The following is a 119,335-nucleotide window of genomic DNA, read 5'->3' on the forward strand; positions in this document are numbered from 1 at the left end:
ATGATAAATAAATATGCACAAATTTGTTTATGAATGTTCGGAGATTAACAACGTATACATCACCCTTCTTTCATTTGGAAGGATTAGTAGAACTGTAGAAGACTTTGATTTATACAACCCATTTCGACTTAGTATTTATCTTTTGTCTAATCGAAACTCCTGGCAAACTCTCGATTGTAGGCCACAACAACACAATCTGCATAATGTTTAACGTCTTTTATGTCAATACTACAAACAAAATTATAAATGTCTTTTTGTGAAAACTATCACTCAAAGTAAACTTTGATGATCATCTCTTTTGTATATATGAGTTACTGTATGTGTGAGAAAATTAATTCATTACAATATATATCCACTCAAAAAGGAAAGAGATCTCACTAAGCTAATATATCTATTTAGACTCTTGTTTTTGGGCTTACTTACATTTTAGCTAATTTCTTCATGTATGTTGTTTATACTTTAAATCCCCATCAAAAGCTTATATTTGATCTTTTAGATTATGTATATAGTATCCAAGATATATACGTTAGATATAAGAATATGACTATTGGAAAAAGGTTTTGTACTGTTTCTGACATTGCAACGATCATATTTGACTTTCTAGTAGGTTGCTGATGCGGTCCTATTCCAAGAGCAAAGTGATTGATTGAATGAACCAGTCGGATGAGCAAAACGGGTGCATAGCAAAACGGTTGAATGCATGTGGTTCGGTCTGATAATTATAACTCTTTTTTCTTTGATTTCTGGGTAGTGTGATAAACATGAAAGTTGTACCTTTTTCTTAGATTTCCATAGAATCCAAAATCACTCAATTTCGACTTCATACGAAAAAGATATGCTCGAAATACATGCACTACTCATGTCCAGCTCGAAGCTTTATCCATGTTGCATACAGTAATGTCATCGCGATTTATCAGCTTCTTAAGCTTCAATTAATAATTCGACCTTCATATACAATTTGTAGATAATTTTATTATCTTTTTAACACATGTTGAATCGTTTCATTATGATAATTGAGCTAAGAAATATGACCAAAATACCATAATTGGTCTATTGAGCTGTCCGGCTCGAGTATATTCACTCAACCAGCCTGAAATATGATTTCTATTATAATTGAGTCATTTTTCCTTTTAGACAGGACTCACAAGTAGGTAGAGAATTTATGTCTGACAAGTCAAACATGTCTTCTTTCACTAGCTTGTGTATCCTTCTTTGGGAAATATGACATATTCTGGCATGCCATATTTGTGCGGGATTTGGATCTTCTATTTTTCTTTTGTTTATTGTTGCTTTCGTATGCGCTTGGATATTGTTCAACAGAATATCTTTTAGTTTTAAGTTATAAAGATCATTTGTTAATTCGCTGGTTCCAATCAAACATTCATTCTTGTATAAATTGCAAATAATTTTAGCAAAAACACAACAATAACCATCCCATCAAGCATAAAAATAGAAATAATATTTTTAACCAATTCAAGAACATATAAAACGTCTCTAAAAAACAACTTAAAAATCATTGTCTAAAATTAAAGTAACGTCTCCAATGGCAGTGGCAGCAACCCTTGCTCCATTGCCTAGTCTTAGAAATATCTCACCATCTCTAAGCATCTTGCTTCTTTCCATCACCTGCAATCATTGCATAGATGATAACCACATCTGGTATCTAATACAAATAAGAAGAATTAATAGAAACATTAATTTCAATGTAAAACATACCATGGCCAGAACGCTTCTGGGCAAGATACTCCGTGAAATTACGAATCCAATGTCCAGGCTTGTTGCAGGGGAAACAGACTTGTTCTGACTTGTCAGGCTTTGTGGGCCCCGGAGTAGGTTTCTTGTAAGGTTTCTTGTTGGGCTTGTTCTTCTTTGATGGAGCAGAACGCTTCTTCTCTTTGTTTTGGGCTCCCTTATTCGTACCAGACGATGAGCCCACTAGGAGAACATGCTTTTTCTTTCTTGATTGTGGTCTCATAAGTAGTAAGCATGTTGACCAACTCTTCAAGGGTGGCTTCAAGCTTGTTCATAATGAAATTAACCACGAATCCATCGAACGAGGCAGGCAATGACAGCAAGAGAATATCAGTCGCGAGCTCACTAGGAATAACCACGCAGAGCCCCACCAATTTCTAAATGAGCCAAATCATTCTAACACCATGCTCATGGACAGAAGTCCTATCTCGCAGGCGTGTAGTCACGATTTCTTTCACAGTATCATGTCTCTCTGAGCGAGTCTGTGCTCCATACAACTCTTTCAGATGAAGGTGAATGTCAGCAGCATTCGCAGACTCCTCGAGCCACCTCTGCAGTTCATTCGACATAGAAGCCAACATGTAGCTTTTAGCTTGGAGATCATGGTCTCACCATTTCTCAAGCTTAGCTAGTTCAGTCTCACTGACGTTCGAAGGTGCCTCCTTCGGTGGCTTCTTATCAAGCACATACAAAATCTTTTCCGAGCTCAGAACAATATTTAAATTTTGAAACCAATCATTATAGTTAGGGCCAGTCAACTTGTTTTGATCGAGAATGATTTAAAGTGGGTTACGTGATGTCATTGCAAATATACTGAAAAGACAAAAGATAATTCTTACTGATTATTTTAAATAATTTTAAGAATTAAAATATGGATTTTTATTTTATAAACTTTCTTCCCACTATTTTGACATTTCCACCACCCTCTGATGAAATAGAGAAATCAAATTTAATTAATGGGTACGTAGAGCCCAATTAGACAATTATGATCCCAAATAATATCAGTCAATCATAATTTTCAAAAGGTAGAATCCAATGACATCCCCATGCAATCTCTCCGTGTTTTGCATCACGTTTAATAAGGAACCAATAATATGACGCTGTTTATTTTCACGTGTCAAACTTACCCATCAATATTAAATTGTAGTGGACGGTCGCCATGAGTTTTTCAATAATATGAGCCGAATTCATGGGAGTTCGACTCGATTAAAATATGTCCAGTTGAAGTCACAGCTTTCCGACATCCAGGCTTCCCCAATAATATGAGCCAGACACTGACCGCGGGTAGCGTTCAACATGCGACCACAGTTGATGGAAGGCAAGAAAAATTAAATTCTTTTAATTTTTATTTTTGCAGTTTGATATAAATTTTGAATCTTATCAAAATGAGGGATTTTAAATTTTAAAATTGTCTCATCATTTTTCTTTTAAAATCGTGTGCCATGAGTTTGTGTGTTTGCCGGATTCATGCTAGTATATTATTTAATAATATACATACATGCATACTACCATATATATCACATATATATCATAATATGACAGAAACAAGGATGATCGATCACCAATATTATTATATTCATGTCAGCCAGACATTGATCCAGATTCAAAACCTAGGTGAATACGAGGATGCAAATGTAATTTATTACAAGTGCTTCCAATATTTTACATGTCTTCATATTGTGCATCGCGCCCATCATCTTCTAGTTTTGATCTCCCATTATTTCTAATAATTAAATTTAAATAGCCATGGTTTATAAGAGATACATCTCATGGGATGAGAACGGGCCATAAATCAGGTTCACTTTAATAATATCAAATATAAAAAAAATAAATAAAATAATAAAATATCCTAACATACACCTAACACAAAGGTCAAGACTCTCAATCATCCTTCATACATTAAATATCAAATATTAACATCAATCAATTAAACAAATTTAATTAATTGATAAATCATGTGTCTAATAATTTTATCACTAGCCACCACAATTATTTAATAATTTAACAAATTAAATAAACAACTTTTATTTAATTTCTAATTAGATAAATAATAATTGTTTTATTGTAAAACTCAACTTTACCATAAATAATTAAAATTATATTTTAATTATTTATTCGAACATTTCGGGCAGTCGGAAGAGTCCTGTTCGCGCAGCGCGACGTCTGCACGCTGCGCCGCACTGCGAGCAGATGTCTGCCTGGAATAGTTCCAGGTTGATTTGAATTTTTTTTAAAAAATCAAAATTTTATGGTGCAATAATTTTCTGAAAATTTTCTTGTATGGTTAGAAATAATTTATTCAATATGTAAAATCATAGAATATAGAGAACCTGGCTCTGATACCACTTTGTGAATCGGGTTTTCTCGTGTCCAAACACAGCAGAAGTTTTAAATTTTTAAATTTTGACATTCAAAATTATTGTTTGAGCACTCGTATGGTTTTAATAAACATTCATAGGGTGTTTGAAACTTTTACCTTTAGTGAAATATTCACTAAGTTCTAACTATTTCGGGATTAGTGGAGATAACTCTTGATGTATTCCCTGTTTTCGAGGCTCCTTTCTTTAATTCCTCTATCAAGTCTACAACTAGATAAATTGTTTTTCTTCTAAATTGCACCAGAAATTTAGAGTGATTTTACGTTGAGATGGAAGAACGGGTTGATGGCTCAGATCTTCAGTTTATATGAAGTAGCAAAAAACAAGGAGAGTGAGAATTATGAGTGGAATTCTACTAAACCCTAAACCCAATACACATATATAAGATTAGGGCCCATTAATTAAATTAAATATTTAATGGGCTTAATCAATTAATTATTTTAGTCCAACTAATTTAATTAAATAATTAATTAATCTTTTAAACTCCAATTAAGAACACTAATGATTTGTATGTTGGTCTTGTACTCCTACAAGCCCATTATACATACACTCATTATATTTAATTTAAATCATTTATAAATTCAAATGTTGTTTAGATAATAAATTCAACTCCTTGAATTTATCATCTCCAAAATCTAAAAGCCATAAATCAACTCCTTAAATTTATTTCTCAATGTTTTCTATAAATTCAACTCCTTGAATTTATTATCTCAACGAGGACAAAATAATCCAGTGCTTATGTGACAATCAATGGTTCGGGGATACATCTAGCTGTGGATTCACAACTCTTTGTGATTCAGGGCATAATCCTTTATTCGGCTTACACTAATTTGCCTCATTCTATGTATAAACAATTGATAATGAGAATGTCAGAAATCGTATTTTTCATTAAACCCATCGAATCATGGTAAGAGCATTTAGTAATATCGTCTCATGATTCCCTAGATATCACCGATAGTGTCTGCAAGAACCAATCGGTTATGATTAACGTACAGTACGATCCCTTTATCTCACATATCACAATCGAATCTGCAACCATTTGTTTATCGAGGGTTGCATAAAAATTCGATAACTATGTGACACATCTTCGAGAATAGATCGTGGCATCGCATGTACAATTGGAGAACTCCTTCCCTAACGTACATCGCATACTCTGACCAGAGATTACATGCACTATTATTTCATCAGAGCACACATGATATCCACACCCGTATGTGAGCCGCGAATTCCCAACTACAATGCATTGGCTCCTAAATGTGTCGCAAATGTACCCAATCTCGCCATCTGATGACCCTCATGGAGTCGGTAAATGAGTCAAAGCACAGCCCTAGCATATAGAGCTTCAGTGTTGTCCCGTGTCGTAAGGACTAATGGTGCACAATCATAACCACAGACTTATCATCTCGATGAATGATAACCACTTGGAAAGTCCTATGGAGGGTCGTTCGGTACAATCATCATATGACTATCCATCTACGTGTTTGGACATCTCTATGCCCTTACCAAGAAACGCGGCACACATATCGCATATGCTAGTCTCGAAATCAAGCGACATTTATCCATGTTTTAGGCGGCTGAATCGACTAGGAACGAATTTAGATTATAGTGTTTAAAAATAAGTTTTAACATCGAAGTATGATTTATTTGTATTAAAGTATTTTATCTATGTTGATCACATGGGTATACAGATAAAAAAAATAACAAATCATAAAATAATGCATTATATTAAAATAAAGATTATTCGAATCAATAAATTTCCTAGCCAACAGTTGGCTTACATGACATCTATTTTAACAGGCGACAAAAGGATGCCAGGTCTGAGGGAAGTGACAGAGACGTGAGCTTTGACTGAAAAATTCTCTGGGCAAGAAATGGAAGTTAACAAATTGGACAAATGGAAAAAAGAGGTGTCTTTGAGATAGCTGGAGAGACCTATTCCGTAAAGGGCAAGAAGGGTCTGGTAGCAATTGCTTGTTGTGCCAATGGTGGTGGGATCACCGGGATTTGTGGGATTTGGGTTTTGATAGTTTCTGCATTCGGATACATTCTATGCAATTCTCAGCACATGACCAAGATCCATGGGACAGTTTGAGGATGGATTTGTGCTTGGAGAAACTGAAGAAAAGGACAGAGGATCATGTTAAAACTTAGCTTTAATTGTTCCTTGAGACTTTGTGGGTCCGAATATTCCAACATCAATAATTTTGTAAGGAAAGATTTGGTACCGACAAAGGGAAGAACACAGGTAGAGACCCTCCAAAAACAAATTTCCAACCGTTGAACAAGTTGTCTATGAGCCAGCTCTGTGCATGTTTCCCCATCACGGACTTATATTTTCAAAAACGTTTGTTTTTTCGGTGAAATTGAAAGATTCAACGTCCCAACACCGAGATTTTTCTCTCTTCTTTTCCCTGATTTTCAATATCATGATTTATTTGATTCATTAATATTATTTTGATAATATATTATCAATATTGTACATGAATGTTTTCTTGATTGATTTTGAGATAAAAAAAAGATTTATTTCCTTGTTGTGACTTTGGATGGGAACTGAAAATTTATACGTCGTTAATGCATTTTTATCTAATCAACTCCAGATAGGCAACGATCATTAATCAACACACTTAAATTGTGCTTGGATCGAAAGATATCAAGTGTACGTACTTTTATTGTCTAAAAATTTAAGGAGAATAGGCTCAATAATTAAGGAAAATAGGCTAATAGAGAGCCCATGAGGTTCAAGCCCATGGCCCGTCATGGAAGTCTATAAATAGGAGCTATCTCTCCATTTTATGGGGACATTCACATTATCTCATTATATGCTCCAAAAGTCTTTAGCTTTTGTGAGTACATATTTGAGGCGTTTGCTAACTTGAGTGATGGAGGATTTTTCGCTGGGTATCTCTCGACACCTCTAACCTCATATCGTGATGTAGGTGGCGACCCCGAGATTTACTAGTGTGGACGCAAAAGTAGTGGATATTCTCTCATAAATAACTTGGCACCCAAATTTCGTGCAGCATCAGTTTGGCGCCGTCTGTGGGAAACCTGCCACCTGATCACTGAGAATGCAAACACGATTGCGTACGACCCATGATGCCCAAGAGGAGCATGGACGCCCTCCTCCAGCTCGCCCGCAGCATGAGGAGTTCCTGATCACGTCCGAGGTTCTGAAGGCATTGATGGAGGAAGCAGCATCTCGGGCTGTAGCCGAAGCCGTGGCGCAATACCTCGCGACTCGGCAGTAGGACAGCAAGAACAGGGGAGCGCACGGCGAAGGGACCCATTCATATCATTCAGAGAGAATCCCGCGAGAAAGAGAGGTAGTCGGGACCAACGACGTGCCACAGACAAACCTAAAGAAGGGGACTGCACTTCAAGATGACGAGGCTCACAGACATGCACCTCTTTCCTGTCAGAAACTCCACGCCAAGAAAGGAGAAGAGGGTGCATTGGCAATTTTACCAGCACCGCGTAGCCCTTTCACCACAGCCGTACTATCGGAAATGCTATTGGTTGGATTAAAGATAGCAAACCTACCTGAGTATAAAGGAGAAGGGGATCCACAAGATCACCTCGACAAATTTTATGCAAAGGCGGACCTTTATGACATCAGCGACGCTGCTTACTGTAAAATCTTTCGAACTACCCTATCAGGACAAGCCCTCACTTGGTTCAACAAGCTACCCCTGGGGACAGTAGGCAGCCTGGAGGAACTCACCAGACGCTTTCTTCAACAATTCTCCATTAATAGGAAGTATCCCAAAATAGCATCTTATTTGTTCACCATAGTCCAGAAAGAGGGAGAGAGCCTGAGAGAGTTCGTACAACGATTTACTCAGGCTGTTCATGAGGTCCCGCATGTCAATCACGATTTACTAGCAGGAATCATGCAGCAGAACCTCCGTCATCGGAGATTCAAAGAGTCAATAGCGAGAAAACCCCCGAATACTTTGGAAGAATTACTTGAAAGAGCAGAAAAGTACATTCGCATCGAAGAAGCTGTAGAACCTCGCCATCTTATGAAAAGAAAGAGAGAGGATGAGAAATTCGGAATCAAGAAAGAAGAAAGATGGGTAACTCAAAGCCCTCATCTTCAACATATCCTGCTAAACTCACGCTTGACGGACATATTATTGGTAGCCGAGAAGCAATGTATTTTGCAACCCCCTCGTCTTATGAAAGAGAACTCGAAAAGACAGCAATCTGACAAATACCGTCGTTTTCACAAGGACAAAGGTCATGCCACAGAAGATTGTTTTGTCCTGCGAGCAGAAATAGAGAAACTCATCAAGCGAGGATACTTGGGAAGTTTCGTGGATAAGTCACAAAATCAGCAGAACAATAAGCGCCCGGAGTCCCAGCACAAGCCCAATCCTCTGAGAGGACACGACGACCAAGGGAAACGACCCAAAAGGATAGAGGAGAACCTGCCTACTGCAGGAATCATCGCAGTAATTTCTGGAGGCCCGACATTCGGAGATTAAAACAGGGCGAGAAAAACCTTGATTCGCGCAGCATTGCAAGAACTTCCATCTGCGATTAATACCAAATCACACACCGTACTCAAGGTAGTCCAGTCAAAGGAAGATATGGTGTTCGGTGACAGTGACCTGGAGCTCCCTCGCGGGGAACACAATGACGCCCTAGTCATCTCCGCCACCATTTCCAATTTCTGGGTGAAAAAGATACTAGTGGATTCAGGAAGTTCTGCAAACATCATTTTTTATAGCGCCTTTGTAAAACTAGGAATTGACAATGCCCTACTAGCCCCGGTAAACACCCCTCTGGTTGGATTTGCGGGGGAGGTAGTTGAGGCATTGGGAGAGGTTACCCTTCCCCTTTCCTTGGGGTCTTACCCATTAAGGGCCATAAAGATGGTAAAGTTTCTCGTAGTGAAGTCTTCGTGACGACCTAGCTTAAACTTGTTTCAGGCGATAGGCTCTACGTATCACATGAAACTTAAGTTCCCCACACCCGAAGGAATAGGGAAGGCCACCAGTGATAGCTGATTGGCGAGAGAATGTCATGCCATCACCTTACAGGGGACAACAAGTCACCGAAAGAGGCCGGCTGCCCCAAAGGACTCATCACACAGAAGTAAGCAGAAGTTGGAGCATCATCCTGACAACAGCGAGGTTCATGTTGTTGAAAGCGAATCAGGAAGAGATGAGAGACTTAAAGCCGCAGAAATACTAAAGAGTATAGAAGTGATACTAGGAAATTCCGGGAGCAAGGTCAAGGTTGGAACAGGTTTACCAACTAATTTAGAAGAAGCCCTGACAGCTTTTCTGATAAACAACGCATATGTGTTTGCCTGGAAAGATGAAGCATTGCCCGGAATACCCGAGGAGTATGTGCTCCACAATCTCAAAGCAGATCCAAAGATAAAACCAATTAAGCAAAAGAAAAGAACGTTCGGTCTCGAGAAGAGCAAACATATCAGTGAAGAAGTAGAGAAGATATTAAAAGCCAAGTATATCCGCCCAGTCATGTACCCAGAGTGGTTGTCAAATGTCGTGCTCGTTCCGAAGCCGGGCAACAAGTTGCGTTTGTGCATAGATTTCACTGATCTGAATAAAGCATGCCCTAAGGATCCTTTCTCGTTGCCAAGGATTGATTCATTGGTCGACTCCACCGCCGGGTGTGAAATGCTCAGCTTCTTGGATGCATATCAAGGCTACAATCAGATTCGGCTAGCACTCGAAGATCAGGAAAAAACGATCTTTGTAACTGATCGAGGGATTTACTGCTTCGAGGTGATGCCGTTCGGATTAAAGAACGCGGGGGCAACTTACCAACGGTTGGTAAACAAGATGTTTGAAAAAATAATCGGTCGCAACATGGAAGTATATATAGACGACATGCTTGTCAAGAGCATACGGGCTTCGAGCCACACCGAAGATCTCAAAGAATGCTTTGGCATTCTGAGAAAATATAAAATGAAGTTAAACCCCGAAAAGTGCACATTCGGAGGAGGGAAATGCCTAGGTTATATGGTCTCGTTTAGAGGGATAGAAGCTAATATCGAGAAGATCAATGCAGTTTTGAACATGTCTCCTCCGAAGACGTTGAAAGGAATACAAGAGTTAACAGGACGGATCGCCGCTCTTAATCGATTCATCTCTCGATCGGCAGATAAAGGCCTGCCATTCTTCAAAGTGCTTAGACAAGGAAATAGATTCAAATAGACGAACGAGTGTCAGCAAGCCTTCAACAGCTTGAAAAAATACTTGACCACACCACCCTTACTTGTAAAACCGTGTGAAGGAGATATGTTGTTCCTTTATCTAGCAGTCTCAGCCGAAGCAGTCAGCGCAATGCTGACCTTAGAAGAAGGGCGCGAGCATAAGCCAGTATACTACGTGAGCAAAACATTGCAGGGAGCAGAACTTCGGTACACCAATATTGAGAAACTGGCCCTGGCGCTAGTCACTGCAGGAAGAAAACTACGTCCTTACCTCCAATCACATCAGGTAGTAGTGTTGACCAACCATCCTTTGAAAAAGGTACTTTCCAGCCCTGAAGCATCTGGTAGGATTGTCAAATAGGCGGTCGAGTTGAGCGAGTACGGCTTGGAGTACCAACCGCGCCCAGCAGTCAAGGCCCAGGTTCTGGCGGATTTCATAGTGGAAATGGAGATAATGGGTGCAGAATGTTCTAGTCCCGCTTGGACACTTTTTGTTGATGGATCTTCCTCCGCATCAGGAAGTGGAGCTGGGGTATTATTAGAAAATCCGCAGGGAGACAAGTTTCAGTATTCCATAAGGCTTCAATTTTCGACATCAAATAACGAAGCAGAATACGAGGCTATTATAATAGGATTAAAGCTAGCTTTAGCCGCAGGAGCAAGAAGGTTGATAACGCACAGTGACTCCCAGCTTGTGGTTAACCAACTTCAAGGGACTTATGTGGCTAAGGAGGAGAAGATGGCCAAATGTGTGCTCCGGGTTAATGAGTTGCTCTCGCATCTAGAAAACTATGAGGTAAAGCAGGTACCCAGGGCACAGAATGAAATAGCAGATAGGCTAGCCAAGATGGCGAGTTCTATGGTGAATATTGACAATAGAAGGGTCACCTTTCTAGCAATTACTAAGGAAGAGGTGGAGGGACCAACTCTTGATAATCTGTGCGCTGGAGAGGGTGAACCAAGCTGGAAAGATGAAATCATCAGTTTCCTGATGCAAGGACGCCTACCGCAAGAACCCTCTACAGCCCGGAAGCTTCAGATAAGAGCCGCTCTATTTACAATAATAGATAATGAGTTGTACAAAAGAGGCTACTCCTTATCGTACTTGAAGTGTCTTGCTCCCAGTAATGCTAATTACGTACTTCGAGAGATTCACGAAGGAGTTTGTGGGAATCATTTAGGAGGAAGGGCATTGGCCGGAAAACCTCTGCAACAAGGATATTTCTGGCCTACAATGAGGCGTGATGCAGAAAAGTTGGTAAGACACTGTCATGCATACCAAGAGCACGCAAATATCAATCATCAGCCAGCTACGCTTTTACAACCCTTGGAGAGCCCCTTGCCTTTCGCGCAATGGGGAATGGATATCGTGAGACCATTTTCAATAGCTTCTGGGCAAAGAAAGTTCATTCTCGTTGCCGTCGATTACTTCACGAAGTGGGTAGAAGCTGAACCTTTAGCTAAAATAGCTGAAAGAGACATAATAAACTTTGTGTGGAAGAATATAATCTGTAGGTTTGGAATACCACAAGCCTTTGTCTCGGATAATGGAGCACAATTCTCAGGTTTTAAGTTAAGAAAGTGGTGTAAGGGGTTTTCCATCAAGCAATTCTTCACTTCCGTAGGAAACCCCCAAGCAAATGGACAAACTGAAGTTACAAATCGTACTATCTTGCAGCACCTCAAAACCCGATTAGGCGCAGCCAAAGGCGAATGGGTGGATGAACTGCCGAGTGCCCTCTGGGCTTAAAGGACTACGTCATGCACCTCTACCGGAGAATCACCCTTCAACTTGGTTTATGGGGCAGAAGCAGTGGCTCCCGCAGAAATAGGAGAACCTTCCATGAGAGTCCAGAATTATACTCTAGCGGATAATGAAAAAGCAATGAGGTTATCTTTGGATCTCGTGGACGAGCTTAGGGAAGAGGCATCACTCCATGCAGAAATGTGCAGAGCGCAAATGGCCAGAGCGTACAATAACAAGGTTAAGCATAGGTCATTTCAAGTAGGGGATTTAGTCTTGAGGAGGGCATAAATCTTGCGGCAGGTAGATAAACTTGATCCAAAATGGGAAGGCTCGTACAAAGTGATGGAGATAATCAAAGGAGGAGCATATCGTCTTCAGCAACCAGATGGGAAGAACTTACCAAGAACATGGAACATTGCGAAGTTAAAGAAATTTTACGCGTAGACTGCGCGTTTCTATTTGTTTTTACTTAAAAAACCATCAATGGCAAGATGTTGTTTTCTCAATTACCTTTATCAATAAATTTTAAAAAAAAGTCTTGCATTTATCATCTTATCATTTTATTTAATTAAAAACCCATGTACCCAATAAAATAAAATAAAGTGTAACACATGCAAGAGTCATCACTAGACCCAAGATGTCACATAGAGCCACCCAAGCATAAGAGGCTTGGCCAACCCAGTGAGAAAATGCTTAGACACTGTAAGAGGTCACCAAAATAGAGTCCCGGGATACCTACACCTCATCACTAGGGGAAGAACTTCCCGTCGAGACCATAAAAGCTTAATTATGCCTAAATTCATATTCAACTAAGCAACAAGCATAAAGTACGACCGATAAGAAAACATAAAATAATGCCAATATGACGTAGTAATCAAAATAAACCACGACTGAATAAAATAGTTGCGCAGAAAGGCGATCTCAGAATAAAGGTCAGCCAAGTCTTGTGGCAAAGTAGCAACTCGTACTACTCAAAAAAAAAAATAACATAGCTCACGAAAAGGCAAAAATCATCCATCCTCGATAGCTTCGTCAACAGAGAACAAGTGCAGCGCACCAATGACCTCGCAGTCAGCGTCCCCCGCTAGAGGAAAATCTGGCAGAAGGTCAACCTGAGCGGTATCATCCAACTCTGGCACATGAGCTGAAATCTTCAAACCACCTCCTCAGGAACCAAGCCGGTCAAACGGAGCTGGCGACGACAGTCTCGCACCACCTCATCATGGAGACCAAAAGCGTGACTGTAAACCTCATCAGCAAAGGCCAGAGAAACACGAAAGGCTGCTAGTGCTTTCTCCTCAACACCCAGCACAAAAGACTTCCCCGTCTTAGAAGCCAAGAACATACCGCCAGTCTTCACCTCGGTATGGTGCTTATCATAGAGGGAACCAAGCTCTTTACGCAGTTCCTCGTCATCTCTGGTCCTTTCTTCACATTTCTTTGTCAAGCAAGAAAGATCATCTTGGAACTTCATCTTCTCCGATCGAAGGAGTTCATTTTCTTCCTTTAATTGGGAAAGCTCTCGGCGAAATCGAGCGTCCTCAGCTCGACCTCTCTCCTCTCGAGCCTGGTAAGCACAGGCCAGAGACACAGCCTGAGAAGCAAGAAACAATATGTTACATCACATAAACATCCCTGTAGACAAGGCACTGAGGGACGAGGAAAGCACCTGGCAACCTATCAAGGCCAGAGAGTGGGACAGAGCAGCAGGTGTTTGAGGGACCAAATGGGCCATGTCATAGTCGCATATGTTCTCCCTCCCCTTTCTCCATCCCGTATCAGGATCGTCTGTATCACAAAAAGACCCCAATCTTTCTTTAGCATTAACTCCTTCCAAGAATAGAGAGTTCTTCTGAGGGCCTCGAGAAGACGATATCGGATCTCCGTGACATTTCTTGAAGTTTGGCAAGGTGGCCACTTCACCCTTCCTCTTGCCATCGTCGTGTCCTCTAGTACACTGGTCCTTTCTTTGATCAAAATCATCTCCAGGAGCACGGCTGTCAGTCGACATAGGATGAGGCCCCTGGCGACCCTGAGAACTAGACCTTCCTCCATGACCAGACTGGGGGTGCGACCCCGAGGTAGTGATAGAAGATCGAGGAGCGGCAGGGTGGCGCCGATCATCAACTCTTTTCTTCTCTCCGGTAGAAGGAGGTCTCCCCATAGTGTCTTCGCGAGCTTGAAGGGTGGCCATGTTCACGCTCAACCCTACAAGAAAGATAGGGGGCAATGAAGCATCAAAAGTCTATAAATCAAACGTAACAGCTAAAAATAGCGAACATCTACAATGTGCAAGAAGACAATTAGAGCAAGAAAAGGGATATCGCGGGCCAAAAAACTCTTAGGATCGAATAAATCATCAAAAAACCCCAGGGTTTGACACTGAACATGCAAGTGTCGATGAATCATTCTCATTTTCACAACACTACAGCTAGAGGTCCAAGTTGAAGGTATGTACCACCCACTATCCTTTACAAAAAGAAAATGGGACCGCCAATCCCCTCGAGTCGAGCGTAGTCTGACCATAAACTTGCAACCAGCACGAGGTTGAAAATAGACGGAGTAATCAGGCCTAAGGCATCGCACCGAGAAAAGAGAATGAAACAGAGAAGTAGTAGCCTGAATTTGAAACTCGTTTGCTCGATGACAGAATCCCAAAAAATAAGTAAGTGAGTTTGGGGACAATTGACCGAAGCTTACACCTAAGGTACGAGTCACCTCGACTAGTAAGGAATGAGGAGGGATAGACAAACCACTATTAACATGGGCTAGGGTCACGGTGAAGTACCATGCGGATGGGTTGTGATAAGAATCCCCCACTTCAGGAGCCATAAACTTATAGTCAGATGAAATTTCCAGTTTACCACTTAAACACTTCACATCTCGAGGAGTCAGAAGGCTCCGATCTAGGTCCCCGAGAATAACTTCTCGATCAGGATTATCGCCAAACGAGAAACCATGAAGGCTAAGTAAAGGCACTGGGGGGATGGGAGTGAAACAACTCTCAAGTTTATCTATTAAATCATCATCACCCAAAGAACCCAAGTCACCAAGAAGGGTCAGATCACCCAAATAACCCAAATCGCTCAAAAGGGACGGAGTGTCAGAGTGGTAGGAGTACGTATCTGAAGCCTTGTCCCAGCTAAAATCACACGAAAGGTGAGATTTGTGCATACGACTAGCCATTAATAAGGAGTACTCCTTACCACGAGGCACACACCCTGCAAGAAGTTTTAAAATTTATCAGCTACCCCGAGAAAAGTAGCATCAGGCACACAATTCATATTATTTTGCAAAGATTATTCATTTACCCCAACGCAAATCAACCCAGCTCAATCCCTAGCCCAAATCACCCTAACCAAAATCTACCCAACAAATAATCCCAGCCCAATCCCTAGCCCAAATCACCCCAACCCAACAAATATTCCCAGCCCAATCCCTAGCCCAAATCACCCCAACCAAAATCCACTCCACAAATAATCCCAACCCAATCCTTAGCCCAAACCACCCCAACCCAAACCCATTGCACAAAACTACCCAACCCAACTCTTGGCACAAGTCACCCCAGCCCAAACCCAAGTTGCACCCTCACCTTCACCATGGCGAGAACTTCCCAATGTCATACCACTAACTACAAACTCGCACAACTGTTAACCCGAGCCAATCAAGGTCCCGACCCCTTGTGAGATAGCAGCAAGCTCGAGGTAGCGACCCTTGCACCCACATGCTGTGAAAAGAAAGAGCGAGCTTGCGCCCTCGTGTGACTGCCAACCCCTCCCCAGCCCAGCCCAAGACCGTCACCGAACCGAAAGGTCCCATTAAAACCAAAAATACCATTTTCGAGCACAAGCAAGTGGATAGCAGGGAGGAGAAAAAAATTAATTTTAGAAAAATTCATACAAAAAACATGAACAAATATGATAAGGAGAATAAAAAATGCAATTAGATCATCGGTTGAACCATAAACACAGGGAGCACATCAAAATGTGGAAGTCCATTAATTAAGGAAAATAGGCTCAATAGAGAGTCCATGAGGTTCAAGCCTAGGGGTGGGACGGTACGGTATATCGTACCAAACTACGATACCGTATAACGTACCGTAAATATCGGTATGGAATTTTTTCATACTGATACCGATACCGCAAATTCAGTATACCGCATATGCGGTATACCGAACTTTCGATATGAAAAAGTTCATACCGGATACCGTACCCACACCGAAAATTTGTCGGTATACCGACATTTTTCCGGTAAACCGAAAACATTTTCGGTATACTGAAATTTTTTCGGTATATCGAGTTTAAATTTTAAAAATAATAATAAAAAAAATTTATTTTCGGTATTTCGGTTTCGTACCGATACCGATAGCGAAAATTTCAGTATGGTATCATACCGTACCGAAATTTTCGGTATCTCGATTTTTTCGGTAATTTCGATATTTTTTCGGTACGGTATTTCGGTATTTCGATATTTTTTCCCACCTCTATTCAAGCCCATGGCCCGTCATGGAAGTCTATAAATAGGAGCTATCTCTCCATTTTATGGGGACATTCACATTATCTCATTATATGCTCCAAAAATCTCTAGCTTTTATGAGTACATATTTGAGGCGTTTGCTAACTTGAGTGTTGTAGGATTTTTCGCTGGGTATCTCCCGAAACCTCTAACCTCATATCGTGACGTAGGTTGCGACCCCGAGATTTACTGGTGTGGACGCAAAAGTATTGGATATTCTCTCATAAATAACTTGGCACCCGAATTTCGTGCAGCATCACCAACACCGAGATTTTTCTCTCTTCTTTTCCCTGATTTTCAATATCATGATTTATTTGATTCATTAATATTATTTTAATAATATATTATCAATATTATACATGAATGTTTTCTTGATTGATTTTGAAATAAAAAAAGATTTATTTCTTTCTTGTGATTTTGGATGGGAACTGAAAATTTATATGTCGTTAATGCATTTTTTATCTAATCAACTCCAGATAGGCAACGATCATTAATCAACACACTTAAATTGTGCTTGGATCGAAAGATTTCAAGTGTACGTACTTTTATTGTTTAAAAAATTAAGACCATAAACTTCAAATTCACCACTTACATATTTATATATTATTTTGTTTTAATTATGATATATTTCATATTCATCCAATAATGACATAACTCCAAATTCATTTTACTTTGTATTATTAATAAATAAATAAATAATTTATAATCAAAATCCATATATTTCAAATTCGTCTCTCCAAATACGACATTAGATTCAAGTATTTTAAATTTGTAATAGTATATTTATTTATTAGTTTAGTTTCTTTTTGGGGGAAAAAAAAGGAGATCTCTCTTTCTATCTATTTAGTCTAAATTAAATTTAGAAAAATGAAATTTCATAGTAAAAAAATAGGGGTTACAATTTTAGGTGAAAATTGAATATTTATACATTATTACTGCATTTTTATTTATTTAAAGCTTAATAAAAACATTGTGCTTTGTAAGATAAAAATACATCTGTTTATTGTCTCTCTTCCTTGTTTATTTGAAACATTTGAACTCTCTATCTCCTATTTAAAAATAATAATAATAAAATCAAATCTTTTGTTTTATTTATTTTATAACTTTAGGCTTAAAAAAATAAAACTCTAATACTAAAATAAATAAATTATATGAGAAGAAAATTTGGGGTCAAACCCAATTATAGTATCGATTGATCTATCCAATCAGTCGATCGACTAACATTTACATCGCCAATTTATTTGGAGGACCAAGAAAATGTGTACACAAAAAAATGTGTCTTTTGTTCTTCACCTATGCATGTCTCCGGAATACAAGTATGAGTTTTGTTTATAATCATGGTGAGAATATATTAATTATTTGATTATTTACTGCAAAAAAGTCATGTATGTTATTTTTAATATCATATTATCACTATTTGTATTCCATCTTTTCTAATTTATACTAAACAAAATGGTGAAAGCTTAAATATCTTTTTGTTGTTGCAGATAGCATGATTTCTCCGGTCAATATTTCTTTAATCGTTGAAAATAAAAGCATGTTAAGAAGCGAGTCAGATTGTTGTATTGCTTTTGTGAATGACAAATTTATGGAAAAGAGTATGATCACGAAGCTGAATCAATCTGAGCAATTAATAAATGATTCACTTGGCTAATAGTATGTCAATAATGCTATTCCAATTGACACTTTTCTTGTTGGAAAAGCCAAGAAAAGTGATTGATGAAAATTATGCAAAGTTAATTAATCTTGGATGACTATTGGTATGTATTTTGGGATTTATAAATAGTGTGTTCATTTCCTGATTTCAAACATATGAAAATCTTATCTCTTTCAAGTATTCTCTTACATTTCATATTGTTAGTTTTTCATTTGACCTCCGTTAAATCTCATTGATAAAGTAAAGGTACGTTTTCAGTTCAACGTAGTAGTGTCTCGTGCAAAGTCACTGCTGGTTGTTCTGTTGTATCCTGGCAAACAGACGTCCAAGACGATCCTCGAAGCACATACAGGAGGTGACGAATCTGTTTTAGGACACTGTACTTCGTACATGCCTCGTTTTGATTTACTTTAAGCTTTTCCCTACTGTTTTATTCACTGTATTGCTCGCTGATTTTCTTTATTAAAAGATTTATGTACTGCAGCATTCGATATACTGTGCAACAAACTTAAATTCCCCACATGAATGAAAATTGATACAAATCTTGGTGACAATGTTCTACAGTTGAATCCTGCATAGGATAGGCATGTGTTACCCTTTAAATCTTCCCTTATGAAATATATTTGCTTTACTAGCTGACCAGTAGACATGATGTCCTTGAACTGTTCTGTCGTTTATGTAAATTAAGATATACTTTACACAAGACTCTCCCTGATACTATTCAGTTTTCATGATTGTGCTCGTTTTGGCCATGAACACACGCCTGGTTCTACGAGAGGTTCTAGAATTGAGCCTTACAATTCCTTCGAAGCGGCCCCACTTCTCTCTCACATAGGTGATTCTATATTCTTCTCATCAAAATCATTAAAAATCGCAAGCTTATAATCAACATTCATTGTTTCGTAATAGAAATGGGCTAGGAATAACCCCCATAGTGATTCTGTAAATTAGTGCGATTAGGTTGTCCCATTAAACCTAGTTCTTGGGATCTCCAGTCAGTGGAGGTTGGGTTTTCCTTCATACAAATTTATTCTATAGGCTTGAGCCCCATTTCTCTTCACATTTTCGCAACTAACTCTCTATTTAATCCCTTGGTTAGCGGATCCGCTATATTATCCTTTGACTTTACATAGTCAACAGAGATAACTCCGGTTGAGAGTAGTTGTCTAATGGTATTGTGTCTACGACGTATATGTCTAGACTTACCATTATACATTTTATTTTGTGCCCTTCTAATCGCAGATTGGCTATCACAATGTATACATATAGTTGGCACTGGTTTTTCTCATCCTGGAACATCTTCTAAGAAGTGACGCAACCATTCAGCCTCTTCAGCACACTTGTCAAGAGCTATAAACTAAGATTCCATCGTGGATCTGGCTATTACAGTTTGTTTAGAAGATTTCCACGAAATTGCTGCACCTCCTAAAGTGAATACAAATCCACTTGTAGATTTTAAATCTTTCATATCAGATATCCAATTTGCATCGATGTATCCTTCAATAACAGCAGGATTTCTGGTATAGTGCAGCCAATGATCACGAGTGTACCTTAAGTATCTTAGCAATCTGATAATTGATTTACAGTGTTCAACTCCTGGATTACTCGTGAATCTACTCAATTTACTCACTGCATAGGCTATATCTGGTCTTGTACAACTCATTAAGTACATCAAACTTCGAATGACTCGAGAGTATTCTAATTGAGACAAACTCTCACCTCGATTCTTTGATAGATGTTGACTGGTATCTATCGGGGTTCTAGCCAATGCAGAGTCATCCTTATTTAATTTCTCAAGTATTTTGTCGATAGAACTAGTCCTTCTGATGTTCTATGAATTTTTATTCCAAGGATTACACAGCCTAAATCTGTCATGTCAAATCTTGAGTTCAATAACTTCTTGGTGGATTTGATCATCTTAACATTACTACCAATAATAAGTATGTCATCTACGTAAAGACATAAAATGAAATATCCATTTTCAGTGTTTTTTATGTATACACATTTGTCACATTCACTGAATTTAAATCAACTTTCTATCATGGCTTTATCAAATTTTTCGTGCCATTGCTTTGGTGCTTGTTTTAAGCTATATAGAGACTTCACCAGTTTACAAACCTTGTTTTCTTGCCCAGTCGCAGAAAATCCTTCAGGTTGTTTCATGTAAATTTCCTCTTTTAAATCTTCATTTAGAAAAGCTGTCTTTACGTCCATTTGGTGTACTTCAAGATTTCGCAAGGCGGCAATCGCGAGTATCACACGAATGGAGGTTATTCTCGATACAGGAGAACATATGTCAAATTAATCAAGCCCTTCATGTTGATGGTAACCTTTGATTACCAATCTGGCTTTATACTTATCTATGGTTCCATCTGATTTCATTTTCCTTTTGAAAACCCATTTACAGCATAGTGGTTTGCTTCTCGGATGAAGATTTACTAATTCCCACATATGGTTTTTTAAAATGGATTCCATTTAGGAATTGATAGCCTCTTTCCATAGAGGTCCCTCAGATGAACTCATTGCTTCCTTGAAGCTTTGAGGTTCACTTTCCATCACGAAAGTGATTAAATCCGAACCAAAAGATTTCTCAGTCCTAGCTCTCTTGCTACGTCTAGGTTCAATATCTTGATCAAGCTCTTGTTCTTTATCAATTGTCTCATATAATCTTTTGGATGAACTTGGTTCTTCCTTAAATTTGTATGGAAACATGTGTTCAAAGAACGAATAATTTCTTGATTCTATTATCGTATTCTTGTGAATATCAGGTATTTGAGTTTCGTGTACAAAAAAACGATACGCGCTACTGTTTTGAGCATATCCAATGAAAATGCAATCAACAGTTTTTGGTAATATCTTTTACTTTCTCTGGAGCGGATACCCCCACATTGGCAAGACACCCCCACACCTTATTTAAAAGGTAATTTTCTATTAGAACAGCTCCCCCCACATGTTCTGTGGTAAATCTGAACTTAATAACAACGCATTCATTATTTCTTTCAAGGTACGATTCTTTCTCTCTGCAATGCCATTTTGCTGAGGAGAATAAGGTGCAGTTCTTTCATGTTTGATACCGTGTTGAGCACAAAACTCAGCAAATGGTGATTCATATTCACCTCCACGATCACTTCTTAATACCTTAATTTTCTTGCTAAGTTGATTTTCATCTTCACTCTTATATTGGACAAATTTGTCAATAGCTTTATCCTTACTTTTAAAAAGATACACATAACAATATTTTGTGCTATCGTCAACAAAAGTAATGAACTATTTATTTTCACCACGAGTTTGTACACCTTGAAATCACATATATCACTGTGAATTAGATCAAGCGGTTTACTATTTCTTTCAATTGTTCGAAAAGATGATCGAAAAGATGATCTCGTTAGTTTTGCCTCAACACAAGTTTCACATTTGTGTTGTTTATCAATTTGGAATGCAGTAATGATTTTCATGTTAATTAGTCTACGAATTGTATCATAATTAACGTGTCCAAGTTTATCATGCCACAAATAAAAAGACTCAAGTAAGTAAGAAAAAGTATTAACTTTATTCATCACGGGCTTAATAGTCATTACATTGAGTTTGAATAACTCATTGAGTTTGAATAACTCATTACAAACATAACATTTGTCAACAAACATTCCACTTTTCGACAAAACAATCTTGTACGACTCAAAGACAATGCGGAAACCATGATTGTTAAGAAGCGACCCGGACACCAAGTTCTTGCGAATGTAGGGTACATACAACACATTGTTCAGAGTCAGTTCTTTTCCAGATGTCATCTTTAGAACAACTTTCCATTGACCCTTTATTTCAGAAGTAGCGGAATCTCCCATGAATAGTTTTTCACCATTCTCAGATTTCTCAAGAGTAGCAAACATCTCCTTGTCCGAGCATACATAGCGAGTGGTACCAGTGTCGATCCACCACTCTCTTGGGTCCGAACCCACCAGATTAACTTCTGATATTACAGCACAGAGTTTCATGTTCGAAACCTTATGAGAAATGTTCTCTACCACATTCGCCTCTCGGTTTCTCTTCGGCTTCTTACATTCAGAGGCCTTGTGACCCATACCATCAAAGTTGTAGCACTTTCTAGAGAACTTTTTCTTCGAAATGCCTCCCTTGGGTCCCATGTTCAACCTTTTGTCGGAGGTAGAAAATGTTCTCTTTTTCGAGCTTTGACCATGCTCGACAACATTTGCTTTAGCAGCAACAGGAGAAAACAATTGTCTTTCCGAACTCTTGTTGTCTTCCTCGATGCGAAGTCAGACAATGAGCTCTTCAACATTCATCTCCTTGCGCTTGTGCTTCAAATAAATTTTGAAATCCTTCCAAGCTGGTGGTAGCTTCTCAACAATAGCAGCCACTTGGAATGATTCGCTCAAAGTCATCCTCTCACCATGAATCTCGTTAAGAATCACTTGGAGTTCTTGAACTTGGCTGATAACCGGCTTTGAATCCACCATTTTAAAGTCCAGAAAGCAGCCAACAAGAAACTTCTTGGCCTTGGCATTCTCGGTTTTGTACTTCTATCAAGGGATTCCCACAGCTCTTTAGCCGTTTTCTTTTCGCAAAACACGTTGTAGAGCGAATCGGTCAATCTGTTTAGTACATAGTTTCAGCATAAGAAATCAGAATGATTTCATGCCTCCACCACACTAACAGATTCAACATATCCCTCACCCTCTTTATGGATAGGAGCATCCTCAGACATGAATCTGGCCAGGTTCAGCATCGTCAAGTAGAACAACATCTTCGGCTACCACCTTTTGAAGTCCACACAGGTGAACTTCTCAAGTTTTTCGTCGTGAGTAGCCGGCACAGGAACAGCAGCAACACGTGGGGCAAATTGAGGCGTCACAGTGGCATGAGGGACAACAGAACCAGTTTTCCTCAACACGTTTGTTTCTGTAGTCATATCTGAAACAAACCACGTAATGATTAATCTGTTTTAAGTTTGTTAGAAACAATGCTAATAACAGTAGCGTAGAAATGAACTCGTAAAGATAAAGCAGTAACCGAAACAAGTGTGATGTTTACAGTAAGAATATCGTGCAAAGGAAATCAAAACCAAACCGAGACTTGTAGCGTGTACAGTTTCCTTAAAATATATTCGCCCCCTCCGGTATGTGCTTCGAGGTTTCAGCGGACGTCTATTTCCCAGGATACAACGGAACAACCAGCATTGACTTAGCACGAGACACTACTACGGCGAACTGAAAACATACATTTACTTTATCACCGGGATTTAACGGAGGCCAAATGAAAAGATAACAATATGAAATGCAAGAGAATATTTTAAAGAGAAAATATTTTCATATATTTGAAATGAGAAAATGAACACACTATTTATATGTTCCAAAATGCATACCAAGAGTCATCCAAGTTTAATTAACTCAATTAATCTTCTCATTAACTCAAGACTATGAGGAGCCAAAACTCTTCAATTGACTCAAGAATGTGGAGAGTCAAAAGATACTCCCAAATTCATGAGACATTTTTTATTCAAACTTTAAATTTAATTGAAATTTTCAACAATAATATCACTTATATAAAATAGAAAAAAAATAATAGTTTATAAATAAAGAATTAATTTTGTTTATTTTAAAGATAACTGTACATTATTTAATTTATTATTAAAAGCATAAACGACATTTGTGTTACATTTGATATCATAAAATTAATATTAGTAATTGAATTTTTATAGTTTATTTGAGAATATTTTTATGATAAAATGTTAAATATCTGATTGTTTTTCTAGGTAATATGATTTTTCAATACCAAAATTCCTCCAATGTGGAAACGCAAAATTTAACAAATAGCAGGTTAGATTGTAACTCTATTTCGATGAGTCGTATTTTTACAAAGGACGATATGATAATCAAGCAGACATTATGTAACGCCCCAGATTCAACGACTGTCCTCATTGTACTAAGGCGAGTCTTTCCAGCGTGCTTATATCCTCACTCACACGCACCCTGGGAAACTTCCCAGGAGGTCACCCATCCCAAAATTTCCCCAAGTCAAGTACGCTTAACTTTGGAGTTCTTATGTGATGAGCTACCGACAAGAAGATGCACCTTCGTGGTATTGCCGTTCCACTCACATCATTGACCAAGAAGAATGCTAAATTTGTGTGGAGCGAGGAGTGTCAGAAGAGCTTCGATACTTTGAAGCAAGCTCTTATCTCAGCGCCAGTTTTGGCCATGCCGTCAGGGCCCGGTGAGTTTGTTCTGTATACCGATGCTTCGAAGCTCGGTTTGGGCGCAGTATTGATGCAGCATGGGAAGGTGATAGCGTATGCTTCTCGACAGTTGAAAATCCATGAGAAGAACTACCCTACCCATGATCTAGAGTTGGCAGCCGTAGTATTTGCCTTGAAAATTTGGAGGCATTATTTGAATGGAGAGAAGTGCCAGATCTTTACCGACCACAAGAGCCTCAAGTATTTCTTTACGCAGAAGGAGCTGAACATGCGTCAGAGGCGTTGGTTGGAGCTTGTGAAGGATTATGACTGTGACATTAGCTACCATCCGGGTAAAGCTAATGTAGTTGCGGATGCATTGAGCAGAAAAGTCGCAGTGATGGCTCATTTGACGATTCAGAGACCTCTTCAGCTTGAGATGCAGAGGTTTGATCTAGAGTCATATCCTCAAGGTAGAGTTCTTCGTCTATCTACTTTGACGATCCAGTCTTTCCTTATTGACCGTATTCGCAGTGGTCAGTCAGCAGATGAGCAATTAGCAAAGTGGAAGCAGAGAGATGAGGCCAAGGGCATTGTAGAACCCGTATATCAGTAGACGTATAAGCCATGCATAATTCTAGATTTTTAAATTTAATTGACTTCATTGCATAATTATTTTAAATCCATTTATTTGAAGTTAATTATTTTATTATTTCAGTTCAGTAGTTTGATCTTTAGCATTTCAGTTATTTCAGTGAGGCCGGACCGGAGTTGGAGTTTTGAGATAGAATTTAAGATTCGAGAAATATTTCCAGAAGTTAATTTAGCTAGCAACCAAGTTCATTTAAGTTAGAAAGGGAGGTTTGAGGATTTAATTTAATTATTTGAGGTGATTAAGAAATGAACTCATTTAAGTTATTTAATTAAGGGGTTAGCTCACTAAATTATTTAAAGGATTAGTAAGGCTTTCAAGGATTATTAGTTGACTAGATAATCAACATTTTCCTTTATTTTATCATGCATTTTTCGGCCACCCTTAGTTGCTAGAAGATTCATTTTCCAACTCATCAACTTTGACCAATTCTTTGCATGTAATTAGTAGGATAATTCTAGGATTTTTGGGAGCAATTTAATTAATTAATGGACATATCCTAGACTAGAAAATAAGCAAAATTTCGGCCACTACCTCCTAGAAGCATCCACCAACTCATTTGATATCAAACCATAATTCAAAATTCAAAAATGAGAAGACTTGGTCTTGATTCTTTCCTTATATCTTGCACCCACTTCCCTCACCCTCCTAACCATCATTCCCCCTCCCTTAGTCACGAAATTCAGAGTGTTTTTGAGAGAGGAAAACCGTGGGAATTCAGTAGGAAGCAAGGGAAGAAAAATCGAGAGCAAGAAAGGTAAACAAGAGAAGCGCTCCACCTCCTCCGTGCCGCGTCGTCGTCATTTCGTTCGTTTTCTTTCGAAACGAAACCAGGCATGTCTAGATTTCTTTCAAACCTCAATCAAGTCATATTATCATTTATTTTTCAGTACATGATCATGTTTATTCAAGTAAAAATCGAGATCCATGTCAAAACATTTTGAAACCACACATGCAGAATTTTCGATTTCCTTGGCAAGCTTCACGGTTTCTTTTGTTTTGTGAGTTTCAGGTATTGGATCGACTCCAGGTTCCCAAGGCGGCTTATATACATGTAGTAGGATGCATTAGGACCATGTTGGTCTATTCAAACCAGCCCCATGCTTGCTGGAAATTCAGAATGACAGCAAGTTCCCATAGGCGCAGATTTGTGTTCGAAAATTTCAGTTTTTTGTGTCAAGGGGTTGGATCTGATCTTGGCTGCCCTAAGGGCTCTTAGCCACGGTTGGATCACTCCCCTAGCATGTCTAAGACGTGACTAAGTTGCCCTTTTGGTGGCTTGGTCCATGGTTCATCGGTTTTTAATCAAAACGTCACAACAGCCCCTATACCCCTTCGGCTACTTCGGTTGGACAGCTTTTGGTTTCGGTTTGTGTTTGCTTGGTGTGGATCTTGGTTGGCCTATGGCCCTTAGCCACGGTTCATATCATGCTCCTAGATGTCTAGATCGTGCCATGGTCAATCAAATGGCCACTGGAACGACGCAAGACATCGATCATAGCATAAACACTACACACGCATGCACGTTGCTCTCGGTTGGACCCTTCGGTTGAGTTATGGTGTGATGCGGATTGTGGCTGGCCTAGGGCCCTTAGCCATGGTTCAAATCATTCCTTGGGATGTTGGTAAGAGTCTCTGGTCGGTGGTTCACGCCCCTAATGGCCGATAGTCTCGAAACCAACGCAAGTCTTGTAGTTGCGCAGCTGCTGGTAATTACAGCAAGTTGTTGTGTCGGTTCAGAGGCTCGTTCGAGTTCTTGGTTGGATTTTAGCCCATGGCCTTGGACTGGACAGTGCCTCATTGAGTTAGGAAGGTCATGTTTTTGACCGTTCGTCATTTGGATCATTTTTGAGGTCGTACGAGAATTTACGGTGCAATGTGCCAAATTGACTCTCGAAAGAGCGTTTCGTGTTTTGGCCTCCATTTCACCTAGATTTCGACCCTATCATTTTAGGAGCATTATTTTATGATTTTTCAGCGTATTTTAATCATGACTATACGTCGGTTCAGTGTCGGTTCAAGTTGGTTCGGAGTCATGATTAAATGCGAAGTCATTAGGCGTCATAGTCGCATCTTTTGAACGTAAATTGCGTAGTTGGTCAATTTTAAGCTATTGCATATTTTTCATGGCACAGTTAGGTTGCAGCGAGTCTGGTAACGATCCAATCCAATCCAGTTGGTAAAATTACGGGACATTTTCATTATGCCAGTTAATTATTTTACGTGCATTAAATAGAAAATGATTATTTTTGAGATTTATGCGATATGGCTTGTGGTTCATTCACTATGTGGGAGTGTTATTTTATACGGTCGTCAGTGACCGATCAGTTCAGTATGGTACCACCCGGTCGCCAGTGACCGGCCAGCTCAGTTCAGTTTCAGCCTCCCCGGTAGCCAGTTACCGATCAGTTCAGCTTAGTGCAGTGGCCACAGGCGTAAAACATAATCTCAACAGAAAATTTTATCAGTTATTTCAGTACAGGCTCCAAGGAGCAAACATTTTTACTGTGATTATCAGTTCAGTTATGCACGTATTATAATTGCTCAGTACAGATTATTTTCAGCATGCCTCAGGACATGATATTTTATCCCATGCATACTTTAATTCAGATTTTTCTCGTTACCTGCGATATATGCATGCTGAGTCTTTAGGCTCACTAGACTTGATTGTTGTAGGTACTGATGAGACCAGGGCCGAGGGCGGGGACCAGTGAGCCAGCTTGGGTCGGCAGTAGTGGCGCCCGAGGACCTCAGAGCAGCAGTTGTTATTTTTTTCCGCAAACAATTTTATCAGTCGTTGGATATTTTTTAAATCGTTGTTGTTGGCAAAACTTTAATTTTCTTCCGCTGCAATATTTTGAAATATTGAACTTGATTCCCCAGTGATTTTATGAATGAGGCCATTTAAGTTCTTTTAAAAAGAAAAATTTTTAATTTTCCGCAAATTTTCAAGAAAGGAGTTTTAGGCCCTTCACAGGCATTGTCTTGTATTCAGTCAGCGACGGTATTGTAAGATACCGAGACAGGATGTGGGTTCCTAGCAGTGGTTCTATTCAAGCAGATATCTTATCAGAGGCCCACATGTCGCCGTACTCTATTCATCTTGAGAGTACGAAGATGTACAGAGATCTGCAGTTATTGTATTGGTGGCCCGGAATGAAGAAGGACATTTGACGTTTTGTATCCAAGTGTCTGACTTGTCAGTTAGTGAAGGCGGAGCATCAGAGACCAGCAGGTTGCTCAAGCCTCTTCCTATTCCCGAGTGGAAGTGGGAGAATGTTACCATGGGCTTCGTGACCGGATTGTCGAAGTCAGTTAGAGGATCAAATGCTATCTGGGTGATTGTAGATCGTCTTACCAAATCAGCGCACTTCTTGCCTATTAAGACGACTTTCACCATGATTCAGTATGCAGAGTTGTATATCCGGGAGATAGTCCGACTTCATGGTATTCCAGTTTCTATCATATCTGAATGGTTGAGCCATTTGACGATTTATATATGCAGTCCGTCGCAAATATCATTTGCGACTTTTAGCTACGACAACGGTGAAAAACCGTTGTCTTTGAGAGAACCATTTAACAACAGTGGCTTTAACAACAGTTTTAAAAGGGCTACGACAACGGTTAAAAACCGTTGTCGTATGGCATTTTTCTTGTAGTGTTTATTTTACTGTTTAGAACATATAAAAGGTCATTTTTTTCTTAGAAATTTGTTCAGTGCTAAAATATTATATCCGTAACTATTTAGCTATTTATGGATAATTCATGTATATTTTTTGGGCAAAAATTTGTGTGAGACGGTCTCACGGGTCGTATTTTGTGACATGGATATCTTATTTGGGTCATCCATGAAAAAGTATTACTTTTTATGCTAAGAGTATTACTTTTTATTATGAATATAAGTAGGATTGACTCGTCTCACAGATAAAGATTAGTGAGACCGTCTCACAAGAGACCTACTCTATTTTTTGAGAGTGTAAATTATGGATTATATATTTTTTATTTTAGTCTTTTTTTACTTACAAAATAAAATTATCTTTATCATTGATTTTTTTTCTATCGTAGGTAGTAAACTATCAAAGTTTTAAAATATATCTAATGATTTAATTTAATTTATGTGAATTAAAATTTTAATGTACACGTTCTTTAATTGATATCTAGTTTATCAAAAGTATTGTATTCAATTGTTCAGATTTGTTCCAAGTTATGGGATATAATTGCTGTAATTATTTGTTCCTAAACAATAAGTATTTGTTTGACGTGTTATATGTAAATAAATAACTGGACATAATATTATATTTTATCAATGATTATTTTTTCACAGAGGTGTTTGAAAATTTTCAAATGGACGAGAATTATTTTTGATATATATATAGAATTATTTTTGATATATATATCAAAAATTCATTGAATTCTATGAAAAATATTATAATATGAAGTAAATCGAGTATAAAATATTGTAACATTCTGTAAAAATAAATAGAAATCCATAAACTTTTTAAAAAAATCATTAAATCTCTTCCATTAACACACCTTATAAGAATTCTACTTAGTATTTTTTTTTTTAAATTCCCCACTTAAATTATTGATTATTAATTATGTTTCAATACTTTCAAATAAAACCGTTTCCGATTTTTTGCTATTAAAAAAATTGTGATTCGTGAGTTTTTTTTTCCAAGTACGAGAACAAAACTATCACCTCCTCTTATCAAAAAAAAAAAAAAAAAAACCACAAAAATAGATAGGTAAAATTTAGCTTCCAATTTATTCCCTTCCCTATGCAAATTAAAATGCATCACATGGATAAATATGTATTTAATTGAATCATTTTACTACCACAACTTTCAAATTTTCGCTTTCCATTTACTCTTAACTTTTATTTGACGGATTTATAATTATATATAATAGTAGTAGTAGGTCTTTTGTGAGACGGTATCACGAATATTTATCTATGAGACGGGTCAACCCTACCGATATTCATAATAAAAAGAAATACTCTTAGCATAAAAAAGTAATATTTTTTTCATGGATGATCCAAATAAGAGATCTGTTTCACAAAATACGATCCGTGATACCGTCTCACACAAGTTTTTATCATAATAATAATGTTGGCAATAACTCTAATTTCTGATTCACAAGGAAGTCTAATAATAAAATTAAAATATAAATTTAACCATATAGAACAAATAAAAATATCACTACACTTACAATATGAAATATTTATTATATTATTATAACGATAAAGTTATAATACTTTAAAAATATTAATAAACTATCAATATAATTTATATTTATTATAGTGATTCATGTCACATATTGGTTTTAAAAGTAAATAGTAACTCTAATTGAAACATCAAAGTAAAACATATTAGCAATTAAAGTAGATTTCACTTTCAACTAAATAAAAAAATATTGTTTCCTTTGTGGATTCGAGGGTCTTCCGAGTTAGTGAAGTATGTAAGTTCGTAGCCAAACAGTCACGAACTTGATTACCCTACAAACATTTTCTTGAGCGAGACTATTGCATAATGTGATTTATTTGGTGACGTAGTTTGCAGGATATTGTATTAAAGCTAAGAGTTTACTCCATGCACAATAGAGGACAACGATTATAGGTTCCTCTATCACAATAACAAAAATAAACAAATAAATATTTTTTACGCCAACAAAAGCTTGTCAAATATAAAAATACACCCTATGAAAAACGAATAACGACGACAACAATTGAAAACAGATCCAAACAAACTCCACTGCCACTACACCTCCCAAAGAAACCATAAAATATGGCCTAAACAGCTTCATCGACAACCAACAAAATATATATATATATATATATATATATATATATATATATATATATATATATATATATAAAATAGAAAGGAAGACGATGAAATGATACATGCATACACCCTATAATATAAATATAAATAATAAAGTGGGAGACATTAATGAATACATGCACATATAAATAATTATGCACGCACATTCTTTCGACACCCGTCCACATGCAATTAATTAACAATATACTCAAATATTTATCATCTCTTTCAATAAATGTATGAATGAATTTATAATAACAATAATTAGTTAATGAATCAAATTTATCCGAAATACCAAAAAGTAGAATAATAATGTTTAATGGACAATATTAGAATCTACAAATGTCAAAGGATACAATTGTAAGTACATAATTGATTGATATTATTATTCATACTTTTATATAAATAATGTAATATTAGAATATTAGATTTAAAGCCTAATAAAAAGAGACAAAAACTTGTGTGAGACGGTCTAACGGATCGTATGTTGTGAGACAAATATCTTATCTGGGTCATCCATGAAAAAATATTACTGTTTTTGCTAAGATTATTACTTTTTATTGTGAATATCGGTGGGGTTGACCCGTCTCATAGATAAAGATTCGTGAGACCGTCTCACAAGAGACCTATTTATAAAAACATTGTGCTTTGTAAAAAAAACATTTATTAGTTATCGAGAGAGTGTAATAATTACTGAAGGGAAATAATATTTTCGAATTTAATTGATAAATTATCTTGATTTGAATTATTTCTCTAACAATATCTTTTCCTTGTTAATTTGATTTCATATAGTATCTTGTGAGATTTTGCCTTTCTAAGATAATGAGATAATTAAGTAAATATATTTTAGATATGCTATTTATGATAATGATTTAAAGATATATGATTTTAAGAGTTTATTTCTAATAAAACTCTTACTTTCCTTGTGCAATAGGTCTCCTTGAAGAATAAAAGTCTACATCTATAAATAAGAAATCAAGGACATCATAAAAGATCTCCTCTTTTGCTACGCCTCTTCTTATTCGATTATACATACATATACACACTGGTGCACGCCGTGAAGATCAGAGAAATAAGTTATCAAGGATCGTGCTGTTTTGGAGAGTGGTGATCGCGTGTTGCCTTGAATGTTGGCCACATCTTCAGACAACATTCGTAACGAAGTTGACTGAAGATCGTTTTCGTGACTCCTCTTTCGGCATCACATTTTTGCTTTCTTAGTTGATGTTTTATTATTGTTGGTTGTTTTAGAAAGCTTTTATTTTCTCAATTTGTTGAGAAAATTGATTTTAGTCTCAATCACTAGTGATATGTTTTTGTAATCGGTTTGATTTTCTAGTGATTAATTTTTATCATAAGGCACCGCACAAGTATTTATATTTGTGCATATTTAATCTCGTCCATCTATTTATTTAAAGTGAATTAGTGTTACAAAATATAATATTCCGCTGCATGTTGTCGTAAATAATGTAACATTTGACACAACACTTAATCCTGATAAAACACAAATTAATAATTTACACTACTTTCGAACACGATTTCTTTATAATATTCCGCTGTATGTTATCGTAAATGTTGTAACATTTGACACAACACTCAATCCTGATAAAACACAAATTAATAATTTACACTACTGTCGAACACGATTTCTTACAAGTGGTATCAGAGCCTTCTCTTGATATACTAAGGGCTGATTCTGGTTTTTGTTTTTGTTTGACAGAACTATTCAAATGGATCTATCACTCGCAAACATCGCACTTCGGCCACCAGTCTTAGATGGAACCAACTACGGTCTATGGAAGGTCAAAATCCGGTTTCATATAAAATCCATAGATGAAAGAGCATGGCAAAGAGTTCTAAGCGGTTGGACTCCACCAAGGAGAATAGACGAAGATGGTGATAGTCTGATAAAATCGAAAAGTGACTGGACTACTGATGAAGTGCAGATTTCAAATTACAACTCAAATGCACTGAACGCAATTTTTTCTTTAGTTGATACGAACATGTTCGGGCTTATTACTAATTGTGTCTCTGCCAAGGATGCATGAGACATTCTCCAAAGACACTGTGAAGGATCTGAGAGTGTGCGACAAACAAGGCTGATGGTTACTTCCAAGTTTGAGATGATGAGGATGGAAGAATCTGAGAACATACTGGAATATGATCGTCGCCTACGGGAAATTTCTAATGAGGTGTTTAGTCTTAGAGACCCTATCTCCAATGAACGATTAGTTAGTAAGGTTCTCCGTTCTCTGTCCGAAAGATTCAACATAAAAATCTGTGCGATAGATGAGGCTAAGGACACAACGCAAATGGCTTTGGAAGACCTTATCAGTTCACTTCGGACTTTTGAGATGAACATAGACATGCAGAAGAAGGATAAAGGGAAAACAGTTGCATTCCAAGCTTCAAATGACTCATTCAATGATCTTCTTCAAATATCCCAAGAAATCAATGAATCAGACCTTTGTGAGGACTCTATCTCCTTTATCACAAAAAAATTCGGGGACTACTTGAAGAGAATCAGAGACAAGAAGAAGGATGCACAACCATCGAAATTTCCAAGTCATCCTGCCCCTGAAAGACCACAAAGGTTTCCTGACAAGCAACAACTTCAGCCAAGGAACAAGGGCAAGGGACAATTTAACTCAAAGAAGTATGATTCAATGTAGTGTAGAGAGTGCAAGGGGTTCAGACACTATGCAAATGAATGTGCCAACAGACTGCGAAAGAACAAAGGCTACAATGCATCTCTAAGCAATGAATAATCTGATGAGGAGGAGAAATCAAATGATGAAGATAATTACACCTCCTTGATTGCATTATTGACAGAAAATCGCAGGCTGCAGGTGAATCCATTAGGTGTTGCCACTCCTGGCTGCAACATCTGCAAAAAATCAGTGTGCTTAAAATCCACAACTTCTGGAGACTCGACTGTAGATGATAAATCGGAAGCTGACGATGAAGAGATAACTCTTGAGAGTGTTCAAAAGATTTATGAAGATTTGTTTGAGGATTGGACCAAAAGAAACAAGCTTAACTCCACTCTTGTAAAGGAAAACACTGATCTAAAAGTCGTGGTTTCCAAACTTGAAGTAATTCTGAGCAAAAAGGACTTAGAACTGGGAAAGACCAAAGAAGAACTTCAAAAGGCAACTGAAACCTTGTCCAAGTTTAATTCGAGCACATCAAAGCTTGAATCCAAACTTTCGATGGGAAGAGATGACAAGAAGGGTTTAGGATTCAAAGACAGTGTACATGGAACTGGAGAATCTTCAAAAACCACTGTTTTTGTGAAAGGAAAAACTAAAACATTCACACCGCCACAACCTACACCTTCAATCAAAAGCTCTCCACCAAAAGGACAATCCACTGCACCTGTTCCTAAGAAACGAAAACGCAGGTATGTATGTCATTACTGCTTTAAACCTGGACATCTCAGGCCTTATTCTTTCAAACTCAGGGATGACCGCATGAACCAAAAGTCAAGCCGGATGTTGCCTCGAATGTTACACAACACTTCCCGCAACACCTCCAAGAGTCGACCCACAGTAAGACATGTTTGGGTACCAAAGGCAAAAATTCACTGTAATGTTGTTTATACTTCATTAAAAACTAACACTGCAGGTTACTGGTACTTTGATAGTGGAAGCTACGCCATATGACAGGGTCATGAGAATATCTCATCGATTATGTTGAACAAAAATGTGGCAGAGTAACCTATGGAGGGGGAGCTAAAGGAAAGATTGTTGGAAAGGGAACTTTGAATGTCGAAGGACTACCAAAGCTCCACAATGTGATCCATGTTGAAGGATTAAACTCAAATTTGATAAGCATAAGTCAATTATGGGATGATAATTTGCATGTCAAGTTTGATAAATATGCTGTGAAGTTTTTGATGAATCTAACATATGCATCATGACAGGTACAAGGTCTTCGGACAATTGCTACCAGATAGGTGAAGAACCTTCATGTCAACATGCTCAAATCACTGAACTTGACCTTTGCCATCAGAAACTCGGCAATGTAAATTTCAAAACCTTGAAGAAGTTGAGTAAATACGAGGCAGTGCGAGGTATGCCTAATCTTTCATCTGGGATACCTTATGTGTGCGGTGAGTGTCAAAAAGGAAAACAGACTCGCGTGTCACACTCGGTGTTGGCAACATCTGGGACAACAAACTGTCTGGAGTTACTTCACATGGATCTTATGGGTCCTATGAAAGTCGAAAGCTTTGGAGGTAAGAAATATTCTTTTGAATGTGTTGATGATTTCTCACAGTTTTCATGGGTGAGTTTTATTAGGGAGAAATCAGACACTTTCAGTGTGTTTAAACAATTGGTCACAAGAATCACAAACTTTCATAGTTTGAAGGTGAGAAGAATCAGGACCGACCATGGTAAGGAATTTGAGAATTCTTTATTCTCATCATTTTGTGACAGGAAAGGTATTTCACATGGGTTTTCGGCACCAAAAACCCCACAACAAAATGGAATTTCCGAACGCAAGAACAGAACACTGCAAGAAATGGCAAGAGTGATGCTAACATCGAAGAACATTTCAAAGCGTTTTTGGGCAGATGCCTTAAATACGGCTTGTCACATTTCAAATATAGTGTATTTGAGAAGTGGCTCAACTATGACATCCTATGAAATAATCATGGGAAAGAAGCCTAATCTCAAATACTTTCATATTTTTGGATGTGTTTGTTATACTTTAAATGACAGTGATCAACTTGCCAAATTCGATTCAAAGAGTGATAAGTGTCTGTTTTTGGGATATGCCACTAATAGTCGAGCCTACCGCGTGTTTAATTTAAAAACTAGGACTATTATGGAATCGATTAATGTTGTGTTTGATGATTGTGCAGATCTCAAAAAGAAAAATGCTGAGGATAACGTTGAAGACCTTCTGGAAAACCCAATTGCACTGGAAAATGCAGGTGTTGCCCGGATGTTGCAACACCTAACACAACACGTGACACTGAAGTCACTGAATTTGAGGATGAAGAAAATAGTGACGATGACACAGGAGATGATGGAAAAAATATACCGACTAAGATTAAGAGAAATCATCCATCATCTCAAATAATTGGAAGTGTGCAAGGTGAAGTCAAAACTCGAAAGAAAGAGAAAGTCGATTACCAAAAGATGGCTGGACTTACATGCATGAGCTCGACTTACTCACAGGTCAGATTTTCATGCTTTGTATCTCAATGTGAACCTAAAAATGTTGACGAAGCCTTAAAAGATGAGTTTTGGATCGATGCTATGCATGATGAGCTTGATGAATTCGTTCGAAATGATGTTTGGGATCTAGTTCCACCTCCTGACCACGTCGATATAATTGGAACAAAGTGGATTTTAAAAATAAAACTGATGAGTCAGGGTACATCATTCGAAACAAAGCAAGGTTGGTTGCTCAAGGGTACACACAGGTTGAGGGGGTTGATTTTGATGAGACCTTCGCTCTTGTTGCCCGCATTGAGTCAGTCCGACTTCTGCTAGCTATTGCATGCTACATGAAAATCAAATTGTTTCAAATGGACGTTAAAAGTGCATTCTTAAATGGTACCTTGTGTGAGGAAACATATGTCAGACAGCCTAAAGGCTTTGAAGACCCACATAATTTGAATCATGTGTACAAGTTGAAAAAGGCCCTCTACGGTTTGAAGCAAGCACCATGTGCATGGTATGACAGATTAACATAATATCTTCTTGAAATTGGCTTCAAACGAGGTGAGGTAGACAATACCCTTTTTATTCAAAAATCCAAAGGTGAAATTCTTATTTGTCAAGTTTATGTTGATGATATAATCTTTGGTTCCTCATCTTAAAAGCATGTTGATATCCCAAGGTTTTGTTCGGGATATAAATGAGCAATTATCTGACCTTGGTGAACCATTCAAGATTGCCCCTGCATTTTTCAAAGGCAATCGACGGATTGATCTTCCATGGAGTGAATCTCCCAGAGCACCACCTGTTTCAGGGCCACCGCCAAGCCCTCCTGCTCCTTCCCAGCCCACTGACTACATCATGATCCATGTACCAGAAGCGCACGCCCACATTGCTCACACTATGGCAAAAGTCGAGCAAGCCAGGGATGCTATTGATCATGCTATGGCTACGGTTGAGCAAGCCAATGCGGATATTGCATATTATCAAGCTGTGGCTATCAACTTTCAGCTTCTTCTGGAGGTAGCCGTCTTTCCAGGACAAAAAAGGGGAGATGGTGCTGATCAAACAGACGACGCTGGTCCATCAGGGACCAAGGATTGATGAAAAGGATGATGGTGATAAAGAGGAGGAGGGGAATGAGAATTAATTGTTTTCGTTATTATGTGCTTTTTTATTTTTGCTGTTGTTTCTGTTTTTTTCCTCTCTCGGCGCCTGCTGTATTCCCTTGTATTTACTTAGTAACCTTTTAATGAAATGATGCAGATGTTGTCCCAAGTGTTGCCAACAATTCTAACAATACCCGTACTAACCTTATTTCATTCAGGGGAAGATAAAATCTCTAACACAGGGGGAGATGATTTGAGCTAAACAAAGATAAAAAGGTTTGATCTCATTTTGTCCAAGAAAGACAAAAAGGGGGAGATTGAAGGGAAATAATAATTTCGAATTTAATTGATAAATTATCTTGATTTGAATTATTTCCCTAACAATATCTTTTCCTTGTTAATTTGATTTCATATAATATCTTGTGAGATTTTGCCTTTCTAAGATAATGAGATAATTAAGCAAATATATTTTAGATATGCTATTTATGATAATGATTTAAAGAGATATGATTTTAAGAGTTTATTTCTAATAAAACTCTTACTTTCCTTGTGCAATAGGTCTCCTTGAAGAATAAAAGTCTACATCTATAAATAAGAAATCAAGGACATCATAAAAGCTCTCCTCTTTTGCTACGCCTCTTCTTATTCGATTATACATACATATACACACTGGTCCACGCCGTGAAGATCAGAGAAATAAGTCATCAAGGATCGTACTGTTTTGGAGAGTGGTGATCGCGTGTTGCCTTGAATGTTGGGCACATCTTCAGACAATATTCGTAACGAAGTTGACTGAAGATCGTTTTCGTGACTCCTCTTTTGGCATCACATTTTTGCTTTCTTAGTTGATGTTTTATTATTGTTGGTTGTTTTAGAAAGCTTTTATTTTCTCAACTTGTTGAGGAAATTGATTTTAGTCTCAATCACTAGTAATAAGTTTTTGTAATCGGTTTGATTTTCTAGTGATTAATTTTTATCATAAGGCACCGCACAAGTATTTATACTTGTGCATATTTAATCTCGTCCATCTATTTATTTAAAGTGAATTTGTGTTACAAAATATAATATTCCGCTGCATGTTGTCGTAAATGTTGTAACATTTGACACAACACTTAATCCTGATAAAACACAAATTAATAATTTACACTACTGTCGAACACGATTTCTTACAATTACTTTAATTAGGAATCTTTGCTGTAAATTAATCAATATCATCTTATTTGATTATTTTAAGCTTCATGGACAGTCGGTCATTCATTGACATATACATGTTTCATGAATCAATTACTGCCTCTCTTGCTAGTTTATTTGAAACATTTGAACTCTCTATCTCCGATTAAAATTGAATTTTTATTATTTACTAGCTTAATTTAATTAAAAAATAATGATAATAAAATCAAATCTCTTGTTTTATTTATTTTATAACTTTAGGTTTTAAAAAATAAAACTCTAGTACTAAAATAAATAAATTATATGAGAACAAATTTGGGGTCAAACCCAATTATAATTTTTATTAGCTCTATCCAATTAGTCAATCGACTAACATTTACATCGCCAGTTTATTTGGATGACAAAGAAAATATGTACACAAAAAATGTGTCTTTTGTTGTTCACCTATGCATGTCTCCGGAATACAATTGCAGCACACTCAGTGCAGGAGAAATGCTAAAATTTTTAACACCATGCCCAGAAAACGAAGGATGGCCTAATGGCATCGGCCTATCTGGAATCGCAGGAACATCGACGTCGCCCTCCAACATTTTCAATGCATCCAAGATGGTCGGCCTCAGAGCCACCATAACGTGAGCGCAGAGAATGCCAACCTGCACAAATCTTGCCATCATGCTCATTGGATTGGAGTTGGATGAATCTTCTTCTTTCAAAAGTGTCGCGTCGAGTACCTTTTCTATGTTTCCAGCTTTAACGAGTGACCAAGCCCAGTCCGTGATTAAAAAAGCACGGGGCGTTTCTGATGAAAGATCAAGAGCCTTCCTCCCACACATTATCTCCAAAACGACGACCCCAAAGCTATATACATCACTTTTCTCAGTTAACTGGCCGTAAAGGGCGTATTCAGGCGCCAAATATCCATGTGTTCCGGCCACTCTCGTTGTAAGATGTGACTCCCCTTCTCTACTCTGTTTCGCTAATCCAAAATCGGCGACTCTTGCCCTCATATCAGCATCTAGCAATATATTAGTAGCCTTGATGTCTCGATGAAAAATGGAGGGCTTCACTCCATAATGCAGATAAGCCAATCCCTTTGCCACATCCATGATTATGCTTTTTCTTTGAGGCCATGTCAATGGCGGCCTCCGATTTCCATCGTATATTGCCGGAAACAAACGGTCTTCCAGATTTCCATTCGGCATAAATTCATAAACAAGGTACCTCTCACTATCTCCAGGGCCATTTTCAGTAACACAACAGCCTCTCAGAGGCACAAGATTCCGATGCTTCAAATTACTGATGATCTCTACTTCATTGCAAAACTCAATGTTCCCCTGAATATCCGACTCAATTATTTTCTTCACCGCGACAACCGTCCCATCATCCAATGTCCCTTTAAAAACCATCCCGAACCCTCCTCTTCCAATGAAATTTTTAGCCGAAAAATTATCAGTAGCCCTCTCTAGTTCTTGCATTTTGTACCATATAGAAACTGTTGTAGGCCTCCTCAGCCTAGACCCCGATTCCTCTTCCCCCACATCATTCCTCTTTCTATATATCCTACTCCACCAAACATACAAACCTAACAAACTAGACATCAATAAGGTGCCAACAACAGCTCCAATCACACCAAAAACAAGAGCCGAATGGCTTCCACCCGAAGAACCCGTGTTCGAAATAAGAGAAAGCCCAAAGATACATGAAACAGCCCCATTACTTTCAGGCCCTAACTGATTAACAATACCAGCGGCATATAAAACAGCGAGGTAAAAGCAATTTCTGGAACGAGAAACATTACCATCAATGGCAGTCAGTTCTTTCTGAACCTGGAAACCGGCAGCTACACAGGCATCACAAGAAGTAAGATCAGTAAGATCAGGCTTGCAAGCAGAATCCAATACGGTGGAAGGGCCAAGTTTGTTGAACCAATCTTGAGTAGACTCAATGGAAGCACAAAAATTCCTGGAAGTCACAAATTCCATAGGATCAAGACAAAGGGATGCCAAGTTCGAGGGAAGAGACATAGAGGTGAGCTGTGACTGAAAATTCTCAAGGCAAGAAATGGAAGTTAACAAATTGGGAAGATGGAAAAAAGATGTGCCTTTGAGATAGTTGGAGATTCCTATTCCATAAAGGGAAAGAAGGGTTTGGCAGCAATCACCTGTGCCTGTGGTTGGATTACTGGAATTTGTAGGAGGCAAAGGGGTAGGATTTGGATATGGGTTTTGATAATTTCTACAATCAGAAACACTCCATGGGATTCTCAGCACATAACCAAAATCCACGGGGCAATCTGCGGATGAATTTGTGATGAGGGTGCTTGGAGTTTCCGCTGACGAAACTGTAGTAAAGGACACAAAAAGCATCGGAACCAAAGAAAAGATCAAGAAACTCGACTTCATGTAAAAAAAAAATTCTTTAAACTTCACTAATCATCCTGAAAATGTGTATCAAGAAACCACATCAAAAGACTATATTTCTTCTCCACTGAATGGTGTGAAGAAATCAAGAAGGAAATTGGGGTTACCAAAATGGGAATTTTTCAAGGATTCGTCGCGAAAGTTCTTGGAAGATGGATTGGTACAATGTTTCATTAATTGAACCCAAAAAGTACGAAAGAACCAAGAAAAAACAGCGATGTGACAACAAACGAAACAGGTCAAAGTTGCTTTCTTTGCGCAGGCTTCAAAGATTTGAAGGCATACAATCTATCAAACGTTGACAAATATCCTTAATTATAATTAAAATCGAAATGTCGTGGCTTTAATCTCACGCATAATCATATTTTAAAAACAAATAATATTCCATCTTGATATTTAAAATTAATTAACAAAATTATTACTATTTAAATTTTTTATATGAATTTTATTTGATTTTTAAAGCATATTATTAAATTAATTTGTATATTAGCTACTATAACCATCATATTTTAAAAATAAGAAATATATTTACATATAAGGAAGAGTGAAAATTTGCCGTGAATCTATCTTAAAGCAAGTATATGTAGGAATATATATCTTGTGAGACGGTCTCACGAATCTTTATTTATACGAATCGATCATACTGATATTCACAATAAAAAGTAATATTCTTAGCATAAAAAGAATATTTTTTTATGGATGACCCAAATAAGAGATCCGTCCCACAAAATACGACCCGTGATACCGTCCCACACAAGTTTTTGCCTAGTAGTAAATATTAATTTCACTTGATCAAATTAATCGATCGAATCAATTTATTAATTTCAGTTGATCAAATTAATCGATCGAACCAATTTAACTTCATGATTTGGTTTGTTTGCTTTGACTAATCGGCTACACAATTTTATCATTATTCATTAATCAATTTCGATTACTTCTCTTTTATGTCGATTGAGCATGCTAACATGGACCATATAATCCACCAACCCCAAGTGGGAGATTCTTCGGTTTTATTTTACAAGATCAAGTTCTTCGTGCTTCGATATTTACATGTACTTCTCAACACCTGCTTAGTTTTCTGTATTAATTAGTATTTTATTAATTACGAAATATTTTATAACGCCCCGAAAATTTGAAGGTCCACGCGAACATCATTAATACGAGTTATTAAATTCCTTGTGTATTTCAATTAATTGTTTTAATTACATAAATTAAGTATGTTGTGCATATTGACATGTTTAAAATATATTTTTCTATATGGTTGCATTAAAATGTATTTTTAAGGGTTATTCGAGTTGCGATCGAGGAACGGAGACTGAGGGCTGAGAAATGAAATATGTTTTTATTAAATAATTATTTTTAATTATTTAAAATATGATTGATATTTTTCTTATTTTTGAAAATAAGGGGTTTTGAGATGATTTTATACGTCGGGACGTAATTTTTATCGGTGTTGGATTTTCAACAAAAATACAAATGTTTTGACAAGCCGACTAATAAATTCACAAACTTTATTAAACAAAATAATTTTTAATATTTTAATGGATCACTAATGGGCCTAATTAACCACCTTAATGGGCCTAAGTCTTATTAATGGTTTAATTAAATATTTATAAGCTAAAACCTACCCTAAACCTCACATAAACTCTCGGCCCATCCCCCAACAAATCAAAACTCACCCCTCTCCTAAAACACAGCACACACGTGATTCTCCGAGGGTGAAGCTTCGGTTTTTGAAGAGAAAATCTAGCCAAGTCTCCTACGTCAAAGTTCTTCGAATCGCCATCGAATATTCGTGCGTTTAAAACGCAAAGGCACGCCATATTCTTCTTTTCTACTCATCTATCACACCATAGTAACTGCTCGAACATGTTTTGCATGAAAATTAAGGGACACTTAGTTATATTTTCGTTTTTGCATCAAGGATGATTTTTTTAAATCACGTGTGTTGTTCCTAATTTATGTCTAACATGATCCTAAGGGGCTGCCATGATTAGGAAAGGTTTAAGGGTGGTTTCTACATGTTTTAAAGAGTCCTACGACACACCATTCATGCTGCACATGCACATGACAGAAGCTGGAACCAAACGCTGGTATAGGTCGATCATAGGGTTTGGCTTTCATGGATTGGTGGCTGGCTTGGTCTTGGCTTGGGGCCAAGGCTCGGTCAAGGTCTGCGTGGGCCAAGGAGGGAGTCCTAGAAATGCTAGGACTCGAGCACAAGGGCTGGGAATGAGTCCTAGCAAGCTAGGACTCCCACCCGAGAGCCAAGGGAAATCGCGCAGGGCTGCGCAGGCTTGTACAGGGTAGATGGCTCGGCCTGGGGGCTTAGGGCTGGGCTAGGGTGAGTCCTTAGCGTCCTAGGAAGGTGCACGAGGGGCTAGTTCAGGGCTGGTTGGGTTGGCTAGGTCCTAGGCGTGTACACAAGAGTCCTATGTCTAAGGGAGTCTCGGCCGAGAGCTTGCAGCAGGAGTTGTGGCTTGCGGTTGGGGCTAGGGTCAAGTTCATGAGTTCATGTCGGTCCAGTAGGGTCCATAGAAGGTCTAGGAAGGGGCTGGCTGGGGGTGGCTCGAGCTTGGCTCGATGAAAAATCAAAATGGCTCAAGGGGGCTTGTTCGAATGGTCCTAGGGTTTTCTTCTTGGAAATAAATTCGAAACACGGCTCACGGGGGTCGAGTCATGGTTCACGAGGGCTAAAATAATATAAAAAGTTGAAGTTTTTAATTTAGGAATTTTATATTAAAGTTTGAAATTTTTCGGGATTAAAACGCCTTCAAAACGACTAATTATGAATTAATTAAAAAGTCTAGTATTTAAGCTAAATAAAATTATGAGAACTTTAATTTAGACTTAAATAATTATTTGGAACATGTTAGAGTCAATGAAATCAAGAAAAAGTCAAAAACGTGAAATTTTACGTCTAGGGGCAAAACGGTAATTTTACACCCAAAATTAGTAAACGTCATGTCAGTGTCCTGAATGTTGTTTTGTATGTTAATATGATTATTTTAAATATTTATGAATTTTTTATTTTAAATTATGATTTTTAAATGTTCAAGGATTTTTATTGTTTAATTATGGACATTTAAAAGATATGTTGCATGCTTGGTTTCAAAGAAAAACGATATTATAGCATTTTTTTATTAAGTGATGGAAATGCGAAATGTTGAAGGACGTGAATGGATTGTGACTAATACGATGATATGTTGGAGATATCGTGAGGGTTATGGTCCCAGTGGGAGCCCGACGATCGTGTTTCCTTGGATATGGATACGAATACGTTAATATGTTAATACGTTGGCCAATGCCCAGTTGACCGGTGAGAGTTGATCGAGCAAAACTTGCACTGTGGAACCTTAATAAAAATATGATTGTGTGTGCTCAAAAATTAATTGCAAGTGCACGATGTCAAGTAATAGTATAATGTACGTAAGTACGACTATCATTCCACCGGAGACTGTATTTGACAATTATTATCTTCAGTTATTAAATCTTTAGCAACGAAAATTGATTGAATGATTATTACTACTATGCTTAAATAAATACGCAAATAAAATGATTCACGAATTGGATAGTGAAATGTAATATCTAAAATGGTTGATTAAAATTCAATGAGAAATGGATTTGTTGGGAATTTCGGTTCACCTACCCCTCGTGAATTAATTAATTCGTTCGATAATGATTATATGCTTCCGACATGATTTTCTATTCAATTGAACACACTCTCGCGAGCTATACCAAACTAATTCTACTCAATGAAGTAATTGAATGTCTTTAATTATTTATCAAGAGCGAATTGCGTGTCGATCTATGAAATCCCCTAGTTTTCGACCCTTAGGACTATAACTATCGGCGCGTATCCAATTTCATATATCTATGTAAGTTGTAGATCCACGGATTATACTACTCGTTCATATTACAAGTTATTCTCTCGAACTCACTCGCAATATAAAAACGTTGTTAAAGTTAGCTACGCTCTAACAACACGATAAAACAATAGTATAATCAACAATAAATCAGAAATCAATATGTGAATTAATTTAAATCAAAGTTCGGGGTTGGATCCCCTTAAATCCCAACAAATATGTAAATTAGCTACTCGAATTCATATTTAAAATAAACAAAACAATGTTTGAATGATAAAAACTAGATTAGAAATACTAGGCTAGACGAAAATGCAAGGAATGACGCCCGGAAATCTTCGAATCTTCGACCCCAAGCGCAAAGGTACTCTCCAAAGCTTGTGGCAGCTCTCCAATATGTCTGAATAATCCCAAAAAAAGGTCCAAGGATCCCCACCATATTGCCCATATCCAGAACTAAGGAAAGGAATCGCCCAAAATTTTTTCCAAAAATACAGGTGCGCCCGGGCGGACATAAGTTTCCGCCCGGGCGGATGTCTTTCGCAGATTTTCTTTTTCACATTTCCTTTGATGCGCCCGGGCGGACATAAGTTTCCGCCCAGGCGGATAGCTTTTGCACCAACTTCTTTTTCTCACGCCTTGGATGCGCCCGGGCGGACGCAAATGCGCGCCCGGGCGGATGACTTTTGAATTTCTCACTTTTATTTTCAGTTTCTTCACAAATCTCCTGCATTTTCACCAATTAACCACATGAGCAACAAGAAAACATAAATTATGCTAAAATAACACAAAATGCATGCAATCTAAATGATAAATGCAACACAATGCGACATAATAAGATAAGAAAAAACAAGTAAAATCCCCCTATATCAACCCCCCAGTACTAACCTTTTGCTCGCCCTCGAGCAAAACAGGTGACAAGACAAAATGGAATATGACACAAAGTAGCTCGACAGTGAATTCATAGTCATCAACTAGCCTCAGCGAAACTCAACATATTCCCTTGTCGATCAATGCAAAAGCACAATTCTTCGCACTTCCCTTGGTCTAGACATCGTTTCAAATAAAGCCTGAACGTGTGTGTGTGTTGTTAGTCCTAGTATCACAAATGATAGAGGGATCTATTTTCAACCATTGTCAGATATTTAAATCAGCCTGTTAGTGTAAATCTTACTCTCCTCTATTCCTCTGCACTCAGTATCCATTAGCAACTATTTTTCTCTTCTTTTTTTTCTTTTTTTTTCTGAATAGGAATACAGTAATCAAAAGACTATATTAGAACTTTTCATTTCAGATTCAAATCCATGTTTTACATTTTTAGCCAGGAATAGGATTTCATTCCTTTATTCGGCTCCTCAACACCTTACATCTCCAACTTTAGCCAGGAATAGGATTTCATTCCTTTATTCGGCTCCCCCACACCTTACATCTCCAACTTTCTCTCTTTTTTTTTTATGATGCTGATAGATACCTCGATTCAAGAGAATATCGTCAAGTTCAATTTACGCTTCAAACATCTTCGTTCCCCACTTTAGTTTTAAATTTTCACCATCTTATCATGCATGCTTCTAGTTCTAACATTTGTGCAAAGAAAGTTCAACATTTTAAATAAAACTTCATGTCTTTACCACAGTAGGTGCTAAAGAAGTGCAAGTACACTACAGACAGGGCATGTCTCATCACTTCCTAATCATCATTGGCTAACAAGTCTACTTCAAACACTGTCGGCTGACACACCAATGCAAAAATGACGAACACTAAATGCCAACAAATAAAACTAACAAAGAAAAAAATGATACATAACACAACACCCATCCACCACCCAATACTAAAGTCGAGCAGTGTCCCCAATGCAACAGACGATAGAAAAGAGACAGATAGTGCATAACAAAACAGATGGAATATGACCTAAACATGCAATAGAAATAGAAATAAGCAAAAAGGATCTAAATGAAATGCAAGAAATAAAAAGAAGGGACATAAGTGACTTCCCTCTCAAAGATCGTCCTCCTCGTGCGCCTCTAGGGGAATGACGTCAGCTGTCGGCTCTGGTGCATCGGCATAGTGGAACTGAAACGGTGGCGAGAAAGCGGGCATGGGTGGTGGGAGAAGGGCTGGGTCGATACCACTGTGGCTCAGGGATAGACGAAGAATTGCATCAGTGGCAGTTTGATACATCTGACTCACAGCCTGCCACTGTAACTGATGGTCCGCGAAGGCAGCAAATTCGTCCATCCGGTCATGAAGAAGGCGACGTCGAGGTCGCGAGGCCGATGGTGGGGGCTGCTGGGGCATGGGATCGAAAATGGAACCGTCCCATAGAGGGCCAAACTGCGGGAGAGACTTCCGCCGTACTGCCAATTTCTGTAACCAGCTTGCGTCATCGAGGGCCTTGGTCGGTGGCAACCACTCATAGTCATCCTGAAAAACGACCCCAGCGCCCGCACATATCTCGGTGATAATGTGGGGGTAGAATAATGCCACATTCGGATTATGAATGCTCAGCTGGATCTGCGAATGAATGATCCTGCCCACATTGAGTGGCATGTGAGTGATCAGTGCGTAAAGTAGCAGTCCCCTCTCTCTCTGGACTTCGCTAGTGTGCCCGACTGGCATCAAACGTGTGGCCAGAAATGCATACCACATCGCAGCCGGGATAAGCAAATATTTCTCTGCAAAACAAGTGTGTGAGCCAGGTGTCTTCCACGGAGACCCCGGATAGCAGATTCTTTGCATCATCAAGTCTAAATTTGGTTCTGCTGCCCATGCCACATAAACCGAGTCATCCACAGCCGGTGTCTCAAGCACCCTATTAATTTCTACCGAACTGAAATCTACCAGTTTTCCCCTCACAAATGCTTTATTATCGCTCCTCTCAGCCGCATTAGCATAGAATTCTCTCACCACTGGCACCACCGCGGCTTGAGGTTGGCTACAAAATTTTCCCCATCTTCTATTATCAATCTGATTTATAATAGATATGTACTACACAAGCTGAAAACCACGTTCGCGAAGCGGAGCTCTATGTATTTTCGCATGTTCATAGCGTTCCCTAGCGGTATCATTCACAAATAATTGAGGATTACGCGATGAAGACGAAGAGGCATGACTCACCCGAGCTTTCTTAGGCGCCATCATGGATTATTTGAGAAGCACAAGTAGTCCGGAGTAGGATGTGTGTTGGCGGCAGTTGTGGTGGCCGGAGGCTTAAGCGGCGGCGGGAATAACCCAAAGGTTGCCGGAGTTTTTTCAGAGGTGGCCGGAGTTCCTTCAGCGGTGGCCGGAAAACAACGTGGTGATCGGAAAATTGATGTCTTGATGTTTAGTAAAGGTGGTGACAATTAATTGTACGTGAAATTGACACAAGACAAAGGATTTGAGCGAAATTGAGAGAGGAGGGGCGAAAAATTTCGACAGGGGCGGCTAGGTCGCGAGTGGGGAGAAGAAAAGAGGGGCGCAGATTTTTAAATCTGCGCAGATTTTTAAATCTGCGCGATCCGCCCGGGCAGATGTAAGTTTCCGCCCGGGCGGATGCTCCATGGCTTTTAAAAAAAAAATTTGAAAAGGGCGCGCCCGGGCGGATGTAAATGTCCGCCCGGGCGGATACCTCACGACTTTCCCACTTTTTTTTTTAAAATAAAATAATAAGAACACAAACTAAAATCAAATTAAATGCAAGATAAGGGAACGAGAGGTAGTTCTCAATTTATAGTCGAGAGCTGGATTGTCGGTCAGTTTCAGTTCGGATTGTCTTGGAACCGGGTGATTCCAAGTTGTGGCTCAATTTTGCCACCCATGTAGTGCTTCAGTCGCTGGGCATTGACCGTAAATGTCCCAACCTTTCCATCTTTCAATTCTACAGCCCCTGATGGGTAAACTTTGGAAATCACGAATGGACCAGACCATCGCGACTTCAACTTTCCGGGAAATAGTCGCAACCAGGAGTTGTAGAGCAGGACATTTTCACCTTCCCTGAATTCCCTCTCGACGATCCGTTTGTCATGAGCCTTCTTCGTTTTCTCCTTGTATGATAGTGAAAGATCATAGGCCAGATTCCGGAATTCCTCCAACTGATCCAGTTGAAGGAGACGTCGTTCACCTGCATCAGTAAAGTTAAAGTTCAATGCTTTTGTTGCCCAATATGCACGATGCTCTAATTCTACAGGTAGATGACATGCTTTACCAAACAGTAACCTATATGGTGTAGTGCCTATAGGTGTTTTAAAAGAAGTCCTATATGCCCAAAGAGCATCATCTAACCTCACGGACCAATCTTTTCTACTGACGCCTACCACTTTTTCCAAAATCCGCTTGATCTCTCGATTAGACACTTCCACTTGACCACTCGTTTGGGGGTGATATGGGGTAGAGATCTTATGCGTGACACCGTATTTGCTCAAAAGTTTTTCAAATAATTTGTTACAAAAATGGGTGCCACCATCACTAATGATTGCTCTTGATGTCCCAAACCTGTTAAAAATATTTTTCTTTAAAAATTTCAGGACCACTTGAGCATCATTAGTGGCATACGCTTCTGCCTCTACCCACTTAGACACATAATCAACCGCAACCAGGATATATTTTTTCGTGAACGAACTGGGAAACGGTCCCATGAAATCTACCCCCCATACATCAAAAACCTCACACTCAAGAATATTATTTAATTCATTTCATGACGGTTAGAGATGTTACCTGTCCGCTGGCATTTATCACAGGTAAGCACATAAGAACGAGCATCCTTAAAGAGGGTTGGCCAATAAAAAGCCACATTCAAGTACCTTGGATGCCGTCTTGGTTGGTCCAAAATGACCACCTACCTCACGGTCATGGCAATGGTTAAGTATTTGACCAAATTCCTCCTCTGCAACACACCATCTGATCATAGAATCTGCACAGATCTTAAACAAAAATGGTTCCTCCCAAAAATAATGTTTCACGTCAGAAAATAATTTCTTATGTTGATGAAACGAAAGATTGGGTGGCGGTGTGCCTGTGACAAGAAAATTAGCAAAATTTGCATACCAAGGACAGTGTCTCACCTCAAATAGCTTCTCATCAGGAAACCAATCATTTATAGAATGATCTACACAGGCATTACTAATCAGCTCCAACCTAGACAAGTGATCCGCTACTACATTCTCGACACCCTTCTTATCTTTTATTTCTAAATCAAATTCTTGCAACAATAAAATCCACCTAAGTAGGCGTGGCTTGGCATCTTTTTTAGCAAGTAAATATTTTAATGCAGAGTGATCTGTGTAAACAATTACTTTGGACAAAACAAGGTACGAGTGAAATTTATCAAGCGCAAATACTACTGCAAGTAATTCCTTTTCAGTTGTTGCATAATTCAATTGAGCCTCGTCAAGGGTCTTACTTGCGTAGTAAATTGTATGAAATACCTTGTTTTGACGCTGGCCAAGCACAGCCCCCACCGCAGTATCACTGGCATCGCACATGATCTCGAAGGGCAGATCCCAATTTGGTGCCACCAAGACAGGAGCCGTCACCAAGCGCTCCTTCAAATCCTCGTACGCCTGTAAACAATCAGAACTGAAATCAAAAGGCACATCTTTCATAATTAAGGAAGATAAAGGTTTGGCAATTTTTGAAAAATCTTTGATAAATCGCCTATAAAAATCGGCGTGGCCTAGAAAACTTCTAACTCCTTTTACTGAGGCTGGTGGTGGTAGGTTCTTTATGACTTCTATTTTAGCTTTGTCCACCTCAATCCCTTATTCCGAAACCTTGTGCCCTAAGACAATTCCCTTTTGTACCATGAAGTGGCACTTCTCCCAATTAAGTACCAAGTTCGTCTCCTTGCACCTCTTCGACACGGTTCTCAGATTCTGCAGGCACTCATAAAACGTTGCACCAAAGATAGAAAAGTCATCCATAAATATTTCAAGAAAGGTTTCAATCATATCATGGAATATAGCAGTCATGCAACGTTGAAACGTAGCAGGGGCATTACACAGACCAAAAGGCATACGACGGAAAGCAAAAGTTCCATAAGGATAAGTGAAAGTGGTTTTCTCTTGATCCTCAGGTGCAATAGTGATTTGATTATACCCCGAATACCCATCTAGAAAACAGTAAAACTCATGCCCCGCTAGTCTCTCCAACATCTGATCAATAAAGGGTAGGGGAAAGTGGTCCTTACGGGTGACATCATTTAATTTCCTATAGTCAATGCACACACGCCATCCCGTAACTGTCCTAGTGGGTATTAATTCAATTTTTTCATTTGTGATCACATTAATCCCACATTTTTTCGGCACACACTGAACAGGACTTACCCATGCACTATCAGATATAGGATAGATAATACCTGCATCAAGAAGTTTGATAGTCTCTGCTTTTACTACCTCTTGCATATTTGGATTTAATCTTCTCTGAGGTTGCACAAGAGGTTAGTACTCATCTTCCATCAAGATCTTGTGCATGCAGACTTATGGGTTGATCCCTTTTATGTCCGCCACCTTCCACGCAAAAGCATTCTTGTGCGCTTTCAAAACTTCAAACAGTTTGTCCTCCATCCCATCTATCAAAGCAGCAGAAATAATGACAGGTAAAGTGTTATTCTCACCTAAGTATACGTACTTTAGGTGTGGAGGCAATGGTTTGAGCTCAAGCATCGGTGGCTCCTCCAGGCTTGACTTCTGAGGGATCAAATCCCTTCGATCTCCTAAGTCCTCTAGTCTCATCCTTATTGGCCTCTTCCATGGCTGGTTTGCATTGAAGTATGCCAATATTTCGGCTTTTTCCTCGTCCAATTCATCTTCTCTCAGTTCAATAGTGAGAGTGGCTTCCAAATTATCTCCAATAGCACCCTGCACATAGTTAGACACAAGAGCATCAAAAACATCAATTCTGTAACAACTATCAGAGTGCAATGTGTGCTTGAGTCCATTAAAAACATCAAATATAATCTCTTCCTCCCCCACTCTCAATCTCAACTTCCCCTCTTGAACATCAATCAGGGCCTTGCCAGTTGCAAGGAACGGTCTCCCCAAAATCAAAGGCATCTCCATATCCTCCTCCATATCAAGTACCACAAAATCTGCAGGAAATATGAATTTGTCTACCTTTACCAAGACGTCTTCTATGACCCCTCGCGGGTATTTGACAGATCTGTCTGCTAGTTGCAAGGACATCCTTGTTGGTTTAGGTTCTCCTAATCCGAGCTTCCTAAATACAGATAATGTGGGGACCCGGACGCTAATCATGTTCTTAATCATCATTGGGGCTAATTAATCAATTATAAAACAGGGTCTAAATTTTTTTTTAAAATGCGGAACGTAGTGAAATAAAACGTATATACATCTCAGTATAAAAGTACAAGTCCTGTACCATATACATTTATTCAACTAAGGTTTAACAGCTAGTATCACGTGTCTAAACCTATCTCTAATCCAAGTCCGGAGCCTCCACTCTAATCACGATCTCTCTTCATCTTCTCAACCCTGAACCTGTCCCACCTGCTGTCATGCACACATACAAAACAAGACAACGGCCGGATAACTCCGGTGAGAATAAATCCCAGTATAAACAATGTAAACATGCAATCATATAAAAACATATACAAAAGCATATAACAAATATCATTTACATGCAGCCAATCAACAAACATGTATGATATCAAAATTGTAAATCAACTAGTCGTATCAGACTTGACTCAAACAACGCGTCGTCTCAGACTCGACTCATTCCTAATCTAGGGATCCCGGTTTTGAATATTGAGAATTATATCGAATCTCAGTCGATAGGAATGACTCAACCCTAAACGGCATCGATATAATTCCTATATCCAGTGTCTGGGCGAAACAGCCACAAAATTGACGAATCAGTCAAGGATTAAGCGAATCAGCCAATAATTAGACGAATCAGTCAGGGACTAGGCGAATCAGCCGATAGCCAGACGAATCAGCCGATAGCCAGACGAATCAGCCGGTAACTTGGCGAATCAGCCAATGACTAGCGAATCAGCAGTCAATACATGCATACAGTAACTAGGCGAATCAGCCGATGACTAGCGTATCAGTAGTCAATACATGCAGTGGCTATAAATCAATAGACTACAAACATCAATCTCATCAATCACAAACATCAATGCAATAAACTAAGTATGTGATTTAGGGAAACTCGAGTCAAACCTCACTCGAGTTGTGCAATCCCAACTCAACATTAATTTATACCTTTCTTTCTGATACTCTGACTCTGTCAAAGTCTCGAACTCAAAGCCTGTCAATACTCAATCTGACAATAACAATATTGAGGGTACGACATCAATACACTACTCAATCAATACTGGATATAATTAGAATTAAATCAAATTCTGTTTCAACAATATAACGTCATAATTTCAATATATCCAGCACTACCATATCAGTCAAATATCAATCTCAACACCTCATAATCGATAACAATTCAATTCTGATATCAAATCGACTCCAAAACTACTCCGAAAATCATAACAATTTCATATGATATCTGTTCTCCAGTCCGGTTTCGATTATACGATGTCTAACATGACCAGAACATCATATAAGAATCATATCAGATTCTGACAATACCATAATTTCAAATCATATCAAAACGTAGCAAAACTTACGTCCAGTTGTAGCCTACGTCGATAGGAACACAGTACTGAAGTCGGATTCAAAATCAGATAGACGGATTTCTCATAAAAGGCGTAAGGATTTTTCACTCTTTCCTCGGCCCTTTCTCGATTCTTCTTTCCTCCCCTTTTCTGAAGAATTCGTGCATATATATATATATATACACACATACACTAACATGCAAGAAGGCAAATGGCACATCCTTTAAGCAACACGTCTCGCGCATATGCGCGACATCAACCGGCGCATATGCGCGAGACCTTAAGTCTCGACGCGTGTCTTCCCAACTGCACCGCGCATATGCGCCCAACTCTCTGGACCTCTCGCGCATGTGCGCGTATACAAGTCGTGCATGTTTGCCCAATGTTCTGTCCCGCATCATGGGCTTTCGCACTACTCGCGCATATGCGCGCTTACTCTTTGCACATATGCGCGAGACCTTCGGCTCTCGCATCAACAATCTTACATGCAAAATTTCAATTCGTGTCTCGGTTAGCCCTTTCATAATCGTCTCGATTAAAATCAATAATCGTAATTTAACACGATATAAAATCTCGGGCATTACAGATAAGGGCATAAGATTAATACTTGTACCAAGATCACATAAAGCCTTGTGAAAAACATCACAAATCATGCAAGGAATAGAAAAACTCCCTGGATCTTTTAGTTTCGGTGGGATTTTGTTTTGCACCAAAGCAGAGCAATTTTCCGTTAAGTTCACCGTCATGTGATCCTCCAACTTCCTCTTGTTAGCAAATATGTCTTTCAAAAATTTAGCATAACTAGGCATTTGCATCAAAACATCGGCAAAAGGAATATTGATATGCAATTTTTTGAATACCTCAAGAAACTTACTGAATTGTGCATCAAGTTTTGCCTTTTTTAATGCTGCAGGAAAAGGTGGAGGGATAACAATTTTAGATTGTGCAGTGGGTGCTGGTGTTGAGTTGGAAGACTTACCTTTTGAGGACTCAGTCTGTTCATCATGTGCTTGAGTTTTTTCTATTCCTCTGGCCTCTAAGATCTTTCCACTCTTCAACTCGATGGCCTTCACTTGCTCTTTTGGATTGGTCTCTGTGTTACTTGGCAAGGTGCCCGGCTCTCTATTTGCTATCATTTTTGCCAACTGTCCAATCTGATTCTTTAGCCCCTTTATTGACGCATCTTGATTTTGGAGTCTAGTTTCGGTAGATGAGATGAACTTAGACATCATCTACTCCAAATTGGATTTCTCTTCTCTATGAGGATCAGATCTGTACATCGGTTGTTTCCCGTATGGTTGTCCTCCTTGTGGTCGATTCTGACTGCTTTGACCACCCCATGAGAAGTTGGGATGTTGCCTCCATCCAGAATTATAAGTGTTTGAGTATGGATCATTCCTTGGACGGTTTTGGACTCCCACTTGGTTTACAGGTGCCCCTTCTGGCGCATAGAAAGGACCACTATCTTGACAGTCCTTAACATAGTGTTCTCCTCCACATTTTTCACAAAATATCTCTTGAAGACGCATAGCCATGCCACTCATATTCAACCCGTCCAGTTTCCTGTTCAAGATATCAAGTTGTGCAGTAATAGCAGAAAGGTCAGTTACCTGGTGAACTCCTGCACTCCTTCGCTGGTTGTTCCTTTCAGATTGAGAATGATAGCTGCTAGCAGCCATCTCCTCTAGTAACTCGTATCCTTCCTCAGCAGTTTTTCTCAACAGGTTCCCACAAGCAGCAGCATCTATCATAGTACGATTAGGCGCAAGCAAGCCATAGTAAAAGGTTTGAACGACTAACTCAAGTGGAAGTTCGTGATGAGGACATCTTCTTAATAAATCTTTGAAGCGCTCTCATGCCTCATATAAAGACTCCTGATCGAATTGAGCAAATGTGGTGATGTCTGCCCGCAGCTTCATGGTCTTAGATGGAGGAAAGTATTTAATTAAAAAACGCTTTCGCCATGTCCTCCCATGTGGTGATCGAACCTACAGGCAAACAATTCAACCATGCTTTAGCTTTATCACGTAGGGAGAAAGGAAATAAACACAACCTAACAGCATCATCAGAAACTTCATTAAATTTAAAAGTGTCGCAAATTTCAAGAAAATCTGCGATGTGCGTGTTTGGGTCATCTACTGCAGATCCTCCAAACTGGACTGTGTTCTGAATCATCTGAATTATAGCTGGTTTGATTTGAAGTGGTTTGCCCGCACAATAGGCCTCACAATGCTGGGGAGTGCTCCATCCAAAGAAGGTTGGGCATACTCCAGCATGGGTATGCGGCGTGACATCTCAACATGTCTAGCATCATGGTGTTTCTCCTCATGATCGTTCTCGTGCCTCTCCATCAGTTCTTTCAGTCTCTACTGTTATCTTCTCCTGCGGAAAGTTCTTTCAATTCCAGGGTCAAACTGCTCAAGCTCCACGTCAAGTGACTTTGGCATGCACTGGACGAGATATATGTAACAGAATATGAAGTGTTAACTTAATAAATGAAACAATGCTAAAGAAAATAACTAAAAATAAAATTGTGAATTAACAGTCCCCGGCAACGGCGCCAAAAACTTGATCGAGCAGAACTTGCAATGTGGAACCTTAATAAAAATATGATTGTGTGTGCTAAAAAATTAATCGCAAGTGCACGATGTCAAGTAATAGTATAATGTACGTGAGTACGAGTATCGTTCCACTGAAGACTGTATTTGACAATTATTATCTTCAGTTATTAAATCTTTAGCAACGAAAATTGATTGAAAAATTATTACTACTATGCTCAAATAAATACGCAAATAAAATGATTCAAGAATTGGATAGTGAAATGTAATATCTAAAATGGTTGATTAAAATTCAATAAGAAATGGATTTGTTGGGAATTTCGGTCCACCTACCCCTCGTGAATTAATTAATTCGTTCGATAATGATTATATGCTTCCGACAGGATTTCCTATTCAATTGAACACACTCTCTCGAGCTATGCCAAACTAATTCTACTCAATGAAGTAATTAAATGTCTTTAGTTATTTATCAAGAGCGAATTGCATGTCGATCTATGAAATCCCCTAGTTTTCGACCCTTAGGACTATAACTATCGGCGCGTATCCAATTTCATATATCTATGTAAATTGTAGATCCACGGATTATACTACTCGTTCCTATCACAAGTTATTCTCTCGAACTCACTCGCAATATAAAAACGTTGTTAAAGTTAGCTACGCTCTAACACGATAAAACAATAGTATAATCAACAATAAATCAGAAATCGATATGTGAATTAATTTAAATCAAAATTCGGTGTAGGATCCCCTTAAATCCCAACAAATATGTAAATTAGCTACTCGAATTCATATTTAAAATAAACAAAACAATGTTTGAATGATAAAAACTAGATTAGAAATACTAGGCTAGACGAAAATGCAAGGAACGACGCCCGGAAATCTTCGAATCTTCGACCCCAAGCGCAAAGGTGCTCTCCAAAGCTTGTGGCTGCTCTCCAATATGTCTGAATAATCCCAAAAAAACGTCCAAGGATCCCCACCATATTGCCCATATCCAGAACTAAGGAAAGGAATCGTCCAAAATTTTTTCCAAAAATACAGGTGCGCCCGGGCGGATGTCTTTCGCAGATTTTCTTTTTCACATTTCCTTTGATGCGCCCGGGCGGACATAAGTTTCCGCCTGGGCGGATAGCTTTCGCACCAACTTCTTTTTCTCACGCCTTGGATGCGCCCGGGCGGACGTAAATGCGCGTCCGGGCGGATGACTTTCGAATTTCTCGCTTTTATTTTCAGTTTCTTCACAAATCTCCTGCATTTTCACCAATTAACCACATGAGCAACAAGAAAACATAAATTATGCTAAAACAACACAAAATGCATGCAATCTAAATGATAAATGCAACACAATGCGACATAATAAGATAAGAAAAAACAAGTAAAATCCCCCTATATCAAGAGTCTTGCTGGTGTCCCCGTCGCCCAGTACTGTGGTTTTATAGATGGATCCATCGCCCAATACGAATACGAATACGAATACGAGTTACAATCACGATCTGAATTCAACAAACACGAATATGAATATGAATATGTTAATATGAATATGAATATGTTTATATGAAGATGTTTATGAAAAAGTTTATGTTTGAAGTTATGCATTATTATGAAAATGTTATTTTAAGTACAAGTATTTTTCACTGTTGTATGTGATCTGTATTACGTATTATTTGTTATCAAGAATATGATGTGTTGAGTCTTTAGACTCAGGACTAGGTGTGATTGATGCAGGTGATTACAATAATAATGTTATGGGAGGTCTTGATAGTTGACCTGACTGGACTGAAGGTGCACATAACCCGAGGACCAACGCTTCTACTTTTCCGCACTTATGATTTAAGTTTATGATTTACATTAAAGATTTTCAAGACTATTTATTTATGCTTTTGAGTGGTTTTTGAGAGGATGATACTTTTCAAGTTTATTGTTTTTTAAGTTTGGTAAAATGTTAGACGATTTGACGATTTGACTCATCCCTTTGATTTTCAAATATTAGTTGGTTGATTTATTTTAAAAATGGTGCAAAAATATTTTGTGTATATATGTATATGCATCGGCCGAATAGTATATGTTAAAAAAAACTTATAGTACTTTTTAAGAAAACGAATAGTAGCAGACGTTTCATATTTGTTTTATGTAATTAAATGTTATAAATAGTAAATATTAGCGTTTGCAAATTTATTATATTAAAATATTTATATCATTTGAGTTATCTTTTAAATTTAGATTTGGTTGGGTGAAAATGTTACTAATAAAAAAATAAAAAATATATCTAAAAAAAATCATATATCATTTTGTTTATCAAAAATTTAAACAAAACTAAATATTATTCAAAAATTCATTTTTTTTTGCATTTGTTGGATGAATAAATTTTGATTATAATTTTAAATTATTTTTAGAACATGTTAAAAATATTTGTATCGAAATTCTAATTAAGATGATGATGATGATAATAATAATAATAGCAATTTACGGATACTCAATATAACAAAATTCACGAAAAAATCTCTTTTAAAAATTTGAAAATCTAATATTATGTAAAAATAATTTATCTTTTATTTAATTTGATAGATATTAGTGAGAATCATATATAAATAAAAGCAACACAAAACTCAAAATCATATTGAAATTAAATGAAATGATATAATCAACATAGTAACTTAAATGTAGCTTATGTTTATAAGAACATCAAATTTAAATTTGAATTTTTAAAAAGAAATTTAAAGAACTTCACATTTAATTACGCATTTATTTCATATTTTTTTTTCAAATATTAATGCGGTAGATGAGTACATTAATATTAATAAATATTCTCTTTTATAGTAATTTTTTGACAAATACTTTTCAAATTCAAATTAATAAATCAACTTATTTGTTTTAGCAAATTCAGTTGACAATTGATTCAAATCTCAAATAGTTATTATTTAAGTTAGTGGTTAATTTCAAACTTACCCAAAATATAGTCGTTTCAAATCCTCTACTCAAATTCAAATCTCAGAATCGAAACGCGAGCTTAGTGAATCGATGGATGCAACTTTCAATTTCAACCATTTTAAATGCTGGTTTCGAAATTAAAATTTTTTGTAGTCATCTTAATAGTAACCCATTTAATTACACTTGATTCAAGAAACTTAACGATTGATGTGTTAGGGTTATATTTTAATTAGACCCAAAATTTGTCAAGCCAAAATCCCAAAAGAAAGAGGCTACAAGAGTGGATAAGAGCCCACCAATAATTTGAATTGATGTGAATAAATCAAATAGCATACAAACATGAAGAGATCATGGAGAGATAATGGGCTAGATCATGGTGCAGTGGGGTACTGGAAAAAACCGCACAATGTGGTGAATAAAATGAGAACATTGGCAGAGAGACACATTCAATCGCACAAATTCTAGCATACTCCCTTCAAACTTTTTATAGTTTTAGTCAAGTGTTTTAAGCTTTTCATTCCAGATTTTAGTAGTTCAAGTCATCTTCTTTCAACTTTCAGCAACATTTGTTGTTTTATGTTAATATTTTGTAAATTTCTAGAGTTTATTGAAAAGATAAATCTTGCTAAGAGTTTATCTCTCAATTTTAAATAGTTTTTCTTTATTTATGACATTGTATTTTTTTAGGAGATCATTTTAACACAAATTGGTACATCTTTGCACACGGTACGCCCACATCACAAAAATATTGTGCAAGCAACTTTTGTGAAACGTCTGCCCTTTTTTGCTTAAAAAGTACTAGAAATTTTTTTTCACTCATATTTCGGCCATGTACATATACTACATAAAAATATTTTTTATAAAATATTTTACCCATTAAAATAAAACATCAACCAACTAGCCTTTTAAAAGTCAAGTGAAATAGTCATGAAATCGTCAAACGATTACCAAACCTAAAAAGCAATAAATTTGAAAAGTATAGTCCATACTAAACCTCTCAAAATCTCTCAAAAGCATAAATAAATAGTCTTAAAATCTTTAACGTAAATCATGAATCATAAATGCGAAAAAGTAGAAGCGCTGGTCCTCGGGTTGTGTGCACCTTCAGTCCAGTCAGTTCATCCATCAAGACCTCCCTCAAACTCACCTGCATCAATCACACCTAGTGAGTCTAAAGACTCAACACACCATAATCTTTATAACAAATAATACGTATAAAATCGCATGCATCAGTGAAAATACTTTTACGTAAAAATAACTTTTTCATGACATGCATAATAAACCTTAACTTTTTTCTTTTTTCCTCAACATGACATAACATAAAACCTTTTAACATGATCATAAACATTTTTCTTTTTCCTTTATTGAATTCAGATCGTTAGTTGTGACTTTTCTCAAACCTCAAAAAGTCGATGGATCCATCTACATGTAACCACAGTACTGGGCGGCGGGACATCAGCGATACTCTCACCCGTCAACTGAGCCTTGGCCTATCCTCATCGAATGAAAATACGATCGTCGGGCTCTCACTGGGACCATAACCCTCACGATATCTCCAACATAACATCGTAATAGTCACAATTAATTCACTTCCTTCAATGCTTCGTATTCTCATCACTTAAAAAAATCATACATAACATATGCATTTTTCTTTTTGAAACCAAGCATGAAACATGTCTTTTAAATGTCTTCCTTAAATCATACAAATCAATAGACATTTAAAAATCATAATTTAATCATGTAACATTTCATAAACATTTAAAAATAATCATAATATCATAAAAACAACATTTAGAGCACTGCAATGACGTTTACTAATTTTTTAGGTGTAAAAAGACCGTTTTAGCCATGGACGTGTCTTTTTACGTTTTGACATTATCTTAATTTCATTGGCTCTATCATATCCCAAATAATTATTTAAGCTTACATGAATTTTATCATATTTTTATTTGGCTTAAATCGATGACTTTTAAATTAATCTTTAAATAAGACATACTAACGCGTTTTAATCCCGAATTAAACCAAACCTTAATATAAAATTCCCAAATTAAAAACTTAGCATTTTAATAATTATTTGAGCTTAAATATAAATTTTCGTAATTTTATAAAGCATAAAATTAGGCATTTCAATTAATTCGTTAATTAATGTTTCGCGCGGCGAATAAACCCCGAATAAATCCAAAACTCTTTATTTTGATCCCAAACTTTAAAAAAGCATTTTATTATTTATTCTACCCTTCCAAGTCATGAGCCACACCCGTTGACTCATGGATTCAATTTTAGTTCTTAAAATCTCGAAATTGACCCCTTTACGAATACACCGAGCCATCTCCCAAAATACACGAGCCACGCCCAAGCCACCTCAAGCCAAACCCGAGCCAACCCACCTAGGGACCCTAATGACCAAGCTCGGCCCGAATAACCAGCTCTAGCCCACTCAGAACACTTCTGCCTTCAACCCCCGATGGTATGCATGTGTGTAGGTGAGTATTATAGCCTATCTAAGACTCCTAACCCAACTAGGACCCTTCCAGCTGAGCCACCACCGAGCCCACCTGACCCTAACCTTCCCTGGACCATGCCCAGACCCAGCCCAGACCAGCCCAAGCCCCTAAACCCACGCACGAGCCGCCTGAAGCAAGCCCAGGCTGCACGCACTTTCTGATCTTCCATCACGTTTTGCACCTCCTGCTGAGCCAGCAGCGAACCCTCTTGAGTCAACCTCAACCCAGACCCCATATGGACCCTACTGAACCCTTAGAACCTATGGACTTGACCACAGCCCCTGCAACCGAAGACACAACATAAGCTGCAGCAACACAGCCGAGGAGACCCACTTGACAAAGACCCTTGTTTTCTTGCTTAGCCACCTAACCCACGAGCCAGCCCTTGAACCAACCCCTCATGCACCCTCTCAGGACCCTAAAGACCTAACTAGCCCAGCCCCTGAGCCCTGGACCGAGCCCCTGGACACCTGCATTCACCCACGCTCAAGCTGCGTGATTCTCGGGTGGGAGTCCTAGCATGGCTTGGACTCCTTCCCCAGCCCTTGCCGTGAGTCCTAGCTTGGCTAGGACTCTCCCCCTGACCCATAACCGACACTGGCAGAGCCCTGACTCAGGCCAAGACCAAGCCATCCCCTTAAACAAGAAAGCCGAACCCAAACTCCATGACAGCAACTATCGATCCAACTTGATTTGGTTGTGGTTTCCGTGAGTATGGTGTGACCCTAGGACTCTAGAGCGTGCATAAACTTTACTTGACCAATACCTAACATCATGGCAGCCCCTTAACGTGAATAGCACAAGTTTTTGGATCAAAATTCATGGATTAGATACATGTATGTGCAATAATCCGAAAATAAACAAAGCAACTTCGTGATTTTCATGCCCACAACTTTTAAAACGATATTATGATGTGATAGATGAGAAAAGGAGATGTATAGCGTACTTTTGTGTTTTAAACGCATGAATAATCGTTGACGATGAAGAACAGGTAAGAACCTTGGCTTTGAAACCCCTTGAACCTCACAAGAATCCTTCCCCAATTGTGGTGTGTGTGTGTGCCGTAACTTGAGAGTTTGATATTGTATGGAGTGTGTGGCCGTGAGAATGAATATGAGTTGGGGAGGGTTTTCATAATTTATATACTAATTAATCCCTTAAACAAGCTTAGGTCCATTAAGAATGCAATTAGGCTCATTAGTGCTTGGTTAGGATTTAATTAAAACATTAAAATAGTTTTTGTTAAAGTAAGTTTGTGAATTCATTAACCGGTTTTCCAAAAAGTTTGTAATTTTGTTGAAAAACCGACACCGATAAAAATTACGTCCCGGCGTATAAATTCTCCTCAAAACCCCTTATTTTCAAAAATAATAAAAAGCATCACCCATAATTAAATAATTAAAAACAATGATTTGATAAAAATATTTTCTATTTTTCAGCCCTCGGTCTCCGTTCCTCGATCACAACTCGAATATCCTTTAAAAATACACTTTAATGCAACCATGTAAAAAAATATATTTTAAAAATGCAAATATGCATCACATAATTAATTTATACAATTAAAACATTTAATTAAAATACACAAAGAATTTAATAATTGCATGGATGTGGTTCGCGTGGACCTTTAAATTTTCGGGGCGTTACAATTTGGCACCCCCGGTGGGACCCAAATAAACCAAGAAAAAAATAAAACGTCAATCAAGGGTATGTGGAGTCTCTACCAAACCAGGAAGAGATACTGTAGAGACCAAATTCAGTACACATAAAATCCATGCATTTATTTAATTGTTAAATTATTTATTTAAATTTAAAATGATTTTTAGCGATGCGTGATTTATTAAATTGTATTATTTTAATTATTTATGTTTATGTGATGCACGTTAAAATGTTTTCTTGAGTTTCATGTTTCAGGCGATTATTCGATGCGTGATCGAGGAAAAGAGACCGACGACAATTTTGGCAATTTTAAGATGCGGTATTTTATTTTAAGTCATGGAAATGCCATTTTAAATGACTTATTAAGTTTTAAGCATTTTAAAACCTAATTTATTTATTAGTGGTTTTTAAGATTTCAAAACTTTTAAGATTTATCAATTGTGTATTTTATTTAACAATTAGGGAGTAGTAGATTAGTGGGGGATTAGTGTTTTTATTTAGCATATTAATGAATTATTAGAGTTTTATTATCTCAATTAAATCCTTAAAACCCTCCCCCCACTAACTCACACACACGTTACCAATTTTATTCACATAACTCACGCACACACTCTTTTTACACACACACATTCACGTTAATCATGCACTCACATTCTCCTTGTTCTTCATTCTATTTTTTTAAAAAAATAAAACCTAGGGTTCTAAGAAAACTCAGCAGCCGCCCCATCCCTTCAAAGATTTCAGCAATTCTCGCCACTTTTCTAAAAGAAAATCGAGCCACAAATCGTTCTGGATCAACCTCCGCACCTTCCCTGCTTCGGTGTCGTCGTTTCAGTAACTTTAAAGATTAAAGCATATATAATCTTTTGTTTCTGCATCGATCTTGTTATCTTATATGTTCTTATGTTTATTATGCGTAAAAATCCATATATGTTGTAAAAAGTTTGAGCAAAAATTTGTTGGATCGGTTTTGAAACGATTTTAGATCTGAAAAAAAATTTGCTGGCATTTTAAATACTGCGACTTTTTGGTCGATTTTCTGGAAAAACTTTCAACATATAAAACGTAGAACTTTTTGATATATTCGATTTGACAGCAAATTCAAAATATTTGGATTAGAAATGATTGAGTTATGATCGTTTTCGTGGGACTGCTCAAACTGCATTTTCTGAAAATGCGTTCTTGAAGTTTTGTTGTTGCAGGCTTCGTTGGGCATCACCGGGCTTGTGCTACTGCATTTAGATATGTTATGGGATGCATTTAGGTGTTATTTGGTGGTTTGTTTGGGTCGGGAATGGATTGGGATGTAATAGAAGTCGTAGGAAGCGAAACGATGTCGAATTACGGGTTATTGTCGTATTGAAGTTGCTTGTCGATGCTTGGGGATGTTTGGAGTGTTTGTACGGGTTTGAATCGATCTAATAAAATCCTAGGATGAGTCTCGAGGTGTTAGTTCATGGTCCCTAGGCTTGGATTGGAAGAATGAATCGATAAGTTAGCGAATTTTCGCGAGTTTGCAAGTTCAGAGGCTACCCAGACCTCTTCCTGGACCCCGACACGGAGTCTGTGTCCATTTTTCCTTCATAATGCGAATTTTCAGCATCTACACGGACACTTACACGGGGTCCGTGTCCTTTTTTTAAAATTTTTTTAATTTTTTTTAAGGATTGTTTTGGGGTTCGATGTTATGACTTAGTACAATGATTAAACAAGTCAAGTCCCGAGAGATTTAGAATGTTTTGTCATTTTTGGGTGTGAGTATGACTATACGTCTAAGTTATGCAAGATAGGTATTCGAATTCATGTTAGTATGTGCAGCAGTGGCCTCAAGCGAGATCCAACGAATCCCTCAACGCCGCGTAAGTATGTTCGACGTGCAAAAGAAATTATTTTAAGTTTTTGAGGTATGCTAAATGTCTTATGACCAAATTATGAACGGGTTTGGAAGTCGGTGAACGTAGCCGAGGACCTCTCCACCCGGTAAAGCATGACTGGGTTTAGATCAGGATTGGAAAGCGGTAAAGCATGACCAGGGACCAATCCACCCGATAAAGCATGACCGGTGATCTCATGTATGTGGCAGTGGATTTTCCATGTCAGCCCAGTACTGTGGCTTAGTCTGATCAGGCACATTTATGTATGTGTCACTTGCTTTGAAACATATCTCTACGCAAAATGATGAAGTTTATGTATGTTCAAGTATGTATAAAGCAAGCATGTTTATGAAAAGTTTTATGATGTTGGCACGTCTACGTTTATGCTACTATGATCAAGTTTCAAGTATGTTTATACTATTACGTTCAAGTTTCAAGTATGTAAGCCCTACTTTAAAGATGCATGTGGTTTTATTATGTAGTACTTGTTATATCCAGTTTATACATGTTGAGTCTTTAGACTCACTAGACTTGATCGATGCATGTGTTGATGACTTTGAGGAGACGAGGGGTGGGGACCAATGAGCCGGCTTGGACTGCGCAGAGGCTAAACCTGAGGACCGCCCATGTTTTAAGATTTTATGCATCACGATTTTTAATACTCTGATTTCATGAAGTGATTTATGATGTTTAAACGATTATTACTTTTGGAAAACTTGGTTTTCGTTGTTTTTATTGCAAATATTTTTAGACGAGCAAGTTATTTTAATGCAAATTTGAAAGTTTATTTTGTATTTAAGAAAATTTTTATTTTACCGCAAATTTTAAATAGTTTAAAAGTACGGTACGTTACAGATACAAGCTGCAGTAATAGAACAACCTTATGCTGAACAGCCGATCAGGGAGTTGGATTTACATCCAAGTCGTATTCTAGAGGTATATGCTCATATTTCAAACCATTTGTTTGAAGAGTTGACTACAATGAAAATTGAAGAGATATTACAAGCATTGTCCAAGGCTATGTATGATTGCTTGAAGACAATAATGGGTAAACCATATCAGATAACCAATAAAGAGCATAAACAGGTGAAAAAGAAGGGAATCGTGGAAGAAACCAATTCAATGAATTTGACCAGGGAGTATGAAACTCAAGGACTAGCAATCCTTGCCGCCCAGAGTTCACTCTCTCAAATATGCAAGAGATGAGGTGTACATCACACACAGGAGAGAAGAGACCTTAAGAGGGAGAGCCCAGCCATATCCACTTGCTCATGGAATGGGGAGCAAAAAACAACCTGTTAATCAAGTGTACAGCGTGACAAACCCTCTGTACCAACCAGGAGCTTATGATGACATGTCACACATTGATTATCAAGGAGTGGATGAGGGCTTCCCAGCAGGTAATATTGGTTAAAATGCAGATTTCCAAACTCGCGAGGCACGTTATTATCATCACCAACTCCCATCTCAGAATATCCACGTAGTTGATCCAGGGAAACTGTTCAAGACTATATAGGCCGACCTTGAGGGAGATAGGTCGCCCAAAATTTCACAAGCCCTATCCAGATTATGTGGATGTGAATAACCTATATTCTAGGGGTTATATGGTTCATTACTTCAGCTTATTCTCCCGGGAGGACGACAAATCCATCATAGAATACATAGTCAGATTTACTATATAATGTGGGGAGCTAGCCAACTTGGATAACTTCAACAACTTAAGGTTGTGGTTATTCCAAAATTCCTTCACAAGGACCTCATTTGTTTAATATGTCTCACTCGCCATAAATTCAATGATGAATTGGAAAGATATGGAAAGACAATTGCACACCCAGTTCTCTAGAACATAACCAGATGTATATATTGCTGATTTGTCCAGGATCACTCAAAAGAAAGGTGAATCTACGAAGTCTTTCATGTGTAGGTTCAAAAAGATGAAGAATATGTTCAAGGTGTTCTTACCTGAGATAAGAGTTCGTGAAAATGACACAAAAAGGTATGGATTTTGAATTGAGCAAGAAATTTCAAGGCATGGAATTTTGGGATTTCACCGAGTTGGCTGCGAAAGTTACTTTTCCCCCAGCAGCTTTTATGAATGTGAACATGATAGATTTGAGGGATCTTATTGATTAGAGAAGAGACCTTAGCTATGCAGTGATAGATAAAAATATTAAGAAATTCTGGATCCCAATGAGAAAATGTTTGAAACTACTAAAAAATATAGTATTGATTGGTCAAGACTAGTTCAACAGCGATTCTCCAGAAATGTTAGTGGATCTGCGGCCTCTAGGCCGATGAAACCAACATTTCCTCGAGAGACCAATGCATAAGAATCAGTGATTCAGAGGGGAGTCATCTAACCATCAGGCCCAAAGATACTTGGATGAGAGAAATATATGGATTTTAATCACGAAGGATGGAAATCAGGAGAAAGTGAGTCGATCATGATAGAAATTGACATATTTAGGTAAAAAAATTGTCAAGGATAGGGGAGCAAAGACTAGTTTTTTATTCCTACTATAAAAAATTTATTGAGTCTTGGAGAATGGCCCAAAACAAAAGTTTCCTAGGCCACTCACTAGGACCCATAAAAAAAAGGTCGTTGAGAGAAGGAATTGCTGCAAAAAAAAAGAGAGGAGGAGTCGGCTAAGTTGGAAAATGGACCCACACTTGATATTCCAGTCATTGACGATCATGCGAGGAGTAGGTCCAATTTTGGTAGATCAGCTACTGAAGATAAGTTAGTGGACAACGATGATGATTTATTAAGCGAAGATGATGATCAGAGAAGAAAAAAAAAAGCAACTTTTTTGTGGGAAAGTATCACATCATTGTGGATTGTGCCACAGGCGTGGATATACTTCTAGAAAAGTTTAAAATGGTGAAGAAGAGAGTGGGGAGTTGATGCCCAAAGAAGCAGTGCAAAAATAAGGTCATGTAAATAAACTTCCCGAACAAAGTTCAAGAGTGATTATCAAATAAGATCACCCAAATTAGCACAAACAAGTGATATCTGAGAAGCCTATACCAACTATGACCAAGAACAAAAGGCTGTTTTACATCAAAACCCACGTGAATGGGAAGATAGTGTCTAGGGTGTTAATTGACAATGGCTCAACAGTGAATGTCTTAGCCGGAGAGGATGTTATGAAGTTTGAGCAAAACTGAAGAAGACTTATTTCCCACAGATGTTTTGTTTCTGCATTTACAGGGAAAACCACCAAGATCATTGGGGTGTTACCTGCTAATGTTACTGTGGGGAATATGTCATCTTCATGTGTTTTTTGTGATAAACTCATATGTCAACTTCCGAGCATTGTTAGGTAGATATTGAGTCCATGTAAACCAATTCATCCCATCCTCGATGCACCATCTGCTATTATTTTGGAAAGGGGATGATGAGAAAATTTTTGAAGCCGATGGATAGCCTTTTCAATCCAGCGTAAATACAGTTGAAGCCAGTTACTACAATGGGGATTTTGGCCTATCAAAATTCGTAGCAAGAGTAAGAGAGAGAGTGTACATGCAAACACCAACTCCAAGCTTGGTGTTGGAAATAATCCTCTAACCTATTATTATCGTGTCGTCTAGGCCGATAATTCACCAATTGGTCGAGGAACTTGATGCTTGATTTCAACCCAAAAAAAGAGGTAGTTGCAGTCTCTACGTGGAATGTACATGTGCATAAAGTATTGAACAAACTAGAAGATGAAGAAGCATGGGAAACCCATGGAACTGAGGTTGTCCAATAGGAAGAATATGAAGAAGATGAACTCCAAGTTGATGAGTTGCTGATGGAGCCATCTCAAATGGAAGATGACCAATATGAAGTATAAGATCCTTTAGAATAAATAAACTTGGGGAGCTTGAGGATCCTAAAGTTTTATGTGCGAGTGCATTACTAAAAAAATGGATCAAGTAGGATCTGATTAGCCTGTTAAGAGAGTGAGTAAATAAAGCTAGGAAACCGCATGATTTGTGGAGAGTTAGCGCTTAGGCCACTTTGCATATATTTTTTGTTGATTTTATCAATATTTTGTTGAGCTTTATGAAATACTGTGAAAAAATTAGGCTCTATAGCCACTTATGGATCTGTTTTCTTATTTGTGCAGTAGTAACTCATGGTGTGGCCTCCGGGCTACTTGAAAAGCATAAGATGATATGGAAGTGGGGAGCTAGGATTGTTTTGGCCAATTATAAGAGAAATAAAAAAGAAGAAGCATAGGATGAAGAGACTACGCGGGTTATTTTGTCACTTTTGAAAGTTTCATCTTATATAAAGTAGGCGTTCTAGACACTTATGTATTCATTTTGTTCTTTGTGTAAAAATTTATTCCGAGTAGGCCATAGGGCCATTGTTGTAAATAGTTGGTATTTATTATTTAAGGATAAAAATATTTGAATAAAGTTGGCCATTAGGCCACTTTTATCATATTGGATGCATTTTTGTTCGTCAAGAAATCAGTTGAGGAAACAGAAGAAGAGAGTTGGCTGGATTAGTTCAGAATATGAAAACCAACATAATGAATCTCATCCAACATCACATACAAACCCATATCCACTTCTCATCCAACACCCAACAACCACAATGTCAAACCAACAGTAACCAAATATGAAGCGGAGCCACCATATGCAAGAGTAGTAAGTAAACATGTATGAGGGAAAGAGATCCGATTGAAGTGCAATGCACACAAATGGCTGCTAGGTAAGAAGGATGTGACTGAGGTGAAATGCGACATGCAAGTTTAAATATAAAGATGACATAACCTACGTTAAAAATTCATTGGCTCATGATGAAACTGCAATGAGGAGTTCAGCCAAACTATGGTCTACCAACACTCATCTCAATAGTATTTACCACAAAAAAGGCCACATAACCACTCTCATTATGGCAAAATTTTGACCCATTTGTAGCAACCAAATGAGTTCCAAGATTCATGAGTTTTTCAATATTTGATGGGGACAATAGAAAAATAGATAGCCATGATAAAAGGAGAGATTGCACTGATCTTCGATAATAGCCATAGACTTTGGAGAAGTTCTTGACTCAATTGGCGATTGGCTGGAAATCAATACACCTATAGTGAAGATAATGACATATCAGACTCCCCAGTCATACCAATAATGAGCATAGATGCGAGAATGCCAAATAATGGCTTATCACGCTCGCATACATGACTTGCACAAGGAAAATGAATCAAAATAGCCCAGGTCAAACCTAATTCAGTGGGTGCAAGAGATGAAGCCAAGGAACTAGATAAGATCGAGGCAGGAATAAACTTGGAACTAATATATTTGTAAAGTCTAAAAAACAACTGTACACTTATGTGAAATTACTCAAGAACGATTTTTCCCCAAATACATATCATAAGGCCAATCATTGCACCACAACCGTGATATAAAAGCCAATGATGGACCTACAAAATCAAGTAATCCAAGTCCCCGCAAGAGTTCAACAAAATCAAATAAAAAAAGGTGGTGGCATGTAAACATTTAAAAAGAGCCAACATGGAAATAATATGAAACAATAGGGAAGTGACTACTTTACTGGAAAACCCAATCAAATTTCTTTCAAATCAAAGAATAACGATATATACATACATTAATATGCACTTTGTTTCTATGAAGGCGAGACACCTCAAGGTGAATCACATAGAGCAGAAGGAGAAAAAATCCCATCTAATAAAGGCAACAAACGATTCAAGGTAATCAATTTCACACAAATATAAGTAATATTGTGATTAGTTTTACAAAATATGGAAAATTCAAGAAAATAGAAGAAGACTGCTAATAGCAGGGATAATACCCTTTTTCGTCCTTTTCGTTAACCGCTTTTCCCATTTCAGTCCATCATGATTTTTGACTGCTTAAATAATCCTTCATGTTTTCAAAATATTCCCGAATTGGTCCCTACCGTTATCCTGACGTTAAGATTAACGTTGACTCATATCACGTGCCACTCACATGATCATTTGTTTATGAAGGCAGTCAGTCGAGTATTTCTTTTCAAAATTACTCCCCCACCTGTACAAGAGCCCTAATCCCCAAATCAAACGATGGAAGGAAAGGGAATGTCGAACTCGAAGAAAATGTAGCAATTCCAGATTCATTGATTCCATTACAACATCTGCCATGGTAAAGGCTTTTAATTATTTTCCATGATTTTGTTGTAGCTTCTCGATTATTATGTTCGTAGCACTCGTATTTTGTGAACTTTTATGTAATTTTGAAATGGAATATGTATGTATATACTGTATCTTAACATTTTCGAATTTAAATTTCGAAGGTGGTTTATCAATATTTTGGTAAATTGTTAGGGTAATGATGGGGACCAACTCGAAGGTGGTTTATCAAAAATTTTAGGATATTTGTTACGATATTTTTCTAATTTCGAAGGTGGTTTATCAAAATTTTTGAACAGAGTAGTAGCATTATTATTTTATTACAAATTTAGTTTGTATTGTGTAACTGTCTCTGTGATTTGCTTACGTGATTTTCATGTTTACTTTATGAATTTTTTTTTTACTTTTGAAATTTCTTATTTAATGTAGAGGAAAACATATGTTGTATTTGTTGGACGAAAACCTGGTGTTTACGAGAATTGGGAGGAGGCTCAACTTCAAGTGAATAAATACAGTGGAGCTTCTCACCAATCCTATTGGAGTAGAGAAGAGGCACTGAAATCTTTTGATGAGTACATGAAAAAACAATCTGGTGGAGCTGCTAATTTTAACTCTTACGAGGCAAAATGTTCAAGTTCAACATGTGATGCAATTTCGAGCGGAAAACCGAAAGAGTATGAAAGAATAGCCCACTTAGTGGAGGCTCAAATGGAATTAGAACGTGAGAATCGAAAAAATGCATTGAAAATGGAAGAGTTGTCTAAAGAGCTCAAAGAAATACTACAGTCTCTACATCTTGGTGAAGATAAATAGAGTTGTTGTTGCTTCTGTTGGTGGCGCAGCTAGTGAGGCACATCTAGTGATGCATGTGTTTGTATCATTTTCGATTATCCTGCTCTTGTGTAAACACTGAAGTTTCTTTATGTATTATGGGATTTGAATTAACAATGCAACAATCTGTCTTCAACAATGACTTGAGTAAGATGTATAATATTCATCTTGTGTTTGCAACTGTGATTGTTAATTATTTGTGTCCAAATTTTAGATGTATGAGTACCAGCACTATTACGAATAGCAGTGTCAATTCAAATGCCAGCACAACCAGCACCATTAAAATGCTGGATCAGCACAACCAGCACCATTAAGAGATTTCCCAATTCAAATACCAGCATCATTAAAATGAAGAGATTTTCAAAACTACAACATTTACTTCCACAACCATTAAAATCCAACAAAAAATAAATAACATGTCCACAACCACTACTTCCATAAAATGTAGAATCCAACAAAACAAGATAACATGTCATCAACCACTTGTTCCAAAACCATCCTAGATTTTGATGATGATCCAGTACTTTCAAGATTTTGATGATGATCCAGTACCCTTTTCCTTTGCGGCATCTTTCATTGAACGAGATCCATTTGATTATGTCGGTGTTTTTTTCCTTTGATCATCCAATGAAGCTCTCAAACTAGACACAGTTACAAAGTTCCTTCCGCCTTTCACAATAACATGTGTTTGTTTGTTGAGTACTTTATCGACCTGAAAAAAAAGATAAATAAACTCAAACATATCCAACTCACGAAAATAAATGTAAAAGGTTTATTTGCACTTACATTAACTGATGAGATTCTGTTAGAGCTACCAGTAATTGTTACTCCACTTGCTCGTTGTCGTACTACCTGAAAATAAACATTTAAATCCAAAAACTTTTACATAAATTATTGTCACTTAAAATAAACATAAATACACAACAAGTAGTTTATAACCTGTAATTTTTTCCTTTTTTTGAATACTGCTTCAGCACGTTCAACAGTTTTATTGGAAATGAATCTTTCGCTTTCATCTGACGTTGTGTTGCCTTGTCCAGTCGCAACAAACTCGGCTTCATTGCATGTTTGTGGTGCAGATTCAATGTCACATATTAAATGCTCAATATTATTTAGATAAAAATTAAAATACGAAACTTCAATATCATAAAAGTAACTCCAGAACATCACCTATATCCATTTCATTGTAATTTTGCGGTGTTTGAATTTGACCTCTGTCCATTTCATTGTTTTCTTGTGTTGGCTTATCTAAACAACTTGCTTTAGTTATATTGCAACTCCTTTGATTGTGTCCAAACCCACCACATGTCCGACACTTGTTGTTTCGTTTCACACCTTTCAACTTTGAATGTCTTGAAGCAGGAACTTCATTAGTTTGTCGCCTTTTCAACTTAGCTGGCCTACCAACTTTTTCTTTATAGATTGGTGGTAATGGAGGAGTTAACTGGCATTCAGGCCACAGGGCTGGTCCATTAATGGGCATGATGGAGCGCGAGTAACACTGCTTGTATTTCAAAACACTGTAAAAACGATGTACATAAGCCTCGGGGTTCTCTTGCTTACACCAAATAGCACAAACAGCATGTGCACATGGAATTCCAGTCAAATCCCATTTCCTACAACTGCAAGTCATCCTACACAGGTCAACAGAATGCTGCTGGTGTAATCCTGTGATATGAAAATGTGTCTCATCAGCCATCAAAGGACTAAACACAGCTGCTTCCTTGCTATTCTTTGCCAACACAACTTTAATTTTTGGACACATCACACCATCCCATTTCTCGGCCTTTTCTCTGTTCGTTTGAAACCTGACCATTAACAAATTTCTTAATGTTTCGAACATTGAAATGATTGGTTTTTCTCTTGCATCTAAAATCATGCTGTTGAAACACTCACACATGTTGTTAAGAAGTATATCACATTTTGGAATCGTGCTGAAGTATGCCTTGGACCAGTGTTGTTCAGGTTTTTTGCTCAACCAGATATAGGCATCATGATTGATCTTCTTCAAGTCTTCCATCCGCCTTTTGAACTCTTCAACTCTTGTTGCCCTAGCCGCAGCCCAAAGAGCATTTTTAATCCCCACACCTCTGAAACCATCGTGTTTCATGTTGGTGTATAGATGCCTAACACAAAATCTATTTTCGGCATTTGGAAACAAATTCTCAAAGGCAGGAATCAAGCCTTTTTGCTTATCAGACATGAAGGTCCAACCATCTTCATTCTCAAAGCCAATATCGTTATTCAACAACTGCAGAAACCACATCCAACTATCCTTTGTCTCTCCTTCCACCAATGCATAAGCAATAGGAAAAATGTTGTTATTTGGATCTAGGCCAACTGCTGTCAACAACTGCCCACCAATATTGGTTTTCAAAAAACATCCATCCACTCCAACCACAGGTCTACAAGACTCCTTAAAACTTTGTTTACAGGCCGAGAAGCACACATACAGCCTCTGAAATCTTGGTGCATCATCTCCATCAGTCAGTTTCAGAATCACAGATGCACCTTCATCGGACCTTCTCAGTTCAGCATAGTAATTTCTTATTTGGCTAAATTGTTCCGCTATGCTGCCATCAACTAGCTTTAATGCTTTTTTCCGACCCAAATAAGCTTGTTTATATGTGAGGGATACATTCAAAGTAGATTTAACCTCTTCTCGGAACTCTCTGGTACCTAACTTAGGATTTGATTTCAGTTTACTCACAAAAGTTTCACCTAACCAGCTTGACTTGATGTTTTTGTTCTTAACATTCCAATAGCAGTTTTTGTGCTCAGGTTTAAATGTCTTTATCTGCCAGCAACTGTCCTTATTCACTGGTGACACATGAATAACCCATTCACATCCTTCATTTTTGCACACACCTCGAAGCCTACTTTTATCATTCTTGACAAAGTTCACTACCATCCCTCGTCTGATACAATGACTTTCTATAGCAAAATTTTCCTCTTTTTTTGAATTAAATATCATACCAAGCTTCAAATCAGGATTTTCAGAGTAGGCATACATTTCGAATTTTTGTGAATCTTCCTCTTGAGAATCAAATGCACTCTCTAACTCATCACTTTCTGCACAATCATCATCTCCTTCATCACCTTGCATTCTCTCAAACAAATCATTGGAAATATCACCATCAATGACTATATTTCCCCCTTCTCCCCTAATATTATCATCTTCATCGAAATCAAACTCACTATCATAAAATTCTACCTCATCTTCATCAGTGATTCCAACCCTTGTTTTCGGTTCAACTTTTTTTGGTTTCTCTAAAACACCAGATGCATCTATCTCATTTATTGAAACAAATTCATCATGTTCAATATAAATTTCCACTTCAAAGTTTTTGGGGACATGGTTCCTAATTTGAACCACATCAGCATCACTTTCAAAATATCTACCATCGTTCAAAGATTTACCGATTTTGTGCCAAAATCTGAACTTATCTTTCTCCACGCATCCTACTTGCTCAGCATAACCCCAGAGTTCAATCAAGCCTATCTTATCCATATCCACAAAATCAAAGTAATCAGTACTCCCACCTTTGTACGTTTTCCTCTTGCGATTGCTGTCCATTGAAGCATTGTAGTACAATTTAATTGTAACAAGAGTGGGTTCTCGCATCCAGCCTAAAATGCATAAGAGTAACATAAGTAAATGTGATAAATCTCAAACATTTTTCCTCAAATTCAGCACATTAAATAAGAGAAACATTACCATAATTCGGGGTGAATTCAAGAGACATTATACTTCTTTTAGCCATTACCGACTTCCACTTTAGCAAATATACCAAACTGTAATTTCAAAAAAGAAATCGGTGGTGTTTCTTCGAGTTCGCCCTTCCCTTTCTTCGAGTTCGCCTTTCCTTTTCCTTCATACGTCTAATTTGGGGATTAGGGTTCTTGTAGAGTTTGGGAGTAAAAGGTAAAGGAGTCAACGTTAATCTTAACGTCAGGATAACGGTAGGGACCAATTCGGGAATATTTTGAAAACATGAAGGATTATTTAAGCAGTCAAAAATCATGAGGGACTGAAATGGAAAAAGCGGTTAACGAAAAGGAAGAAAATGGGTATTATCCCGCTAATAGCATTATAGGACGAATAAATCTTATGGGTAGTGGTTAGAGCCAAGGATTCGACTTGGGCTGGTCCCCAACTGGCCGTGACATCCTTGCAACCAAGGCTCAATTGAGGAGCAATAATCGATCAGGTTGGGAAGGGAGAATTGAGACTCGATCGTGCTCCGTAGAAAGTTGCGAATGGGTTGGGATTAGCGCTGGAGGCCACAAACATGATAGATAGCGAAGTCAAGGACTACAAAGGAGCAGCAATTTGCAGGAAAGATGCTAGTGAAATTCTAAACAGAGAAGCGCGACAGATAATACTCATGAACCATCGTGTTGTTTTAGGAAAACAAAGCGGCGAAGAAAAGCTCGGTGGGAGAACTTTAGATCTAATTGTGTGTTGAGCTATAAGAGATTATGTGATGAAAGAGAGAGAGAGAGTTTTTTGTAGCGATGAAGGTGAGAGGGTAAATAATTCTTTTACAATTTGAATATAAAGGATAAATAGGATGTTTATATTTTAATCATGTTAAGAGTTAATCTCTCAATTTCTAATAATGTTTCTTTAGTTTTCTTTGTTTATGGAATTGTATTTGTTTAGAAGATTATAACAGACGATCAAATTTAGTATCTACAATCGTTATGTTTTTAGAAATTAGATTTTTATGATTTTTACACAAATTGGTACATCTTTGTACTTGACACGCTCGCATCACATAAATATTGCGCAAACAGGATGTGATCAAGGTTCCAAAACAAAGAGATCGACAACCTTCAAAATATCAAACTTAATAAATCCAATTAATGCCAGATAGTACTACGGTAAATATTTTTCATCTTCAACCATTCATTTACAGTTGAGGAACATTGAAAGTATTGAGCAAAGTAAAGCTTGAAATAGTGGACACGGGCTTCACCACCAGGTTATTCATTATCTTGTAAGGGACTACAAACCCCCTCCCCCTTCAGCTGACGCATATTTCTCTGGCCGAGGAATGTACGAAACAACCATACTAATACTTGAAGAAATATAGAGTGAGCGGAAAGCTCAAGTCGTAGTATTGTAAAACCGAATAAAGAATACAAAGAGAATATGTTTATATACCTAGGGTAAACACAAAAAGAATAAATGACTAATCTACCCTTGAGAGCTAACAATAATATATTATATTCTAACATCCCCTTCAAACTCACGATGCTACAGCTAAAAGCATAGAGAGTTTGTCAGACAAAAAACGGATGCGCGAAGCGGAATGTGCCTTGGTAAACATATCAGCTATCTGCAGAGAAGAAGGAACGAAAGGTAATGTGATGGTGCCAAGCTGGAGATGATGACGAGTGACGTGACAATCGATCTCAATGTGCTTTGTCCTCTCATGAAAAACTGAATTGCGTGCAATTTGAATTGCACTCTGATTATCACAATATAACGGAGTAGGATGACAAAGAAGAATACCGAAATCCGCAAGCAACCAACGTAACCAAACAATCTCGCAAATAGTTGAAGCCATAGCACGATACTCGGCTTCTGTAGAAGATCTAGAGATAACAGCTTGTTTCTTACTTTTCCAAGAGATAAGAGAATCTCCAAGAAAAATACAGAAGCAAGTGGTTGACTTACAATCCGTGGGATCGCCATCCCAATCAGCATCAGAGTATGCACGCAGCTCTAAGGAAGAAGTAGAGGGAAACAAAAGACTCTGAAACTGAGTTCCCCGAAGATACCTGAGAATGCGAAGAATAGCAGCCCAATGAACTGTAGTTGGTGCAGTGACAAACTGACTTACTACATGAACAGCATGCGCAATATCTGGACGAGTCACAGTGAGATAAACCAAGCTGCCAACAATAGTACGGTATAAGGTAGGATCTGGCAAAGGAGGTCCATCTGACAGAGAGTACCGAGCATTGGTCTCAAGAGGAGTATCAACTATTCTGTTATCAGTTAGACGTGCACGCTCAAACAGATCTGCTATGTACTTTGACTGAGATAAAAGATAACCTTTTGGAGAATAGGCAACCTCAATTCCTAGAAAGTAACGTAGCAAACCTAAATCCTTCATAGCAAAGCAGCGAGCTAACTCAGACTTCAAAGCCTCAATACCATCAATATCATCACCGGTGATTATCATGTCATCAACATATAAAGACAGAAGTATACGACCTGCAGGAGTACACTTGACAAATAATGCTGAATCATGATGACTAGGAATAAACCCAAGCGAAGTAATCACTATAGAAAATTTCTCAAACTAAGCACGAGGAGCTTGTTTGAGTCCATAAAGAGCCTTACGAAGTCTACAAACTTCACCAGGTTGGTGAGCAACACCAGGAGGAGGAGCCATAAAAACTTCTTCATGAAGATCATCATTCAAGAAAGCATTCTTGACATCCATCTGAGAGATTTTCCATCGACGAACAGAAGCAACAACAATTAGAGTACGAACTGTCGTCATTTTAGCAACGGGGGCAAATGTTTCCTCATAATCCATGCCATGCTTCTGAGAGTAACCTTTAGCAACAAGACGAGCTTTGTAGCGTTCAATAGATCCATCAGATTTGGTCTTGATCTTGTAGACCCAACGAGAGCCAATGGTGTGCTTTCCGGGTGGCAACATAACCAAATCTCATGTATGAGTATGATGAAGAGCAGTCAGTTCCTCAGCCATAGAATTCTGCCAAAGTGGATTACCAACAGCTTCGCTATAGGATAAAGGCTCAGAGAGACGATGAACAGAGGCAACAAATGAAGCGAAAGAGCTAGAATAACACGAATAAGCAAAATCAGGTAGTCAAGTAGACTTACGAACCCGAGTCGACTGACGGAGTGGAGGATTATCCGCGATGCCAGGAGATGATTGGGTTGTTGTAGGGGGATTTAGAGGAGCAGGAGTCTCTAGTGTGGTCGTGGGCAAAGTCTCGTCGGTGTCGGAGGTGAAAGGGTCAATACGAACAAGATCTGCATGTGTCATATTATGCGAACTAACAGGTATAGAAAAGAATGGAACATGTTCAAGAAACACAACATGACGAGAGACATAAAGTTTTTGACTAATTGGATCAAAGCAACGATACCCTTTTTGACCAATACCATAACCCATGAAAACACACAGAGCAGAGCGCGGAGACAACTTATTGCGCTCCATCTGCGGTCGGAGAACAAAACAGGCACAACCAAAAACACGCAATGAAGAATAATCAGGAGCATGACCATACATTTTTTCAAAGGGTGACAAACCTGAATTGTGTGAAGTTGGGATTCTATTGATCACGTGAACAACAGTAAGAATTGCTTCACCCCAAAATGCACTATGAACATTAGAAGACAGTAAGAAAGAGCGAGATGTTTCAACAATATGTCTATGTTTTCTTTCGGCAACACCATTTTGTTCAGGGGTTTCTCTACACGAGGTTTGACGTATGGTACCATCAGAAGCAAGCAAACGCGAAAAATCATTAGAAGTGTATTCACCCCCCAAATCACAACGAAAACACTTGATGACAGCTGAATGTTGATTTTTCACAAGAGCTTTAAAATCATTGAAAATAGCAAGATAATCAGATCTATGTTTCATCAGATAAATCCAACAATAACGAGTGCAATCATCAATAAAAGAAACATAATATCTCGACCCCCCTTTCGTGGGAACAGGAGATGGTCCCCACACATCTGAATGAACAAGATCAAAAGGAGTAGGAGAAAAAGATAGACTTTTATAAAAAGGTAATGCCGAAAATTTTGCCAGTTTACAACCACTACAATCAGAAATATCATGACTTTTCAAAGTTTCTAGTGCTCCTGTAGACGCTAAAAAATTCAAACGAGATGCGGAAACGTGTCCTAGACGATTATGCCATAAATAAAAAACAGAAGACGACTGACTCAAACGAAAAGAAGAGAGATCCACACTAGATGCTGCAACATCTGGTACTCTGAGATAATCCAAAACATAAAGTCCCCCCTGTCTACGGCCTGTCCCAATCAGCCTCTTGGATCGCGGGTCCTGCACATAACAATTTGAAGAAGAGAAGTAGACTAAGTATCCAGACTCACATAATTGACTGACCGAAGCAAGATTAAGTGTAAGATTGGGAATATAGTATACATCGAGAAGAGATAAACAACACGTAACAAGAGAACCAACGCCTACTAATGGCATAGGTGTACCATCAGCAGTCACAATTTCAATGGAAGAATTGTGAGACAAAGAAGCAAAAGATGACAAATCAGGAGACATATGATGAGATGCTCCTGAATCCAAGACCCAGATGGACGAAGATATACCTGAAGTGTCAGAGGATGACAAACCTATATGTGAAGAAGCTGACATAGCATGAGGCTGTGAAGCGAGGAACTGTTGAAACTGCTCAAACAAATACGGATCCAAAGACGGTGCAGCAACTGCATTGTTAGAATGAGGTGGTCGATATGTCCACTGGTTTGATGGATTACCAGGTTTCCATAGAGTGTTCTGAGATGGCTGCTGCTGCTGCTGTGGTTTCCATGGAGTGTTCTGAGATGGCTGATGTTGCTGCTGTGGTTTCCACGGAGTGTTGTGTGGTCGTTGTTGTTGCTGTTGCGGCTGCACTTTTCCTTTACTCAACAATAGTGGGCATTGAGCTTTCCAGTGCCCCTTCTCTTTACAAAAAGCACACTCATCTTGAGAAACCTTCGTATTTGACCTGTTTTGGTGATTAGCTTGAGGTCGTTGAGGAGCTGCAAAGACAGATGGTGTAATCGGGATTGTCCCTTTGTCAACGTGAGACTTAAGACGAATCTCTTCAGCTAACAATTCACTTACAACCGAGTCAACAGAAGGAAGAGGGTTACGATGAAGAATCGTCCCACGCAGACCCTCAAAATCATTCCGAAGTGCCATCAAAAACTGTATCAAGCTTTGTTATTCTCTCCGAGCAATATAAGGTGAGAATGCTCGCAATTCTGCAGATTCTGTTAATGCCAATTGATCCCAGAGTGATGACATGGCAGAATAAAATTCTTGGATGCTCCTATCTTTCTGCTGAAGGGCACGAATATCTGTCTCCAATTGATATTGTTTGGCAAAATTAGAAGGTGTATACACGCGTGCCAGATGATCCCAAACCTCCTTAGCAGTCTCGTATTTTGCCAATTGAGCACCTATTGAGTGCGCAACAGAATTATTAATCCACGTAATAATCTTCGAATTATCTGCCTCCCAAACATCCAATGACACAGCATAATCAGGGTTCGTCTGGTCTGTAGGCTTGTCTCGTACACCTGTGACATAGCCTCACATCGATTTCCCCCGCAAGAAATTCTTCATAACATAACCCCAATACGAATAATTTTTTCCATCCAATTGAATACTAATTGACTGAAGAGAATCGTCTTTACGAGTAGCCATGATGCCAAAACCAAACAAAACCGAACGAATAAAACAAAACACGATGCAGAGAAGAAGTCGATTACCAAAGAGAAACTAGACGAACGAAAAGTTGTACGAACACGGCAAAAAAAAAAATCGGTCACGCTCATCGTGGAACACTCCATGCATATTTGGATTAGAAATATGGCTACTCCACTCCACGATAAATTTCTTTTTTTATATATGGGAAGTTGGGATGGGGATTGAGTTTTCACTTCCAAAAATTTGTGTTAGATCTTCTATAGCTCAACAATTTATAATATGTAAATATTGTCTCTCATATATTAACATACTTTATTAGAGAAATGAATAATATGTTTGGGGGTTTCAAACTATTGTAATTACTAAAGTCTTTTAGTGCAATTATTTCACAAGGAAGAATGAGTGACGTAGGAGTATTGAAGTCTCCGAACATCCAGAAACAAACTCATGTTTATTATATTTCAGTCATCCTATTTTTAATTTCCATTTTGATAGCCCAAATGACTTTTATTTTAAGCTATTTCGTGTTCAATCCGTTTTATTTAGTCCATTTCCACGCAGTTTCAATTACTGACTTATTAAGAACCAAATTGACAAAAATTTCATTTCAGTGTTGTTAAACTAAACAAATTATTTGTAAAATTTGTTGAGGTTATTTATTCACCCCTTCTAAATAAATCTTTGATCCTAATAACTGGTCTAAACATTACCAAACAAATGGCCTCATTTAGCAAAATCTCAATGTTTCCAAATAGAATTTTGATGATCGAAAGATTAGAACGCAGGCTCATTTAGCTGAACAAGAAAATGAAAAGTGGTTTGTCATCACATATGGCCCAATGAAGATCGTGAAAGTTAATATTGGCATTGTTGTCAGTGACGGTGCTCCACAAATGATTGAAAAGCCCATAAAATAATGGACTGATGAAGACAAGTAGAAATCTGACCTAGATAATGTGGCTAATGATATTTTTTAATAGACACTAGACAAAAATACTCTCACGAAGATCAAGATGTGTTATATTGCCAAAGACATCTAGGAGAAACTGATACAACTATGTGAAAGTAATGATCAAACTAAGGAAAACAAGATGACTATGGCAATACAAAAATTTGACAACATCAAGATGAAGGTAAGAGAGTACTTCAGACTTTGATGAAAGAGTTAGCAATATAATAATCGAGTTGGCTGCTCCTAGCAAAGAATAGAACAATCGTGAAATAACATTAAAATAATGAGGGTACTCTCAAGAGAATGGTATGTCAAAAAATGGCTGTATGTGAATCAAAAGACCTTAATAAGCTTGAACGACATGATATATTTGCAGACCTTAGGGCATATGAATTTAAACTCGAAACAAGGACTGATGGTGAGTCATCCACAAAACTGACGAAAGCTCTGGCTACTATAACCACTGAACAAACTGTCTCGAAAGAAAAGTCATTTGAGCAGTTGAGCGGTGATACTATGTTACTGTTTATGAAGAAATTTGGCAAGTTTTTGAGGAAGAACCAGGGAAATTTCTAGAGGCCAACCAGATGCAATCGGTACAATAAAGAGTTCACTAATAAGGACAATGCGTGTTTCAATTGTGAGAAACTTGGGGATTTCATAGCCAACTGCCATAAGCCAAAGAAGGATGAGAGAATACCGACTGTCAAAGAATGCCAATATCATGAAAAGAAGTCCAATTATGACAGGAGGTGATTCAAAAAAGAAGAGACTCAAAGATACTAGTGGTTGAGGACAATAAAGCCAAGTGGGTTGATTTTGAAATTGACCCATCCGAGTTAGAGTATTCCACCAGTGAGAGTGTTTCATATGAATGTAAAGAGTGCCTTTCTAAATGACATATTTCAAGAAGAAGTGTATATGGAACAACATCCACATTTTATTAATTGTACTTTGTCTAATCATGTGTTTAGATTAAATAAAGTTTTGTATAGTCTAAAACAAGCATCACGAGCATATTATGATACTTATCACAATTTTTACTTGATCACAGCTTTACAATTGGTTCAGTTGATAAAATATTATTTACATTTATGAAAAGTGATCATACTCTATTAGTACAAATCTATGTTAATGACATTATCTTTGGATCCATTAATTCAAAACTCTCCGAGATGTTTGATAGACTAATGCAGAACAAATTTGAGATAAGCATGATGTGTGAACTGACTTTCTTTCTCGGTTTGCAAGTCAAGAAGTTGGGTACGAGAAATTTTATTAGTAAGACAAAGTACACCAAAGAATTACTGAAGAAATTTGGAATTGAATCATGTTTAGTTGTAGCAACCCTTATGAGCTCATCAGTTAAGCTTGATAAAAAGAAGAGAGGATATTAGTCGAGGTAACATTATATCGAGGTTTAATAGGATATCTTCTGTACCTAACTGCTAATCGACCTAATATCATGTTTTCAGTTTGTATGTGTGCTCGTTTTTAGTCTGATCCAAAACATTCTCATTATTTAGCTGCAAAAAGAATTCATAAGTATATTAAAGGAACACAAAATTTTGGATTAGGATATGTTAAGGACTCATCGTTCAATCTAATCGGATATTCTGATGCATATTATGCGGGTTGTAAGCTTGACATGAAGAGCACCAGTTGGTCATGTCAGTTTCTTGGAGACCGACTGATTTCTTGGTTCAAGAAAGAACCAATACATCAATTGCCACCTCAACTGAAAATCTGAATACCTAGATGCTAGTAGCTGTTGTACCCAACTTTTGTGGATTCAACAACAACTGCAAGATTATGACATTGATGATAAGGAGTCACCAATCTTTTGTGATAACACAAGTGAAATTTCATTCACTTATAATCTAGTTTTGCACTCTCGGGCCAAGAATATTGATATTTGTCATTATTTTATCTGAGATCGTATGTTAAAGAAGAACATCCGGTTGGAGTATGTCTCAATTGAACAACAAGTCGCCAACATATTCACCAAACCTCTTGCAGAGAATAAGTTTCTTTCTTTAGAAATATTTTAGGACCTACTAATTTATCATCAATGCACGAATTTAGGGAAAAATACTGAATCATGAAGCTCTACTGGTAAAACAATTGTCGGTTAGTCTTTGAGTTTCACTAACTTACAGTTAGCTTCACAACTTAACTGATAGATAGTACTCTCGGTCTAATTGATTTTATCATTTAGTATTGACTTTAATGATTTATTTAAATTCTCATTATTAACCATTAAGGGCGACTTGACTATTTCATTTAATTTTAACATTTTAAAATTCGTACACTGTATTTACCTTGTTTTTAATTTTTTTCAAAATTGTAACCGACAGTGTGACATGTGTCCTGTCTGTTTACCAGTTCAAAAGTCGCATATTTTAAATATCGAAAATCCCTAATGTTTCAATTTACCTTTAGATTTCCTTCTTCGATTATACTCTTGCTCTAGGTATCAATTTTTGCTTCTCTTTCACTCTGAAATATTTATAATATATATTCTCAAGATTCAATTTCAGAAATAGCTGCACCGGCAAATCCTTTTTTCATCATGAATGCATTCGCAATCAATTTTGAATTGATCTATTCTATGTGATATTCTACAATCTTAGAAGTCTTCAAGGCGATTGAGCCATCTGGACTCAAGATCTTTCTCAGTTTTTCCTTGGAGATTTACGTGTCTGAACTGAAGAATTTCTATGTCAGATGAAAGATTACTAAAGATGGAAAAATTCTTATGCATGTGGGAGAGGATAATTTGCTGATTGACCAAGCTTTCTTCTCTACTATATTTCAATTGCCTTTTGAAGGGTTAACTGATTTCTCAAAAGTTCCTTAGAAGGCCGCTGAAGACATGAAATCTAAGTTTTTTGCTACTAGCAACCTTATCAAGACTTCTGGAAAGAAGAAAGAGATGAAGCTGAAATATCAGTTGCTAGTTGATGTGGTGGACAACTATTCTGGCTAAGGCAGTATTTTTTTTGATGCCTTCACCACTAAGATATTTATCGTGATAACAGTTATTGCTACTGGGATCAAGATTAACTAGTAAGTTATCCTATTCGAGATTCTCAAACCACGATTCGCTTTGAAAAACAATCTGCTAGATTCGCTATTCTTCTCAGCAGACTATTCAAAGATCCAGGAGGTTTGCTTAGTAATTCAGTAACCCTACACAAATTCAAGGCTCCCACTACAGCAAATATTATCGCTCACGCCTAAGGGACATGCTCTATATAAGGTCCAAAATACGATAACGTAATCCAACTGCATGCAAATCTAGGGAAATGGAAAATGACTAATTAAATGATTTCAATGTCATGGATTAATTATGATATGTATGATTACTTGTTTAAAATAGAGTTTTATGTTAAAATGCATAAAACTGTGTTTTAAAAGCTATTCAAGATGCGATCGAGGAAGAGAGACCGGAGACCATATAAGGGAAAATATTTTTATTAAATAATTATTTTTAATTGTTTAATGTGTGGTGTATTTAAATGGAAATTTCGAATTTGGGGGTGTTTTGAATTGTTTTTATACGCCAAATCGTATTTTCAACCAGTGTTCGATTTTCGACTAAAATATGAACTTTCAAGAACTCGGCTAATATTTTCATGAACTTCCCTAAACAAAATATTATAAATATTTACTAATGGGCTTAATAGACCTAATATATGATGTTAGTGGGTCTAAGCTTATACACTTGTTTTAATTATTAAATAAAAGCCCCAAACCCTAACAACTCCATGCCTCCCACACTCTAAAACAATAGGACTCTCCTAGCAGCCAAGAATCACACACCACACGTAAAAGTTCAGAATTTATCCACGGTTTTTGAAGGGAAAACCAGCAAGGGTCCTTCTCCGCTGTCGTTCCTCGCATCGCCAAGTTATTTTCGTGCGTAATAAACGCAAAGGCACGCATTAATCCCTTTTTCTCATCCTTCACACCATAATATATGCTTGATAGATGTTTTCATGCAAAAAATGATAAACTTGATGTATTTTCGTTTTTATGGATACAAATGCATGTAACTCATGATTTTGCGGTTCCAAACTTGTTTTAATGATGCACAAAGGGGCTGCCATGGTAGGGTAACTTGGAGGGACGTTTTTCCAACGTGTTGAGGGTCCATAGAAGCCTAGACAAGGGCTGGACAAGTAGGGGAGATGACTCGAACGAAAATCGCATGCCTTGGTGTACTAGGGTTTCAGCTAGGGCTTGTTGGGGTCTGCAGCTCTTTGCTGCTGATAGGTCACGACCAATGGGCACCAGGGGGTTGCGTGAGGATCCTAGGGAGGCTACACAGTGGCTGGCTCGAGAGCTAGGCATAAGCCGCAGCGAGGAAATCCGCGCGAGGAGTTCTAGGGCACGGGTGAAGGGCTGCAGTTTCTAGGCTGGTTAGCTTCTGTCCAGTAGCTTGTTCGGGGTACGGTTAGAGTCCTAGGGTCAATGGTTAGGGGCTGGACATGCTGGTTAGGGCTGGAGCGAGGCATACTAGGATTCAAACCATCTAGAACTATGACTCTTTGTGCAGAAAGTTTCAGTAGGTATCCTAGGCGGTTCGAATGGTCTAACGGGCTAAGTTTGGGTTGAAAAATGTTTACTTATGTGTGATTAGTAAGTTTTGGTAAAGTTTCGAGTCCATACGAGTCAAAACAGGGATGTACGCCTAAGTTTAAAAACGAATCGAGGAATTTAAGGAAAAGCTAAATTTTAAGCGTAAGGAATAATTAAGGGGGTGTTTTAAGGTAATAGGTTAAGTTTGGAACGATTTGGGACATCATTTCCAGGTCTAAGGATAAATATAGAAAGTTAGGGTTTCAGAGGCAAAACGATCATTTTACACCTGAAAAATGTTAGACGTCCTAGAAGTGTCCTGAATGCTGTAAAATATGTTAATATGTTTATTTCAAATGTTTATGAATGTTTATGATGAAACATTAATGCTAAAAGACATGTTGTACGTTTGGTTTAAAAGAAAAACGATTTAATTGCGCTTGAATTTTTATAAGTGATGGAAATATAAAAAGTTGAAGGAGGTGAATTAATTGTGACTAATACGACAATGATATGATGATATGTAAGTCCAAGGCTCAGTTGAGGGTGAGAGGGTCGCTGATGTCCCCGCCGCCCGGTACCGTGGTAATACGTAGATGGATCCTTCGATCTTTGGCTAATACGAAAGTCACAATTGAGGATCTGAATTCAATAAAAAGAGAAACGTATACGTATATGATGAAAGGAAATATGATATGATTTCTTAAAAGAAAAAATGTTTATGTTTTTGTTTATGAAAAGTTATTTTAAGTAAAAGTATTTTCACTGTTGCATGTAGATGTTTATGTATTATTTGTTATCATGGTTAAAGCTTGTTGAGTCAATAGACTCACTAGGTGTGATCGATGCATGTGAGCATAATATTGATGTTAATGGAGGTCTTGATGGGTGATCTAGCTGGACTGAAGATGCACACACCCGAGGACTGTCGTTAGTTTTCCGAAAAATAAAGATTAAGTTTAAGATTTATGATTACTAAAAGATTTTGACTTATATATGCTTTTAAATGGTTTTTGAGAGGATGTTAGAGTTAAGTTTATTTTTGAAATAATGTTAATTTAGGTTTGGTTGACGATTCACGATTTTATGTTTTGAATTACTTTTTTTGGATTTTAAATAAAAGTTGGTTGGTTTAATTTTTAAAATGTTATATATTTATATATGTATATATTCGGCCGAAAGTAGTATAGAATGAAAAAAAATTCTAGTATATTTTAAAAAAAACGAGTAATGAACGTTTCAGCCTGAATATTTCTACTGTCGGGACGATGGTTGTAAAATGGAAAAGAGGAGAGGAGTTGGACTCTTTCAAGAAGACTCAGACAAAAAGGCCAGTAAAGCTACTATTCCAAAACCGAACAGGAAACGAGTTCTTGAATCCAGTGACTTTGATATGGCTACTCATTCTCCTCCTCCAAAGAAGCCACGAACCACCAAAACTAAGCTAGTGCCTATTCCAATCAAGGTTGGACCATTCTCTTAAGCACAAGTATTCAATGAATCTGATGACAAGGCTACTGAATATCTTCTTGAAAAGACGAAACAGATAGTTGTTGCAGCACCATCGAGGAAAATCAGTATGCCAACATCTATCCCTCCTCCTCGACCAGCAAAATGAGTCATCATTAGAGGTATTATTCAACCCACAAGGTCAAGGCTGAACTCAAAATTCTCAACCAAGACAACATCAAGAAAAGTAAAAAGAAAGAGAAAAGAAAAAATGGTTGAGGTTGTGGAAACCGAACCAATGAGCGTTTAGACTCAGATTGACCTTCTAATGGATGAGCTTATAGAATTTGCTGAAGAGAATGTCAATTTTTTTTATGAATAGTTTGAGTTTAGGACATCAATCTTTGCTAAGAAGCTGAAGAAAAAAGACTCTGTTGGATAGATTTATAGCATTGGAAAAATTTGTGCTCAACCTAGTCAAAACATTAGTCACATCTGAAGCTCTTCAACGCGGACAACACTTTCTTGATATTCTGCGCAATCATAAACTGACCAAAGTGTGTGCATGTTGGGTTTTGTCCCGAAAGCCAGATCTAAAACGCAGCGGAAATTTAAAATTTTTCAGATATACGATATTTTAGGGACAATCGATTGCATTTGATTCATATTGAGTATATACATGTAAATAAAATAAATACACGAATAGAGATTACCACATTACCTAGATCGTGGTGACAACAATCTTGTCCAAATTTGACTGCACGGCTTGACTTTGCTGCTACCACGAACCGCCAAAATCCGGTCCACCAACTATATATATCTTCCTCAAAATAATTGGCACTAGACAGCTATCCGATTTTTTTTCCAACAAATCAAGAAGCACGAAAATCAAATAAAATTTATTTTTCAATTAGCCGAGAGCGAAGTTGAGAAAGAAAAACAATAATTATTGAAGAACCATTCTTCAATCCCTTATATTTAAATTTCTCTGCTCAATTAATGAATGATTGTCACATTATAATTCAATTCTTCCGTATATAAATTGAATTCCATTTGCATTTGCATTTCTTACACTTTAAATGCTTTGTCCCCAATCATTTTCAAAATGCATCACGTGAACACCTCTATACCATTTATTAAAATGCCCCACTTATATATATATATATATATATATATATATATATATATATATATATATGTATTTATATAATAATAATTCAACAAATCCAATATTACAAAAATATAACTTTTATTCGATTTTTCGTGCTTACTTATAATCACTATTATAAGCCTTGAAATTTAATCATATTAAATTTATTATTATTAAATCCAACTCTTTGAATTTAATTATTATTATTTTTTTGTTCGGGTAGATAACAATCAATATTTGTGTGACCCTCAATGGTTCAGGAATACAGCTAGCTGTGAGTTCACAACTTTTTTGTGATTCAGAACAACATTTGTTCTTATTCGAGCTTACCCTAATTAGCTCCATTCTTTTCATCAACCCTTTGATCAAGAATGTCAGAACCCAATTCTGATTTCACTCAACGGATCACGGTAAGAGCGTCTAGTAGCATCGCCCCATGATCCCCTAGGTATCACTGATAGTGCCTGCAAGAACCTTATACTATGGTTAATGTACAGTATGTTCCCTTCAACCAAGTATATCCCGATCGAATCTGCAACTATTGGTATATCGAGAGTTGCTAATTAATTCGATAACAATATGATATATCTCTGATTAATAATAATAGCTTCGGATGTGCAACTAGAGAATCAACTTCCCTAAAACACATTTATTGCTCTGGCCAGAGACATCTTGCACTATTAACTTATCAGATTACATAAAATATCTTCACCCGTAGGTGATCGGTGAATCCCCAACTACAATATATTGGTTCCTACGTATTTCGAAACTACACCCAACCTCGTCACCTTATGACCCTCAGTGGAATCGATAAATGAGTCAAAGTGCATGCTAATACGCAGAGCTTCCATATTGTCCCGGGTCAAAGGATTAATGGTGTACAACCATAACCAAGGACCATTCCACTCGATAAGTGATAACCGCTTGGAAAGTCCGAGGGAGGGTTGTTCAGTGCATCATCACATGATCACACATCTGTATGAATGGACCTCTCCATGCCCTTGTCAATGAAACATAATGTTTTCATCACAGATGCTAGTCTCAAGCTCGAGCGACCTTTATCCTTATTTTAGGCGGCTGAATCAACTAGGAACAGATTTAGAATATACAGTACACTTCCTAATGAGTTTCATGATCTTACGTTGAAAGGCAGACCTCATGGTACTTATTGTATATTCAAGGACTTTATCTATGCAGCTTGCATGGGTATACATATAAAGTAAATGTCATAATATGATTAAAATCATAAAATATTATTAAAATAAAGATCGTTGTACATTAGAGTTATTAAAACCCTAGTCACAAGTTGGTTTGTCGGGCACCTACTCTAACAATCTCCCACTTGCCCTATAGCCAACTACCCATAGATCTCAGACCCATTGCTTCACGATGCTTCTCAAACAATGGTCCTGGCAGGGGCTTTGTCAGTGGATCAGCAACGTTATCTGCAGAGGCGAATTTTTCTACTGATATGTCTCCTCTTCCCACAATTTCCCGGATGATGTGGAACTTCCTCAGTATATGTTTGGATCGCTGATGAGACCTCGGCTCCTTTGCTTGCACAATGGCACCGGTGTTGTCACAGTACACCGGGACTGGATCAACTCCTTGAGGTATAACGCCCAACTCTTGGACAAAGTTCCTCATCCAAACTGCCTCCTTTGCTGCAGCTGATGCAGCTATGTATTCTGTCTCAGTGGTCAAATCCGCTGTGGTGTCTTGCTTGGAACTCTTCCAAGAGACAGCACCACCATTGAACTTGAATACAAATCCAGAGGTTGATTTCGAATCATCCACATCTGATTGGAAACTAGAATCAGTATATCCTTCCAATTTTAATTCTCCATTCTCATATACCATGAAAAAATTCTTAGTTCTTCTCAAGTACTTAAGAATATCCTTCGCGGCTTTCAAATGCAATGGACCGGGATTCAACTGATATCTGCTTGCAACACTCAGTGCAAAAGCAATATCAGGTCGAGTAGATATCATACCATACATTATACTGCCAATAGCAGACGCATATGGAATGCGTCTCATGGATTCTATCTCATCATCAGTCTTAGGGCACATAGACTTGGACAGACTCGTACCATGATACATTGGGAGATATCCTCTCTTGGACTCCTCCATAGAGAATCTCCTCAGTATGATATCAATATAAGTGGATTGGGTAAGCCCTAGCATCTTCTTTGATCTATCCCTGTAGATCTGTATTCCCAATACATATGATGCTTCACCCATATCCTTCATGGAGAATTTACTAGCTAACCATATTTTAGTTGACTGTAACATCCCTACATCATTCCCAATGATTAGTATGTCATCAACATAAAGTACTAGGAATGTCACTGCACTTCCATTAACCTTCTTGTATACACAAGACTCCTCAGAATTCTTAACAAAATCAAACTCTTTGATAGTATTGTCAAATCTGATATTCCAACTCCTTGATGCCTGTTTGAATCTATAAATGGATCTCTAAAGTTTGCATACTTTATGTTCACTTCCTATTGATGTGAATCCTTCAGGTTGAGACATGTAAATCTTTTCCTTAATATCACCATTAAGGAACGTTGTTTTCACATCCATCTGTCATATTTCATAGTCATACCATGCTGCTATGGCTAGCAATATCCTAATTGACTTGAACATTGCCACCGGAGAAAAATTTTTCTCATAGTCAATTCCTTGTCTTTGAGTATATCCTTTTGCGGGCCACATACATCTGTATGGATTAATTCCAGTAGATCATGTGCACGCTCTACTTTCCCTAGGAAATGGGTCTTGGTCATTTTTTCTTTCAGACAGGAATCACATGTCTCAAGAGAGTTTATGTCTGACTGATCAAACATGCCCTTTCTTATTAACTTGTGCAACCTTCTTTGGGAAATATGTCCTAGCCTAGCATGCCACAAGTGTGCTTGATTAAGACTATCTTTCTTTCTTTTTTTTGTTGTTGAAATCATGTTTACATGGACATTTTCAATAGGAATATCTTTTATTTTTAAGTTGTAGAGATCGTTTTGTAATTCTCCTGTTCCAATCAAACATTCATTCTTGTAAATTTTGCAAACACCTTTAGCAAATAAACAAGAAAATCCATCTTTATCAAGCATAGAAATGGATACAATGTTTTTAACCAAATCTGGAACATATAAAACATCTTTTAATAACAACTTAAAATTATTGTCAAACATCAAGTATATATCTCCTATAGCACTAGCAGCAACTCTTGCTCCATTACCCATTCTTAGGAAGGTCTCACCATCGCTAAGTCTCTTACTTCTTGTCATCACCTGCAAATCATTGCATAAATGAGAACCACATCCAGTATCTAATACCCAAGAAGTTGAGTTAATCGAGATATTTATTTCAATGTAGAACATACCCTTGTCAGAACCTTTCTGAGCTAGATATTCCTTACAATTGCGCTTCCAATGTCCAGGCTTATTGCAATGGAAGCAAACATCTTCTTTTGTTTTAGGCTTTGCAAGACCCTTAGAAGTGTTTGTAGTTTGCTTCTTCTTGGGTTTGAATTTTTTGGAAAGAGCAGAACGTTTCTTTCATTTCCTTTGTGGTCCTTTCTTCTTCCCATACGAGGAACCCACTAGGAAAACATATTTTTCCTTTTTTATGGTGGCTTCATATGTAGTAAGCATATTAACCAACTCTTCAAGGCTAGCCTCCATCTTGTTCATATTAAAATTCACCACAAACCCATCAAACGATGCTGGCAATGACAGTAAGAGGATGTCTGTAGACAACTCATTTGGTAAGACTATTTCTAGTCCTACCAATTTTTCGATGATCCCAATCATCCTCACACCATGCTCATGGACCGAGGCCCCATCTCGCAAACGTGTAGTCATGAGTTCCTTGACGGCTGCATGCCTCAAGGGACGAGTCTGTGCACCATACAACTCTTGTAGGTGTGTGTAAATGTCAGTGGCATTAACAGAATCCTCAAACCGCCTCTGTAATTCATTTGACATCGAAGCTAGCATATAGCTCTTTGCTTTCAAGTCATGGTCCCACCATTTCTCTAGCTTTTCCAACTCATCAACAGGTGCATTGGCTGCTGCCTCTTTTGGAGGAGCTTTAGTAAGCACATATGCTATCTTTTCAGAATTTAAAACAATTTTTAAATTCCTTAGCCAGTCTTGATAATTCGGTCCGGTTAACTTGTTTTGATCAAGAATCGCAGATAATGGATTTCGTGTCGTCATCGTAAACATATTGAAATTGGAAACAGATAAAAGTTACTGACTATTTTAAATATTTTATAAGACGTAAAATATGAACTTTTATTTTTTACGAATTACCTCCTACTATTTTGATATTTTCACCACCCTCTGATGAAAAATGGGAAATCTAATTTCCTTAGTGAGTACGTAAGGTCCAATTGCTAAATCATGATCCCAATTATCTTGGAAAATCACAATTTTCAAAAGGTAGATCCCAATTGCAACTCCTTGCAACCCTTACGTAATTTTGCCTCACGTTTGATGAGAGCCCATTATAGTTGCTCTTTCTCTTCACGTGTCAAGCCCGACCCATCAATATTGAACCTTAGTGGACGGTCACCATGAGATCCCCATTATCTAGGCCAATGTCATGGGAGTTCCACGTAGTTCACATCAAATATATCAGTGGAAGTCACAGCTTTCCGGCGTCCAGACCTCCCTATTATCTAGGCCAAGGTCTGACCGCGAGTAGCATTCATCATGCAACCACCGTTGATGGAAGACAAAGAAATATTAAACTTTCTTTTAATTTTTCCTTTTAATGAGCTTTGATATAAATTTTGAATTTCATTCAAAATGAGGGATTTTAATTTTTGAAAATTTGTCTCATCATTTAAAATCTCATGTCTTACTTGTTTGTTTGCCGGATTCATGCAACTATATTTTATTCATGCAACGTCAAACATATAAATAAAATATGCAAACAACATTCATCATACATCACATGCATAATGAATAAATGTAGATGATTACGGCCTTTTTTCCTATGTGATCCATGTGAGCCACATCGTGGATCGTTGATCTGTCTAGGGTAATGAAGGTATGCAATGCAATCCTGCAGCTTCCATTTTACAAGTCTTCATTCCTCTGCTCCATCTTCTAATTTATACCTCCCACTAATTCTAATGAATTACATTTAACTATTAAATCGTGAAGACAGTAGAATAGGATACAAACCGGGGTGGGTAACATCAGAAAGTAGAGAGAGTGAGCTCGCAGGCCCAATTAAATATTACAACATTAATATTTAATGAATACCTAAACATTCATCTAAACACATTGGTCGAGGCCCGTAATCATCCACCATGCTAATATCTCAATATATGCAATATTATTAATTAATTACATCACATGTAATTAATAATATTAATAAATTACATCATATGTCACATGTAATTAATATAATTAATTTAATCTATCGTTTCCATTAATCGCATTTCAATTCAAAATTAAATCAATAAATTAAATAAAACAATTTTATTTAATTTCTAATTGATTAATTTTAAATTTTGTGGTAAAATCATATTTTACCTTTAATCATAATATTAATTGAGAATAAGATTAATAAATTAAATAAAGCAATTTTATTTAATTTCTAATTAATCAAATTTCCAATTAATTGTAAAATCTCTATTTTACACCAAATAAATTAAAAATCAAATTTTAAATAGATTAAGCATTATGATTAATTCTTTAGAAAAATAAATTTCTAAAAATCGAGAATAAAATTTGACTGCACGGCTTGACTTTGCTGCTACCACGAACCGCCAAAATCCGGTCCACCAACTATATATATCTTTCTCAAAATAGTTGGCACTAGACACCTATCCGATTTTTTTTCAAACAAATTAAGAAGCACGAAAATCAAATAAAATTTATTTTTCAATTAGCCGAGAGCGAAGTTGAGAAAGAAAAACAATAATTATTGAAGAACCATTCTTCAATCCCTTATATTTAAATTTCTCTGCTCAATTAATGAATGATTGTCACATTATAATTCAATTCTTCCGTATATAAATTGAATTTCATTTGCATTTGCATTTCTTACACTTTAAATGCTTTGTCCCCAATCATTTTCAAAATGCATGCATATAATATCTACATGTATACTTATATATCTCATATATATATAATATACATGTTTCGATAATAAATCATATATATATATATGTATTTATATAATAATAATTCAACAAATCCAATATTACAAAAATATAACTTTTATTCGATTTTTCGTGCTTACTTATAATTACTATTATAAGCCTTGAAATTTAATCATATTAAGTTTATTATTATTAAATCCAACTCTTTGAATTTAATTATTATTATTTTTTTGTTCGGGTAGATAACAATCATTATTTGTGTGACCCTCAATGGTTCAGGAATACAGCTAGCTGTGAGTTCACAACTTCTTTGTGATTCAGAACAACATTTGTTCTTATTCGAGCTTACCATAATTAGCTCCATTCTTTTCATCAACCCTTTGATCAAGAATGTCATAACCCAATTCTGATTTCACTCAACGGATCACGGTAAGAGCGTCTAGTAGCATCGCCCCATGATCCCCTAGGTATCACTGATAGTGCCTGCAAGAACCTTATGCTATGGTTAATGTACAGTATGTTCCCTTCAACCAAGTATATCCCGATCGAATCTGCAACCATTGGTATATCGAGAGTTGCTTATTAATTCGATAACAATATGATGTATCTCTGATTAATAATAATAGCTTCGGATGTGCAACTAGAGAATCACCTTCCCTAAAACACATTTATTGCTCTGGCCAGAGACATCTTGCACTATTAACTTATCAGATTACATAGGAAATGTTCAGCCGTAGGTGATCGGTGAATCCCCAACTACAATATATTGGCTCCTACGTATTTCGAAACTACACCCAACCTCGCCACCTTATGACCCTCAGTGGAATCGGTAAACGAGTCAAAGTGCATGCTAATACGCAGAGCCTCCATATTGTCCCGGGTCAAAGGATTAATGGTGTACAACCATAACCATGGACTATTCCACTCGATAAGTGATAACCACTTGGAAAGTCCGAGGGAGGGTTGTTCAGTGCATCATCACATGATCACACATCTGTATGAATGGACCTCTCCATGCCCTTGTCAATGAAACATAATGTAAAGCCCAAAATAGTATACGTAAAATCCATGCATATATTTAATTTATGAAATTTATTATTTTAATTATTTATGTTTATTTAATGTATGTTAAAATGTTTTCTAGAGTTTTATGTTTCAGGCGATTATTCGAGGCGAGATCGAGGAAAGGAGATAGGGACGATTTTTTTTAGTAAATTTTAATGCAGTATTTTATTTAAGATAAGGATGGAGTATTTTAAATAATTTAATTAATTTTAGTAATTTAAGAGCTTAATTATTTAAATGATTAATTGATTTTAAAATTTTAAAGTTGTAGTATTTGTGCATCTTATTTAAATTTAAAATTTATAATGGGGTTAATATGAGATTTATTTTAAATTAGTATGTTAAATGTTTTTAAATAGATTTTTTAGTATATTAAATACATATGTTACAATTGTTTATATATATGTAGGTATATATATATATACACATATATATATCAACACACAAGCACACACACTTTGACTCACACACACACTCACACATTTACACACACATATACACGTACACACACACAACACAAAACACAAAACAAAACATGTTATTAAACTTTTTGACTAAAGAGAAGGTTGTATTTTTAAAACACTCCTATCTCAATTTATTTATTTCATTTTCTTCCTTCTTTTTTTTTCATTCAACGAGCACATCTCCTCTAAAAATTTCCAGCATATATTTAGTAAGTTTTCTTTGAAGAAATTGAGCTAAGTTCGTCCCGGATCGTCTCCCGTATCATCTCCGCTTCGGTATCGTCGTTTCAGTATTTTTAAATATCAAAAGGCACGTATAATCTGTTCTTGCTGCATCGATCATGTCATATTATGTATTAAGTTGTTTTTAAGCATAAAAATGTATGTATGATGTAGAAGTTTGAGCAGAAAAATCTACCGAATGTATTTGAAAGTATTTTTGGAGTTGAAATTTCGTGTTATGATGGTCTTTCGAAAACTGCGATTTTTCTGTACATATTTTGAGAAAACTTTCAACTACAAAAACGTATATCTTTTTGATACGTTCGATTTGATATAAAACTCGAGTTATTTGGATTAAAAACGAGTGAGTTATGGTGTTTTTAGTATGACTGCTCAAATTAGATCCGAAAATTTCTGTTTTGATGTTCTTTCGAAAACTGCAATTTTTCGGTACATATTTTGAGAAAACTTTCAACTACAAAAACGTAGATCATTTTGATACGTTCGATTTGATATAAAATTCGAGTTATTTGGATTAAAAACGAGTGAGTTATGATGTTTTTCGTATGACTGCTCAAATCGTGTTTCAAGAAAGTTATGAATTTTAATGTGTTCTTGAAGTTTTTATGTTGCAGGCTTTGTTGGGGATCGATGGGTGATCGTTGCTGCATATAAGAAAGTTAGTAATGATGTTTAGAGTATTTTTGAGGTTTCGATTCATGTCGTTAAAAGCTTGAATTATTAAGAAGTCGTAAGAAATAAACTTTAATATAAATGACAGTATTTTTGGGTCGTATAAATTGTAGGGTGATTATAAAAGTTTAGTTCATTGTTATGGTGTCCTAGAATGGTCTCATAGTGTGGAATCTTGATGCATTATGTGTTAATTGGGAGAATAGACATGTCATAAAATTTTCATCAAATAATTCGTTGAGCAGACGGACACGGACCCGGAGACGGAGGTTAGCACGGGGTTCGTGCCTTCTCATTTCTTCGACACATATTTAAACGCACAGACACGGACCCGTACACGGACCTAGGGACGGGGTCCGTGCTCCTTCTTTTACATGACACATATGAGGCAGTACCTACACAGACCCGGGGCCTGACCTGGGTACGGGGTCCGTGTAGCTTCAGTTTTTGGGATAAATATTTTATCACTTAAGGTTTGGTTTGAGGTGTTATGGTATGATTTAACATTAATGTTTTACAAGGTCAAGTGGTGAGAAATTATAGAATGTTCTAAGAAATTATTTAGCTTGAGATTAAGCATGACTTTTACGTTTAAGTTGTACACGTTAAGCTTATGAATTCATGTTAGTATGTTGCAGCAACGACACGATTGACATCCAACGAATCCCTCAGCGCTAAGTAAGTATGTATGACGTGCAAAGAAAATATTTGAAGTTTTTGAGGTATGCTAAATGTCTTGTGACCAAAAGTAAATGGGTTTGGAAGTCGGTGAACGTGGCCGAGGACCTCTCCACCCCGTTAAATTATGAACAGGTTTAAAGTTAGGATTGGAAAGCGTTAAATTATGAACGGGGACCAATCCGCCCGTTAAATTATGAACGGGTTAGATCGTGGTTGTGAAGCGTTAAATTATGAACGTGGATCAACTGGCCTGTTAAATTATGAACAGGGATCTCATGTATGTGGCAGTGGATACGTCCCTGTCAGCCCAGTACTGTGGTTTGTCTGATCAGGCATTTATTATGTTATGGGTCACTTGCTTTGAAACATCCTCTACGCAAAATGATGAAGTTAAGTATGTTGAAGTATGAAAGCATATTTAAAGAAAAGTTTATGTGATGGCACGTCATATTATGTATGCATGTATGTTCAAAGTTTATGCAAAGCTCAAGTTTATGAAAGTTCAAGTTATTATGCAAATTCAAGTTTCAAAGTATGTATGTTTAAGTTCAAAGAAGTTTATGAGAGTTCAAAGTTATTATGAAAGTTTAAGTTTCAAGTATATATGTTATATTTTGAAGTTGTATGTGGTTTTATTATGTAATACTCGTTATTCCCAGTTTATACGTGTTGAGTCTTTAGACTCACTAGACTTGAACGATGCAGGTGAGTACGTTGAGGAGGAGACAGGAGGTGGCGACCAAGGGGCAGGCTTGGACTGAGCGGAAGGCTAAACCCGAGGACCACTATGTTTATGTTTTATGAAAACTTTAAAATATTATGTTTTTATGTTGGATGTGAGATGATTTGAAATAAGTACTTTGTTGGAAAATATTAGTTGGGAATGTTGATTTTAATATTATTAAGTTAAATGACAAGTGACGACCGTATGAAATTTTATGTTTAAGAAAATTTTTAATTTTTCCGCAAATTTTGAAGTAGTAAAAGTACGGTACGTTACAGTTGGTATCAGAGCGGTGTTCTTGTAAAGGGTTATGCCTACTTCCAGTCGCAAGAAGCTCATAAGGTCACACCTCAAGTCTGTAAGTTTTAAGTTTTCAAAGATTTATGTTAGTGTAGTATGCATTAAGTTATTATTTTCAGCATGTCCATACTTTTAAGTTCAGTTACGTGAATCCTATGTTATTTATATCATGTTCATATGCATGTTGGGTTTATGTATTGGGTAATTTTAGAACAGTATGGCTCCTAGACGTTTGATTGCCCGTGGAGCTAGGGATGAGGACCGAGAGTCTCGTGATAGGGAAAGAGCCACTCCTCCTCCTCCACCTCCAGATATGCAGGCGCAGATGCTTGCAGCTATGACGCAGTTCTTCGCACAGGTTGCGGGGAATCCAGCTCCAGCAGCAGGAGGTGCAGGACCGAGGACTCAACCGGAGGCAGTGTACGAGAGATTTCAGAAGATGAATCCTCAGAAGTTCTCAGGGACTACGAATCCTATGGTGGCGGAAGAGTGGGTTAAGTCTATAGAGGTGATCTTTGAGTATATGGAATTGCAGGATGTGGATCGAGTCCGATGTGCCATTTTTCTCCTAGCAGGGGATGCAAGACGATGGTGGGACAGTGCATCGGTGGCAGTTAATTTGCCGATGTTGTCTTGGGATGGATTCAAAGAGATGTTCTTCGCTAAGTACTTCACTGAGGAGGTACAGGCCCGTTTGACTACGGAATTTATGACACTACGACAGGGAGATAGTAGTGTGGCTGAGTTTGTGAGAAAGTTTGAACAGGGTTGCTACTTTGTGCCACTCATAGCTAATGATGCTCGAGCAAAACTGAGGCATTTCATGGGTGGTTTGCGGCCAGTCTTGCGCCGTGATGTGAGAGTAACTGGCCTTACTACATATGCAGGTGCCGTTTCTGGAGCTCTGGCGGCGGAGCAAGACCAGAGAGACATTGAGACTGATATGTTGGGCAAGAGGCCCTACCAGGCACCACCGCAGCCACAGCATCAGCATCAGCGACCCCAGTACAAGAAACCTTTTCAGGGGCAGCCTGGGAAGAAGCCTTACCAAGGACCACCTAGGGGCAAGGGTCCTATCCAGCAGCAGGGGGCGCCTCAGAGGCCCGTTGTTTTCCCAATGTGCCCGAAGTGTAACCGCCAGCATCCAGGACCATGCTTGTATGGATCAGGCAAGTGTTTTAAATGTGGATCTACGGATCACATGCTGAAGCAGTGTCCTCAGTGGAAGCAGCCAACCCAAGGGAGGGTATTCGCCATGCACGCACAGGCGGCGAACCCAGACACTACACTAATGACCGGTAATCATTTCTATTTAAGCTCGGTATTATTTGCCTTGCATGTGGAAATTTTATTTGAGATTATTAGTGTACTAGTAAGATTTTAGATTGACTTGGAATATATTGATTTCAACTATGCTTAAAGTTAATTGCTAGTATTTTGGGATATAAGTTTGGTGTTGTGCTAACATCTCTCAGGAAATATTTTCATAAAGAGATTAGCCACAACTGCACTGATAGATTCAGGAGCCACTCACTCCTTTATATCGGAGACCTTTGCTAATCTTTTGGACATCAAGTCCATTGGCCTAGACGTGAACTTTTCAGTGACACTTCCATCAGGGGAAGAGTTGTTAGCCACCAGTGTGGTCAGAGATATTGATCTAGAACTGCAGGGTCACTTGGTGTATGCAGATTTGATTATATTGCCAATGCCAGAGTTTGATATCATTTTGGGAATGGATTGGTTGACAAAGAATCGAGTTCTTATTGATTTTCAGAAGAGATCAGTGTTGGTCAGACCATTAGGCATGGAGCAGTTTCTATTCGAGCCAGCTAGATGGAAGAATTTTCCTCGCATGATCTCCTGTATACAGGCGAGGAGATTGATTTCCAAAGGGTGTCAGGCTTTCTTGGCCAGTATTGTGTCAGCACCTGATGTAACCACTCCATCTATATCAGATGTTCCAGTAGTCAGAGATTTTCCAGACGTCTTTCCAGATGATGTTGCAGGACTTCCACCGGATAGAGAAGTGGAGTTTGCCATCGATCTCATGCCAGGTACCGTGCCAATCTCTAAGGCACCATACAGATTAGCTCCAGCTGAGATGTTAGAACTCAAGCAACAGATACAGGAGCTTCTGGACAAGGAATTTATTCGCCCAAGTTTCTCACCTTGGGGAGCACCTGTACTATTTGTGAAAAAGAAAGATGGGAGCATGAGGCTTTGCATCGATTACCGTGAGTTAAATAAGGTGACGATCAAGAATAAGTATCCATTGCCTAGAATAGAAGATTTGTTTGATCAATTGCAAGGAGCTACTGTATTTTCTAAGATAGATATTCGATCAGGATATCATCAATTGAAAGTGAAGGATGCAGATGTCCACAAGACAGCTTTCAGGACCCGGTATGGGCATTACGAGTTCTTAGTGATGCCGTTTGGAGTAACGAATGCTCCAGCTATTTTCATGGATCTAATGAACCGAGTATTCCATCAGTATCTTGATCAGTTCGTCATAGTATTTATTGACGACATCCTCATATACTCGAAGAGCCATGAAGAACATAACCAGCATTTGAGGATAGTCTTACAGATTCTTCAGAGTCGCAAGTTATTTGCGAAATTCAGTAAGTGCGAATTTTGGTTGGAAAATGTAGCGTTTTTGGGTCATATAGTATCTAGTAGTGGTATCGAGGTGGATCCAGCGAAAGTAGCAACTGTCAAGGAATGGGTTGAACCAAAGAATGCATCTGAGATCCGAAGTTTTCTGGGTTTAGCTGGTTACTACCGTAAGTTCATTCAAGGATTCTCGTCGATAGCAGTGCCACTCACTTCACTTACTAAGAAGAATGCTAAGTTTGTGTGGAGCGATGAATGTCAGAAGAGCTTCGATACTTTGAAGCAACCTCTTATTTCAGCACCAGTGTTAGCCATGCCATCAGGGCAAGGAGATTTTGTGTTATACACTGATGCATCTATGCTCGGTTTAGGAGCAGTAATGATGCAACAAGGTCGGGTCATAGCTTATGCTTCCAGACAGTTGAAGGTACATGAGAAAAACTACCCGACACATGATCTTGAGTTAGCAGCCGTTGTTTTTGCATTGAAAATTTGGAGACACTATCTATACGGTGAGAAATGTCAGATTTTCACTGATCACAAGAGTCTCAAATATTTCTTCACACAGAAAGAATTAAATATGAGACAAAGACGTTGGTTAGAACTGGTTAAGGATTACGACTGTGAAATTAGCTATCATCCGGGAAAAGCTAATGTTGTCGCAGACGCATTGAGCAGAAAAGTTGCAGTCATAGCTCATTTATCAGCTCAGAGATCTCTTCAGTATGAGATTCAAAGGTTTGACTTGGAAGTTTATCGTAAGGGCAAAGCTCCTAAGCTGTCTAATCTGACAGTCAAATCTTCCTTGCTAGATCGTATTCGAGCAGGACAGTCTTCAGATGAGCAACTACAGAAATGGAGACTAAAAGATGAAGCGAAGGGCAGTGTTCTCTACACAGTGTCAGATGGTATTGTGAGATACAAAGATAGAATGTGGGTGCCTAGTGGTGATTCAATCAGACAGGATATTTTGTCAGAGGCACATGCATCTCCGTATTCTATTCACCCAGGAGGTACCAAGATGTACAAAGACTTGCAAATTTTGTATTGGTGGCCAGGGATGAAACGAGATATCCGCAGATATGTATCAGAATGTCTCACTTGTCAGCAGGTGAAAGCAGAGCATCAGAGACCAGCAGGGATGCTTAAGTCACTTCCCATTCCAGAGTGGAAATGGGAGAATATCACCATGGATTTTGTTGTTGGTTTGCCGAGGTCAGTCAGAGGATCCAATGCCATTTGGGTTATAGTGGATCGACTAACTAAGTCAGCACATTTCTTACCAGTGAAGACGACTTTCTCCATGACGCAGTATGCGGAGCTTTATATAAGGGAGATAATTCGTTTGCATGGGATTCCAGTTTCTATTGTGTCAGACAGGGATCCGAGGTTTACATCGTCCTTCTGGAAAAGTTTACATGCAGCCATGGGGACGAAATTGTTATTCAGTACTGCATTTCACCCTCAGACAGATGGCCAGTCTGAGCGAGTGATTCAGATATTAGAGGATTTGTTGAGAGCTTGTATGATTGATTTTCATGGGACTTGGGAGTCTAAACTACCACTTGTGGAGTTTACCTACAATAACAGTTTTCAATCATCAATAGGTATGGCTCCTTATGAAGCTTTGTATGGACGAAAGTGCAGATCGCCAGTTCATTGGGATGAAGTTGGTGAGAGAGCAGAACTTGGTCCAGAAATAGTTCAGCAGACTGCAGATGTGGTGGTTAAGATTCGTGACAGAATGAAGACCGCCCAGGGTCGTCAGAAGAGTTATGCTGATAAGAGAAGGAGAGATCTTGAATTTGCTGTAGGTGATCATGTATTTGTTAAGATAGCACCTATGAAGGGTGTTATGAGATTTGGGAAGAGAGGTAAGCTGAGTCCGAGATTTATTGGACCGTTCGAGATTCTTGACAGAGTTGGAACACTAGCTTATCGTGTAGCCCTACCGCCGAATTTGGCCGGAGTGCACAATGTATTTCACGTTTCGATGTTGAGGAAGTATCTAGCAAATCCTTCGCATGTTCTGAGCCATGAGCCATTGCAGTTGACTCCAGACTTGTCTTATGAGGAAAGACCGATTAAAATTTTAGACAGACAAGAGCGTAGACTTCGAAATAAGACGACTAAGTTAGTCAAAGTCCAGTGGCTGAATCAATCAGTGGAGGAGGCCACTTGGGAAGCTGAAGCAGATATGAGAATCCGCTACCCAGAGTTGTTCGGTAAGACTTAATTTCGAGGACGAAATTTTTATAAGGGGGGGAGATATTGTAAAGCCCAAAATAGTATACGTAAAATCCATGCATATATTTAATTTATGAAATTTATTATTTTAATTATTTATGTTTATTTAATGTATGTTAAAATGTTTTCTAGAGTTTTATGTTTCAGGCGATTATTCGAGGCGAGATCGAGGAAAGGAGATAGGGACGATTTTTTTTAGTAAATTTTAATGCAGTATTTTATTTAAGATAAGGATGGAGTATTTTAAATAATTTAATTAATTTTAGTAATTTAAGAGCTTAATTATTTAAATGATTAATTGATTTTAAAATTTTAAAGTTGTAGTATTTGTGCATCTTATTTAAATTTAAAATTTATAATGGGGTTAATATGAGATTTATTTTAAATTAGTATGTTAAATGTTTTTAAATAGATTTTTTAGTATATTAAATACATATGTTACAATTGTTTATATATATGTAGGTATATATATATACACATATATATATCAACACACAAGCACACACACTTTGACTCACACATACACTCACACATTTACACACACATATACACGTACACACACACAACACAAAACACAAAACAAAACATGTTATTAAACTTTTTGACTAAAGAGAAGGTTGTGTTTTTAAAACACTCCTATCTCAATTTATTTATTTCATTTTCTTCCTTCTTTTTTTTTCATTCAACGAGCACATCTCCTCTAAAAATTTCCAGCATATATTTAGTAAGTTTTCTTTGAAGAAATTGAGCTAAGTTCGTCCCGGATCGTCTCCCGTATCATCTCCGCTTCGGTATCGTCGTTTCGGTATTTTTAAATATCAAAAGGCACGTATAATCTGTTCTTGCTACATCGATCATGTCATATTATGTATTAAGTTGTTTTTAAGCATAAAAATGTATGTATGATGTAGAAGTTTGAGCAGAAAAATCTACCGAATGTATTTGAAAGTATTTTTGGAGTTGAAATTTCGTGTTATGATGGTCTTTCGAAAACTGCGATTTTTCTGTACATATTTTGAGAAAACTTTCAACTACAAAAACGTATATCTTTTTTATACGTTTGATTTGATATAAAACTCGAGTTATTTGGATTAAAAACGAGTGAGTTATGGTGTTTTTAGTATGACTGCTCAAATTAGATCCGAAAATTTCTGTTTTGATGTTCTTTCGAAAACTGCAATTTTTCGGTACATATTTTGAGAAAACTTTCAACTACAAAAACGTAGATCATTTTGATACGTTCGATTTGATATAAAATTCGAGTTATTTGGATTAAAAACGAGTGAGTTATGATGTTTTTCGTATGACTGCTCAAATCGTGTTTCAAGAAAGTTATGAATTTTAATGTGTTCTTGAAGTTTTTATGTTGCAGGCTTTGTTGGGGATCGATGGGTGATCGTTGCTGCATATAAGAAAGTTAGTAATGATGTTTAGAGTATTTTTGAGGTTTCGATTCATGTCGTTAAAAGCTTGAATTATTAAGAAGTCGTAAGAAATAAACTTTAATATAAATGACAGTATTTTTGGGTCGTATAAATTGTAGGGTGATTATAAAAGTTTAGTTCATTGTTATGGTGTCCTAGAATGGTCACATAGTGTGGAATCTTGATGCATTATGTGTTAATTGGGAGAATAGACATGTCATAAAATTTTCATCAAATAATTCGTTGAGCAGACGGACACGGACCCGGAGACGGAGGTTAGCACGGGGTTCGTGCCTTCTCATTTCTTCGACACATATTTAAACGCACAGACACGGACCCGTACACGGACCTAGGGACGGGGTCCGTGCTCCTTCTTTTACATGACACATATGAGGCAGTACCTACACAGACCCGGGGCCTGACCTGGGTACGGGGTCCGTGTAGCTTCAGTTTTTGGGATAAATATTTTATCATTTAAGGTTTGGTTTGAGGTGTTATGGTATGATTTAACATTAATGTTTTACAAGGTCAAGTGGTGAGAAATTATAGAATGTTCTAAGAAATTATTTAGCTTGAGATTAAGCATGACTTTTACGTTTAAGTTGTACACGTTAAGCTTATGAATTCATGTTAGTATGTTGCAGCAACGACACGATTGACATCCAAAGAATCCCTCAGCGCTAAGTAAGTATGTATGACGTGCAAAGAAAATATTTGAAGTTTTTGAGGTATGCTAAATGTCTTGTGACCAAAAGTAAATGGGTTTGGAAGTCGGTGAACGTGGCCGAGGACCTCTCCACCCCGTTAAATTATGAACGGGTTTAAAGTTAGGATTGGAAAGCGTTAAATTATGAACGGGGACCAATCCGCCCGTTAAATTATGAACGGGTTAGATCGTGGTTGTGAAGCGTTAAATTATGAACGTGGATCAACTGGCCTGTTAAATTATGAACATGGATCTCATGTATGTGGCAGTGGATACGTCCCTGTCAGCCCAGTACTGTGGTTTGTCTGATCAGGCATTTATTATGTTATGGGTCACTTGCTTTGAAACATCCTCTACGCAAAATGATGAAGTTAAGTATGTTGAAGTATGAAAGCATATTTAAAGAAAAGTTTATGTGATGGCACGTCATATTATGTATGCATGTATGTTCAAAGTTTATGCAAAGCTCAAGTTTATGAAAGTTCAAGTTATTATGCAAATTCAAGTTTCAAAGTATGTATGTTTAAGTTCAAAGAAGTTTATGAGAGTTCAAAGTTATTATGAAAGTTTAAGTTTCAAGTATATATGTTATATTTTGAAGTTGTATGTGGTTTTATTATGTAATACTCGTTATTCCCAGTTTATACGTGTTGAGTCTTTAGACTCACTAGACTTGAACGATGCATGTGAGTACGTTGAGGAGGAGACAGGAGGTGGCGACCAAGGGGCAGGCTTGGACTGAGCGGAAGGCTAAACCCGAGGACCACTATGTTTATGTTTTATGAAAACTTTAAAATATTATGTTTTTATGTTGGATGTGAGATGATTTGAAATAAGTACTTTGTTGGAAAATATTAGTTGGGAATGTTGATTTTAATATTATTAAGTTAAATGACAAGTGACGACCGTATGAAATTTTATGTTTAAGAAAATTTTTAATTTTTCCGCAAATTTTGAAGTAGTAAAAGTACGGTACGTTACACATAACGTTTTCATCACAGATGCTAGTCTCAAGCTCGAGCGACCTTTATCCTTGTTTTAGGCGGCTGAATCAACTAGGAACCGATTTAGAATATACAGTACACTTCCTAATGAGTTTCATGATCTTACGTTGAAAGGCAGACCTCATGGTACTTGTTGTATATTCAAGGACTTTATCTATGCAGCTTGTATGGGTATACAGATAAAGTAAATGTCATAATATGATTAAAATCATAAAATATTATTAAAATAAAGATTATTGTACATTAGAGTCATTAAAACCCTAGCCACAAGTTGGCTTGTCGGGCACCTACTCTAACAGTGCAGAGCGGAGATCAAATTATGAACCATCTTGCCCAACAACATTTGATGATATTTCATTGATATATCAATTGGGTATGTATCTTGTATCACTGAAATTGAAAGTCAAATTTTGGGAGAATGACCATAAGCTGTTTGAGCCAGTGGATCCTCAAGCCAAAGACAAGAAGGCTGCTGGGCCATTTTCTTAGTCAGCATCTGAGAACCCAACTGAACCACTCAATCAAGTCACAGATGAAAAAGCTCTATTGTCCGTGCAATCAAAAACTACAACATCTCCACCATTAAGGCAGATCTCCAACAAGATTGAGCCCTCTTTTCTAGATTTAGATTTTTTTATGAGAATACGCTGGACATGATTCACTTGAGCCTAACAACTATTTCTTCATCGATCACAATTATGAAGAGAAGCAATTTGAACATTGAGTAAGCTCAAAATTCCTTTAAAGATTAAATGCTCAATGATGTATGTGATTTGTCAAGAAGCATGATCAATATATTTACTGGAGAAAATCAAGAAAACTTGGGCAGCTACTGCTACTCATTTTGATGGGCAAACACAGAATAATATTTTTTAGATTTGCACCGAGATTGAGGATTTTCAGGCTAATTTTAACGTGAAGATTGATGGAGGAGTTAGTAATTAGTTAGATTTTGTTCTTGCCTACCCGAAAGCACCCTCTGATGTTGACAAAAAAAAAGGGAAGAAAATAAGGATACTAAATCCTTCAGACATGCTCACAAGAGAAAATAGCCGAACTCGACTGTTCATTCTTAGAAACCAACCGACTCTAATAGCAAGCACTCTGGATCTCATAAAAATTATCAAAGAAGATACTGCCTAGAGGACATTTTCTGTATATTTGGCGTTTCAATATAGTAAATTCTCTTCTGATTAATGAATTCAGTTTTTTGACTTAATTGCATAATTTTTTCAAACACAAAAAAGGGAAAAATTATTAGAACATTTACGTTTTGGTGATTTAACAAGTCTGCTTATCCAATGGATAATTACATAACCTAACTAAATTGAATTTAAGAAGAAAACTGAATATTCATGAGAAAATATTTTCGAAAAGATGATTGTTGCAAGCAAAACCTATAAATAGATCAGTTAAACAAATTTTAAAATCTCTTTGAATCTTTATGGAAAAATCCTTGTACGCTATCAAAACTTTCTGAGTTCAGCATTCTTTCTGAAAAGCTTAACTGATCGAAGTAAGCGCGCACTGATAGTTTAAAATCCGATCATTTAAAGATCAATTAGTGCTTAGATTCTTTGAGAAATACTTGTAATTGAGAGTAAGAACTCTTACTACTCATTTCTTTAAAGAGTGAAATATACTAAGAGTTTCAGTTAGGCATTAGTAATTCTTACTCAAGTTGGTGATTTCAAACTATTGTAATTACTGAATTATTTTATTTCAATCCTTCCGCAAGTAAGAAGGGATGGCGTAGGAGTGTTGAAGTCTCCGAACATCCAAAAACAAACGTGTGTCATTTACATTTCCGTCAGCCTATTTTTACTTTCCATTATGATAGCTCGACTGATTTTTATTTTAAGCCATTTCGTCTTCAAACCGTTTCAGGTAGTCTATTTCCGCGTAGTTTCCAATGCCGACTTACTGATAACAAAACTAATAATAATTTCATTTCAATGTTGCTAACACAACTGAAATATTTGAAATTTTTTTTGAAATTATTTATTTACACCCTTTAAATCAATTTTCGAACTTAACATCTCTATTGTTGGAACATTTCATGTTTGAAATCTTGATTTTGATGTTAACAAAACTTATTATTGTGTTTCTAACATATCTACTCAAGTGTGAAGTTATTAAAACAAGAAGCAAACTGAAACTGAATTTTGCACAAACTGAATTTCTAGCAAGCTTCGGTATTTGGATGATATCTCTCAACTGGATAATTCAAATGACAATCCGCTAACTTGAACGATCAGAAAAATCAATTTCGAACAATTCGTATTTCACGTCAGTTGGGCAAATTCGGATGTCATCAAGTTCCTAAATGATCGCTGAATTACCGAACTGATTGCACGAAAACAGCAATCAGTTGGATATGAGCAGTTGCTGTATTTTGGTAATATCTCTCAGCTCGATTATTAGTATGAAGCAATTCCGTATGCGTTGGAAAGATAAGACAATGATATACAAATCTTCTTCAGAAGTCAAAGTCTGAATCGAAGCTTAAGATGCTAATAAATGACGATAAAACTACTAGTTGTGGACAAACTAAAATCAGCTAGGCTGATTTCAGCTGACCAACAGAAATGAACCAGCTGCTGCTGACCAACTGAAATGAACTGAACCAGCAGGGAATTGAACCAGATCAGCTGAAACTGAACCGAACCAGTTGAACTGAACCAGACCAGTTGAACTGAATCAGACCAGCTGAACTGAACCAGACCAATTGAACTAAACAAGTTGACCACTCGGGAAAATGTCCAGCAAGGCAAATTTGACCATTGCAATCTCAGAAACAGTACATAAACTTTCCAAACGGTCATATTCTTGTGTCTAACGTATATATCATTGTTGGAGCCTATAAATACAACATATTAAAGATCAAACAAGAGCTTTTGAAGATGATTCAAAGCATGGAAAGTTAGCATGATAAATCAGCTAGTTGAGAGAACAAGCCTTTGTGTGAGGATACATTTGATGATGTGAACCCTCGTGCGAATAAAAAACAAACACGATTAAAATCGAATCGCGCCCTCAATTCAAATACGAACAAGGATCGTGTTGTGTTGTCCCGATCTTTTGAATCAAGTATGGTGTGATTTTCACCCCTAAACTACGAGGTTTAGTAATAAAGAATCACGATGAAAACAATCAAAACTAGAACGAACCTTCAAATAACAAGTCAATGACAATCCGCACAAGACGATCGACAAATGCCACAAAGTTAAAAACTTTGATAAGTTTGATTTGTAACAAAGCAAAAGCTTTAATGGTTTGAGAGAAAAACTCTAAACTTTGATAAAAAAATCAATAACGATCTGAATATTTACGAACAAGATAACTTACTTGAATTCAATGAACCTATGTTCTGATACCAAATGATGTGATTCTTCAAACCACGAAAAAGCAAACACGCTCAAAAACGGAGTCACACCTCGATTCGATGAAATAAAGAAACGGTTGTGTTGTCCCGATCTTTTTGAACAAGTAAGTGTGTAATATTCACCTCTAAATTAAAGAATTTAGCAACAAATATTAACGAAGGATAAATAATCGAAACTCAAGCGAACCTTCAAAGAACTCGTCTTTGACAATCCGAGTGAAGAATAATCAACAAACGCCACAAAGTATTAAACTTTGATAAGTTTGATTTGAGAAACACACGAAGGTGTATACAAAGCCAAGCTTTGAAAAGTTAAGAGAAAACTCAATCAATATGATTAAACTCAATGAATTATTCCCCTTACCATCACCAATTCTCGTGTATATATTGTTTACAAATAATAAAGATATCAAAAAGATAACTAGGTAACAAAATCTGCACCAAATCTTCGCAAATATCGTAGGACACGGACCCCGTGTAAGCCTCCGGGTAAGGGTCCGTGTATACTTTATAAAAATACTCTCGGGAAAACAATGACACGGACCCCGTGTAGGGGTCTGAGCAAGGTCCGTGTAGGCTCGGGAATTCTCCTTCTCGGCTGTAATGGGCACGGACCCCGTGTACAGGTCCGTGTAGCTTCGGTCATTCAAAAAGATGCTTGAATAATATTTTTTTTGGTCTCCAAACGTACTCCCATGCATCACGAACCCTTCGGAACTCACGTTATGCCCGGTTAGATTCATATCATTTGAGATGTACACTGTAAAGAATAAATTCCTCACACACATATAAGAAAGTTGAACTTCAAATATTAGTTGAGTGAGTCTTCACACAAAGACGTAAAACAATGTGTTTGTAGTCTTTGCATATGAGACATTAAACAATATGCTGATTGTGAGGTGCTGCCTGCAATGGGTGCTGCCCTTTCGGAGTGGGTGTGAACAAAGAGTTGTATAAATCAAAGTCTTCTAGTGAATTCTTTCCAAGATGAAAGAAGGGGTGACGTAGGAGCATTTGAAGTCTCCGAACATCCATAAACAAATTCGTGTCTATTTTTTTATTGTAGTTACTTATCATTTTCATTTTTTTAAGGATGCATTGTTGAAGCATTTTATGTGTTCTTTAAATACAAAATTATTGCATACTGTTAGGATCGGTTGATAGGTTGAGATGTGTTTAGAAGTGGGGTTGAATAAACACTCACAGTTTTTGAATCTTTTCGAATGAAGTGTCAGTTCTGTGACAAACTGAAACTAAGAATCTTGTCAGTCAATGACAATCAGTTTAACTGATAATAGTTGCGGAAATAAACTGACTGAAATATAGAATAAATAACTGAAGTAATAACACGAAGATTTATGGATGTTCGGAGAATGAAATAACTCCTACGTCACTCCTTCTATCACAAGGATAGGATATGCACTAAAAGATTTTGATTAATACAAAACTTGTACAGACCCACTTCAGTCTGGACTTAACACTGCCAAAACCGAAACTCTTAGTTTACTAAATATCTCACAATTCTTCGACTGAACTTAGCACAACTGATCTAGTTAAGATCAAATAAACAATAAAACGATTTGTGCTTGTAAGCTCAAAAGGTAGCCTCAAATGCTACAGATAAATCAGATAAATGTGAGCTTTTCGATTCTTGAGTAAGAAATATGAATTCAGCAGGGTAACAACAATCTTAAGAATAGATAGATCTATTTGGTTCTTGCTCAACTACTCTTCTCACCTATTTATAGCCTTCTCTTCAACGGTAACTGAAGAATCGTTTGCCGAGCACCTTGAGGTGCTTCAAAAAAAATATTATCCAAGAGCTGCATTAGCCCGTGTTCTAAGAAAATATACACCGATGAATTAGATCGAGTTTGGTATAGAACCAAGCGAAAAATACTCGAAATAATCCTTCGTTAAGAAACGCTGATATATTTTAATCTCGTGTAACTAATTAACTGAAGATAAGGGGGATCAGTTCTCGCATGTATCAGTTCAGTTATGGTGAGAACTGAACTGATAAATACTCGAACTGATCAAGTCAGTTTAAAGCAAGGGGTTAACAGTTAAAGTACACAAGATATGTTTATGGATATTCGGAGATTTCAACTGCTCCTACGTCACCCCTTCTACCACCTCGTGTAGGATTCACTAGAAGACTTTGATCTATACAACACTTTGTACAAACCCACCCAGCTAGGACTCACACTACTGCCTAAACTGAACTCCTAGACTAAACTGAAGGCAACACCTTCCAGTCAACACTTCTTTAATGTCTTTTTGAGAAAGATTACATACACAAGTTTAAAGTCTTTGTGCAAGACTGTATTTGAGTGGTGGTGTGTGTGTGTGTGAACTGATCTCTGAAAACTACCCGAAAGTGTTCTCACACACTGATGTAAATATGCTTCTAATCTAAGCTGATAACACGTTGAAGTGTTCCCTCGACTGGGCTGAATGCTTCTCTCTTAAGCTGATATGACTTTGAAGCGTGCCCTTCTATTTTCTCTCTTGAGTTGTCTATATTGTTATTGTTGTGTATTCACTTATCTTCACCTTCTATTTATAGGCGCGAAGTTTGATCGTACATTGAGACTCAATTATTGTATCCGTTGCATTTTGAATCTGTTCCTCGAAATTTGTCTTGTTCTTTTTGGAACACTTTTGTCTTTAAACTCTGATGCAACGTCCATTATTGTCCTTTGACTGGACAAAAGTCAATGTACCTTTGCGCACAGCTGTATTCCACTTAGTTCAGCTTGTCTTGATCTGCAACTGATTGCTCCTAACTGAATTTCTGAACTGGTCAGTTGAACTGGTCTTCAGTTGGGCTGGTGAAATCAATTGACTCGTCAATTGAACTGATTTCACTCTTGTTCAGTTGCACTGATCTCAGTTGGGCTCTTCATCAGTTGAACACTCCTTCGGCTGGCCGGGCTTCTAAGGTTCTTCTGCTAAACCACTTTGGGGGGCCCATACCTACTAATCGTTATTACAATGCAATCTGATTAGGGTTAAGTAATTACAGCAGAAAACGAGTTTAAATTTTCTTTACAATGAGCCCAAATCATTTTATTTGAATACTAAAAATAGTATTTCATCTCACGTCATAAACATGCCCATACGTAATCAAAACCAATCATATACAAACAACTCATATCCTCGGGACATGCCCCGGTATATAGATACATATACATATATACTGGGAACAAGACATAAACATAAAACCTCAGCCCAAACTGTGGCTGCCTCCAAAAGCACCATCTCCGGTCTCCTGATATCCTGAAGTACCTGCCATTGTTCACACACAAAGACTACAACAGCCCCCCTTGGGGGTGAGCAAAGCTCCGTATGGAACAACCAATCATATATACCACAGATCTCTAAACAATGATATATGGTATGCAATGCATGTATGTTGTGGAGGTATCAGGTCAAATGCCCATCCACTGAGCACATGTAAGAATCAAACGAATCGCTATCAAATCAATGCTCGAGCTGGCACACCGGCCTCAATAAGGGATACTCGTATGATAGCGTCGACAAAGCGTCATCAAATCCCAAATCTCATATTCAATCATCGGGTCCACAATTGTCTATGCTTTACGGGTCATATAATACCAACATAGCAATTGTGTTCACAAACCCCAGAATCCAATCAAGTCATATCAGGGTATCCAAGGATCATAGCTCAACGTGTATGTCATGTATCGATGTATGCATCAAATGATGTGTGTTAACAAAACATTTATTTTATACATCGATATCTCAATCTCAATGTCATGTATGCCACATCAATCAACAAATAAGGCATATAGACACGTAATCTTATTCCAATCAATCCAATCAAGCCGACATATATCATATAATACAGATACCTGTCGTATGTTACCCGGTCGCAACATACCTCAATTCTTCGTTCCAGTCGATGTAGCTTGAAGATATCGGTATAATAATTTATCTACATCAATAACATATTCATTTCAATCAATAACATCATTCAAAATCAACAATATAAGTTTCAAATATCTTTTGAAACTTCAAAAATTTATATCAAATCGAAAACATAACATAATTCAATTCCGACTTCAAAACTTAGTTTCTTGTCGGTTATTCTACTACATATATGAATCTCGACTTCAAATACATGATATTCCAGCACTTCAATAATTAAAGGTGTTGAAACTAGAAGAAACTTACCTCAAAAGAAAGCTCTCGACGCGAGGATTCCGGATATATAATTTGTTCCAAGTTTGGACAACGTTTCGAGGTTGATTCGTACAAAAGAAATCAATTTCTCTTGTGTTTCTTCGAATTTCAGAGGAAGAAGGGAGAAGTTTTATCGTAAAACTCATCCTTATCATTCTTAAATACTGTGCAATAGATGTATCGGCGCTGGGGCGGTCAAGTTTGGGAGCCCTAGCGCGCCAACTACTGCCAGACACGTTTTGGCTTGGCCTCGCGTTGGGGCGCGCAAACTTCTGCGCCCTAGCGCGACTTTTTCTGTCCGAAACGCTATTTTAGGCTTCGAATTTGCAAAAGTGGTAAATATGAAAGTTGTAGCTCTATGTCTTAGCTTTCATTTGCCACCAACCTCACTCAATTTGGATATAGTATGCGAGAGTTATGCTCATTCTCCCAAACTGTGTCAGTATAGGAACTGCAAGGCACACGATACACTTCGGGATGCTTTTTCTCCTATTTTCAAATGGATTTGGACAAAACTCAGAACATGAAAGTTTTAGTAAAATGTATTAGTTTTCCAATGAAATTGGCCTCATGTCATTTGGACCAATACTCAGTTAATTATGCTAAAAACCGTAACATGTGTCATTTTTCTGTCGCGGTTCAGCACACGTTTCAAACACAAATCAATTTCTAATATAATTTTTCATTATCACAACCTATTTTCTCACTTTCATTGTCATGACATACATCATACACGTAATCACACAACAAATTCATGAATTATCGATAATCACCATAGGATTTACGATAATACAATACACGGTCCTTACACACTTTATCAACTGAACAATCAGTTGAACTCATTTACGACACATCAGTTGAACTGGTTCAGTTTAGTTGATCAGTTGATGCTTTCAGTTGGCCTCTTCGACAGCTTCAGTTTTGGCTCGCAAACTGATTATTTCAGTTTCAGCTATCTGCGCACTAAGTTAGATTATTAGAAACAAACAAACAAGTTTTGTTAACATCAAAATTAAGATTGCAAACATGAAATGTTCCAACAGTAACTTTAAATATAATTTGAATCAATATATCTTTTGATTGCCACGTCTATATTCTTCTGACATTCATACACTGTAAGCTCTGAAATGCGACGTTCCACTACGAGTTGTAGTCTGCTTTGTACTGTTGTCGGTTGAATTTTCTTTTCAACTAATGACGTGTACAATTGAATGATCAGCTGATAAGCTCACAACTGAATATGTCAACTGATCAGTTTCCAACTGATCAGTCAGTTGTCTTCATAAGTCCAGTTCAGCTGGTTTCAATTGCCTTCAATAAACTGCGCATTAATCTTCAGTTATGCAACTGTCAGTTGGTTTGAGTAGTTCAGTTACTACAAGTTACTTGATCAGTTAGTCCAATAAATTAATCACTTAGTTTGTCAAACAATCGAAATTAAGTTTCCAACACATACCAAGTGTTTGATAAAATTCTTCAAGCAAATTATTTTTTACTCATTCAACTTGTATATATTTCAAATGCTTTACAAAATGTTTAATCGGTTTCTATGAAGAATTATTTCGAGTGGCTTCCGCTTGTTTTGAAAACAAAACTCGATTTAATTCATCGATGATCAATATTTCAAGAACGATTTTTTCCCAAATCGATCATGTCAAGTGGTATCAGAGCGGGTTGTTCTTGAAAGAACACTGAAACTGATTTTGATGTTTAAAATTCAAAAATTTCAGATTTTTTTTCAAACATTAATATGCAAAACTGAATTTTCGTGCAGCTTGCAGCGACCGTAGGAAAAATGACATATCTCCTTGCTCGAGTGTCCAAATTATGAACCGTTTCTTTGCGTTGCAAATTATACTCATAGAAGTTTACAGCGGTATAAAATTTTCAGCCTAATTATGCATGAGAAAAAGCAGTTTATTCATTGAAGGCAGAGCATATGTGCTGCGGCAGAAAATGAGCCATACAGAAAATTGGTTAATTATCCCTCTTTTTTTATAATTTTCAAAATTCCAGAAATATAAGGGGAGAACTCATTATAATTTTAATGAAAGAGATTATTTTTAAATATTGAGGGAGATAAAATTTTGTGCTTTAAATGTTTTTGAAAATATGAATTTTTAATTCACACAAAAAGGGAGAAAAATATGTTAGTTGAATAGATTATTTATCCAAGTTTTGTGATCATAAAAAAGAGGGAGATTGTTGGAACATTTCATGTTCGCAATCTTGATTTTGATGTTAAAAAAAACTTGTTATTGTGTTTCTAACACATTTACTCAAGTGTGAAGTTATTAAAACAAGAAAAAAACTGAAACTGAATTTTGCACAAACTGAATTTCTGGCAAGCTTCGGTATTTGGATGATATCTCTCAATTGGATGATTTAAATGACAACCCGCTAACTAGAATGATCAGAAAAATCAATTTCAAACAAGTCGTATTTCACGTCAGTTGGGCAAATTCGGATGTTATCAAGTTTCTAACTGATCGCTGAATTACGGAACTGATTGCACGAAAACAACAATCAGTTGGATATGAGCAGTTGCTGGATTTTGGTAATATCTCTCAGCTCGATTATTAGAATGAAGCAATTCAGTATGCGTTGGATAGATAAGACAATGATATACAAATCTTCTTCAGAAGTCAAAGTCTGAATCGAAGCTTAAGATACTAATAAATGACGATGAAGCTACTGGTTTTGCACAAATTGAAATCAGCTAGGCTGATTTCAGCTGACCAACTGAATTGAACTGAACCAAACTGAAATGAACTGAACCAGCAGGGAATTGAACCAGACCAGCTGAAACTGAACCGAACCAGTTGAACTTAACCAGACCAGTTGAATTGAACCAAACCAGCTGAACTGAACCAGACCAGTTGAACTAAACCAGTTGACCACTCGAGAAAATGTCCAGCAAGGCGAATTTGACTATTGCAATATCAGAAACAGTACAAAAACTTTTCAAACGGTCATATTCTTGTGTCTAACGTATATATCATTGTTGGAGCCTATAAATACAACACATTAAAGATCAAACAAGAGCTTTTGAAGAGGATTCAAAGCATGGACAGTTAGCATGAGAAATTAGCTAGTTGAGAACACAAGCCCTTGTGTGAGGATACATTTGAGATGTATACTGTAAAGCATAAATTCCTCAAACACAATCACTCACATATATACAAGAGAGTTGAACTTCAAATATTAGTTGAGTGAGTCTTCACACAGAGACGTAAAACAATGTGTTTGTAGTATTTGCATATGAGACATTAAACAATAAGTTGATTATGAGGTGCTGCCTACAATCTTGAGTGCTAGAAGTTGTAGTTGGGTGATACCCTTCCGGAGTGGGTTTGTACAAAGAGTTTCATAAATCAAAGTTTTCTAGTGAATATTTCCCAAGGTGGAAGACGGGGTAACGTAGGAGTATTTGAAGTCTCTGAACATCCATGAACAAATTCGTGTCTATTTGTCTATCGCAGTTACTTATCATTTCCATTGTTTTAAGGATGCATTGTTGTAACATTTTATGTGTTCTTCAAATAAAAAATTATTGCATATCAAGTGTTTGATAAAATGCTTCAACCAAATTATTTTTTACTCATTCAACTTGCATATATTTTAAATGTTTTACAAAATGTTTAATCGGTTTCTACGAAAGATTATTCGAGTGTTTTTCGCTTGGTTTAAAAACAAAACTCGATTTAATTCATCGATGTTCAATATTTCAAGAATCGAGCTATTGTTGCTCAACGATTTTCCCCCAAATTGATTCTGTCATCTATATATTATTTTCAATTTCCAACATTTTTAAGCGTTATTCTTTAGATATTATTTCCGTTAAATTAAATATATCGTGATAATCTACTCATAAAATAAATTTCATTTATCTAAAATACAATAGTAAACTTAAATAATCCCTTAAATTTCCTAACAGATTTCAGAACTTGTAATTCGTGATAAGCAAAAACTTGTAGGAGAAGGTTTCACGGGTCGTATTTTGTGATACAGATATCTTATTTGGGTCATCCATGAAAAAATATTACTTTTTATGCTAAGAGTATTACTTTTTATTGTGAATATCGATAGGGTTGACTCGTCTCACATATAAAGATTTGTGAGACCGTCTCACAAGAGACTTACTCTTCGTGATAT

The 119,335-nt window shown here is 37.3% G+C and overlaps 4 protein-coding genes and 1 non-coding gene across 6 annotated transcripts; 2 read left to right on the forward strand and 3 right to left on the reverse strand.

The window, feature by feature from the left end:
* Positions 1 to 7,198: 7,198 nt before the first annotated feature.
* On the forward strand, positions 7,199 to 8,617 carry LOC142554718 (uncharacterized). Its single transcript, XM_075665387.1, has 2 exons — positions 7,199 to 7,336; positions 7,550 to 8,617. Exons 1-2 carry the CDS (start codon positions 7,199 to 7,201, stop codon positions 8,615 to 8,617), a joined length of 1,206 nt encoding a protein of 401 aa, XP_075521502.1.
* A 4,603-nt stretch (positions 8,618 to 13,220) lies between these two features.
* Positions 13,221 to 15,253, reverse strand: LOC142554720 (uncharacterized). The gene is made up of 3 exons (XM_075665388.1): positions 14,786 to 15,253; positions 13,737 to 14,312; positions 13,221 to 13,661 (listed from the first exon to the last, which is right to left on the reverse strand). Exons 1-3 carry the CDS (start codon positions 15,251 to 15,253, stop codon positions 13,221 to 13,223), a joined length of 1,485 nt encoding a protein of 494 aa, XP_075521503.1.
* A 2,540-nt stretch (positions 15,254 to 17,793) lies between these two features.
* Positions 17,794 to 41,030, reverse strand: LOC142553991 (putative receptor-like protein kinase At1g11050). Its single transcript, XM_075664584.1, has 2 exons — positions 38,804 to 41,030; positions 17,794 to 17,875 (listed from the first exon to the last, which is right to left on the reverse strand). Exons 1-2 carry the CDS (start codon positions 40,759 to 40,761, stop codon positions 17,872 to 17,874), a joined length of 1,962 nt encoding a protein of 653 aa, XP_075520699.1. The 5' UTR covers positions 40,762 to 41,030; the 3' UTR covers positions 17,794 to 17,871.
* Positions 41,031 to 55,053: 14,023 nt separating this feature from the next.
* LOC142554868 (small nucleolar RNA R71) lies at positions 55,054 to 55,159 on the forward strand. The gene has a single exon (XR_012822234.1). It is a non-coding gene; the product is annotated as a small nucleolar RNA R71 (small nucleolar RNA).
* A 16,915-nt stretch (positions 55,160 to 72,074) lies between these two features.
* On the reverse strand, positions 72,075 to 89,120 carry LOC142553992 (uncharacterized). Of its 2 annotated transcripts, none has more exons than XM_075664586.1 (4): positions 88,879 to 89,120; positions 72,657 to 75,347; positions 72,504 to 72,569; positions 72,075 to 72,429 (listed from the first exon to the last, which is right to left on the reverse strand). In XM_075664586.1, exon 2 carries the CDS (start codon positions 75,340 to 75,342, stop codon positions 72,862 to 72,864), a length of 2,481 nt encoding a protein of 826 aa, XP_075520701.1. In that variant the 5' UTR covers positions 75,343 to 75,347; positions 88,879 to 89,120; the 3' UTR covers positions 72,075 to 72,429; positions 72,504 to 72,569; positions 72,657 to 72,861. The 2 variants fall into 2 exon arrangements, with proteins under 2 accessions (XP_075520701.1, XP_075520700.1); XM_075664585.1 differs by lacking the exon at positions 88,879 to 89,120 and adding an exon at positions 75,436 to 75,557.
* Between the last annotated feature and the right edge of the window lie 30,215 nt (positions 89,121 to 119,335).

This window comes from Primulina tabacum, chromosome 8 (assembly GCF_025594145.1).
Source record: "Primulina tabacum isolate GXHZ01 chromosome 8, ASM2559414v2, whole genome shotgun sequence".
NCBI classification, from domain to species: domain Eukaryota; kingdom Viridiplantae; phylum Streptophyta; class Magnoliopsida; order Lamiales; family Gesneriaceae; genus Primulina; species Primulina tabacum.

Coding starts and splice junctions, on each gene's coding strand:
- LOC142554718 (XM_075665387.1), top strand. CDS start 7,199: ATGCAAACACGATTGCGTACGACCCATGATGCCCAAGAGGAGCATGGA. Junction 7,337..7,549: donor AGGAAGCAGCATCTCGGGCT/GTAGCCGAAGCC, acceptor CTTTCCTGTCAG/AAACTCCACGCCAAGAAAGG.
- LOC142554720 (XM_075665388.1), bottom strand. CDS start 15,253: ATGGCTAGTCGTATGCACAAATCTCACCTTTCGTGTGATTTTAGCTGG. Junction 14,313..14,785: donor CTCATTCCTTACTAGTCGAG/GTGACTCGTACC, acceptor TTTGATTTATAG/ACTTTTGATGCTTCATTGCC. Junction 13,662..13,736: donor TGGCCTTGATAGGTTGCCAG/GTGCTTTCCTCG, acceptor CTTGCTTCTCAG/GCTGTGTCTCTGGCCTGTGC.
- LOC142553991 (XM_075664584.1), bottom strand. CDS start 40,761: ATGAAGTCGAGTTTCTTGATCTTTTCTTTGGTTCCGATGCTTTTTGTG.
- LOC142553992 (XM_075664585.1), bottom strand. CDS start 75,481: ATGGCTAAAAGAAGTATAATGTCTCTTGAATTCACCCCGAATTATG. Junction 75,348..75,435: donor TGAATTCACCCCGAATTATG/GTAATGTTTCTC, acceptor TATGCATTTTAG/GCTGGATGCGAGAACCCACT.